Here is a 144,179-nt window from a genome sequence, read left to right as displayed (position 1 = left end):
AGTTTATGCTACGGAGGTGACCAGTTGCAGGGAGGCTCAGGCTGCCAGAGAAACCTACCAGGGGACTAGAGACTGGGAACATTCAGCTCCACCCCCACTTCAGAGGATGAGAGGGGGAGGTGGGGATCCAGCCCACAACCAATGGCTACTGATTTAATCACAACATAAACCCTCCAGAAAAACCCTAACAGAACCTCCGGGAAAACTGCCACCTAAGGGGTTTGGAGAGCTTTGTGGCTGGTACACACACAGTGCTAGGCGAAAGTGCGCCCACCAGGAGAGGGTGTGGCAGCTCTCCCTCCACCCTCCTTGCCCCTGCGTCCCACTCCACCTGGGGGCTCCTGAGCTGTAGCCTTTATAATAAACCACAAAGGTAAGTGCCTTCTTGATTTCAGTGAGCCGTTGCAGCAAACTGTGGAGGGTCCTGGGAACCCGAATTTGTAGCGGGTCACTCAGGAGTACAGGGGACAATGTGGGGGGGGAGGGGAGGACCCTATGGGCTGAGCCCTCAACCTGAGGGCCTGTGCTAACCCCAGCAGCTGGTGTCAGAACTGGACTGAACTGGAGGACATCCACTGCGTGTCCAGAAACTTGGGGGAAGTGCCTGGTGCTGGAAACCCCTGCATATTTGGTGTCAGAAATGCTGTCGGAGACAAACAAGGACACAGAGGAAGAAAAGTAACCGCGGTAGAAACATCTCTGGCTGCTAGTGAAGGTTTGCAGACGGTTGTACGGCCCAGGATGGCAGAGGTAAGATTCTGGAAACCAATGACCACAATCACAACCGGCTCGTTAAAACAGCAGATCTATCAAAATACATAATGTGTATTCACCTTCACCCATTATATCCGGAGATATTCATGGCTGTGCTGCTGCAACACCAACGAACCAGAAACTCCCTGAACAGTGTGTGTTAACAGCCAAAGAAAGCAGTGCCTTGCACGGTCTGGACTCTCGTACTGTGCAGCCACTAAAAGGAGAAAGAAGATCCACGTGTACATACGTAGAAACCCCGGCCACGTATATGGAAAAGTGAGCGAAGTTACTCGCAGGACACATAATCTCATCTACGTTGCAAAAGCCATTTGTGGGTAAGGAACCAGGTCCAGAACTGCTTCCCAGTACGGTCCCCAGTAACCCCGTGCTTCCTGGGCCGCTGGGGTGAGCTTAGTCCAAATGAGACGGGATGCAGTGGAAATCGTGTCAGATTTTACAGCCTCAGGAGAAAAGAACATGTAAGATACTTTAATGATTTTATAAGAATTCTAAAATATTTTAAATATACTGTCTTAAATAGGCTGTTCAACATAATTTCACCTGTTTACTTTTACTTGTTTCACTGTGAGTACTGGTGAATTTAAAATCAAGTATGTGCCTCCCCTCCTATTTCTGTGGGACACTGCTGGATAAAGGAAACTACCCCTGGATTGGACGGGACTGACTTGGGTGCACTAGGTGGGGGGATTCTCATTTTTTATATACCTGTGTACAGGAAATGTAAACCAGTCCCCTAACTTTTAAACAACATGACTTTTAAAAGAAAAAAAAAAAGGCTTTTGAAGATAAATCTGTTTCCGCCAATGCTAGGACAGGTCCACGGAGGCAGCCAAAGCTGTCAGCTGACAAGGTCAGCAGTGGGGGCAGGTGATGCTGGTGTTACCATCACCACCACCTAAACTACACCGATTAGAGGAGTACTGAACACCTCTGAATTCAGGACTGGGAGAGACCCCTATCGTCCACATGTTTGCATGGGAAGCAATTAAACGGCAAACACCCAGTGACAGCCAGCAAAACCATTTTAAACTCTCCTACTATGGGCACCAGGCCTTGAGACAAACTGTGAGGGTTTCCCAAAGTGTTCTCTGCTCAAAAGGGAGACCAGCATAGTGGTCCTAGGAAAGTGATTTTGATCCAGGTATTAGCAGAGACTCTCCGTTCCCTTTATGAGAAGCATTTGCCAAACATGTGCATTACAGAGTTATACCTTCGAGTTTGGAGTATTTGCACGACAGTCTTCGGAGGCATGGTCAAGGAAATATGGCCAGAAAAGGAGAAATACACATGACGAAGTCTTTAGGTTATTTGGAAACTTAAGGGATTTTGCCATAGCTAATCAATGCTGCCACGGACGCAGGAGGAGGGAGTGACCGGCCCCTCCATCGAAAATGAATGAAGGGCTGGAGCAGGACAAGAGCCAGGGCAGAGGGCAAAGCCTGGTGCTCCCAACTACACTTGTATAATCTCCTGTGCTGGGTTCACATCATAATGCTTCCCCGATAACATCTATCAACTTTGTTCAAAGCCCCAAAGCAAACAGACCATCTGTAGGTAAGATGATTTAACAGTCCTCACTTAGGAATGCCACACAAAATACTGACTCAACTTCCATTTGGGCATGAGAGAGCCCTTGTACAATTATTCATATAAATTGTTGTGCTTTCTTACAGAGAATCGTTTCCAAATCACATTAGGCTTGTGAGTCAAATGTTATGTTCCACGATGGGCAAGAGAAATTAAGTCCTTATCAAACCATATGACAGCTGAGCCCAGTAACCACAAGCTGCCCCACCCATTAACTGCTCTGATGGCACGTATGTTCACGAAGCACACACAATTTGGCGAACTTGTCAAAAATGTCAGCGTTCGCCAACTTGGCCAGTGAAAGGACTTCCACGTGGAGAAGGTCCTCACAGTCAAAACGGAGACAGAGGTAGAGGCCCAGAACATTTTCAGAGTCCACGGAAATTGCTAATGAAGCACCCAGGGCACTACAAAATCAGCCGAGGAGAGCACAGGGTGTTACTGGTGCGGCACCACGAAATCAGAGAACACGGGCCTTCCCGTGGTCTCAACGTGCAGCTTCCATAATGAGAAAAGCTTTTTGGTCACCAGTCAGAAAACCTGCAGTTGTGGACAAATTGCCACTGTATGGGCTGTAATTAAATCAATCAGATGTGTGACCTACTTCTCCAGGTGAGGAGGCAAAGGTCACTGTGCAGGAGCAGCTGTTCAACAGCCAACTGTATCTTTCCTGTCCGTGTGCTGAGAGATTCATCGTTTCCACGTGAGTGCTAGACAGCTCAGCATTAACTCCCTGACTCCAGACAAATTGTGAACAACCCTGTGCTGGGGAAATTAATTTGAATAAATTGGAATAAAGTATGTTTCTTGTTTGCAATTACACACAAAATGGGGAAGATCTCGAAGGTACCAGCAGGAAAAGGATACACAAATATCATTCACACCTGCAAATGTTTGCCTTGGTGGTTTGCTAGTGTAGACACGGAGGACACTCTCAGCATGTGGAGCGGCGTTCGTGACTCAGCGTCGCGCACACACCTGCTGCTGTGGAAGCCCCCTTGACTTCAGCCACATTCCATTATGAGGCTTCCCCATGTCCACTGTGTTTTGTGTAACAGCCACGAGGCTGCCAGTGTTACCTGTGGACACACAGAGCATGGCTCCTGCTGCCATTGAGCTGCCCTATCTGATGGGACGAACTCCACTGAGTATGACAGGCTCTTGTCCCTACAAGGATATGGAATGGAAACACCAGTCTTTTCGCTGTCCCCAATCTGGATGATCCCGCAGTTCACGGTGGCTGCCCAAACACACTCTGTAGAGCCCGAGGTTTAAGCTTCATCTAAATCATTCAAATTCTGGGGGCGCCTGGGTAGTTCAGTCGGTTAAGCGCCCAACTCTTGGTTTCAGCTCAGTCATGATCTCATGGCTTTGTGGGTTCAAGCCCCACGTTGGGCTCTGTGCTGACAGCACGGGGCCTGCGTGGGATTCTGACTCTCCCTCTCTCTCTGCCCCTCTCCCACTCATACAGTCTCTGTCTCTCAAAATAAAAAAATTAAAAAAAATCATTCAAATTCTACTAGTTTCACTCTAGATATCTGTAACTCATCAAGATTCTGGATGAATGTCAGCTGAAATTTACTCTTCTGCTCCTTCCCAAACTTCATGAAGAGCTACTCATAAATTAAAACACAAGACCAATATGAAAACACAGAGGCTTATGAAGAGTATCTACTGTGTCATTTCACTAAACAAAGTAGGTCACGGTCTTCCTGCATTTGAGGTCCAGGGATACGCTTCCTATGTTAGCCAGTTTTCTCCCTGTAGGACTGACACCTACCAATGGCCTATAAACAAGTTCTTTTCAACATTCTCTGCTGGGTATCTGCTTGGAAGTCCCAGAAGCCAATACTTCTTGCTTCTGAGATCCAACACCACAAATACTCCATAAATCTTCATTTTGTAGAAGCTTAACTTCAAATTACTACAAATTATCATTTGTAGTTTTATCATTATTCATTAACCTTAAGAGATTTTTATGCTGATCTCCTTTCTCTGCAGGGTCTAGGTGATAGCACTTGCCATTCCTGATACGGACGGACTGCCTGCTAGGTGTCAGGGTCCACACCTAGCCATCCACGCACCATCTCCTCAATATTCAATGCTATTCCTTTGGTCTCACCCTCAGTTTATAGATGGGGAGGGCTCATCAGAGAGGGAAGGAGGGACAGTCCCCATTACAAGTTCAGCAGATGCCTGGGTTCGGACTCCATCTCACCTGAGGCCAGCATCCCACAGGCCCCACAGACCACTTTCCTCCCACTCCAGACACAACCCAGGACATAAGTAACAACACAAGATGATTCATGAATTTTCTATTTTAAAAACATCTTAATTTTAAATCTAAAGTTTTCAAATCCACGTAGGTTTTAAGTGGTTAGTGATGTTAGGTTTGCAATGTTGAGGTGGCTTAGTAAGAGGTTATACCAATGTTACCGACGCATGTCATTTCTGGCTCCAGGGCTAAGTCACTATAAACCGATAAAAAATTGTAGAAACATAAAGTAAATTAACCCAAATAGCAGTGATTTGCCTGTGTTATCGTAATCGTAAATGGGGATGATGCTACCGTAACACAGTGGTTCAGAAGTGAAGCCCACAGAAGATCCGGGCCTGCAGACAAGCTCCAGCAGGGCTCAGCGACTGTGACCGTGACCCCCCCTGAGAGGTGCACGTGGCAGACCACCTCCCATAGCTGCACCCAGTGCTTTTATGGAACAAACGTCCACTCCACCTTCCCTATATCAGGTGACAAGAAGGGGACCTCCAGAGGACTGAAACACGCCCACAGTGATAGGCACTGCAGCTTTACTCCTGATTGCATCCCCAGAGTGGGAAGGAAACTAGAAACAGAGAGAATGAGCATCCCCAAGTCCAGGTGGCACAGCATAAGTACAAGTCAGGCAAGCAGCGTGTTTCCAAAGGTATCAGTGTTGCATTGTTTCTTCCATTGTAAAACACACTTTAAATAACCATCCTGTTTATTTTATTACCACGGGGCACCAGGAAATGTTCTGCTACCAGAAATGGCTCCCAGATGATTGAGTTTACAGAATTTGATAAAAACTTTATAGGGACACCTGGGTGGCGCAGTCAGTTAAGCATGTGACCCTCCCCTGCTCGTACTCTCTCTCAAAAATAAACAAACATTAAAAAAAATTTTTAAACCTCATAATCAGTTGCTACTATGAAAACTGTTCATCAGTAGCACCCATCCCAAAGCTCTGTTTCAGTTACAGAAAATGTCCTGTGTTTCCTGTGTTCTCAACGTCTACTTTAAAGATGCTTTGCAATGTCTCGTTACTCTTACAACTGGTATGTAAGCTCCTCACAGGTACAAGAACTGACTGACTAGCCAATTGTATCTGTGCTTTTCAGCCTCCTTGATGCCTGGCCTTACTCCAAGGACAAGGTTTGAACATGCTGCGTGTCCTTGTCTCCTTGCTCGGAATGAATCAAAGTTTGTCGAGAGAACACGCACAGTCAGTTCCAGGAGCAGAGTGGGGGAAGGTGTCCTGGCAAGGGTTAAGTGTCCTTTGGGAAACACAATTCACAAACAGGAACACCCACGTGAAAAAGAAGAAACACAGCCAACAGAAGGGGCCTGACCAAGCTCCTTGAACTTAATATCTCTTTTGTGGAAGCTCAAGTGCCCAGGAAACTTCATCGTCCACAACCTCGCAGCCCCGATGCCGGTTCTCATCAGCCTGCACACGAGTCGCGGCTCCAAGGTGAGGAAGAGTCGACTTCTCCCGAATCACTGGCCTCTTGTGTTCCTTTGCTACAGTCTCCCCCGCCGTTCACCCCTCACAGTCTGGGCCATTTAATTTACTGATAAAATGGCACATAAATAAGAAGCTCTCGAACGCTTTCCAGTGAGCCTGCAGGAAGAAAGCGTCCATTCCCAACTGCGTCTGTGAACGGTCAGAAAGCAAGCAGCGAGTTTCAGGATCACATAGTTCTCTGGAGCCTGAGTCTGGGAGGAGAGAATTTGGTTGGTTAATTAATGAATCTCGTCCTCCGCAGAACCACAAGGTCTCCACCAACACCTGAAATGACCACTCCCGAATGTCATGCCTGGTTCTCCTCACCCAGGAGGAAACGTGCACCTGAAAACCTCAGTCCACACACACAGCATATGCAGACAAAAGACTCACACACAAGACGGTCATCAATCCACGATCAACAGATATTTGCCGTGCAGATTCAGGTCATACCATGGTCCAATTCTGGAGGTCACCAGAGTCATCTATTTGACCTCAAGCAGTGCTGTGATCACCTGGAAAAGGATGTCCAACATGACCGTGACTTTACTGTGCGTGAGTGTTTGCATGGCAGCCAGCCCACCTGATCAGCTAACTGGGAAAGGACTGTGTTCTAGATCCCATGCCCTGGGCACGTACGTGCATGTGCAGGTGTAGGCGTGTGCAGGTATGCAAGCTTGCAGGACTGTGAATGCGTGTGCATGTGTTTACACGCACGTGTACACATGCACTGGTGTTCGCGCAAGCGTGAGCATACAGGCACGTGCCAGAAGTGAGGACGAACAGAAGGAATTTCTCCCCTAAAGTTACCCCTCCTACTTCCTCAGCCTCCTCAGCCTTCACAAATATAGTACAAATCCACCACCCCTTAATGCAAAAGTCCAAAATTCAAAAGGTTCTGAAAATCACAAGTGTGTTGGCATCTCATCTGGCAACAAAGCCTCACTTTTCTGCCCTTCCCAGAAAGGCAACGACTGATGGGCACTAGTGTGAAGGAACGCATCTTTCTTCGCCTTGCTTAGCACGAACATCCAGGCTCCGGCGCAGAAATATTAGCGTGTGGGACAACAGGATACTGCCCCAGTCCCCATGCAGCATGGGCGTGACACACTAGAAAGGAAAGTCACCTCCGAGGGGATAAGTGAAGGGTACCTGGACCACTTCTCCTCAAAGAGGAGCCCCTACGCTCTCATGATACTATGTTCCTGACATCCTTTTGTTCACAGCGTCTCTACCACCTGACCTATTTACCTACGCACTCGTTTCCTTACACTCCTGCCAAGTGGAAGCTCCCCGTGGACAGGAACTAGGTTTGGCTCACACTGTATTCCCAGAGTTTGGTGCGTGGCAAACACTGCAACCTCATCAACAGCTACTGACTACGCTTTGTTTAATCCAGAGATTTAAAACTACACAATTTTTAAATTCGTTTACAGTATATACTACCTAAAGAAGAAAACATGGAATACAGGAATAGAATGGTCCCATGTGTAGAAGGATTCTGAATGAGAAGAACTCCTGAGTCCTGCTTCTACCAAATTTCACCTGGGAGTACTTGAAAATGTCACATGACTAACGTGGTCCTTAGTTTAAATAAGTATATTTATTTAAACATCACACAGAGAGGAAAGGATATTTCAAGCCTTAAAGCAGTACAGAAATACTACTCTAGTCATTTGTGTGATATAGTTGGAGAGGAACATCAGTTTTTTGAAGCCCCAGGTGCTTAATTTCAATATTTGCTACATGTGGCTTATTTAAGCCCCTAGTCTATGACAATTTGTTAATGCAGCACAAACGGACGAAGACAGAGCAAGCCAAGAAGGCCAGATGCAACTGTAGCTGCCCGCATCTGGCCCATAAAGCAGGCACATCATGCAGAGACGATCAGGCCACCCCACTCCCAGCTCTGGAGCTACAGTTCACGGATTTTGCCCCAAGGGAGAGGCAGTCCATAAGAACAGAAAGCCCAACGCTCTCCCCAAAGGGAGTGGCTTTATTTGAAACAGTACGAGAAGTTTAAGCCCAAGAAGACTCTCAGACAATGGATATTTAGGAGGAAACCAATTAAGATGAGAATGGTAGCTCTAGCAAAGCACTGTTAAACTCAAGGCAAACAAGTACCAGGAAGAAGCAAAGAAACACACAGCTAAGAAGAGCCCTTCCGAGGGCAGACAAAATCCCAAAGACTGGCCCCAAAACGATCATGAAAATGGGGTCCAAACAAAATTGGATCAGACTATTGCGCAGCTTGTACCCCTGGGCATTACACAAAACAACAGAGCAATTAGCTGACAATTAGTGGAGCCCAACAGCTCTGTGTGATACCAAACGAGGCAGAAAAAGAGACAACGCAAAGAGTACCGAAACCACTCTTATCCAAGTGACCGTGTGCAAGGCTGTCCACTCTAAAGAGCAACTTAAAAAGCTTCACACAAGAGGGGTGTAGACTTCATGAAAATGAAGTTTTCAAAAATTTAAACAAGCAAAGAAAAAAACAGAAGCAAGCCCCAGAGGGAAGATGAATATTCAGGGTTGGCACAACACATTATCTGAAATATCCAGGTTTTAATATAAAACTATGAGACATGCAAACAAGAAAATGCAATGTATACACAGAGGGGAGAAAAACAGACAAGAGAAACTACCTGTAAGAGACCTAAACGTTAGATTTAACAAAGACACCAAGGCATGCCTTACAAATTATGTTCAAAATATTTCTAAAGGAAATCATGCTTAGGGACTAACAATGCCTCATCAAATGCAGAATATCAAAAAAGGCACAGAAAATGTAAAAAAAAAAATTTAAAAAAAAGAACTAAGTGGAAATTCTTGACTTGAAAAGCACAGTAAGTGAAGTGAAAACTTCAACTTCAGTGTCTCAACGGATTTGAGCTGGCGGAAGAATAAGCAACTTTGAGACAGGTCAAAGGTGATAATGCAATCTGATGAGCAGATAAAAAAGGGAAAATGAAGTAAATGCAAAATGAAGACAGCCTTAAAGAGATGTGGCACATCACTAAGTAAATCAACAGATGTGTTATGGGAGTACCACAAAGAGAGGGCAGAAACAGAAAAAATACTTTAAGAAATAATGGCTGGAAACAAATTCCCAAATATTGATGAAAAACTACTTACACATTCAAAAAGCTCAACAAAATTCAAGTAAGATAAATGCAGAGATCCATATCCAGATACATGATAATGCTAAAAGCCACATACCAAGAGAAAAATGATTTCAGATACAAGGAACACCAAAAAGAGGAGCAGCTGAAATCACATCAGGAACAATGAGTTCATGAGGAAATGAAATGCCATTTTCAAAGTACGGAAAGAAAAAACTGTCAACCGAGAATCTTCCATTCAGGAAAAACACTTTTATTTCAAGTTTATTTATTTTGAGAGAGAGAGAGCGTGGAAGGGAGGGGCAGAGAGAGAGGGAGACAGAGAATTCCCAAGCAGGCTCTGCACAGTCAGCACAGAGCCCAATGAAGGGCTCAATCCCATGAACTGTAACATCATGACCTGAGCCGAACTCAAGAGTCAGATGCTTAACCAACTGAGCCACCCAGGCACCCCCAGCAAAACTACTTTTCAAAAATTAAAGTAAAAGAAAGAATTCCCAAATAAATAAAAGCAGAGAATTGATTGCTAGCAGAACTGCCTTAGAAGAAACACTCACTTTTCCATCTAAAAGCACATGACCCATGCCAGTAATATATGAAAAACAAAGCAAAAACTACCAGTATGGTAGGCAAAATTACAGTTCCACCACACACACACACTCAAGTCTCCACATCATAACATCCAGAACCTGGGTATATGTTAGCCTATATGGCAAAGAGGAATTCAGGTTGCAGATCAAATTAAGGTTGGTCAGCTGACCTTCAGATGAAAAGATTATCCCAGATTTTCTGAGTGAGCCTAATATAATCACAAAAGTGTCTAAGTGGAAGAGGGAATCAGAAGATAGAGAACTGGAGAGATAGTACTGTGAGAGACCTGGCCAACACTGCTGGCTCTGAAGGTGAAGACTGGAGCCATGAGCCATGAGCCTTCTAGAAGCTGCAGAGAGCAGAGAAATGGATTCTACTCCAGCATCTCCAGAAAGAACAGTCTTGATTTTATTGATTTTAGCCCAGTGAGACCCCTTTCAGCCTTCTGACCCCAGAAATGTAAGATAATGAATTTGTGTGTAAGCCACTAAATTTGTGGTAATCTACTACAAAAGCAATAGAAAACCAAACCATCTAAAGAAGATAACTATGTAATTATAAAATACAGTATGAATACATTTTTCCTTTGATTTTAAAAGAAACTGCACAAAACATATGTATATAAATATATATATAAATATTTACACATACAGTTGTGCACACACACAGGGCATACACATACAACTTATCTGCTTTTTCTTTTGCTGTGCTTCTGGTGTCATACATAAGAAATCAGTGAGTAATCAAGAGCCACAAAGATTTATGAGTAAATTTTATTCCAAGAGTTTAATAATTTTAGTTCTTGTATTTAGGTCTTTGATTTATTTTGAGTTAATTTTTATATACGCTGTGGGAGAGGAGTCCAACATTGTCTGCTTACATGTGCTGCATGTCCAGTGGTTCCAGCACTATGTGTTAAAAGACTGTTCTTTCTTCATGTAATTATCTTTGCACCCTTGTCCCAAAAACACACACACACACACACACACACACACACACCTTGTAATTTTGGCATACAGACACACAAACAGACCAGTGGAACAGAAGAGAGCCCAAATAGAAACCACATCCAATGATCTATGACAAGAAGCTGAGACTACACAACTGAGACAGTTTCTTCAACAAAAAGCGTTGATAAAACTAGAAATCATCATGCAAAAGAATGAAGCTGGACCCTTACCTTACACTATCTACAAAAATTAACCCAGAATGTCTGGGATCAAGCCCTGTGTGGGGCTCCATGCTGAGTGTAGACTCTGAGATTGATTCTCTCTCTCTCTCTCTCTCTCTCTGCCCCTCCCCTGCTCCCTCAAATAAATAAAATAAAAAATAAAAAAATTAGTTCAAAATAATTAAAAACCTATATGTAAGACCTAAAACTATAAAACTCCTAGAGTAAAAAATAGGTGTGAAACTTCATGACACTGGGTTTGACATGATTTCTTGGATAGGACACCAAAAGCATACAAAACAAAAGCAAATACATACAAATGAGAATATGTGAAACTTGGAAACAACCAAGATGTCATTCAGTAGTGACCCATCCAGACAATGGATTATTCTTCAGTGATAAAAAGAAATGAGCTACCAAGTCATAAAAAGGCATTGAGGAAACTTAAATGTGTATTACTAAGACAAAGCCAATGTGAAAAGGCTGCATACTGGATGATCCCAACTATACAACATTCCAGAAAAAGCAGATCTATGGACAGAGTAAAACTACCAGTGGTTGCCCAGGATTAGTGATGGTGAGGGGTCAATAGGCAGAGCACAGAAAGTTTTTAGGACAATGAAAGGACCTTGTGTGATACTATAATGGTGAATACATGGACTTTGGGTGATAAAGATGTGTCAACATAAATTCATTAATTGTAACAAATGTAACACTCTAATAAGGATGTTGATAATTGGGGAGGCTATGCATGTGTTGGGGCAGTGCATATATGGGAAATCTCTGTAGTTTCCCCTTAATTTTCTTGTGAATGTTAAATTACTCTTAGAAAATTTTCTTAATTTTTTAAAAAACTCTTTATTTTGATTTTCTTAAAAAATGTTGAAGCTAATAAATGCATTCAATAAAGTTCCAGAATACAAAATCAAAGCATAAAAATCAGTTGCATGAGCAATCCGAAAAATTAAGAAAACAATTCCATTTACATTAGCATCAGAAAGAATAAAATAGTTAGAAATAAATTTCATCAAAAAGGCAAAAGACTAGTACACTGAAAAAAAGAAAACACTGCTGAAAGAAATTAAAAGAGATTTAAATAAATGGAAAGGTATCCCATGTTCATGGAGTGGAAGACTAAATATTGTTAAAATGACCTTACCCATCCCCAAAGTGGTCTATAGAGTCAGTGCAAACCCTATCAAAATTCCAATGGTGGGCCTTTTTGCAGAAAGAGATAAAATCAGCCTATAATTTCTATGGAATCTCAGAGATCCTGAATAGCCAAAATGATCTTGAAAATGAAGAATGAAGCTGAATGACACACACTTCCTGATTTCAAAATTTACTACAAAGCTGCAGTAATGAAACACTGTGGTATTGGCAGAAAACATACAAACGAAACAGAAAAGAGTCCAAAAGTCATCCCTCACATATATCATCAACTGATTTTCAACAAGGGTATCATGACCATTCAATCCAGAAAGGCTAGTCTTTTCAACATAAAATCCTGGAAAACTGAATATCCTTATGCAAAATAATGAAATTGGACCCTCACTTTATACCACATTCAAAAACTAATAACCAGAAGGAACAAAAATCTAGAGTTCAAAATGTAAAACTCTTAGAAGAAAGCATAGGGTCAAAGTATAAAACTCACATATCAATATACAACATCAAAGGTGTGAAAAAAACCCACACAATGGGAGAAAATACTTGCAAATCATATATCTCATAAGGGATTAATATCCAGAATATATAAAGAACCCCTAAACAAAAAGACCAAAAAACACACACAAAAATGGTCTAAGAACTTAAATACCTATTTCTCCAAAGATGATATCAGATGGCCAAAAAGAGCATGAAAATATAGTCAACATCACTAGTCACTAGGAAAACGCAAATCAAAACACGATGAGATACCACCGCACATCTACCAGGATGGCTATTTTCACTCCTGGTTACACACACATTATCATCGCTTCCAGGTACATACACGTTAAGAACGGAAATCAGGGATTCAGAGAGATGCTTGGTCACCCATATCCACAGCAACATTTTTACTGATAGCCAGAAGGTGGAAACCCAAGTGTCCAACAACAGAAGAATGGATTAAGAAAAGCAGTAGCGGGGCGCCTGGTTGGCTCAGCTGGTTGAATGTCCGACTTCAGCTCGGGTCGTGATTTCGCGGTTTGTGAGTTCGAGCCCCATGTGGGGCTCTGTGCTGACAGCTCGGAGCCTGGAGCTGCTTCGGATTCTGCATCTTCCTCTCTCTCTGCCCCTCCCCTGCTCGCAGTCTGTCACTCTCTCAAAAATAAATACACATTTAAAAAACAATTTTTTTTAATTAAAAAAAAAAGCAGTAGCTACACAAAACAGAATATTCAGTGTTAAAAAGGAACGCAATTCTCAGACATGCTACAACATGGATGAATCCCCCAAACATGCTAAGTGAGATAAAGCAGAGAAAAAAACACAAATATCAAATGATCCCATTTATATGATATAGCTAGATTAGGTAAATTCAAAGAGTCAGAATGTAGAATAACGGTTATCAGGGGCTGGGGGAGGAGGAAATAAGGAGGTAGTGTTTAATCGGATACAGTTTCTGTTTGGAATTACTTTTTTAAACTTCTGAAAATGGATAACGGTGAAGGCTGCGTACTGAACTGTACACGTAGAAATGGTGAAAATGGTGAGGTACGTGGGGGGCTCAGTCAGTTAAGCATCTGACTTCAGCTCAGGTCAGGATCTCACGGTTCATGAGTTCGAGCCCTACATCAGGTTCTGTGCTGACAGCTCGGAGCCTGGAGCCTGCTTCAGATTCTGTGTCTCCCTCTCTCTCTGCCCCTCCCCTGCTCTTTCTCTCAAACATTGAAACAATTTGTTTTTAAAAACGGTGAAAATGGTAAGTAATATGTCATGTATATTTTACCACAAGTTTTAAAAAAGGACTAAGGTCTGATCCATTGTACAACATGGATGCTAATTGAAAGGAACCTATCACCAAAGACCAAATATCATATGATTCTATTCCCATGAAATGTCCAGAGTGGATAAATCCATAGAGACAAAAAGTACGTTCGTGTTTTCCAGGAGATACTGCGGATGGAGTGACTGCTAATGGGTATGTAGTTTCTTTGGGGGGTGATGAAAATGTTCCAAAATTTACAGTGGTGATGTCTGCATAATTCTGTGAATATATGCGCAAGCATGGAGTCGTACACTTTATTTTTTAAGTTTATTTATTTTGAAAGAGAGCGCACACGTGCATGAATGGAGGAAAGGCAGAGAGAGCAAATCCCAAGCAGGCTCCACTCTGTCAGTGCAAGCCGCATGTGCAGCTCGAACTTACAAACCATGAGATCATGAGCCGAGCCGAAATCAAAAGTCAGATGCCCACCCGACTGAGCCACCAAGGTGCCCTGGGATTTCCACACTTTAAATGAATTGGATGGCATGTGAATCATATCTCAATAAAGCTGTTATTTCTTTAAAAAACAACAAGATATGCCCAGTCTATCCTGAGTGTTTGCATATTCCCAGGACAGCGTTGTGTACATGGTTTTTGCACACCAGCTGAGAAGCACAGAATTCTATCATAATTAATAACAGCTGGCGTTAAGGCATGGAATCAATCACATGCTCCTTGTAAAGTTGATATTTATATGGCCCCGTTTCACCTGATGTTAAAATACGATCACAGGGAAAACAGTGTCTAATCAATTCTTGGTCTATTAGTTGTAGGTACATAAAGACCTTTTATGTTCAGAAGGAGACTTTATAAGGTGCCTGTATTACCTCGTGAAACCAGCCAGAATTATGTGCTTGGTCCCAGGTGGGAAAAAGCAGTTTAAAGATCTGTGATTAAGATTCCCAGCCTATTTCACTGAAGTCCATGGTACAGATAACAGATTTTTTTTTTTAAATAAATGAAGAACAGGATTTCAAAAACAAAACAAAACCCCAGAAGACCACCTGGTCTCCAACACTAAACTCTTGTACCTAACTGGAGGCTTGCTCATATTAAAAAATGAGCCAGCTGCATGCACACCTGATTTAGGCACAGCCTCCTGCAACCTAAAAACGTCATTTTTATTTGAAATTCTTTCCTGTGCATATTGCACAAGGCCACCTGTGTTCCAATTATACTCAGCAACTCTATCTTTCCACCACACTGAGACTCTATCGCCACCACTGTGTTCTCATCTTTCTACTTTACACTGGAAGTATATGTCCTGGAAAATTCATACATTGAAACCATAACCCCCAGTGTAATGGTATTGGGATGCGGATCCTTTAAGAGGTGATTAGGTCATGGGGGTGGTGATGGGATTAGAGCCCTTGTGAGAAGAGACGCCGGAGAGCTCCCTCACCCCCTCCACCAAGTGAGGACATAGACTGAAGAGGGCCTCATCGTATACAGAATCTCCTACTGCCTGATCTTGAACTCCAGATCCATATCTATGCCTAACCTATGGCATTATAAAAGCCTGAAAAGACTAAGCCACCTTGTCAGGGCAGAACTAGCCTAATTTCTAAAACCTTTCTCTGATCTATAACACACAGTGTCAATATTTGTTGAAAAACCATAAGAGACTCTTGAATACAGAGAACAAACTGAGGGTTGATGCAGGGAGTTGGGTGAGGGATGGGCTAGATGAGTGATGGGCATTAAGGAGGGCACTGGTGGGGATGGGCACTGGGTGTCGTATGTAAGAGATGAATCCCTGGGTTCTACTCCGGAAGCCAAGACTACACTGTATGTTAACAAGAAAGAAAAGAAAGAAGGAAGGAAGGAAAGAAGGAAGGAAGGAAGGAAGGAAAAAAGAGACGAAAGAAAGGAAGGAAGAAAGAAAAGAAAGGAAGGAAGGAAGGAAGAGAGGGAGGGAGGAAGAGAGAGAAAGAAAGAAAGAAAAGAAAGAAAGAAAGAAAGAAAAGAAAGAAAAGAAAGAGAAAGAAAGAGAAAGAAAGAGAGAAAGAAAGAGAGAGAGAAAGAAAGAAAGAAAGAAAGAAAGAAAGAAAGAAAGAAAGAAAGAAAGAAAGAAAGAAATTCTTTAACTCTTTATTTCAAGATGAGAAATCCCACTATGGATGCCAGGATCTAACAATCTACTTTCAATGCGGCTCCAAGACCCACACAAAACACAACTAATTTTTAGCTTGACCCTTCCAAAGGACCGAGGCTGAAGCTGTAGGCATCCGCCCACCACATCTGGAACCCTGCCAGCTGGGCCAGTGACACCCCAGTGTGTCCTAGGCAAGTGGAAACCAGGAAGTTCTGCTTTGACAGTCATATCCCATCAATGCTCAGAGGACCCTAAGAGACTTCTCTTCTACAGTAGCTGAGGCTTCCTCAATAGGTTTCCTGTGGTGCAGGCTTTGGACTGCCCTGGGTGTCTCATTTCTCAGGTCCTCGCTGCCTGCCTCTCTAAGGAACACACTGGTTCCTGAATTCCCCCAGAGAGAAAACCTTCATCTGAATACTCCTCTCTTGACTGAGGTCCAAAAACTCATTTCCCTGGGTTTCCCCGAGACTTGCCCACTTCCACATATACTCAGCAGTGTGGCTGCCTGATTTCTCAGGGGAGCCCCTGCCCCCGGTAACTTCCACACTGACGGCAACCAGCTGCTCTCTAGGACGCGTCCGGGCTCAGGCAGCACCGAAGCTTTGCCTGGATGCCCACAGGATGCCCACAGGACCCCTTTCCTCAGCAGGAGTCGTTCTGGTCGTCTTCCCCTGGAACCGACTCTGAAGAGGCAACAGGAACTTCTCTCAACTCCTTCCTTCCGGGGAGTCAGCTGTGGGCTTTCCCTGGCCTCAAATCCTCTACCCTCCAGAGATTCTGGGCCGAGTCACCAGAACCTGCCTCCCCTCCCACAAGTAACGGGATCCTACAGTCAGTGGCTGTCTCCCCTCCACCCCTCCCTACAGGAGGCAGGGTCCCTACCTCCCCCATCCTGCTTCCTCCTGCTTAACCTAGATTCCCGGTGAGACCACTCACACATGCTGCCCAGCATCTTCTGTACAGGAAACTTGGCTGAGGGCAGCCCTTTATCCTCCAGCCTCTAAGTTATAGGCTCTGAATGAGAGCACAGATTAGCACCGGAGTAAATCAAAAACTAAGACAAAGAGAAGAAACCCATAAGTAGACCCAAACCTCCAAGAAACAGAAATTTCACCGTAAACCACCGTCAGGTGTCGAATTTTGAGAACCCACAGTTTACCCAATTAGACCCCAGAAGCCTTCGCTCTGAACCAGAGTTATAACAACTGCAGAGAGGGGAGGGGTTGGCAAGGAGGAGGGAGAGAATCAAGGGCAGAAGAGATGTGGCCATGCACCCTGTCGTGGGACCTGATGGCAGGCAGGTGCCCGAGAGAGGCTCCGCCCAGAAAAGGAGAACAGGGCTCACGAGCGGGCTTCGTCTGCTGATGCACCAAGTGTCCTACCACCGCAGGCACAGCCATTAGTGAATGTGCAGAATTGTTAGGTTTGTTCTCAAATCAATTTTTAATGTAAACCTACTGAGATTTGGGTAGTAATGAGATATCACTTTGAATTCATGAATCTATTTTTATTGAGCTTTGAATAAATAAGCATCCACTGCTTAATGCCTCATAACAGGGATGCACTGTTGTTTTGCAGAAGAGTGAGGTCTCCCACCTCTCGGCGGTATCTGCCCTTTGAGCTGTGTTCTAGGAACACTGTAAACTACCCACAGCCGTCTGCATCCTCTTACCTGGTCTCCGTGGAAACCAACAGCATGTAGAAGCTTGTCTTGTTTGTCATAAATTCTGCAACACGCCTCTCCTTGACACCCAGACAGAGGTGCAAACAGAACGATACGTACACAACAGGACTAGAGGTGCCATATTATGAAAGACAGATGCAAAATAGATAAAAAGAATTCACTTGAATTACAGTATTTCTGACGCTAATTTTAAGGTACTAAAATTGGGTCTTCTATCAACACATAACGGTACCTCCCTTAGGTGAGTTTGGACAAGAGGCAACCTCTCTAAGCACTGGTTCCTCTTCCATAAAGAGGGGGAAACAGACGGACATCGAACAGAGCTACTCATCAGGTACCTGCCATGTTAGTGAACACTCTAAACACAGTAGCTGTCTGCCTGGTTGTCCTTGAAGATACTGAGTAACATCCAAGGCTAGAGACACAGTCTACGGTTTTGAAATATCTTCTCACAGAAATGAGCGAGCCTCTCTGGCATCTCACCTCCCAACCTTTTTAATCATGTGCATGATGCTTACGACAGCTCAGCTAACTCAGCCAGACAACACCTGTAAATTCAAAAAACTTAAAAATAAAGACACCACTGCTTGTGAACTTCGCTATGTGTGCATGTGCTATGATTTTATAAATACTTCTGCTGAAACACAAGAATCAGCAAAGTGGACCATGACGAACATACTTGTTTATCCACAATTGAACTGAGTAACAATTTAAGCTGCAAAAAGATTTACATGGATGTTGTAAACAGCAGTATGGCCTGAACTGTGTCCCTGCAATCCATACAGTGAAGCCCTAATGCCAGTATGACAGTATTTGAAATGGGGCCTTTAAGGAGATAATTAAGGTCAAATGAGGTCACTACGGTGGGGCCCTAATCTGATGGGACTGGTGTCTTTATAGGAAGAAGAACAGACAGCAGGAGCAAGAGTGTGCAGAGGAAAGGCTGCGTGAGGACTCAGTGAGAAGGCAGCCGTCTGCCGTCCAGGAGGAGGCCTCCCCAGCCACCAACCCTGCTGGCACTTTGCCCTCAGACTCACAGCCTCCAGAACTGTGAGGAACAAATGCGTGTGGTGTAAGCCCCCAGGCTGCTGTCTTGTTACGGCACCCCAAGCTAAGACAGCCAGATAAAAGATACACAAATACATACCCCCTTATGTAACCTCCCTCTGCAGGGAAATCTGAAACACCCTGCTTCGAACAATTATGTACTAAGAACAAGTGAAATCTGGAAGGACAAAGTGAAATTGTTATTCGAAAAAAATATTAATTTTATTATCATGTTCTCAATTATTAGTTTTTTCTCAAATTCTGTGCCCAAATCACCATAAGGCAAATACATTGAGGATCACTTGAAAAGAAACCTCACACCTTAGGCCAATAAATGCAGTTTTTCATTAAGAATTAAAAATACTTTGGGGGCACTGGGTGGCTCAGTTGGTTGAACTTTCGATTTCAGCTCAGATATGATCTCACTGCTTGTGGGTTCAAGCCCCGCATCAGGCTCTGTCCTGACAGTTTGCAGCCTGGAGACTGCTTCAGATTCTGTGTCTCCCTCTCTCTCTGCCCCTCCCTTGCTCGTTCATTCTCTCTCAAATATAAATTTTTTTTAATTAAAATTTTTTATTAAAAATAATTAACAATATTTTTTATATAAGCTTTTATAGGTTTCAGCATATAGATCTTTTACCTCTTTGGTAAAGAAAGAAAATGAAGAAAACACAAAGAAATGGAAAAACATCCCATGCTCATGAATTGGAAGAACAAATATTGTTAAAATGTTGACACTATCCAAAGCAATCTACACATCCAATACAATCCCAATCAAAATAACATCAGCATCTTCACAGAGCTAGAACAAACAATCCTAAAATGTGTATGGAACCACAAAAGACCCCAAATAGCCAAAGTAATGTTGAAAAAGAAAACCAAAGCAGGAGGCATCACAATCCCGGACTTCAAGCTGTATGACAAAGCTGTAATCATCAAGACAGTATGGTACTGGCACAAAAACAGACACTCAGATCAATGGAACAGAATAGAGAACACAGAGATGGACCCACAACTATATGGTCAACTGATCTTTGACAAAGCAGGAAAGAATATCCAGTGGAATAAAGACAGTCTCTTCAGTAAGTGGTGCTGGGAACACTGGACAGCGACATGCAGAAGAATGAACCTGGACCACTTTCTTACATCATATACAAAAATAAACTCAAAATGGATGAAAGACTTCAATGTAAGACAGGAAGCCATCAAAATCCTAGAGGAGAAAACAACCAACAGCCTCTTGACCTCAGCCACAGGAATTTCTTATTCGACACATCTCCAGAGGCAAGGGAAACAAAAGCAGAAATGAACTATTGGGACTTCATCAAGATAAAAAGCTTCTTCACAGCAGAGAAAACGATCAGCTAAACTAAAAGGCAGCCCACAGAATGGGAGAAGACATTTGCAAATGACATCAGATACAGGATTAGTACCCACAATCTATAAAGGACTTATCAAACTCAATACTCGAAAAACGAAATAATCCAGTGAAGAAATGGGCAGAAGACATGAATAGACATTTTTCCAAAGAAGACATCCAGATGGCCAACAGACACATGAAAAAATGTTCAACATCACTCCTCATCAGGGAAATACAAATCAAAACCACACTGAGATACCACCTCACACCTGTCAGAATGGCTAAAATTAACAACTCAGGAAACAAGATGCTGGAGGGGATGTAGAGAAAGGGGAACACTTTTGCACAATGAAAACTGGTTCAGCTGCTCTAAAGAACAGAATGGAGGTTCCTCAAAAAGTTATTAACTACTCCGGGGCACCTGGGTGGTTTAGTCCGTTAAGCATCCGACTCTTGGTTTCAGCTCAGGTCATGATTTCAGCTTCATGGGTTCGAGCACAGACCCTGCTCGGGATTCTCTCTCTTCTCTCTCTCCTCTCTCTCTGCCCCTCTCCCACTTGTGCTGTCTTAAACAAACTCAAAAGAAAATAGAACTATCCTACAACCCAGAAGATGCACTACTAGAAATTTATCCAAAGGATACAAAAGTGCTGATTCGAAGGAGCACATCCACCCCAATGTTTATAGCAATTCTATCAACAATAGCCAAATGATGGAAAAAAGCCCAAATGTCCATTGACTGATGAATGGATAAAGAAGATGTGGTGTGTATATATATATATGCACACAGACACACACACATACATACATGTATATACATATACACACAATGGAATACTACTCAGTGATTAAAAAGAATGATATCTTGCCATTTGCAATAATGTGGAAGGGACTAGAGTGTATTATGCTAACCGAAATAAGTCAGAAAAAGACAAATATCATATGATTTCACTCAAATGTGGAACTTAAGAAATAAAACAAATGAACATAGGGGAAAGGAAGGAAAAATACAAAAAACAGAGAGGGAGACAAACCATAAGAGACTCTTAAACACAGAGAACTGAGGGTTGCTGGAAGAGAGGTGGGTGGGGGTTGGGGTAAATGGGTGATGGGCATTAAGGAGGGCACTTGTTGGGATGAGCACTGGGTGTTGTATGTAAGTGATGAATTTTCGGGTTCTACTCCTGAAACCAATGCTACACTGTATGTTAACTTGAATTTAAATAAATACATTTTTTTAAAAAGTTATTTTCTACACTCAGATAAAAAATGACAAGGCCCATTGCTAAGTGCTGATCTTAGTGTTGAGGCCTTTCCCTGCACTGGTGGGACCTAGAGGAACTTGCTTTTAGACAGTAGAGGGCACCAAGATGTCCCTGGTCACCTGCTGGAGCTCAGACATCCCTGCCCCTGATTACACAGCACTCTCACCAAGATCACAGGTGGTCCAGCTGCACTCAAGGGCAGCTTGACCCACAATAACGACAATGTAGACAAATGTAGACAAAGTAGGTAAGAGTTGTCATTTATCAGGATTTCCAAGGTTGTCACAAAGCACCACTCAGTAAGTACCAAACTTGAAAAGAGATAACTTGCAAATAATGAGTTAGTGTATGTTAAAAATGAAAAGGTGAAATTGGTATTTCTGAAATGTGGCTTAATCCAAATAGAGTGACGGATGCCACTCGTTTTCAATTGTATGGTGGCAAGAACACTTACCACGGGATCTCTCTCTCCACAAATTGGTGGGTGCGACATAGCATTGCCGACTACGGGCACAATGCGGTACACAGCTCTCCAGAGCGTACTCACCTCAACTGGAACTCACGTCCACCAACCAATAAGTCATCGTTGCCTCATTTCCCGTCCCAGCAGCCGCCATCCCACTGTCAGATTCCATGGGTCTGACAGTTTAGGTAGCCCGTACACGGGGGGCCAGTGTCTGTCCTGAGACGTGAGCACAATGCCACCTTAGATGCCCCCTGTCTCCAGGCTTCCTTTCCTCGGTGGGCTAACGGGGGCCTGATGGTGAACAATCGGCCCCAGCAGGGCCCAGAAGAGACGTCCCCCGTGGTGTCCATAGTGAGGGTGTCGCCTGCACCAAAGTCAACCCTTCCTATAACTGGGGCAACGGGGGAAGAAACAGGGACATGCTCCACCCACCCCTGCTTATTAGTCAGTGTAGCTCGTGGACACATTGCTCCCACCGGAGGTGAGAGGTGCACTGAAGACGAGCTGGGGGGAGGGGGCACTGGTGGCTCCTGACCCAGGCAGCACGCGGGCAGGGGCTTCTCTGGGTCACCTGGAGGAGGTGGTAGGGTCAGGGTCACCCTGCTGTGTATGGTTTGATCACATTACCTCATGGTCTGACCTGATGTTGGTAATAATTTAGAGTTTAGAAAGTCAGTTCTTGAGTGGAATGAATAGTGTTTCATGATGTTAACACCCTATGTCTAGGAAAGCTAATTTGCATATGACACTTATGTATTCACGTTCTACGTTATGTCCCATTTCTGATATAATTTAAATCTAAGAAGCTTCAATTATGATGAAACAAAGTTGAGCACCTTGTCAGCACATATGCTGTTGTGTTCTTGAGGGTGAAAGATGACACGTTGTTTGAGGAAGGTCTGAATGTACCTCATTTCCGGGCGGCTCGTTCTCCCTCTAGAACGCGCTTCTGACAATCTGTCTTCCCCAGCATCACAGCAGACACTATCGCGGTGGCCATGCCTGGGACACTTCTGGCCCCTGCTACGATGCGCACTGACCACGGAGGGTTTAGCGAGAGCGTACCAAGGTGTCAATGATGAAAGCTGTGCGCCGTCTCGCACACGATCCAGAAACAGCTGATTTCTAACTTCTCTTCGAAAAGAAACAAGCAGGGCGCCTGGATGGCTCAGGCTTAAGCATCTGATTTCAGCTCAGGTCATGATCTCACAGTTCATGAGTTCAAGCCCCACGTTGGGTGAGCATGAGCCGTGTTTCTCTCTCTCTCTCTCTCTCTCTCTCTCTCTCTCTCTCTCTCTCTCTCTCTGCCCCTCATGGGATCCTCTCCTCTCCTCTCATCTCTCTCTCTCCCTCCGCCCCTACACTCACGTGTGCCCTCTCTCTCTCTCTCTCAAAAAAAAGAAAATAATAATAATAATAAGCCAACCAGACAAACATAACAGAACATGGCAAATGAGTGTTGTGGCCTCAACACAGCGATGCTGTCAGCTGGAGAAGGGAGAGATGGAAGGAAAAATGAGGGGCCCGTTTCGGAGCCCATGCGGAGGACCGAACACCCAGTTCTTTTCATCTCTTGCTATAGCCTGTGAAGTGAGTAGGATTAGGGTCCTTTGCAAGCAGGGAAACCAATGTTTAAATTAAGTGACTTACGCCAGGCTCTTAAGGCAGTAATCTGTAAATCTGAACTTAGTAAATCTGAATTAAATCTAAATTCAGCAAATCTGAATCTGATTTACATGGTTTATGCCCAATTTCACCACTCTTCTTCCCAAGAGCTTATACCACACGAGGACACGGTGTGTCACTGACCAAAACAGGTCTACAGAGGGTCCCCGGCCCACAGGCTCTGACCGCTGAATGGGGTTAGAAGTGGTGGGACAAGAGACTGTCTGGGAAGGGGAGGGGAAAATCTCCAGGGAAGGCGTCTGCAAACAGAAACCAAGATGCTGGGGGATGCTCGTTCTCCACTTTAGGGCACAGACAGATCCTTTTCCACTTTGTTTTTAAATATAACAGGAAAAGTCTATGTGGCAAGAGTTGCCTGCCCTCATACTCACTTTACATTCTGCGCTGCGGTGGACGAGCTGGGATTACTGTTCCCCTCGGCCTGCAGTACATCTTAATTAAGTCCACATTATTTCTGGATCTCCAGGCAGGAAGGACCCACAAACCCATCTGTGATGACACACATTCAGTGTGATGCTGTGTGATGTACTGTGTGCGAAAAAGTACTTAGAGACTACAAAGCATACATTTTTTAAAATTATTTTCATAATTAAATGCAGAAGGTCCCTAAAATGGACGTATGTCACTGAACTGCAAGATCACGAGAAGAAAACTTATTTGAGAAGTTCCAATATACCAACAATCATGTATTTTAATCCTTTAAAACCTAAGACATAATAGGAAACATTAAGTGTCCCACTCACATAGCCTCTTCAAAAATCTCCACCTGTCATCAAAAAATTGCTACAGTTATTATAAATGACAGGTGCAAAGGACTATCTTCAAGAAAGAGAAAGCATTACTATGTTGGCTTTTCTGGTATCAGTTTAAAAAGAAAGTCTATTATTCAGGAAACCATACACTCAGCATCTATCTACACGCTTTGTATTGTGGTAAAACAGACATAACATAGTGGTGCCTGGGTGGCTCTGTGGGTTGGCTGTCCGACTTTGGCTCAGGTCATGATCTCACGGTTCGTGAGTTCATGCCCCACGTTAGGCTCTGTGCTGACAGCTCAGAGCCTGAAGCCTGCTTCGAGTTCTGTGTCTCCCTCTCTCTACCCCTTGCCTGCTTGCACACGCACGCTCTCTCTCTCTCAAAAGTAAATAAAAATTCAAAAAAATTTTTTAAACATATATAACATAAAATTACCATCTTAACCTTTTATATATGTATATGTAGGTGTGTGTGTATATATATATACACACACACACACATACACACACACACACATATATGTATACACACAATTTTATCTCAATTTTTTTTAAGTGGGCTCCACACACAACATGGGGTCTGAATGAGAGTCACGGGCCCTACCAACTGAGCCAGCTGCCTGCACCTCATCTTAACCCTTTTAAGTCTACCATTCGGTGGCACTAAGGACATTCACAGCGTTGTACAACCATCTCCACTACTTACGTACTTTTTAAGATATTAATGGCAAAGAGGTTCGGCACACACAGGAATAAGAACACATCAGGTACAATCCTAAGCACCTCCATTTCTGTTAAGATCACAGGGACTGCACCCAGTGTGGATTCAGAAAGCCCCATCGGGACCCCAGACCGTGTCCAGCCTGCATGTGACCTGTCTGCATGAACATCCCCCCCACCCTGCACGAGCTGACCTGTCACAGGGGCTCAGTGTGCAGCACCTCAGTGCAAGCCTAGCCTCTCACGGTAGCTCGAACCGGAACTGCAAAACAGGTAGCACTGAGCCTCCTCAAAACAGCCAGGCCCTTCGTGCCAGCTCCGTGACCCCGCCTGCTGCCCACCCCGCTCCCCCACACTGCTTTGCTTTACTCTGGTTTCTACGTCGTGTCTCTGCTCGTCTACAGGCCCCATGGCTGCGACGAAAACGTGTGAAGACCGAGTCCCTACCTCACCCAAGTTCTACACGTCTCCTGGTCTGACCAGGACATGCCGCTGTACCCAGGCCACACTCTCAACGGCCTTAGAAACATGTTTTCCTCCTACAATCCACTGTACATACCGATGAGCATCAATGCATTCCCAACGACACAGAAAGGTACCACCTGGCAGTTACACACCTGTGGCAAAGCAGCGCTAGGACACCAGCGTCCTTAAGAGTCTCACGTCCCACGCGACTGGAGGCCACAGACCAGCAAGCTCCGGTTTTCTTCTAAACACATCCTCCTCTGCCAGCTTTACTGAGATATACCGGACCTAGCACACTGTGCAAATTTGTGCACAGTGTGATCATTCAGTATGCGTGTACCCTGTGAACTTTGTGCCACAATAAGGTGAGCTAGCACATCATCCTGCAATGCCGTTCAAGCACACGACGCGTGTTAGGCCAACTATATTAGTACTGCCGACTGTGGTCACCATGCTGGACTCATTCACCTGTAACCGCGTGTCGGTTCCCTCAGACCAGCACCTGCCCAGCCCCCCAGCCCTGGTAACTACCATCCTCTGGAGTTCACAGCTTTCGCGTCCACAGACAAGCGAGACCATCCTCTGCCTGCCTTACCTCACTTAGCATAGTGCATCAGGGTCCATCCTCCTGGGTGCACCGTCAGAAATGGCAGGGGTCCTTCCTTCTAGCGGCTGCTCACTATTCTGTTGTGCACACTCCCTTCTTAATCATCGGTCCGTCGGTAGACACAGTGTCGTGTCCATGTCTTGGCCGCTGTAAATAACGCTGCAGTGACCAGGGGAGTGTGAATACCTCCATGGGACAGTGATTTTATCTCCTTTGCGTATGTACCTTGTATCTTTTTTTATTCTTTAAAAAAATGTGTATGATGCAAATATGCAAAAAAAAAAAAACCACACACACACATTTAAAAATATTGCCAAACTAACAGGACATTTGGGTTTTTAAAGAACGAATAGTAAAAGCATAGCTATTATCATCCAAGGCTCTAAACTTTCTAACGTTGTCATTGTATGCTGCTATTCAAAAGGAACTGACACACCTAAATAAATACTAATATAAATATTTATTTAGAAATTATTCAGAAATATTTAGTATTTCATCTAAAATAAATACTCATAGGGCAGACATTATCAGAAGACTGCTGAGTGGCCATGGGGGGATAGGAATTTGTGGAGGCACGGACACTTGTCCCCTAGCACCCACTCTCTTTTTGTCCTTAGTAACACAACCCGAGTTTAACTTCTTCACTGTGCTGGTGGCAAAATGTAGGTAACATAAAATTTGCCATTTTAACCATTTTAATGATTTTTAGGTAAAATCATTACATTCACAATACTGTGCGGCCACCAGCACGAAATCCAAAATTTTCCAACACCCCCAACAGAAACTCTGTACCTAATATGAAATGAGTCCCCATGCCCTTCCCCATCTCCTGACAGTCCCAGTTATACTGTCTTTATGTATTTTCCTGTTCTAGGCATTTCACGTAACTGGAATTGTACTGTAAATACTTGTATTTCACTGACTTATTTCACTTAGCATAATGCTTCCTTTTTCAAAAAATTTATTTTTGAGAGAGAGCGAGCATGAGTGGGGGGGGGGGGGGCAGAGAGAGGGAGACACAGAATCCAAAGCAGGCTCCAGGCTCCGAGCCGTCAGCACAGAGCCTGACGTACGGCTCAAACCCACAAACCGTGAGATCGTGACCTGAGCTGAAATCGGCGCTTAGCCGACGCAGCCACCCAGGAGCCCCACATAATGCTTTCAAGGTTCATCATGTTGTGCAAAATGTGCCAGAACTTCACTCTTTTTCAAGACTGAATAATATTCCACTGTGTGGATAGACCACACTGTATTTATCCACTCTTGCATGGATGGACACTGGGGTGTTTCTACCTTCTGACTACTGTGAATAAGCATCTGTTAACATTTGCATACAGATATCTGTTTGAGTTACAATTTTTAAATCTTTTGGGCATATAGTTAGGAGTAGAATTGCAGGGTCATAGGGTACTTCCACTAACTTTTAGAAGAACTTCCAAACCTTTTTGCCGTAAAAGGTGAACCATTTTAAGATTCTCACCAGCAGTGTATAAGGGTTCCAATTTCTCTTAACCAAAATTTGTTACCTTCCTTTGCTGTTGTTTTGGGGGTTTTTTTTTGTTTGCTTGTTTTTGACATCTTGGTAGGTGTGAAGTGATATTTCATTATGGTCTTGATTTGCATTTCCCTAAGGACTAACAATATTGAGCATCTCTTCATGTGTGTGCTCACCATTTGTATATCACTTTTAGAGAAGTGTCTGTTAATGTCTTTTGCCCATTTTTAATTGTGTTGTTTACCTTTTGTGGTTGGTTGTAGGATTTATACATTCTGAATATTAAACCCATACCAGATATGTGATTTGGAAATATTTTATTCATGGACTTTTTATCTCAATAGTGCCCTTTGTGCAGGAAACAAAGCCCAATTTATCTTTTATTTTGTTGCCTGTGCTTTTGGTGTCAACATGAAGAAACCACTGTTGTCAAATCCAAGGTCGTAAAGATCTGCCCTTATGTTTTCTTCTAAGAGTTTTCAGCTCTTACAATGGTACTGATCCATACTGAGATAATGTTTGTATATGGCGTGAGGTAGGGGTCCAAATTCATTCCTTTGCATGAGGACATGCAGTCTATCAGCAACACTTTTTGAAGGTCCAATTCTTCCCCCATTGAATAAACTTGGCACCCTTGTCAAAAATTAATTGGCAGTAAACATCAGGGTTTATTTCTGAACTTGCAGTTCTATCCCATTGATGTACATGTCTATCCACATACCACCACCATGTTGCTTTCATAACAGTTTTATAGCAAGTTTTGAAACAGACAGTATAGTCCTCCAACTTTGTTCTTTTTTAAGGCATGTATCTTAGATATGTGGGCATCACTGAAATTCTATATGAATTTTAAGATAGATTTTTCTATTTCCGCAAAAAGGCTGCTGAAATTTTAGTAGGTATTTCGCTGAATCTGTAGATTCCTCTGCGTAGTGTTGTTGTTATAATAATATTAAGTCTTCCAACCCACGAACACAGGATATCTGTCCATCTACTTGTGTCTTTATCTGTTTTAGCCATGTCTTGTAGTTTTGAATGAACAAGTCTTTCGTTTAGTTAACTTAATTCCTAAATACTTCATTTTCTTTGATGTTACATAAACACAATTGTTTTAATTTCCTTTTTAGATTCTTCATTGTTAGTGCACAGAAAATACAACTGATCTTTGTATGTTAATTTTACACACTGAAACTCTGCTAAGTTTATTTTCCTAGGTTTATCAGCTCCAGCAGTTTTCGGTGTGTAGGTTCTTTAGATTTCTTCTTTAAAAATTTTTTAACATTTATTTCCTTTTGAGAGACACAGAGAAACACAGCACAAGCAGGGGAGGGGCAGAGAAAGAGGGAGACATAGAATCTGAAGCAGGCTTCAGGCTCTGAGCTGTCAGTACAAAGCCTGAGTCAGGGCTCGAACCCACAAACTGTGAGATCATGACCTAAGCCAAAGTCGGAAGCTTAACCGACTGAGCCACCCAGGTTCCCCTTTAGATTTCTACATGCAGCATCACGTCATCTAGAAATAGATTTATTCCTTTCTGATTTGAACACTCAACAGAAATGATGGAAGCAGGTACTCTTGATTTGCCCCTGGTCTTAGGGGAAATTTTCAGTCTTCTGCCACCAACTTGTTAGCTACAACTTTTCATATGTGACTTTTATCATGTTCAGGAAGCTCCATTCTATTCTTAGCTTAATGAGGGCTTTTATCATGAAAGAGTATTGGATTATTTAAATGCTTTTTCTGCATCAAGATGATCATTGGGCTTTTTCTTCATTCTATTAATGTGGAGTATTACATTGATGAATTTTCACATCTTGAACCACACTTGCATTCCTGGGATAAATCTCATCCGGTCATGGTGTAAAATTCTCTTACTGTGCCAAGGAATTCTGGTTTGCTAGTATGCTGTGGAGTATATTTGCATAGATATTCTCCAGGAATAGTCACATATAGTTTTCCTGAAGTATTCTTGTCTGACTGTAGTGTCAGGTTAATGTTGACCACATAGAATGAGACAGAAGTGTTCTCTCCTCTTCAATTTTTTGGAAAAATTTGATGTTAACTCTTCTTTAAATTTTTGGTGGAATTTACCAGTGAAGCCATCTGTTCCTATGCTTTTGTTGTTGTTGTTGTTGTTGGAAGGTTTTACTGATTCCATCTCCTTACTTCTTACAGGTCTATTTAGGTTTCCTACCTCTTTACATTCAGTCTTGAGAGGTTAACATATTTCTAGAAATTGATACATCTGGGTTATTCAATTTTTTGGCATACAGATAGTTCTTGATTTATGATGGTTCAACTTATAACTTTTTGACTTTATGAAAAATAGTGAGAAACTAATATCCATTCAGTTGAAACCAAATGAACGTCAAGTTATATTTCAAACTTACAAGGGGTTTGTTGGGATAGAATTCCACCTTAAGTCAAGGAAGACTGGACAGTTGCTCATAGTATGTTATCTTACAATTCTTTTTATTTCTGTTAAGCCACTAACATTCAATTTCTGATTCTAGTAACTTGAGTCTGTGTTTTTCTTAGTCAAGCTAACTAAAAGTTTATCCATTTTGTTTGTATTTTCAAAGAACCAGCTTTTTATTTCACTGATTTTCTCTATTGATTTTCTATCCTCCATGTGTTTATCTGTACTCTAATTGTCATTATCTCCTTCCTTCTGCCTACTACAGGTTTAGTTTGCTATTCTCTTTCTTGTTTCTTAACACGTACAGTGAGAGTTATCAGGGAGATGCAAATCGGAGATCACCTGATACCTGCCAGAATGGCTAGAATAAAAAGGATAAGAAATCACAAGTGTTGGCGAGGATGTGGAGAAAAAGGAACCCTTGTGCACTACCGCTGGGAATGTGAATTGGTGCAGCCACCATGGAGAATAGCGTGGAAGCTCATCAAATATTTAAAATACGATTACCATGTGATCCAGTAATTCCACCACTGGGTATTTACCCAAAGAAAACAAAAACACTACTTTGAAAGATATATGTGCCCCTGTGTTTACTGAAGTATTACTGGCAACATCAAGCTATGGAGGCAGCCCAAGTGTCCATCCATAGATGATGCATAAAGAAGGAGCGATACATATACACAATGGAATACTGCTCACCATAAAAAAGGGATGACATCTTGCCGTTTGAGACAACATGGATGGACCTAGAGGATATAATATTAAGTGAAATGACTAGAATAAAAAAAACAAAAAGCAAAATCAGACCTATAAATACAAAGAACTGACAGTCGCCGGGTGGGGGGGGGGGGTGCAGAATGGGTGAAGGGAAGCAAGAGGTCCAGGCTTCCAGTGAAGCCATGAAGAAGCCACAGGATGAAAGGAACAGCAGGGAACAGTCAGTGGAGCTGTAATGGCCCTGTGTGGTGACAGACAGCAGCTACACTCATGGTGACTTGATCACTACGCTGTACACCCGAAACTAATGTAACATCGTGTGTCAATAGACAACTAGGTGACCGATTTGAGATCATTTTCATTGTGAAATGTAGGCATTTGAAACAGTAAGTTCCTCTCTGAGTGCTACTTCCCCTGCATCCGATGAGTCTGGGCATACTGTGGTTTTCTATTCATTTGTCTCCTGGCTTCTGACTTCCCTTGCAATTTCTTCTTTGACTCATTCGTTATTTAGGAGTCTGTTGCTTAATTTCCACACTGTGGTCTTTCCTTTATTTCCCTTCCATTACTGATCTCTAGTTTCATTCCTCTGTGGCCAGAAGTTACTCATGTTATTTCAACATGTTGAAATTTACTGAGGCTCGTGCTGTGGCCCTACATTTGGTGCATCTGGAGAGAGTCACATATACACCTGAAGAGGCTGCAGTTGCTACCGGATGGCGGCTCTGCACACGTCTGTCAGGCCTCCTGGTGTTCAGTGTCACTCAGGGCCCTGGCCCCGTACCGCCCTCCTGCATGTTTGCTGTGCGGAAAAAGGGTCACTGACGTCTCCAAGTATTGTGGTAAAACTGCTTATTTCTCCACAACAGAATATACGTTTAATTCTGTCACATAGTCTTCATATATTTTGGGGATCTGTTGTTAGTTGCCTGTATGTTTATAATTATTACCCTTTTTGAAGGACTGAACCTTTTATCAATATGTCATGTCCTCCTTTGTCTCTAGACCCGCTGGGTTTCAACGGGATTCATGGCGCTCTAGAACGAGAGCCCAACAAACTCTGACCAGCAGGACAATTGTTACAGCCTGTTTTCATAGGACTCTCAAGCCGAAAACGTTTATGTTGTTAAATGCTTGGAAAAAACATTAAAAATAATAATATGACATGACACATGGAAATCATACGGAATTCAAATTTCAGCGTCCATCATGTTTTACTGAAATACGGCAACGCTCAGTTACATGCTGTCTGGGACTGCTTTCGCGTGAAAATGGCAGGCCTGAGTGCTGAAGAGGCCATGTGGCCTGCAAAGCATAAAATATTTATCATCTGACCTCGTACAGAAACCGCGAGTGTGCCCCTGCTCTAGGATAAAAACTACCTCTCCCAGTTACCTGGAAGACAGGAAGAGCCCCCGGACTAAGTTCTGAACAGTAAGATGTCAGCAGAAACGTTGTGTGTGACTCCTGGGATACGTGCTCAGCGATAGGGGGCGTGCACATCTGAGTTCCCTCTGACTTTGCTTAGAAAGCAGGTTAAGGTGGCTGGAGCTCCAGCGTCCAACCCAGCCCATGAGATAAAAACACAAGTTCAGGATAGCAGAGCAAGAACACATAAGCCCGTATACTTGATGATGAGGGAATTCTTACAGAGCCCAGCATAGCCCAAGTGTGGCCCTTGCTTACATTATTGAAAAATTAATCACTCTGTAAGTCACTATTTCATTATCTTTTTTGGATGTGTTAGAACCTCATCTAGATGAATATTCACCTGCTTCTAACTGCTGGTTTCTTTCCTTTTTTTTTTTTTTTATGTTTTTATTTATTTATTTTGAGAGAGAGATGAAGAACAAGCAGGGGAGGGGTGGGGGCAGGCCGACAGAGGAGCCAAAGCCGGCTTTGTGCTGACAGCAGAGAGCCCCATGTAGGGCCAAAGTCCGAGGCTTAACCAGCTGAGCCACCAGGCACCCCCCTGCTAGTTTATTGCAAGGTCAATGGCATGGCAATTCGCCCAATGTCATGTATTTTGGCAAATAATTATTTGTTCCTAGCACAAAAATTAACAGAAACTACCTCTACCAATGATGGGACCCACACCATTAGAATCACTTGGTGAGGGATTTCTTTCCTTTTTCCATCCACTCTGTAACAGATCTAAGAATATTCTCAACAATCTATATACATACAAAAGGAAAACAAGGTCTTTACCAAAAATAGTACTTGAAATTTATCTATTATCGTATCATCTTAGTCCTAGAAGTACGCTTGAAAATCATACTGTTCATGTTACCACTTGTTTTTTGCCACTGAATTATATTTTAAATAAACTAGTACACAACCCACCCCACCCCTCCCCCCCGTCATAGAAAATACAGATAAAAGCAGAGACGTTCACAGTGAAATCTAGGTAAGGAGGCTGGAGCACCTACCCACTGTGGCTCCCCCCTGATTCCTAAGTCCCGTGTGCAATGCTCAAACACTCCCGTGACACCTGCTCACCACCCCTAGTCACTAGTGCATTAGTAACAGCCACAAACTTTACTTCATCTACTCTAGTTACTGAGAAGTATTTTTTCCCTTCTAAAGCTTCACTCTTCTCTGAATAGGTTAAATCACCAAATATCTAGACCTATAGGTGGATTTTAATACTATTTCTTTTCAAGTTCTGTGTTTTGTACTGGTGACAGAGGAACTGCTCACTGTCCGGGTCATGCTCCTATCTCCGAGGGGATCTGTGATGTGTATGCACCAGACTCACCTGCTGAGCAGACAGCACCGGTCACTGACCTACGGTTACCAACAGGCTGTGTGTCAGGGCCCTATACTATGGAGCATGTGGGACAGGTCACCCTGTGTGGAACTGGAAAAGTAACCGGCCAAGGGCATGTGGCTGAGCATTACTGCCTAACGATAAAACAGAACAAGCTGAACCCAGGTAGCGACACCAGGCCTCGGCAGCACCGGGGAAGCCCAGAGGCTCCAGCAGTCACTTCCTAGTCATTCTTCTGTCAGGGGACATGCTAATATTTTTAGAAAAAAACTCACAGTTCTTTCTTTAAACACCAGCATGGCAAAAGTATATGGTACATGTTTATGGACCTTTGATGTCATATCTTTTCCCAGATGGACTAACTCATAGGAAGTAAAAAAAAATATTAAGGATTCAAAAGGCATTGTGATTAGAAGTAATTCTCTAAACAGAAGCTAAAATAAAAATCTTGCACCACTCACTTGCTCATTTTTCTGCAGAGAGAACCCTTTCAACACTGTAACCTTAATCCACACCTCTGACTCGTCTTTGTCAAGATGAAGCGAATGGATGGCGACTGCCTGCAGAGAACAATGAGCCCTAGAACTCTATTTAGACACCATGTCAGGATTTCTGGAAGAAGGGATCATGACTCAGTGTCTTGCCAATATATTTAAACCATAAGAACTAAATCTGTTTATAGATTAGGAAGCTGTAAGACATCAATGTCCTATTGGAATGACCTCCCAGGCTCTCAAAAGTGAAGCTTTCCACTTAAAAGCTGGAAGCACGGCCAAATAAGGTATAAATCCTAACATTCCGCAACCACTTCATTTACTTTATGAGACTGTCATTTTTGTTTAATTCTCAATGTTGTTTTACATAAGGAAATTATCAGTTAAAGTTCAAAACTTCAATTAGAAAGAATTTTTTTATTTCAATGTCCCTGATTCTTCTTACTCTCTTTAAATCCAGCTAATGAGTCTTGAGTTCTTTGTGTCTTACATGCACGCAAGGCAGCATGGTCAGCATGGATTTTCCCCTGCAAGAGCACATCTGTCTCTCTTTGAAAGCATATACCAAACACTCTGCTAAGTAAGCACCTGTTCTTAACCAGCATCCTGTCTTTGGATTGCTACTGACCAGCCACCATCGGCTCATGTGCCTAAATCATCTCTGACATTCACCATGGATTCATATCATTATAAATTTTTTTAACGTTTATTTACTATTGAGAGACAGACACAGAGTGTGAGCATGGGAGGGGTAGAGAGAGGGGGAGACACAGAATCTGAAACAGGCTCCAGGCTCTGAGCTGTCAGCACAGAACCCAACGTGGGGCTCGAACTCACAAACTGTATGATCATGACCTGAGCCGAAGTCAGTCGCCTAACCGACTGAGCCACCCAGGCGCCCCGATTTGTATTCATTATAAATGGTCACTCCTTAACTCTTATTCTCCATAGATCCCTTTAGGCAAATTCTACTAGGAATGGTCTATAATGTGGGAATCACACCATAAAACTCCATTTCAAGATGCCATTTATACGCCATTCCTTTCCAATGTTCCCTTCTGAACAATCCCTAATAGGACAGTAGTGTACTCCAGAGGGTCGAGTACAGCCCTTCAGATTCAGGCGACTTCTCCAACGACACCTGAGCAGAGAACACTTATCTTGATAACAAAACTATTACTTAAGATGGTAATACTGTACTCTGCTTAAATGAGATACCACTCCTTAAAACTTAAGTTTCTCAAGTAAGTCTCATAAGAGCACGCAAAGACAAGTGCGTGTTAAGCCCGGGCCTGGGGTGGTGAGGCCATCACTCTCGCTGCACCACTGACTCTCCACCCTCGTCCCCAGGCACGACCAGCCTGAGCTGGATTTCCTGGTGTTCCCTTCTATCCTCATCCTCAGATTCCTGAAACTGCCGGATTTCCGGATTCCACATTCCCTGAACTAGCGGTCCTTTCACATTTGTTTCCCCACTCAAGGGGCCCTTTGAAGAACTTTGAATAACTAGCAAAGCATGGCAAATGATTGAATTCCTGGAATATTGTAACAACTGCCGTTTTAAACTAAACCATTAGCCTGTTCTCTTAAGTGTACCCAGTGGCCTGGAGATGGCCATGTCCACGGGAGGCCCCCACCCTCAGGGCCGAGGAGATTGGACAGTGCCCCGGGGCTGCTGGCGAGGTAGCAACTCAGAATCAACTCTCCTTAAATAGTGAACCAAGCAGTTAGAAATCGTACATTGTTACTTTTACTCCTGGACTCTTAATTCCACTCCATTGACCCCGGAGAATTTCATCCTCAACTAATATATTTTACGCATGAAAGTTTTTACTGACTACTGCTTCATCTGTCCCTATAGCAAAGATTCTATGTGAGCGAATTAAAGTGTACGTTTTACGACATCCCGTGCCCATGAGGTCCAGGTGTTTACACAGATTGGGGGTTTTTGAAGTAAGCATGAGAAACTATTTTCGCAGAGACAGCGGTTTGTTATAGTAATGTCACCCCGGCCATGGATTCCCATGATGTCACATGCCAAAGCTGACAGCGATCTCTCACCTGTTCTCAGTGATCCACCAAATGGCAATATGATTAGGTTCTCCCTCAGTTTTGTTGAAAACAAAGAATTCAGAACAACCTGATACACAGCAAGACCTTACCTGGTCCTTAGAACCATGGACTCTGTCACTTCTCACACCAGTGTTCTGAGTACCCCACAGATGTGCCCACCAGGTGCAGGTGGGGACGTGTGACAAGAACACTGTGACAATGGACTCCTCCACCCGAGGCTCCTTCTCAAGCATCACCGCTAAGGCGCAGAGAGAACATGGGAATGGGGAATGTCGTGCGTCTTGCTGAGCTCTGTTCTTGATGCAGGACCCTCGCCGACGTGTAACACGGGCTCATATACGCAGAAGGAAGTCTCTGCCCCCCGGGCTTGAGAAAATGCCTGCTTTCAAATATGACACGGAAACGCTCCCCACGGCAGACACACACACAGGACTTACTGCTTCTCTAGCTCAAAGCCATCAACACTGATTTTTCAAGTATGTCCGTATCTACTTGTGAAATACTAAGATCCACAGATTTTCGTACACAATGCCCTGGAGAAATTAAAAAAAAAATGATGATCTTACAGAATGTGGGCACAGACCTCCCAGAGCGATGGAGGAAGGCCAGCATTTAAGGAACCCACGTGAACAGTTCACAGCACGCCTGGAACACAGCGAGCACTGGGTGCCAGGCAAAGCTTAAAGCATCACTAGGGACCTCATATCCCTCCACATAAAATGCCTATCAGCCTAGCAACCAAATTCACAAAACAGGGCCATTCTTTTTCAAAAATAAAATTAATTTACTCTAAATGAAGACCTGAATTCTAGAATTTAGGGGTTCTCCAGAAACATGGCCTGCTTCTGCCCATCACCCTCAGGAGAAGGCCTGGGTGATGAGTTCTGTTTGCAAACTGAGAGCTAGAGCCAAAATGAACAGAATGAGCAGCCCAGGGCAAAGGAGGAAGTTCAGAGGATAAAGTAGCTATCTGAACGCCCACCCCCCAAAAAGAAGGCAAATTAGTCTCCACAAAGAAACCTGAGATGGGCGCCTGGGTGTCTCAATTGGTTGAGCGTCCCACTTCGGCTCAGGTCATGATCTCACGGTTCACAGGTTAGAGCTCCACGTCGGGCTCATTGCTGTTGGCCTAGAACCCGCTTCAGATCCTCTCTCCCTCTCTCTGTGCCCCTCCCTAACTTGCACGAACATGCTCTGTGTCTCTCAAAAAGTAAATAAAACATTTTATAAAACAGTAGCCTGAGTAGATAGATATTGGGTCATTCAAAAAATGTTTCTATAAAAACAGAAATAGAGATGTTTTGGAAAATAAAAATAAATTGTAAAGATTAAAATTTGATTAGAAATGTTAGAAGACAATGTTGAGAAAATCTGCCAGAAAGTAGAACAAAAAAATATAAAAGAGACCTAAAACATGTAATAAAACACACAAATCAGAAAGAATAGATCTAGGATGAGTTCCATATCCAAATAACAAGAATTTGGAAGGAAAAAACAAACAAACCAGCAGGAGAAAAAAAAGCAGATGGGAAGAGATTATCAAACAAACACTACATGAGAGTTTACAAAAGCCAAAGGCACATAACTTTTAACCAGAAGAGTCCACACTGGCATCTTGACTGAGAGGGGAAAAAAACCTACACCTGCGTACATCTTCATGATTTTTTTAGAACACAAAGATAAAGAGAAAAATCTATTTGCAGAGAGAAGAAATCACTTAAACAACAAACGAACAAGAATCAGACTTGCCAGCAACAACACTGAATTAAAACAAAGGAAAAATGCCTTCGAAAGTCATACGCAAAATTATTTAGAGTGTAGAATTCTATACCCAGCCAAACTTTCACACATATGAGAGCAGACAGGCAAGATCAAAAAATTTACCTTGTACTTTTATTTTCTTAGGAAATTACTCGAAGATGCCCATTAACAAAGTGAGGGTGAAAATAGAGGCAGAAAAAGGCAAGAAATTTACCGAGCAATAGGTCTAGCCAGGAGAGAAATGAAAGAGACGTAAAGGGTGAGGCTCACCCTCATGGCTGGAAGGTAATGAGTTCTGAGTGACAAGAGCTTCAGGAAGTAGCCCTTATACATGGGGGAAATGAGGTGGTTTCAGGAGAAAAATGGACACTACCCCTTGAGCATTTGGAACAACTATAAAGGCAATAAAGAAAGAAAATGCAAGAAAAGTGAACACCATCAGAAACTTCAGGCAGAACAAGCAACCACCTGAGAAAGAAAATAATCGACGTGCACCAGGCAGCCCTGCCCTGAATAATATCTCCATTCAGATAACAACACACACTCCTTTATTTTCAACCTACTGAAAAGCACCAGACGTAACCATGATCACTTAACACAATTTAACGGTGTCAGTGATGGACACGTGTCAGCTAAGCGAAACAGGAAAGGAAGGAAGTATCTCCTCGTTACAAGCCAGGCTGTCGATCTGGCAACCTAGAGTTGACAGGGTAAGAAGTAAAAGTGGAAGCTGTTAATTAAGCAAATGAGCGAGCTAAGAGAAGAATCTAAAAGGAGTAACTTCCTTAAGCTGAGAGAAGGGGCAGATGTGGTGCGTGGTGAGTAATGTCTAAAGTGGATTAGTCAGGACCCAAGGAAATCACCCTGCAAAGCCCTGAAAACACAGCAACAGCTAAAAGCGAGTCACACGGTGAAAATACTCTGGGGGACACCGCAATGGTGGATATGTGCCCACCCCATTCACCAGACCCAGAGAACACACCACACCAGGAGTGACCCCAAGGTCCACTGTGGACTCCGGGTGATAAGGATGTATCAGTGCAGATTACCTAGGGGTAACTACCGTCAACAGAGGTTGATACTGACGATGGGGGGAGGCGGCCATGGGGTCCATGAGAAATCTCAGCATCTTCCTGTCTACTTTGCCATGAACCTAAAACTGCACCAAAAAACAAAGTCTATTCAACAATTCTGAGTTACTCGTGATTCTGCCGGGCCTGGTCACAGGGAGAAGCAGAGCAAGATGCTATTGCTTTCACCGTCATTCCTTCCGTGCTGAGTTTTTTTTAATTATGTGCAAATGTTACTTCAAAATATATGCAAAGATATACATTAACATTAAAGTTTTCATATCGAACAAAAGTAACAAGTGTTAAGGTTTTTCCTGACCTAAAGAAAGGCCTTCATTATCGTTTCAAGGTTTATGCAGAGAGTACCAAGACACAGATGATTTTTATGAAGGAAACACTTGGCAGGCCTTCAATACAGCCAACCTCAGTACGGCATCCTGCCTCCCCATCCCTCCCAGCTCCCACATCCTCAGAGCAGGGCAGACCCCATCCACCCCAATCTGCTTTGAACCTTTGGGCAGTGATAGTCTGTGGCTCTGGTTCCCTCACGGTTGAACCAGACTGATCACAGAGATACAGCCTGTGGCTCTCTTGTCTTGTGGGATCTCATCTGGCTTTGGTGTAAGGGTGATGCTAGGCTCATAAAATGAGTTTGGAAGTGTTCTCTCTGCCTCCGCTTTTTGGAAGAGTTTAAGAAGAACTGGTATTAATTCTTCTTTGAATATGTGGTAGAACTCAGATGTGAAGCCATCTGGTCCCAGGCTTTTCTTTGTTGGGAGACTTTGATTGCTATTTCAATCTCCTTGTAATTGGTCTGTTCTGGCTTTCTCCTTCTTGACTCAGGCGTGATAGGCTGTATGTCCAGGAATTTATCCATTTCCTCCAGACTACCCAAAGTGCCAGCATGTCATCACATATGATGCTCCCACATGACCCTCTTATTTCTGGACTTCCAGGATAAGGTGTTCTCTTTCACCTCTGATTTACTTGAGTCTTTCTCTCTGTTAGTCTGGCTAAGGGTTTGTCAACAGCAGGACGACTCTCACGACGACATCATGGAACTCAGCGAGCTGCTGTCTATACAGCATCTAGCACCAATGCCTGGTGCACTTGCTCAGGAAACGGTAGCTTAACCTCTACTATCTTTAATGGTCAGGGTAAGGTGGCCCTTTAAAACCACAGTGATTAGGGGCACCAGTCCCCCTGTGCAGTCTAAAATTCACATACAGGGAAGCCTGGGTGGCTCAGTTGGTTAGGCGTCCAACTTCAGCTCAGGTCATGATCTCACAGTCCGTGGGTTCAAGTCCGACGTTGGGCTCTGTGCTGACAGCTCAGAGCCTGGAGCCTGTCTCAGATTCTGTGTCTCCCTCTCTCTCTGCCCCTCCCCTGCTTGTATTCTGTCTCTCAAAAGTAAATAAAACGTTAAAAAAAAATAAAAATTAGGAGCACTTGGGTGGCTCAGTCAGTTGGACGTCCCACTTTGGCTCAGGTCACGATCTCACAGTTTGTGAGTTCGAGCCCTGCGTCAAGCTCTGTGCTGACTGCTCAGAGTCTGGAGCCTGTTTCGAATTCTGTGTCTCCCTCTCTCTCTGCCCGTCCCCACTTACACTCTGTCTCTCTCTCTCTCTCGCTGAAAAATGAGTATTAAAAAAATTTAATAATAAATTAATAAAATTTGCATGTAACTTCTGCCTCCCCAGAAACACAGCTACTAATAGCCTACTTTTGACCAAAAGGAAGTCTTACCAATAACACAGTCCATTAACATATTCTGCATGCTGTATGTATAATATACTGTATTCCTAAAATAAGGTAAGCTAGAAAAAAATGCTATGAAAATCAAAGAAAAATATATTTACAGTATTGTAAAAAAAAAAATAACATATTAGCAGACCATGCAGTTCAAATCTATGTTGTGCAAGGGTCAAATCTATAAGTAAACCAAATAAAATCCTGAACAATTAAACCCAAATAAATACAGAAGTAGAGAAATCGATGTTCAGAACTGAACTGTAGAAATTATCTAATCCAGTTCCACATACTTAGAAATGGGGACCGCAGAGCTAAGGCTGATGTGCACATAATCATGGCTGTTTGGCCGAAGAGGCAACAGCAAAAGGAATGGGGATTTAGTGCTAAAGTCAGCGACCAGTAAAGTCATCAATGAATGCATTTTAGGAGAATAACCTGTAGGCATAAAAGAGGCATGACTATCAGGTGGACAAGTTGAGTGACTCAGTTCTCAGGGGACACCCAGCAGGACTTCGCTATGACTCAGAGAGACTGTCAGGAAAACAGTGTGGACAGTCTGCACAGTGGCACATGGCTGAGAGGGGCCGACCTGTGATCAGGTGTAGCTGGGGACTCACCTGGAAAAGACCGCGTGACAACAAAGCCGAAGGAACCAGACAGACGTGACATGAGGTTAGCGTGGACAAGGCGAGGCTGCCCCCCCCCCCCCGGCCTGCTCCATCTCTCTGCACACGGATGAAGTCTATAGCAGACACACACACAGCATCTGGGGCGACCAATCTAAGGCAGTATGAGTAATGTGTGGTTAATCCACCTTTGTTGCCTGTGTGCAAACGGAGCTGGCCAGGATGCTACATGAGGAGGGACACAGAAGGTTTCAGTCAGGTGCAAAGACGCAGGGAGGGATGTCAGTCCAGGCTGCACTGAACCTCTGGCTGGTCATCCAGGCTCCTGAGACCTCGGGACCCTCAGTTTCGCTCTGCTCTCCATGCACGTGTGCAGAAAGGATGAAGCCATCCTCACCCCCATTCCACAGAGAAGATGACTGAAGCTCAGAGACACCGTGATGGGGGCCAAGTGCACTCAGCCAGGAGGCCAGGAAGCATCAGAGCCACTGCCGACCTCACCCACTCCCCACCATGCCCCGTGGTCACCCCACACTCATGAACGTAATAGAGCTGCGGGCCACCCGCTCCTGAGAGCACCTGGTATAGATGGTCTGATGGCTTTGAAATCCACAAAGAGAACAGACTCGGCCTCTGATTACATAGTGAGTTTCACAGAGTTTCTGGGGAAAGGCACACAGCTTCCCACCACGTTCAGCACTATCTGTGCTCTGCTGAAATACGGCTCTAAAATGGGAAAATCAAAGACATCTGATCTTAGATACAGTAGTGTGGGGTCCACGACTCCACCAGGGCCCATGGACCACACAGCCTGGGAATCAGCACCATTTCCTAATTGACAAGAACAGCACAGGATGCTGAAGGAGACACTCCCAGGCCCAGATTAGCCACGACCTCATTCTGAGGAGGGTGCTGGAACATCCTGTCAGCCAGGAAAACGCAGCTATAACTCACATCCCTTAAAACCTGGTGTGAAATAAATCTCATGTCACTGCACCATTGACAATACATAATGGAAACAACTTATTTAAAGCAAGCTCATTGTGGGGTATCACCCTGTATAATTTTACAAATCTAGCTAGCCGTTATATGATGCCCGGTTTGCAGATTAAGATATCTTGCATAGGACATCTTCTGCAGGTTATAAGCTGAATAAATAATTGCGAAAGGGAACGACAGAGGACAGGAAAGACTGAAGGTGGAGGAGGGAAGCATAGGAGTTCCAGGATAAAAAGGGTCTCAGAGTCAGATAGCAAAGAGAAATGGACACAGACCAAGGGAGAAATGTAACACAAGAAACAGGCTGATACAGAATTTTCCGGGTGGGTGATATGGCATGTGCAAAGACCCAGCGGCAAGCAACAGTAAAACATGAACAGGAATCCCACAGGAGCAGTACCCTGTGCAAACGCTCCACAAAGCCTCATGTGGAATACTGTAGGAAAGAGGCTCTGAGAGCCAGAAGGGAGAAATCTGGATTTGACAAAAGGCAACAGAAAACAGCATGCAGAGAAGTGACATGATAAAAATGGCCTTAGAAAGATGATCCCAGCAGCTGTGTGTAGGATGGTTTCAAGCCGAGGGAGACTGGAGGCGGAGACCTGCTAAGAGAACGTTCTACTAATTCAAGCACAGTGGGGGGAGGGTGTGGTCAGGGTGCAGAGCCGGGCGGAGGGAAAGAGCACTCCTATGGAACGGCCATCCTCAGTTTCTCCATCTGTAAAATAGGAGGCTTGGCCAGACGTTTCATCTAGAGCGCTTTGAGATCCAATACGTTCTAGACGATCCAAAAGGTAAGATCTGCAAGTGGGCTGGATAGGAACAGGGATCGGGGGGAAGAAAGAAAAGCAAACCCCGAGCCACAGCTAAACAACGAGACCAGTTTGGCAAACTGAGTTCTCGCATTTAGTACTCTCCTAAGAGCCTAACTATACGACTGCACCCCACTACCTCAGAGCAGGTGAGGGAACGTTCGCAAGTAGGGGGTTAATGGTTCCAACCTTACCAGACCCTCGACATGGCCCAGGATGGCACCATCTTCCACCGGCTCAGGCAGGAGCCACAGAGAGTCCTTGATGCTCCCTGCACATCCTTTCCTTGGGCCAGAAGACAATTACCTTTGCCACCCTAACAGTGCTCCAAATTCCTACTTGGTCTTCAGAACCCGCCTGAAATGCCACTTCTGCCCCCAGGCTCCAGGCCACCAAACATCAACCAATGCTTCTCCTTCAGAGCAGTCCCCAGGGTAGACTTGGAATTGTAATTGCAGATACACTCCGAGGAATTGTTATATATTTATTTAACATTCACCTCCCTCCACAGACCTTTACTCCAGCAAGAGCTGTCCTGTTGACTAAAACACACATAATGCTGAGCACGGCGCTTGGCCCATTGGGAGTTCAGAAATCACCACATCAAATGAATGCATAGACTGTAATGTTCTCTCTTGTACCCACCAGACATGCACCAGAAAGTACCTTCCAAAGGACCACATAACCACCAAATGTCTAGAAATTCAGCCTAAGTTCTCCAGATTATTACAAACTGCTAGGAAGATTTACCAGACGGAATAAAAATACATATCCTGCTGACAAAGACATGTGTCCACTCTGTGGCTGCAGACATCTAATTGCTGAGTATTCCCTTCTCTGGGAACAGAGACTGCGAATACTGCAGCCCTGGTTTCTAACCTCTGTTCACTCGACCCTCCATGAAAGGCTTCCACACACACACAAAGAGAGCTGAGACACACAGAAATCCACACTGACAGTTTCTTTGGTGTGCAATGGCCATCCTCCTGAACGTGTGATTCTCTGCTACTTAAGGAGATATCTTTCCCTTTAAGATACAGTGAAAGGTGCCAAAGTCCAGTGGAGCTGCGACTTGGGGAAACTGCACAAGTGTTTGCAGGTGGAGCTGGCAGCTCGCTACGGTAGACATCCATCGGGGCCCCAGGAGAGCTTGGACGTATCACTCAGACACTGCCGCCGAGAGCTGGCTCGGAAATTCCTGTGGGACCAGCCCACCTGCTCCTGACGCACTCATGCCATAGCTCAGGACCATCTCCTCCCAGCACCAGGGATTGAGGGCAGCAGCTCACTGGGGCACTGAGCCCGCCCCTCAGGAAGAGGGCTGGAAACAATGAAGGCTGTTACTGGGGCATCACTTTAAACAGGGAATCAAAGTCTATACTGTACCGTCTCCATAGCTCTGGCTCTCAGGAGCCCTGAAATGCTCACCCCCCTCACAGTCACACGGACAGGGCCACTGTCCCTCATTTGCAGCAGACCCTACAACTTGCCATGCTTTCTCCATCATTCATCTACAGATACCTCAAGGGAAATAACGATTATTTATCTCATTTTATTATCTTGGATCATCTTAGAGGTCACACAACCATGTTTAAAAACTGGTAAATCTCCATCTGGTGCATTGATAAATTCTTTATGCCTACAATATTTGAACAGATGAACAAAGATCTCAAAGAAGCTTCTGGGCTCATATGCTGACTGCACCAAGTACTAATCTCCTCTATTCTCTCTCCGTGACTCCCTTCAATTTTGTGAGCACCTTCCACCCTCCCTATTCCTCTGGGGTTGCCTCACCTAGAACTTCTCACTCCTCGCAGACCTGCCCATAATTTCTGAAGACCTTCAGTGACACCTGCTATCTCACAGATATTCTTGACTCTTCTTTCCTACAAGGAAATGTTTACTGAACATACTGACGATTTAAATAACTTTTTTCTTCCCAGGCATTGAATGCCCCCATTTTCCTACAGAGAAAGCTTCAGTATAAATAAATTGGGCCATATTCACCCAGAAGTAACACTAAAGAACACCGAGACTTCAATCCAACAATACATGAAAAGGGTCATTCACCACAATCCAGTAAGATTATTCTAGGGTTGCAAGAATGGTTCAATATCCTCAAATCAATCAGTGTGATACAACACATTAATAAAATAAAGGATAAAAGAAACACATGACCACCTCATGGGATGCAGAAAAAAAAATTGACAAAATTCAACATCTGTTCACGATTTAAAGAAAAAAAAAAAAAAAACAACCTCTCAACAAAGTTGGTTTAGAGAAAACACACCTGAATGTTATAAAGGCCATCTATGATGAACCCAGAGCGAATATCACATTCAATGGAGAAAAACTGGAAGCTTTTCCTCTAAAATCAGGAACAAGACAAGGATTCCCATTCTCACCACTTTTATTCAACACAGTACTGGAAGTTCTAGCCACCGCAACCAGACAACAAAAAGGCATAAAAGGCATTCAAATTGGTAAGGAAAAGTTAAACTTCCGCTATTTGCAGATGACTTACATAGCAAACCCTAAGGACTCCACCAAAAACTATGGAATTAAAGAATTCAACAAAGTTGCAGGACACAAAGTTAACATACAGAAATCTGTTGAGTTTCTATACTCTAATAATGAAGTAGCAGAAATAGAAATAAAACAATCTCACGGACAATTGCACCCCCCAAAAAATAAAATTCCTAGGAACAAACTTAACCAAAGAGGTGAAAGACCTATACTTTGAAAGTTATAAAACACTGACAAACATGGTGACAAGAATGGAAAGACATCCAATGTTCATGGACTGGAAGAACTAATACTGGTAAAAAGTCCATAATACCCAATGCAATCTACAGAATCAACGCAATCCCTATCAGAAGATGAAAGCATTTTTCACAAACCAGAACAAATAATACCAAAATTGGTATGGAACCACAAAATACCACAAAAGGCTCAAAGCAATGCTGAGAAAGAAAAACAAATCTGAAAAACAAAACAAAACAAAAAGAAGAAAACAATCACAGATTTCAAGAAATACTGCAAAGCTGTAGTGATCAAAACACTATGTCACTGGTAGAGAAAACAGTCACATAAATCAATGGAATAGAACAGAGAGCCAGGAAATAATCCCACGCTTCCATGGTCAATTAGTCTTTGACAAAGCAGTAAAGATTATCCAATGGGAAAAGACTGTCTCTTCAACATGTGATATTAGGAAAACAAGACAGCAACATGTAGGAAAATGAAACTGGACCACTTTCTTACATGATACACAAACTCAAAATGGATTTAAAGACCTAAATGTGAGACCCGAAGTCATAACACTTCTAAAGAGGGCAGAGGCAGTAATTTCTCTGACATCAACTGTAGCAACATTTTTCTAGATATGTCTCCTTTGGCAAGGGAAACAAAAGCAAAATTCGACTATTGTGACTACACCAAAATAAAAACCTTATGCATAGCAAAGCAAACCAACAATGAAAAAGTAACCAACTGGATAGAAGATATCTGCAAATGATATATCCAATAAGTGGTTGATATTTAAAATATATAAAGAACTCATCCATCTCAATACCCCAAAATAATAATCCAATTAAAAAATGGACAGAGGACATGCATAGACACTTTTCCAAAGAAGACAGAGGACATGAATAGACACTTTTCCAAAGAAGACAAACAGATGGACAACAGACACATGAAAAGATGCTCAACATCACTCATCATCAGGGAAACGCAAATCAAAACCACAATGAGACACCACCTCACACCTGTCAGAATGACTAAAATCAACAACGCAAGAAACAACAGGTGTTGATGAGACTGTGGAGAAAGGGGAACCCTCTTGCACTGTTGGTGGGAATGCAAACTGGTGCAGCCGCTCTGGAGAATAGTATGGAGATTCCTCAGAATTAAAAACAGAAATGCCCCATGATCCAGCAATTCCACTACTTAGTATTTGCCCAAAGAAAACAAAAACGGTAATTCAAAAAGATACACAGCCCCTATGTTTATAGCAGCATTATTTACAATAGCCAAGATATGGAAGCAGCCCAACTATCCATCACTAGATGAATGGATAAAAGTATGATATACATACACACACACAACGGAATATGACTCAGCCATAAAAAAGGATGATATCTTGGCATCTGCAACAACACGGATGGGCCTGGAGTGTATTCTGCTAACTGAGATAAGTCTAAGGAACACAAATATACAATTTTACACATATGTGGAATCTTAAAAAAAAAAAAAAAACAAAGAACTGAACAATCAAAAAGCAGAATCAGCCTACAAATACAGAGAAGAAACTGATGGTTGCCAGAGGGCAGGTGGTTGAGGGGATGAACAAAATGGATGAAGAGTGGGCGGTACAGGCTTCCAGTTCTGGAACGAGTAAGTTAGGGAGGGGGGGCAGAAAGGCACGGCACGGGGAACACAGTCAGTGACGCTGGAACATCTATGCTGACAGACTCAGCTGCACTTGAGGTGGCCACAGCGTGACATACAGCTGTCCAATAACTATGTTGTACATCGGAAGCTAATTAACATTGCGTGTCAACTATACTCAAATTAAAAAAAGGAAAAAACACCGAGCCTAATATGCCCTGCTGTCACTCACTGTTCCTCCCGAGAGGCACGTGGCAAGTCCCTACTCTGACCCACGGGGGAACATTGCAGCACATAGGGAAACCTCTCCCCACTGCAGTCACAGGTCCTCGGCTACACCCCTGCTCCCGGACTAAGTTTTCTGGTTTGTGTCCCACACTGTAAAGGCCTCCAACTCTCCAAAGACACTGTTTGCATGTTTGCAAGAGAGGCATGATAACACTTGACCCAGATAAGTCAAGTTAAACACGCACTCTCAGCTTGCAGTCTGTGCTCTTCTAAGGTGGGGGTTCAGGAGAAGACAATCAGAGTGGAGTGACTGTGGCTTTTGCCTATATTTCTAAAAATAACCTTGAGAAACAAGGTAAGCAGGAGTCTCCTTGAACAAAGAAATGCAATATTCGAGAGGAAGACCGTCCTGAGAAGCCCAAGAGGCAGGCTGCATGCAGGGAGGCCAACAGCGGGGCGACTCTGGGCTGTGGGACGAGGGGACCCAGCCAGCCAGCATCCCACTCCACAGAGGCTTAGTCCTGAGGTACCTGCCACCCGTCAAAGTCCACATCTGCCTGACCCTTCAGGGTCCGCTGCCAGAGGCTGGGTGGGTCTTCATGGATCCACGCTTGCTGGCCACCACTGCAGCCCCCACTCATACACTTCAAAAGGAGATCCAGTCCCCCTTACAGTGGCATCTGCTGTGTTTCTTGCTGAATGAACGGGCCCAGAGCGTGAAAGCAGGAAGACCGGCAGGTGGCACACCTCTGGGCACACACCTGCAGCCTCAGCCCACGTTCCCTCGCGACCACACCAGATGCATCCCAGACAGATGCTCAGCAGGCCCCGCGCACCTGACCCCCTGGGGTCCCTGCACCAGCTGTCTGCATCAGATGCCATCGCTGAGCGCCATTCAAGGACCAGCGGTACTTGCTATCCCGTTTCCATGGCTCCCACCAGACTGGGACCCTCTGGAAGGCAAGGACTGGGCCTCACGATCCTCTCTGACTGCAGCATGTGACTCGACACAACGCGTTTCACAAAGGACGGCCAGTGAGTGAAGTGCATCGGGAGGAAATAAGAAGCTCGAGAATGTCAGATGAAGCAGAATTTTAAACTTGCCCTAAAGATCAGGAGTGAGTTAGGAAATCCAGAAAAGAGCTGGTGTGTTTTAAACCTTACAGGTCCTTTTTAAAAGTCTTTACGAGGGGCGCCCAGGTGCTCAGTCGGTTGAGCGTCCGACTTCAGCTCAGGTCACGATCTCGCGGTCCGTGAGTTCGAGCCCCGCGTCAGGCTCTGGGCTGATGGCCCAGAGCCTGGAGCCTGCTTCCGATTCTGTGTCTCCCTCTCTCTCTGCCCCTCCCCCGTTCATGCTCTGTCTCTCTCTGTCTCAAAAATAAATAAATGTTAAAAAAAAAATTTTAAAAGTCTTCGCAACAGAAAGCGAGGACGAGTAGGGAGGACGCTGAGCTGGCAAGTCAAAGAATGGGGCAGGAGAGAGACCCCTGAACAGGAACCAGAAACAGTCAGGAGCTTGTATCCCACCAGACATTTGTGTCACAAACTATGGGAAGGGACAAGACTGCACAGCACACAGATCCTTCCAGGGCGCGGTGGCCGGGACACCATCAGCATCACTAACAGCACCTGTCTGCCGGCTGAGGTTCCGGGAGGACCGAACTTCCAGGCTCCAGCACCTTCGCCGGCTCACCTTGTCCATCAAGAAGACAGTGCAGCCCGTCCGACAGTTCAGAAAAGGTCTATTTTGGGGCTGGACATTTTTCAGACACTAAATTTAGCCAGCTTGAGTTCTTCTTAAAAAAATGCTATCCCATTCAGCCTTTTGAAACAGGAAATCTACATTTCATTATAAAGTCGGAACACAGTGTTCTCTGATCAGCTGTGGAGCGCAGGGGAAAGCGAGCGTTAGGGACGGCACACTTGGCAGATAAAAATGCCCCACGGGGGTATTTTGGGAAAGCTGAAGGCATACAAACGAATGGGCTCATGCTCAGATGCCTGATAATCAAATATTGAAAGTGTGTGGCCATTAATTATTTTTAAAATAATAACCTATTTTGCGAGTTTAAAAGAGTGATTTTGAATTTACCTTTTTGTGACCTTTTGTTAGTGAGTTTGACCATTCTTGAATGCTTATTGACACCACGAACTCCTTTATTAACTTCCTGCTAATCCTCACCCATTTTTTTTTAAATTTTTTTTAATGTTTATTTATTTTTGAGACAGAGAGAGACAGAGCATGAACGGGGGAGGGTCAGAGAGAAGGAGACACAGAATCGGAAACAGGCTCCAGGCTCTGAGCCGTCAGCACAGAGCCTGACGCGGGGCTCGAACTCACGGACGATGAAATCATGACCTGAGCCGAAGTCGGATGCTTAACCGACTGAGCCACCCAGGCGCCCCTCCTCGCCCATTTTTATGCACCCATGAAAATAATCTTTATATATAAAGGATATTAGCCCATTAAGGATGAGATCAACGTGCTACCAAGCTCAGCATGGTGAGCACCGAACTTTTCTGATGTTCCTTCCCTTGGCTCTCAGGGCTCTTAAACTTGCACAGCCCTGTCCTGAGCCACAGTCAGCACATGCTTGCCCCCTTTTCCCAGAATGTGCTGAGCACTCAGGCCCAGGCTGGTGGGGGTACTCGGCTCTGCAGGGAGAGGCCTCCACTGGCTGGAAACTGGTAGCCTGCCCTCATTTAGAAGCACATCTCTGAGGGTGTGATTACACTGGGGACCCTAAGATGAGGCAACACTCCTGGGTCATCCGGGTGGGTTCCAGATCCGATGACAAGAGTCTCTCAAAGAGAGAGACTGGAGAGAAACAGGAGTCACAGACAAGAAGCCACATGAAGACAGAGGCAGAGACCGGAGTGAGGGGGTCTGTGCAGGGAGCACAGCTCGGGGATGCCTCCATCTCGGACTTCTGGTCCCCAGAAATGCGACAGGACACACGTCTATTTTAAACCACTAGCTTGTGGTAATCTGTCACAGCAGCCCGAATCAACTACATGCACCCTTTAATCCAATCATTCATTTTCTGGGAATTTACTAGAGGAAAATTACCTAGATTTCCAGAAAAGATCAGAAAAGCTATTAACAGCAACATAATGGCCAAAAATTTTGGAAAGCCACTTTAACAACAGGGGAATATCTGAATAACACTGCACACTGGATTACTACACTTCAAATAAAATCAACTCAAAAAATGTTTTGAAAATATGGGCACAGTCTCAGAAAAGAGTATGAAGTGAAAAACATGCTATAGCTCCCAATTTTGATTTAAAAAACAGTAAGATAGGGGCACCTGGGTGGCTCAGTGGGTTAAGCGTCTAACTCTTAATCTTGGCTCAAATCATGATCTCACCATTCGTGAGTTTGAGCCCCACATCAAGACTCTGTGCTGACAGCACAGAGCCTGCCTGGGATTCTCTCTCTCTCATTCTCTCTCTGCCCCTCCCCCACTGTCTCTCTTCTACCCGTCCCTCTCTCTCTGTCTCAAAATAAATAAATAAACTTGGAAAAAAATAAAGTTAAAAAATAATAAGATGGGAAGGAAGCATGTAAGACAAAAACAGTGATTGTTTCTAGGTCATGGAATTATTGGTAACTTTTAAGTCATTAATACGTGCTTCTCTAAAATTTCTAAATGTTTACCCTAAATTATCCAGTGACTGGAAAAAGAAAAGAGAATGTATGAATGTCACCCAGCTAGCCTCCAATTTCTCCACCAGCTAAGGGAGAGGAGAGCCTACATCATAGTAGAGGTTTCAAAAAGCGGTAGAAATGCAAGAGACAACAGCATCTGGCAGCCAAGCAAACACGTTACTGAGGTTGACGATAAGACACTGGCCCCTGGGTTCTGCCTGTTCTTGCTCCCCGAGAAGACCCTACATACTTTACAAAGAATAGCCTACATCTAAAATAGAGGGAGACTCTGGGGCCCCTGGGTGGCTCAGTTGGCTAAGTGTCCGACTTCAGCTCAGGGCATGATTTCGTGGTTCGTGTGTTCGAGCCCCAGGTCAGGCTCTGTGGGGACAGCGCAGAGCCTGGAACCTGCTTCGGATTCTGTGTGCGTGTCTCTCTCTCTGCCCCTTCCCCACTCGCACTGTCTCTGTTTCTCAAAAATGAATAAACATTTAAAAAATACATAAAATAAAATAAAATAAAATAAAATAAAATAAAATAAAATAAAATAAAGGGAAATTCTAAAGTGCTAGAACGAAAGCTCACAGGCAGAGCCAAAGGAAGAGACTGTGCAGTGCTGCCAGTAATCCAAGGCGTCCTTAGTGACACTCCTCACGTGTCACTGCTCACCCTCATTCGACCCAAGGTACCTATGTAGCTATGTGTCGTAAGCGGTACAAGATCTTAGGGGTCTCACCTTCTCCGCAGTTTGGACTCCGGTGATTTATGGGCAAAGGCCAGGTCTTCTCCTTGCAAAGAATAGGACAAGATGCACTTGCCTGGCCGGCGTTCGCATGGTCCGCAGCCACCCCAATCCAGGGGCCTGCATGTGCCCTGGGGTAGCTGCACGGAAGCTCCATGCTGACAACTAGGCTGTGATGGGGTCCCACAGATCCTGCCAGTGAGCGGCCAAGGCTCCTGTCTTCCTGAAGCCTGATTCTCAGCTTTTCTTAGGTCTGTAAACCAGTCCAGGTCCTTCCAGGGGGTTCTCTCCTGCTTAAATTAGCAGGGATTTATTTCCGGTACTTGAGAGCAGAGAACTCTAACTGGTAAATCCACTGGTGAATGATCATATGATCGCTGACCAATGACAGGCTAGGTCCTGTGGCATTAGTGGCTTTTCACGGGGGGCCTATCGTTCCCTACTTGCAATCTTTTACTGGACAGACGCATCAAGAATTCCTCTAATTCCTCTAAGAATTCTACTATTCTACTATGCAAGTGTTATGTGGAGAAGCTATCGAGTCAGAAGAGCAGTGTATTTGAGGCTGTGCATAGAACACAGAACAGCCACCCGCCTTCCTGGTTTCTGGGGGAAACCAGCTCCCCCCCCAACCTCCCCCATGTAGCCTCATAGCAGCCAGGTGCAGCCCACCCCACGATGGGTAGGGTTGATGTTAATCCAAGTGATGGCCCTGTCATTCTCTCCAGTAACTGGTCCAGAGGGGCCTGGAGAAGAGGTCAAATCTTCCGGAAACCCTCCAGGCAAGGTCTCTTCAGTCAGAAAAATGAAGCAAGGAAGGGGTCTCAAAAGTGGTCAGCTGATCACAAAAACTTCCTCCTCTTTCTGGCCCCACAGGGCTCTGCACCCACCGCCAACCTTGCAAGCGACCTGGCAGGTGACAGAGGCCAAGGGGAAGGAGAGGTGGCAGGTGGTCTGAGGCCCTGCCCCCCAGCTGTGCCCCACGAGGTCCTCCGGGTGCCTCGCTCTCCTGGTTACATGAGCACAGAGACCCTGGAAGCCTCGAGTGAGGACAGCAGAGCCACAGAGAGAACCTGGGTCCAGAACCCGCGGTCTGGGGAAAGCACTCACTGACCAGGAACCCTGTTCTGACCTGACCTGAGCTAGAAGCCAAGCTCTGCCACAGAGCTAACGAACACTGTCACTTTGTGACAGCGGTTGGTGGGGTCCCCAACGCGGGGGCCAGTCCTCTCCTCCCACCAGCTGTGGTCACACCTGGGAGTGACAGCCACCTTCACCATTCAGGCTCAGACCTACACAGTGAAGACCCCAAACAGGACAGGCACAAAGCAGGATCCCTGGTGACATGCTGCCCGCCACCCCTTGTGACAAGAGAGACACACGTCCTGTTTCAGTCATTCTGTGTGGGACTGTCACCCGAGGCCAAACGCATTCTGATACAATCAGAAAAAGAGAAACCAAGAGATCATCAACCTAGGTGGCATCACGGACGACAGTCAGAGCTCTGATCAGTATTCACCTGTCAACGAACACGGAAGGAGCAGCAGGGGACAGGGCATGTTAGGGGCTTGGGACACCGCGGTGACCAAAATTCACAGGACCCTGTCCCCTCCAATCCTGTCCCCTCACACACACCCGTCACTTCACACACCCCTGTCCCCTCACACACCCCCGTCCCCTCACACACCCCCGTCCCCTCACACTGTGACCCCGTCCCCTCACACACCCCCTACCTTCGCAGAGCTGATATTCCAGCAGAGGCACGCGGGAAGCGTCCAGCTCCCCAGCTCCGCCACACCACACGTGTGACCCTCGGCACGTCACCTGCCCTCCCTGCCCGGGTCTCCTCATGCACCACGTGCGGGCGCCGACCTCCCGGGACCAGAGCAGGGAAGACGGGTCCGTGTGTCACGCGCTCCGCACGGACTCGGCACTGCTGGTTGTCACAGGCCGGGGACAAACGCCCCAAAATAAAGAACTCACAGCGCGTCGGACGGGAACTAGGGAGCACTCCCTGACAGGGCGCCGCGCGGGGAGGGGTGACCGCCGGGTCCGGGAGCACGGGGGCAGGGGCCAGGGCTGAGCTGAGGCCCCGACGGCGGGACACGGCCCAGCCTGGAACCGGGCAGAGGGGTCCGACATGAGCAGAGAAACGCGGGGCGAGGACAGCGACCCGGAGGGCTCACCGAGTCGGACGGGTCTGCGGCGTAGATCGTAGATCGCAGTGGGCAGCCGCCCCTCTCACAACACCAGAACTGAGAAGGGGCGAGGCGCGGCCCCCACCGGGGCCGCTGCGCCTCCTTCCCATCCTTTTTCTCTGCTCAGGCCAGGGACGCTTCCGGGACACGGGGCGACGGTGTCCCCGCTCCTCCTAATCCGCCTTCTTCACTTGACGTGCCACGGACGCCTTTCTGTGGTCCCAAGTACTCACTTTCGTCTTAACGGGTGTTGACTTTTCTGTCCCGCGACGGTAACATAGCGAATCTAATGTCTTAGTATTCCTGTTTTCCAACATTTGACTATGAAACAAAGCTGGAGTGAACATCGCTTAGGTAATTTCCTATAAATCCATGACTATTTTCTTAGGACATGTTCCCAGAGGTGAAATTGCTGGCACTAGTTATACACAAAAGAAGTTTTTGTTTTAAATGAGTGCTGTGACTGTTAATAAAATATCATTAGAGAAACAAGTGGATAAATTGAACGCTAAAATATACTGTTCGGTGGCTCGAAATACCTATACAATCTGTCTTTCGCAACAAAAATAAAACTTTTGAATCTAATGACAGTGATGACCTAGAACGTTAGATCATACAGCCAGGAAGGTTATGCTAAAATAGCCACAATGGAAGTTTGAAGAAGCAATATTCAACTGTTTATGAAAATCTCTAAGTTATCACACTATATATATTCCACACTTACGAGTCAGCAAACAGATGCTCAAAAGTTTTGTTCAGAAACTGCCAACTACAAAGAATGTCAGAAAAATGGAAATTATTTTCAAAGAGCCAAAAGTTTCAGTATTTTGTCAAATGAAAAAGATAAGCCATCTACTGATGTGTTTGTAAATTCCCCAGCTTGATCAGCCTCATACCCTCTGAGAAAAGAGGATGGAGCCTCTCCTGCAGGGCACCAAGGAGGTAACTGGTTGTGGATTCACTTACTCAAACATCTATTGAGCGATAGGACCTAAAACGCTCTGTAAACCGTAGGGGGGGTGGTTCAGATCCCCCCTGTGCACTGCTTCTCCTCCACACCATGGACAGAGCTGGGCAACTGGCACATGGAAGCATGAGGAGCACAAAGCATGGTCTTCCATGAAATAATCCCGAAGAGAGGCACCAAGAACCACAGGGATAACTTGCTTCCAGCATCGAAAGAACCCGTCAACGGGGAAGCTGCAGTTCAAGGAGATCTGAAAGGATAAATCGAGGACAGCACACAAAAGAAACAATGGTTAAGTGTGGACAGAAGCCTGGAATCATTCTGCTCATGGCCAAGTCAGGAAAGAGGAAACCAAGCAGTGACGGGATCTGACAACAGAGCCTCAAAACCCATGGGAGGAGCCATGGGGACGAAGGAAGAGAAAGAGACATAAGGTCAGATCTGGGACACCCGTTGTGCCAGGCTGGGTCCCCCCATTGTGCTTTCAGGCACCGTCACAGATAGCTAGATAGATGGGGAGGCAAGGATGCATGAGACCAGCATCCTCCTTCAAAAGCTGTCATTCTGAAAGGGAAGTAAAGGGTTAATCACAGTGCAATGTGAGGTTTACTATAATAGTAGATGCACAGGGAGAGTTACCTAGCCGATGTCACAGGGTCAGGAAAGTTACCACAATGGCTTCTAAGCTCTTACGTGGAGACTGAGTACCACTCCCCAAAGTGTGGGGGGAGGACAGAGACAGGAAGTGGCCTTGGGGTTGGAGACCATACCCACGATGACCCCATTCACCTGGGGTCACATTTGGACAACACAGTCCCTCATCTTTGACTAAGACATGTTCACTGGGCATGTCTATGCAGGTATGAAGATACGGAAGAGCTAAGAAACCTGAGATGTCCACAGGATATTCAACCCACAAACACTAAACTACAGCAGGTTAGGGCATGAGGCAAAGTCAGGCAGACACGGCTCCTGAACCCACACCTCTCCTCTGGTCATGGAGACAACATGGAAATACTGGAGGAGGTCACTGTGGCCTCCTGTAGGTCAGGTCTGTACATTCTGCTTTCCACGTCTTTCACGGTCTACTGAAAGATGCACTCATGAAAACACTTCTGTATCTGTACAACTCTTACATCTGGCACAACCTCAAACCCTCGCTGTAAAGTCTACCAGGAGAACATCGTGATTTAGCGCTAAGGACGATACTTTCTTCACTGAAAAACAAATATGCCGAGTCCAGCCCATAAGGTGATCATGTGAGGTCCTGTATTTTCTGGTTTTCGTTGACTTGGTAAAAAGGAAACTCAGTCAAATTGTATGCCCAAAGAATCATGTGAACCTTCGTAGTTGCCACGCTTGTTTGCTCTCATTGTCTATCAGTATTTTGGCCTTGTCTTTTGTGGTTAACTCAGGTGAAAACGTTTTGGAAATAAGCAGCAAAATAGGTACACAAGTAAGAGTAGAAATAATAAATACCTAGGTTATGGGAACTCCGAGAGTCGCTTGATTGCACCCAACAGAGGATGGTGCACACCGGGCTCCACTGTGACTTCATGACGCAAACAGTCAACACTCGCCGAGCGCTTACGGCACACCGTTCTACGTGCTCTACGGCCATCAATTCCTTCAAACGTCAGGACAGTCCCACAGAGTCACTTGCATCTGTCCCTCTCTTAGGGACAAAGGACTGCCATAGACTGAAGTCAAATCAACTGGCCCTGGGCTGCCCAGCAGGTGAGACTCCAGAGCCCGCACTCTTCACCACCATGTACACTGCCCACGTGGACGCTGTCGGTCGGTGCCGAGCGAAATCAGTAGGACCCACGTTCCTTAAGCACGAGAGGATGAGCTTATTTGCCCGGCTTATGTTCTCTACGGACCCCAAAGGGATCATTGCAGCACGGCTGTTTTTGTGCAGAGTATGTACATCATCGTAAAGATTATGACCAATTACATTTACAAAGTTACTTTTTAAAATATTTGCTGCAATTTTATGGATGGGATGACTGAAAAGGCTTACTCCTCTTTGGCAAAGATTTTCTTTCTTTTTTTTTTTTTTTCCGTGGATACACATGAAAGGGTCTATCAGACAAAAATATCACCTCAAGATGGACCAATCTTACACCACAAGGAAAGCTTTAACGTAGACATTTTGGAGAAACTAAAAAATCCTCACATCTCATCTTGTAGTCAGGGACAGAAAACCCAATTCAAACTGGGGTAGATTTCCTGGTTTATATAACCGAATATCAAGCAGTAATGACGCCTCATGCACAATACGCTCTTGAGACCAAGTGGTCTCCACCCACAGCCAGAGCCCTGCTGTCCCTCACAGACTGGTATTCCCTGCAAGGTGGCTTCCTTTTCAGAGAGGCCACCCCTCCAGGTTGTGAGTTTATGGCAAGGACTCCAGGGCCCACATCTTTTTAGCTTGGCTTCCTAAAGTTTCCCACTCCTCACAATGCATATGCCACTTCTGGGCTCAAAGGAAAGGTCAAGTTCCACAGGGATGCTCTTACTCCTGAGGCAGGGCCGGGGCTGTGACTTCCTTTAGGCCACGGGGAGCCCGCCTCTAAACAGAGGGCAGACCACCCCAGCCAAGCCCTCAAAGTGGGCACAGGGGACCCTCCAAAGGAAATAGATGGCCTCACGGAAGGGTGAATTCACACCGCATGGCAAGTACAACAGAGGCTGGTCTAGAGAGTTTATCTCCTTCAAGATGCATCCAGAAAGACAGAGAGCTCAAAGTCCAATGTGACGGTTTAGATATCCGCTGGCAAACACTCGCGGGGAGACACGTTCTCTGAAGCACTTGGTGGGAATTGTCAGAACAGCCAGAGAAACGGGCAGGCACCGCTCCAGGCCTGAAAGTCAGGAGACGCCAAGGGGCCCACGGGAGGCTCACCGCCAGCACCTTTTTCGGAAGCCGGTGAAGCCAGCACACGCGGGACTGGCGCTCACAGAGAAGAACAGGGTTTCACTCACCATGTCCACTTGCCTAGCCAAGGAGACGGATGCTGACAACATCTGTGACCTGGCCCAGCCGGGACGCCCAGGGAGGGAGAGGGGGCTGGAAACGTCAGGGCTCTTCCACGGGCAGATGCAGGAGGCAAGCGGGAGGCAGTACACCCTGCAACCCCACCCTCTTCACCCAGAGCACACGGGCCGGCTCCCTACACACGACTGTTCTGGTCACGAGTGAACACGGAGCACCGGGCCCATTCGCTGTTGTCACAAGCACCCGCCGAACGAGCACACACACGTGAGAAGCTGGTGTTCAGCTAGGACCACGGTGAGAGGACACAACACACCCATAAAACCGTGGTGGACGAAGAAGGACTTTTAAGTTCCCCAAGTGTTTGGCCCACTAGCTTCCTGTATGGGAGCCTATAGTTCTCTTTTTTTTTTTTTTTTTTCAACGTTTTTTATTTATTTTTGGGACAGAGAGAGACAGAGCATGAACGGGGGAGGGGCAGAGAGAGAGGGAGACACAGAATCGGAAACAGGCTCCAGGCTCCGAGCCATCAGCCCAGAGCCTGACGCGGGGCTCGAACTCACGGACCGCGAGATCGTGACCTGGCTGAAGTCGGACGCTTAACCGACTGCGCCACCCAGGCGCCCCATGGACTTTTAAGTTCCCGAAGTGTTTGGCCCACTAGCTTCCTGTATGGGAGCCTATAGTTCTCTTATAACCAACATACTGGCAATGCTCTAAAGAGACTCCCATCTGTCCAAAACGATGAATCACAGTTCTTTTTATTGTATCCACCGAATGACCCTGGCATATCCATTCCAAGGGCCAATAAATAATACTTTAAATTATTTTGCCTTCAAAATCTATACTCCAAGTATTCATCACTGAGCTTCTTCAGTAATCATGAAGTCTTCCTCACGTAGGCACGAGATGTAAGATAATCTGCTAAAAACAGACATAAGAAAACCTCTGATGATATTAATCATATGAGAACACTTTTGTTTCAGAACTGGTGTGGTTCTGGACATCTGGGATCCAACGGGACCCAAATGCTGCAAAGCATGTTTTTGCTCTTAATATTTAATTTGTAATTTCCCCCAATTTCACAAACAAAGTAGACAAAAATAAGAGAAGCAAGAGAGTGCCATAGAAGGACATATTTCTGTCCCTGGGGAGATATAATGCAAAGTGTCCCGAATGCTATAAAAATAAACGCTTTTTAATTCACCTAAATCATCAGGACATCAGCCATGCCAAACCAGTGGTGAATGAAGACATGTTTCCTTCTGTCTCGGGCACAACTACTTTGGACAACTCTAGCGTAAGTACCAAGTTTCTTGGAAGGAAAGGGAATACATGATTAACAGAATGAAAAGTTGGCTTAGACAGCTTTTCTGAGCAAACATCTCTGTGGTGAGAAAACACTCATTTGAATCCATGGTCACCTTGGATTACCATTTGGGGCAGTATCTGGCTCGCTCAGCGTACCCTGTAACTGACAGTGATCCTGCAGATGTGACATCACTAGAGGAAGTCACTCAAGGCTTACTGACTTCTTCACCAGGAACAGAGGGTTTCAGGAGGAGAGTTCATGAAGGGGCAGAGAGGCTCACAGACACAGAGTGGGCCTCCCCTGACAGGTGATTGGTGACAGTAAACCACGCTTTACAGACCTTCTCAAGCTGGACAAGACATCCGCAGTGCTCTAGAAACAGGCAGTGTGCTTTAGGACAGGACTTCCTCCCCTACCTTCGTTCATTAGGTCCGTACTTTGCCCAGATGTGCCCGAGCAGACCGTATTCCCCAGTGCTGGCTAGTCGTGTTCCCTGATGTGAGGCATAAAATATTCCAATTTGTTCTCCTCCAAGCAATGAAAAAGTCACATCATCTAAAAGGACGTGGTACACGCTCCACAATTACTGCTGGAGCCAAGTCTGTGAGTCACCCAGTGCCTGCACAAGACAATTTGGCTACTGGAAAACCCTGATTAATGGCATTTTTTGAACACAAGAATAACAACATGACCTGCCAACAATCACCAGTTTTTCATCAATTCACCATTTTCTGCCTCAGTTATTACCTATTGCCTTACCCTGAGACTATTTAGGAAGCAAGATGAAAATGGCATTGTAAGGCATATGAGCCTCACATGTAAATGTGGCTCCTTCCAAAGTGGGGAGAGGGGGTGTGTGTGACGTCAGCCTTGTGACTGGAGGAAGAGAGTCCCCGCTGGAGGAGGTGCATGGACTCCCCTAGGCTGTGCTGGGAGCCTAGGGATTCTCTAGTCACTAATACAACTAATTTAATTCACCATCTGCAAATAAGTACCAGGTCCCCGAGCTCCAACCACATGCCATGCTCCCCAAGGACACACTGCCAGCAAAAAACCAAGACCCCAGGGATGAGGCCCCCAGAAAAGTCCTTGTCTGAAGTCCTCTGAGCTCCCCTGCCTTGGCTTCCAAGGGGACAAAGCACTGACTTTACATTCCGAGCTCCAAAACCACACCAGCCCTCGCCCGCAGCCTTAACACCACCAACGAAGAATTCATTCGCTACCCATCGCTTGATTTGTAATCAATACAAGACAGCCCAGGCTGAGAAGTCACGAATTCCTGATTCCAAGCCCCGGCCAGGATCGCCATTCGTTAGGCAGAAGAGACCACAGGCGGCTGGAATCACAGCAGCTGACAAGTGTGGAAGAGCGGCTGCTTGGAGTTTCCCATGCAGATCTCCAGCCACCCACAGGCTCTCTCCCCTCTCCACCTGCGCCCCCTCCCATCTCCACGCGCGCCCTCTCCACCTGCAAGCCCCTCCCCTCTCCACCTGTGCCCTCGCCCCTCTCCACCCACAGACCTCTGCTCTCGCCACCTGCAGACATCTCCTGCCTCCACTTGGGCCCTATTCTCTCTCCGCCTGCACCCTCTCCCCTTTGCACGTGGCCCTCTCCATCTACAGACCTCCTTGACCTCTGAGACACTCTGCCCGGTGGCCCCCTCCCGACCTCTCCTAACTCTTTCTCCTAACCTTCCCCCCGCCCCCGGCCCCCCGTCCAGCTGGCTCCAAGCCTCTGGGCGCAGCACGCGCAAGAAGGGCTGCCAGGTGGGCTGGGGCACCCTCCCCAGCCCGGCCCCACCTGCCCGCGCACGCAGAGCCCGTGCCTGCCGCCCCCACCCCTGGCAGCGCAGGATGCAATAATTACATCCTCATTATTTCTCTGCGATCGTTAGCGAGCGAGCCGAGAACAGCAACAGCCGCTGCCGGGGGAGGCTTGGTTACAAAACCCTGCGCCGGGAGCTCCGCGCTTAGCAACCGCCCCGAAAAAAGCCCGGTGCTCGCGCTCCCACTTGAAGAGCGGGGCGGCGGCCACCCCCTCCCCGCTCTGCAGCCGCTGCGACCCGGCAGAAGTGGCCCCTCCGCCCAGCCCGGCCCGCGCCCCATGCAGGCGCAGCCCAGGCTCCCGGCCTCCCCCACCCCCCCCTCCGACCCTCCCTAATCCTGACCAGCGACCCCCTGCGCCCCGGTGCCCTGGCCGCTGCCCCGCGGGAGCCGGACGCCGCCCCCTCCTCGGGCTCCCGCAGCTTGCCGGCCGAGCGCAGCCCGTCCCGCCTCCGCGGTGCCCGCACCGCACCCACACCCCGAGAGCCCAGGGTCCAGGGACCCCCGGCCACCGCCGGCGACGCGCCCAGCCCGAGCGAGGGACGAGGCCGCCCGCGCAGCTCGGGACCCCGTGCCCAGGCTGCCCTGGGGTCCCTGCCCGCGCCCCACGCAGAGCCCAGACCCGCCGGTTCGCACCTTCCTCAGCGCAGACATCCTCGGGCGCTCAGAGTTCAGTAGGTCCGGGGCGACATGGCGCGTGGCCCGTCCGTCCGCCCGTCCGTCCGTGGGGCCGCTGCCGCCGCCGCCGCCGCGCGCTCCGACCGCGCTCGAGCCCGGCGCACGGTCGGAGCTCACCGCCGGCGCCTGCGCACTGGGCGCCCGGGGAGGCCGGGCGCGCTGGGGGGCGGCCGGCGCGCGGCGGCATCTGGGGAGGGGCCAGGCCCGCGCCCGGGGGAGCCCAGGCCCGCGCGCCGCGCCCCCGGCCGCCCCGCCCCGCCCCGCCCGCCGGCGCGCAGGCCACGCCCCGGACGCCACCTGTTGCGCCGGGCGCCCGCGAGGGCTGCGGACGCGAGGAGCTCGGCCGGCGGTCCCGCGGTTCCGGCGCCGCCCGCGGGAGAGTGCCCGAGCGCCGCGAAGTTAGCGCGCGGATCCCACACGTGCCTCGGCCCCCGGCGAGCAGCACCACGCGCTCCGGGTCCCGAGGAGGAACGCGCGCCCAGGTGAAGTCGGCTCCGGACCCAGAAGCTCCTTAGCCTGGGAGGACTCGGGAGAACACGCGTGCTCCAGCTGCTGGCCAGGGTGTGCCGCCGTTGTGTCCGTCCTGCGGCTGGGGGTGCCCCGAAGCCGAGCCTCCTCCTCCCTCCGTGGGCGCACTGTCCTGTGCAGTAACTGTGCGTGGTGTCCGCAGGGAAGACGGGGTGCACCATGGCGGCCCCAGGAACAGCCTTCTCTGTAGTAGGAAACCTGGGCGCAGAGCGGCGAGCATCATCCGTGGGGTCTGGCCGCCTCCGTGCGTTTGCTCTCAGCAACACCGAGAAGACAGCGGCCAAGGGAGGAGGAAGGATTAATTCAGCACAAGTTGCATCGACAACCTGAGCGATCTGGACAACTGAGCGACATTGGCCGTATTTCGATAAACCTTCATTAAATACGTGGGAATGCCTTTCCAAGACCAGATGGCCGGCAGTCAAGGAGGGTCATCCGCCAGAGACCTCCCTGCTCCGCTGGGAACCGGAAGCCAAGTGTTCTTGCTCCCCTTTGCGCCCTTGCGGTAACGTGCCTGGAGCAGGTCAGGGGGGCCCCTTGTAACACTTCTGAAAGAACGCACCCCTCCACATCTCCCCCTGGGTTGTCGGCAAGTCTGAGCTGCCAGAACAGTGAGGCCGGCAAGATGAAGGTTCATAGGAAAATGGACAGGGACCAGAAAAGGAAGCAGGTGATCAAAAATGTTTGGAGAGGGATGAACCAGCCTTTTCCAGAAATTCCAGGACCTTTAAACAAAAGCCCTGTCTCCATAAGAGTTCTTCTTCATAGAACTGATCACTCCTGTTAATCCGTTGCATTTTATTTGACAGCAAAGTTCCAAGTGCCAAGGGTTGTGGATACAAGATGAATCAGAGAAACCTGTTCACAGTCGCATTTCTCTGCAGTGTTTCTAGCATCTTCCGATTTGTCTCTGCAGTCAAAACCCGTGAATCATGTGTGCCAATCTCTACCAGAAGTCTAGATTCTACATCAATTTTTTAACAAAAAATTTCCTTCCCTCCTCTCCATATTTGTCCCCAACCGTTCCTCTTTTCGAGATTCATGTATTCATTCATTCATGCTACAGCAACGACAAAAATAACGACAATGTGCTGAGTGTCTGTCATGTCTCCGTACGTGAGCCAAACACAGAAACAGCCACTGGTCCTTGGAGTTTGCGGTCCAGGGAGGGCGTCAGTTTTTAAAATTGTAATTTTTTTTTAATTTTTTTTCAACGTTTTTTTATTTATTTTTGGGACAGAGAGAGACAGAGCATGAACAGGGGAGGGGCAGAGAGAGAGGGAGACACAGAATCGGAAACAGGCTCCAGGCTCTGAGCCATCAGCCCAGAGCCCGACGCGGGGCTCGAACTCACGGACCGCGAGATCGTGACCTGGCTGAAGTCGGACGCTTAACCGACTACGCCACCCAGGCGCCCCTAAAATTGTAATTTGTAATGATATTGCTGTTCAACTGCTTCTCAGAAGGACAGATGTGGGGTGTTGGTGGAGAAGGTAAAAAGGGCAGCTCCTACAGCGTGGGGTGTCAGGGAAGAACTCTTTGAGGAGGCCACAGTCGGGTTCAAGTGTTAGTTTGCCCCAGGTTCACCCGCAAGCAGGTCCTGAGACATGGATCCGGGTGCAGGTAGTTTATTTGGGAGGTTGGTCCAGGAAGCTGGAAGAGAGCACGTCAGGGAGGAAGGGAAAGTGTACAGGATACGATATCTAGCCGGCCATCCCTGTAGACGTCTGGGGCTCAGTCTGGCTGGGGTCCCTGGGGGAGCTCTCTGGAGTGCACCTCAGAACTGCTCGACCGTGGCTTGGAGGGCTGGACATGTGCTCATCTGCTTTCCATCCCCCAGACTCAGAACTGCTCGACCATGGCTTGGAGGGCTGGACCTGTGTTCATCTGATTTCCATCCCCCAGACTCAGAACTGCTTGACCATGGCTTGGAGGGCTGGACATGTGCTCATCTGCTTTCCATCCCCCAGTCCTACAGTTCCATCCCCACTGGCCTAGTGCGGGTTCCTCTGGCCGAGCAACTCCTATACCTTCTAGAAAGACCGAGCAGTGGGTTTGGGCTGCCAGCAGGTGAGTGCTGGGGACTGTGCAGCAGAACCACAATCCAGAGGACTGCTTGTGCCAGAGCCTGGGACCAGAGCAGGGAAGGGGCTCTAGGAAGGAGGAAGAGCAGGGAGGTGGAGGGAAGGGCAGGTGGGTCGGTGCTCTGACCGGTCAGAGTGAGGGGGACAAAGCGAGCAGAGAAAGAGTGGTGTGAAAGTGGGAGGAGAATGAGTCTGGGGTTTAGAAAACCTCTTAAGGTCTCTGAATTTTATCCTGTATCCCTGCTCACATTTGAGCGGGGAAAGATACTCTCCACCGACAGTCATGACATTTGTGGATGAAGCAGTTTTATCTCTGCCTTCCCAATCTGCACACCTTTTATTTCCTTTTCTTCCTGCATGAGCCAGGAGTCCGTCCCGTGCCACGTGAGAAAGAATGTTGGGAGGGACACCTTTAACCATAGGGTTAACATGACCTTAGCCGCAGGGTTTCCATGGATGCTCTTTATGAAGTTGAAGAAGTCCCCCTTAGTTGCTTGTCTGATGAGAGTTTATATCATGAACGAATATTGGATTTTGTCAAATGTCCTTTCTGCATCTATTGATATGACCATGCAATTTCGTACTTTAGTTTGCAAAAGTGATGGATTACCTTCACTGGTTTTGAGTGGCAGTGAGGGTTTTAAAGACATTTTGGCTGCAATGAGAAGAGACGGACGGAGGTGAGAGTGAGGAAGAACGCGTGGAATTGGGGAGCTCGGTCTAAATACCCGGGGAGATTCCAGTGAGAGATGGTGGAGACATGAAGGCAGGGAAGGCCAGAAATGCTGCAGGGAGAACATCTTTGGCTGGTTTTCCCGGGCACATTATAGGGGGGAGAAAGAGAGGAGAAGAGGCTCAGTGATGATCCCACGCTGGGCTCTGCACGGGGGCCGATGGCACTTCAGGGAGATCACCGAGTGGTCAGCCTGCATGGGCATGGGTGACCTGGGGTCCTGTGACATAGGAACAGGTGCAGCGAGGGTGGTGGCAGAAGACACGCTGCATGTGGCAAAGTGGAGGCTGACGTCGTCATCAATTCTTTCAAGTCTGGGTGTGAAAGACATTATCACCTTAGCACAGGAGGAAACTCTGGTTTCTGGGGAGATTTTGTCGTAAAGCCACCATGTCCAGAGTGGGCTTGAACTCCGGTGGGGATGTTGCCAAAGAGAAGGAAAAGTTCAGGATGCAGCCTCCTTGAGGACATGATTCCCGCACACATCCCCTCCTCCTGCACCAACATGTTTTACTTTATTTCTTGGAGCAGTTTCGGGTTTACAGCAAAATTGAGGGGAAGGTGCAGAGACTTCATACGTACTGCCTGCCCCCCCCCACAGCCCCCCACTGTCCACACCCCCACCAGATGGTGCCTCTGTCAAAACAATGAGCCCACACTGACCATCGTCACCCAGAGTCATAGTGAGCCCCATCAGGGTTCACTCCTGGTACTGGACACTGTGTGGGTTTGGACAAGACTCACCATCTCCTGAACTCGAAAGTCCCGTTCAGCTGTTTAACTGATGCCTACATTTCTGTGTCTCGTGAGCGTCGAACCTCATGTGTCCCACCCCACAGGCCCCACCCAAGGGTGCTCCTCTTGGATGTTTCCCATCTCCTCAGTGCGGCTGCAGCCTTCCAGTTTCCCGAACAAAATTGTGTAGATGTGTCACTCTCCTCTTCAGAGCCCACACTGGTCAACACAAAAATCTCTTGTTCTGTCGTCGAATAGATCAGAAATCCGAGGACTTCTTCCTGCGAGCCCGGATGCTGCCGCCCTGACTCTGGCCACCAAGGTCCCTCTAACTGCAATGGCTGACACTGGTCTCCCTGCTTCCTCAAGGCCCCTCTGTGAGATGTATGTCAGATATCACACCTCTGCTCTCCCGGGCTGATGGTTTTCCTCCCTCGCTGGAGAACGCAAAGTAGTATGATCCCCTCTGGGTCTTGTCCCAACACTGAGGCCTTTTTCCTGACAGATGACATCAGTCCTTCTGCCCCCTCAAGAGTCTCAAGGGACATTGCTGCCCTTCTGCTGAGTGATCTTTGCCCAGCTACCACCGAGTCCTGCTCCCAGCCTGACTCACACGACCTTCCTGACCATCCGCTCCCCCACACTCGTGTCCGTGTGACATATGCTGTGTGTCTCACTTCATCCTCTCCTGTCTGCTGTCATCAGGCCATTCACGACATGTTCTCAGCATCTTGAACAGTGTCCTGCATTGACAGACTCTGGAGAATATATTTTCCAAAGAGGTAAATTCAAGAAGAGGAGAACACAATAAATCCAGGCTGCAGAGAGGGTGCAGTGGGGTTGGACAGGGTGCCCAGGGAAGAAACCCACCTGGGGGAAGTGGACCGGCAGGGAAGAGGACAGCAGAGGGCAGGGGTCTTCCCCACAGCAGTCTGCAGGCTCTCTTCCTCCCCTTGGCCTTCACACCCCTAGTGCTGGAGTACCTGTGGACACCTGGGTGCACGGTGGGCGCTAAGTGGACCCCTGCACTGCTCCCACCCCTACAGCACTGGCACCCCTGATTTGGGGCCACAGAACCCCAGGTGACACCTTAAGTGGTCACACAGCCACAGGACCAAGGGGCCCCTCCCACTGAGTCTCCTCTCCCCTTGATCCCCTCCTGCTGACCCTTCCCGCTATCTTCCTATGACCACGTCCCTATGAACTCCTTCCCATGACCCCCTTTCCGTAGCCCCTTCCCCCTGAACCCCTACTCATAATACCTCCTTAAACTTAGTGTTGTATTTCAATTATATTTTAATAAAACTGGGAAAAAATAAAAAAAATTCCCTTTTTTCATTTGAATACTGATAAACGGTAATAAGGAGAGGATATAGTTTAATAGGCTTTATATGAGACTGGAGTTCCCTGCATCTTTTGACTTTCTTCTAAGGCACCAAAACCGGGAAGCCGGCTCACCCAGTAATCAGTCACTTCCCTCTGAGCATGCTCCAAGCACTAGCGCCCTTGGTCACGCCCACGGCACCCGCAAAAACCAATCCACAGCCGGGACTCCGCTGATTGGCATCCAGCGGGAAAGACCCTGGATCCCGATTGGGCACGCCGATTGTTGTGGGTGGGCATAGAGGGTCGGAATCCGGAAGCGTCGCAGCGCTACTTTGGCCCTGAAGCTGTTGGCGCGGGGATAGAGCTGGGGTCGCAGCATCGCCATGGCAGCGCTGAGACGGCACGGTATGTTGGGTAGGGGTCTGGAGGCGCGGGCGGGGGGCGCAGGTGGGTAGTGGGGAAGGGGACGCGGCCCTCCCAGTTCCTGCTCTCGGACCCAGACCCCGCACACCCGGCCCACCCACCGCCGAGAACCCAGAGCACGGGCCACCTCCTTCCGGGACCCCCAGCCCACTCTCCGCCCGGGCTCCATAGCCCTCCCTGTCCACCTCTCTCCCGAACCCCCGGCCTACCCTCCGCCCGGACCCCAGAGCCCTGGCCACCGCCCTCCCGAACCTCAGAGCCCTGGCCACCTCCTTCCGAGACCCCCGGCCCACTCCCGGCTGTACCCCAGAGCCTTGTCCATTTCCTTCCTGGATTGGGACCACCCACCACACAGACCCTAGAGCCCTGTTCACCTCCCACCCAGACCTGGGACCCCAGCCTACCTCTAGCTCGATCCCTGGCCCACCTCCTACCTGGTCCCCAGACCCTGACAGGTGTTGGGGAGGGTGGGGGTGGAGAACGGGGATCACTGAGGGCCAGAAACATCACCAGGAGCCAGGAGGACCCCCCACCCCCACCCCCTTTGGGTCCCCGGTGTCTCTGGGATCCTCATCGCAGCCCTGGGTGTCCAGGGGCACTGGGCAGAGGCAAGGAGGCCTGTGGGACCCCAAAGGAGCGAGGAAGGAGCACATTTCCATGAGTGACTGTGGGATTGCAGGGTGGAGATGGGGCGGTAGGCACTTCCCAAAGCCGATGCAGGGACCTGTGGCTTATACTGAGCAGTCTGCTTGATAACTGGAATTCCTCCCTGGGAACAGGTCAGAAGCCTTTTTGAGCCTCATTTTCTTCACCTGTAAAATGGACATAATACTCTACCTTGTACCCAGCCTTTGTTAACTGATAATATTTTCAACCAGCACTCAAGGGGCGGAATACAAATGTATTGGTTAACATTTTGGAGTCTTAGAAACTGTATCTTCTCATTACCACTTAATCCTCAGCATTCAAATGACAAAAGGGAAGGTTTTGTTTATCCCCGGTTTTATTGACATATGATTGCCATTCAACCCCGTACCTGTTCCACGTGGGCAGCACAGTGATGTAACGTGCGTGGACGCTGCCAATGGTCCCCGTAAGTTAGCACCTCACGTAGTCTCCTTGTGACGAGAACTTGTAGGATTTCCTCTCTTAGCAACTTTCAGCTCTACCACAGAGCATTGTAAACTCTGGTCGCCGTGCCGTACGCGACTTTCTGGGAGTTACTAGTCCTACAAGACTAGAACTGGAAGATCGTACCTTCTGACCGGCTTCTCCCAATCCCAGTAACCACCTCCCCTTCTCTGGTAACCACCAGCCTGTTCTCTGTACCCGGGAGTCTAGGGTTTTTTTAGACGCAGCAGATAAGTGAGATCAAGTGGTATTTGTCATTGTTTGACTTATTTCGTTTAGGGCAAGGCTCTGAGGGTCAACCTATGTGGTTGCAAATGGCAAGATTCCCTTCTTTCTTAATGGCTGAATATGCCACTGCGCGTCTACACCACATCATCTTTATTCATCCATCCTGGAGGGACTCTTAGGCTGTTCCATGCCTTGGTCTTGTAAATAGCACTGAAATGAACGTGGGGATGCAGATATCTCTTGGAGCTCCAGATTTCATTTCCTCTGAGTAAATATTCGGAAGTGGAATTGCTGGATCATAGGGTAGTTCTGTTTTTAATATTTTGGGGAATCCGCCTTCTGTAGTGGCTGCACCAACTTACATTCCCGCCAACAGTGCACAGGGTTCCCTGTCCTCCGCGTCCTACTATTTGTTATTTTTTGCCTTTTTGATCACTGCTGTTCTAACAGGTCTCTCACTGGTTTGGATTAGCATTTGGTAAACAGTGGTATTGAGCATCTTTTCATGTGTTCTTTGACCGTCTTTATGTTTTCTATAGAAAAATTTCTATTCAGATCCTCTACCCGCTTTCTAATTAGGGGGTTCACACTTGTTGATTTTGGCTTTTGTTGCACGCGCATCAGGTGTCATTTCAAAAAAATCACCAGGACCGTCACTGAGACGTTCTTTCCCTGTGTTTTCCTCTAGAAGTTTTATGGCTTCAGGTAAAAGTGAAGGTTTTTGAGACATTTCCTATGTTGCTTGGACTGGTTCAGGCTGTGGTTATTTTTTTCTTCTTTTCTAAGTTTAGAATGGATGATTGTGGTTTTGCCCTTTGAAATGAAAAGTCAAGTGTCCATTATAGGTAATAAGTGCTTGCTTAAAGTAAGCAAAGGAAACTAATTTCTCAAAAAGGCAGAATATGGAGAGTACTAGAGTTCCCCTCTCTGTGGCTTCCTTTATGGGAAAACACCATGCTGGTGCCTCCCTACTGCACCGCATCCTGCTGAGTTTTGACTTCCCCGTAGTGAGCTCTAAAAACAGATCATCATAGGTTAAGATGACTTAATTTCTAACCAGTCAGATGTTAGGCTCCAAAAGAAACATTAAAACATCTTAACGAGTACTCAAAGCACTGTTTTTACACACACACACACACACACACACACACACACACACACACACACACCATAAGTAGGACTAGAGAATCTGCAGGTTAAATTGAGGTTCTTGGGAGCAGTCCCAACCCAGGTGGCCATTGTGGTTCTTCGTGATTGGCTGATAAGCCCTTAGGGTTTCTTCTCCCTCACACAGGAGTCCTTCCTCTTCTACTATGCGTCCACCCCTTCTCCTCATACCTTCTCACCCCGTGTGTGTTTGTGACCCTTCCAAGCCTCACATTGAATGCTCTCCCTCTGCAAGAAATCATGGTCCTCTCCTGTGCCTAGTCAATTGTAAAGGCCTTTCTCAGCTCACTGAAGAAACCTTTCATTGTTTTCCGCAGTCAGGAGTCTTCTCTGAAAAGACCTCCTTTTCCCATTGGATCGGTGATAAAATTGTCAAACAAAGTCAGGTTGTTTAAGACGTTGCGGTTGGAAGGGTGGATTAGTATGTATTAAATGTAAGTGGGAAACAAAATATTAGCTTTCTGAGTCTTTTTAACGAGATCACTGAAGAGCATGTCTCTGGGATAACACTCCCTCTTCCAGAAACACTTATGGGAGATTATAGTTGGAAAAACGTCTAAGCACTTGTAAATTGTGGAAGCATACGGTCTGGGGAACGTGTGGTGCATGGAGAAGGCCGGGGCCGGTGCAGACTTGCGCTGGCATCCCTGCTCTCTCGCCGTCCAGCTGCCCTTCAGAGACACTGCTTCCCACAGCGGCTGCATCAAGTCAACTTCACGCAGAACTCTTAACACTGGCTCGCACGGCAAATGCGTATTGAGTCTGCTGAGTGTGTGTGGCATCTCGTTCAGGCACTGGGGACACAGCAGGGAAGCAAGTGCTTTGCTTCTAGGGAGGTTCCAACCTGTTCCCTGGGCTAGGGTCATGGTTGCTGATGAGGCCACATCCCAGGAGAAAGGTACTCAGCTCTGGCACGTGCCACGGGCGGGCTGGCAGTCTGTCTGAAGCGGTGGTCCTAGGGTTTTTCCCTGAAAGGTTGCTCCCACTGGGCTGTGTATCCCCCTGATGCCCTAATTTCCCCTCAGACAGCGTGTCGCAGAACTCTGCGGCATTCATGGGGACAATGCTTTGCCTTTGCAACGATACTACTTGAGTAATTTTTTTTTATTTAATATGCTCTATTTTATGTGGGAAAATGTGTGAGCAGTACGAGCAGACATCTCCGGGGCCAGACTCCGCACACCTCTGTGAGTGAGCAGACAGACGTGAAATGCACAGCCCTCCGTGACCGACGTGAACCGCACGGAGGCCCGCACATCCTATGTGGTGGCTGGAGTGGCTTCCTCGCTGCTTGGGGAGGGCGGGCGCATATCCAGCAGGGAGCAAAGTGCTAAGTCAGGTGGGGTGGCCGTGCTCACGGGAGTCGGTGTTGGAGGAAGCCGGAGGCAGCAGGACAGCACTTGGAAGCCGGGAGGGTTCCCGGCGGATCAGGGATCAGGTGGTAGCTGCCCTGAGGGCCGACTGCCCGGGGAAGAGGTGTGCGGCGGGCGAGCTGGGTCCCCATGTCACACAGCACCGCCCCGCAGCAGCTGCACGGTTAACCCTTCAGATGAGGGAGCAGGGTGAGTGTTCCTGCCACCTGCCCGACAGGCGCCTGTTCGTACCTTTCCGGACAGCTTCTTGTAGCAGGTGCGCGGTATCTCAGGAGGCGCCTCGTCCATCTGTAGAGAACCTCACTGCTGCACTCGCCTGGGAACGGCTTTGCTGCTTCGAGTGTGTACGGTGAGGAGGGTGGCTCCTCAGACGGCGCCTCCCAAGAGTCTAGAGCGCCCCGTCCTCACCCCTCCCAGCTCATGCTGCGTGAGGCTGTGCGGGCTTTGGCCCGCATCTTACGGGAGGTGAGCTCCCCTGGCCCCCAGGACAGGGGGTGCTTACGTGCTGGGGCAGGGCAGCCTGGTGAGAGTGTGCTGTCCATTTTGGACCAGGAGGAACACACTCAGCCCCTGTCCCTCACTCCCTGCCACTCACGACTGCAGCGTGGACGCCCCTGTCCCTCCCTGCTCCTGTACTCACAAGATGAGTTGTAGGTGGAGAGGATTGCAGGAATGGATGCAAGTCAAGACCATGGCAGAGTGCCTGTCCCCCAGCAGCGCACCTGTGTCTCATCCAGCACCCCCACCCTTCAGTTAAGTTTTGTTAATCCTAAGATGTCTCATCAAGAGGAAACGGTCATCTCAGCCTCTCATGTTACCAGGATCAAGTGAGTGAGTGCCTGTGCCCCTGGCTTCCCACCTGCACGCGCTTGTACGTTGGTTGGGATCCTGAACCTGGCCCTGACCTGTCTCTGCCTGCACCTGCCTCCTGTGTTCATGAGGCCGACTGCCAGGTTGGGGAGTGCGTGTGTGATGCAGATGGTCCATTGCTTTTTTTTTTTTTTAACGTTTGAGAGACAGAGCACCAGCCAAGGAGGAACAGAGAGAGAGGGAGACACAGAATCCAAAGCAGGCTCCAGGCTCTGAGTCGTCAGCAGAGAGCTTGACACGGGGCTCCAAGTCGTGAACCACAAGATCACCACCTGAGCCGAAGTTGGGTGTTTAACCGACTGAACCACCCGGGCGGCCCTCCAGTTGCTTCTCAATAAGAATTTGTTCCCGCCATGACTGGTCTTCCCAGGGCGCACCTCGCCCAGGAGCCAGGAGTGCGAGCCACAAGATCCTTGTCCTCCAAGGACTTTCCTTGGATGAGATCTGAACTGTGGTGGCCTCAGTTCCAGATGACCGAGCTCTTGTCCTCATCCCTGAATCCGTGACTCTGTGGGAGGGCTCTGTGGTCAGCATAACCTACCCCTCCCCGTGGTGCTCTCTGTGGCCTGGGTGCTGAGGATAGCGTTCCTAGACCAGCAGGACTGGGATGGGACGTCTGTGTGTGCGTGTCTGTGTGTGCACATGTGAGTCTGTGCACATGTGTGTCTGTGCTCGTGCATGTACGTGTGTGTCTACCTGTGTGCATGTGTGTATCTCTGTATGTATGTACACATATGAGTCTCTGTGTGCATGTGTGTGTCTGTGTGTGTATGTCTTTGCACATGTGTCTGTGTATCTCTGTGTGTGTGTCTGTGTGTGCATGTGTGGATCTCTGCACGTGTGCGTGTGTGCGCGCACATGTGTGTACACATGTATCCGTGTGTGAACATGTGTGTCCATGTGTGTGTGCCTCTGTGTGTGCGCACGTGTGTCTGTGCATGCGTGTGTGCATGTGTATCTCCACTGTGCACACATGTGTGTCTTCTGTACGTGCGTATCCACGTGTGTGTGCACATGTATGTCTGTGTGTGTATATATCTCTGCATGTGTGCGCACATGTCTATTTGTGTTCGTGTGTGTGCACACGTGTATCTGCGTGTACATGTGTGTGTCTCTGTGTGTGTATGTGTTCATACACCTGTGTGCATGTGTCTCTCCAGTCATACCTTCAGCCTTCTCAGTGTCGACGAGGTCCTCTGGCATCTTAGAACCTCAGGCTCTGGTTGGGTTGCACCTCGGTGGGAAGGAGCCCCCCGTTTCTTTGGGCAGCTGCATGCTCGGTGCCAGCTGGCACAGGGTGACTGCTGGGGCACAGCTTCATCCTTAGGCCTGTGATGCTTCTACAGGAGACATGGTCTGGCTTTACTGATCACAGAAATTGCCCAGGCCGGAGCCAGCAAGGCTGGATTAGCACCTCCACCCCATGGCGCCAGCTCCCCTGATGGCGTGCTCCCTCCATCACACACGGCTGCCTTCTGCATCGTCACCGCCGGATTCCTGTCTGAATCCTTCTACCAGGCAGGCTTCCTGTGCTCAGTATGCATTTCCTGAAGGAACGAATGAATGAATAAGTGTGCTCAGTAAGCACTTTCTGAATGAATGAATGAATGAATGAATGAGCTCAGTAAGTACTTCCTGAACACATGAATGAATGAGTGTGCTCAGTAAGCACTTCCTGAACAAATGAGTGAATGAGTGAGCTCAGTAAGTACTTCCTAAGCAAATAATGAACTCAGTAAGCACTTCCTGAATGAATGAATGAAGGAATGAACTTAGTAAGCACTTCCTGAACAAAGGAATAAATGAATGAATGAGCTCTGTAAGCACTTCCTCAACAAATGAATGAATGGATGGGCTGTTAGTACTTCCTGAATGAATGAATGAATGAATGAGCTCGGTAAGCACTTCTGAAATGAATGGCCCAGCGACCAAATGCACAAATGGCTCCATGTAAAACAAGGGGGTTGGGTGAATGCTGGGTCCTGGCCACCCAGGGCACCTGTGCTGGGGGTAGGGACCCTGAGCTGCAGGTTTCAGGCACCACAGGGATAGGCATTTGCTTCCATTAAAGACCCACCCGAGACTGGACAGCATAACTGTGGGAAGGGGCAGTTACAGTGGCAGGAGGGCCAGCTAGCGTGTTTTTGGGGGTTCGTGGGTATGTGGAGATGACGGGGAGTAAGGCAGCAGCCGCGGGAGACAGAAGCTTCCCAAAAACCCTGGATGTGGGGACTGACCTTGTAGGTTGGCAGTTACAGACTACTTTCTTCGGGATCAGACATGGGTCCGGTTGGGGTGTGTGGTGTGTGGGCAGCAGGTTCCATGCCCCAGGGTGGGACGCTGCTGTTCAGAGGGTGGCGGGCCCCTGTGATGGCATTCCCTGTAATCCTCAGTTGTCCCCTCCATCCGTGGGGGCCGTCCGGGGTTCTTGCGTGACACGGTCAGTCAGGTGCAGCCACAAGAGGACCCGGAGCGGAGGCTCAGGAAAGCCAGGGTTGTTACACTCCTGGGTCCTAGAGACAGGGGCACGACATGGGGATGCCCCAGGAGGGCCAGGAGGCAGGGAAGGATTCATACCGTGAATGGGCTTTGTTGGGCTTGGCTGGGACAGGCCGGCAGGGCATGGTAAACAATTTAGGACCGGCTAGTTTGAACAATTTTGGTGAGTTTTGAGCAATAAAGGTGGCCCTTCTTGCCTTGCACCGGGGCCCAGGATGATCAACGCTGAGGGTTGCTGCCCCTGGGTGCAGGATCTGATGGGGGAGGCAGGTGGAGGGGTCCTGCTCCTGGGTGCAGGGACAGATGGGGGAGGCAGGGTGGAGGGGTCCTGCCCCTGGGTGCAGGATCAGACAGGGGAGGCAGGGCGGCGGGGTCCTGCCCCTGGGTGCAGGGTCAGACAGGGGAGGCAGGGTGGAGGGGTGCTGCTCCTGGGGACAGGGGCAGATGGGGGAGGCAGGGCGGAGGGGTGCTGCTCCTGGGGGCAGGATCAGATGGGCGAGGCAAGGCGGAGGGGTCCTGCTCCTGGGGGATGGGACAGATGGGGGAGGCAGGGAGGAGGGGTGCTGCTCCTAGGGGATGGGACAGATGGGGGAGGCAGGGAAGAGGGGTCCTGCTCCTGGGGGCAGGGGGCAGGGGGACAGATGGGGAGGGAGAGTGAAGGGGTCCTGCTCCTGGGTACAGGACAGATGGGGGAGGCAGAGTGGAGGGGTGCAGCTCCTGGGGGCAGGACAGATGGAGGAGGCAGGGCAGAGGGGTGCTGCTCCTGGGTGCAGGATCAGATGGGGGAGGTAGGACAGAGGGGTGCTGCTCCTGGGGGCAGGGGGCAGGGGGACAGATGGGGAGGGAGAGTGTAGGGGTCCTGCTCCTGGGTACAGGACAGATGGGGGAGGCAGAGCGGAGGGGTGCTGCTCCTGGGGGCAGGGCAGATGGGGGAGGCAGAGCAGAGGGGTCCTGCTCCTGGGGGTAGGATCAGATAGGGGATGCAGGGTGGAGGGGTCCTGCTCCTAGGCGCAGGGACAGATGGGGGAGGCAGGGTGGAGGGGTGCTGCTCCTAGGGGCAGGGGGCAGGGGGACAGATGGGGAGGGAGAGCAGAGGAGTGCTGCTCCTGGGGGCAGGGGAACAGATGGGGGAGGCAGAGCGGAGGGGTGCTGCTCCTGGGGGCAGGGCAGATGGGGGAGGCAAAGCGGAGGGGTCCTGCTCCTGGGGGCAGGGTCAGACAGGCGAGGCAGGCTGGTGGGGTCCTGCTCCTAGGCACAGGGACAGATGGGGGAGGCAGGGTGGAGGGGTGCTGCTCCTAGGGGCAGGGGGCAGGGGGGCTGATGGAGAGGGAGAGCAGAGGGGTGCTGCTCCTGGGGGCAGGCGGACAGATGGGGGAGGCAGAGCAGAGGGGTGCTGCTCCTGGGTACAGGACAGATGGGGAGGCAGGGCTCTGGATGGAGCAGTTTGCAAATGGACGTGACTGCCCTGGTTTGCTCTCTCTTAAGAATGGGCTGCCCTGTGAGGGGTGGTCTCCCCAGCCAGAAAGTTTTAAGATGTCAGAACATCATCACCCAGCTCATCCTGGAACAACACGGGTTTGAACTGCATGCGTCCACTTGTACGTGGGTGTTTTCCGGTCAGAACCGTGCAGTGCGATGAGTGTGTTGTCCCTTCCGAGCGACTTTCCTAATGACCTTCTCTTCTCTCTGGTTTCCTTTGTTGTGAGAACGCACGACAGGATACATGTAGTGTACAAGGCAAGTGATCATCGACTGCTATTGGCCAGACTTCTGGTCAAGTTTAGGGAGACTCACAAGTTCTCCTGACTGGGGAATTTCAAGGACACAAAGGTCCGTGCCCAAACCCCACATCGTTCGAGGGGCAGCTGTACCCTGAAGGTGAACTGCGTGCAGCGTGTGGTGACGCTGGCCTTATCCTAAGGGCTCTGCCGGAAGGCACACGTGAAGTGCGTGGTCCACAGTCACAGCCCGGCTGACGGTGACACAGAGCAGCACCGACAGCCAGCATGGGAGGGCATCGTTTGGGGGGAGGCCCACGCATGCCCGACTCGGGGGCTGGAGAGGAGGCGCCTGGAGGAGGCCCAGTCCCCGAGTGGAGGTGGCTTTAGGGACACCCGTGGGGTAACGTTGGGCAGTGGAGGGAGCGGGCGCTCGCCAGTCTGCTTTTGCACAAAGCAAGCGGTTAACCTCCCTACTCGTGCCAGTGACCCGCGGCCAGTCTCCCCTTGTGCGCTTTGGGCAGAATTCGAGATCTGAGCGATGAAGAGCCACTCTTCGTCGAACTGGGAGCGATAAAAGTACTGGAGTGAACGTGACGGGTTATCCTGGGTCCCCAGGGTGTTGAAGCAAGTTTCTCAAGGCCCTTGCTGGGCCGCGCCCTGGTCCGCGGCGTGTCCTTCGGGGTCCGCGTGGGGCAGGGCTCCGCCGTGCCCACTGGTGGCTGATCCAGTCAGTGATGTTGACATTCTGCAAGAATTAGAGACAAAATTTGGGCTTTTCTTTAATGTTACAGTTTGGGAGAAAATGCATATTCGGTGTACATCAATCCTTACACGGGAGAGCACGTGTCAGTCATGGTGTACGTTCTAAGTACGTCCCATTTGAGAACAGTCTCTGGTTTTATTTTGAGTACTGTTTCCCTTCTAATGAGTATTTCAGAAAGCTTGCCAACTCTTGCTTAAATCTTAGCTAATCATTCTTACATTTATGATTCTATTATGAAACTCATTAAGAAAGTATCATTTATTAAATTAACATATTATACTGAACTTTTCTATCTTGTGAAGTGATATAGTGCTATTGTCAATTTATTCCTTTATTCCTTGATTACAGACAGTGGTTAAATACCTTGCTTCATTATTGGGATAAAATGGAAAAATAAAACATTGAACATTGTTGAGAAAGCTATGGATAGGCTGGCAGGTACCAGGCAGGCATTTGAACGCGGTCTTGACAGCAAAGATAAAATTCAGAACACGAGATCCCAAGAAATACAGTAACCGTGAGAAATTTAAAGCATCTGTTAAAACAAGATACTCAAGACATCCATTTCAGGATGGAAAGGGGGGATGGCTTGACCTGGCATTTGCTGAGATGGGAGATTTCTCCCTTCTCGCTGAAGCCGTGACTGGTGCATGTGTGTCTGTCACTGGTGCACTCTGGACGGTTTTCCTGGCGTCAGGCCAAGGTGAGGACAGGGCACGGTCTCTCAGCCACGGCCACCGAGCTTCTGTTTTCAGCAGCACTGTTTCTTGAGTGCGATTTCAGGAAGCCTGGCAACCGCCAAGCTCTAGATGATCACTTTTCCACATGTAAGTGTGTTCACCAGAAACCTAGAGAGTGTCGTAAACCTATTCTATGTTTTCCTCTCAAGCATTTTAAAGTTATGTGGGTATTTGGGGTCCCTTCCATTTTTGTGCAGTTCCAGTGAGAATGTAGTCTCGTTGGCCGTGCTCCTTCCCAGTAACGTCCACCCTTTAAAAGACTGCTTTTGAACTAATTGCCTTCCTCATGTCCCAGACTAGCCCCACACACGTTTTGCTCGTCCCCTCAGAGTCCCGCTTTTCCAGGAGACCGTGGTTTGCAGGGATGAGAACCTAGGTTCTGACAAATTTGCCTGTAGAATCGCAAATGAGTAAACACTTCTCATCCGCACCAGACAGCTCTCCAGATGTATGGCGTATACTTAGGAGGACTAAATGCACAGCTGCTCCCCCACTTTAGATAAAGTAGACTGTGAACACAAATATTGAGGGGAACCTGTATTACTTGGTGATCCAAGTGAACTTTTTTAAGAGAAAGAAAAACATTCCTGATATTGACGGGGGAGTAACGTCCTCAGTGGTGTCAAAGGTCATGGGGTGCTTTTTCTGTGCCACCTTTTATAATTCTCTTTTGCTTTTTTCAGAATGGAATATTCTAAAAGAAAATGTTCCTATTTCCTTTCCTTTTTTCATAAGAGCTTTTTCAAATGGAGCACACGGCCGTTTTCCCCTGTTGTGAGACTGCCTGGCTAGGAAGTGCTGCAGAGTGCAGCCAGCTGTCCTGCAGGAGCTCACCTGGGGGTGAGGGGGGACTCACCTGCGGGGGCTCACCTGGGGGGGGCTCACCTGGAGGAGCTCACCTGCAGGGACTCGCCTGTGGGAGCTCACCTGGGGGGCTCACCGGGGGACTTACCTGTGAGGGCTCACTTGTGGGAGCTCACCTGCGTGAGCTCACCTTCGGGGGGCTCACCTAGGAGAGCTCACCTGCAGGGACTCGCCTGCGGGAGCTCACCTGGGGGGCTCACCTGCAGGGGCTCACCTAGGGGACTCACCTGCAGGGGCCCACCTGTGGGGGCTCACCTGGGGGAGCTCACCTGCAGGGACTCACCTGTGGGAGCTCACCTGGGGGGCTCACCGGGGGACTTAACTGTGAGGGCTCACTTGTGGGAGCTCACCTGCGTGAGCTCACCTTCGGGGGGCTCACCTAGGAGAGCTCACCTGTGGGGACTCGCCTGCGGGAGCTCACCTGGGGGGCTCACCTGCAGGGGCTCACCTAGGGGACTCACCTGCAGGGGCCCACCTGTGGGGGCTCACCTGGGGGAGCTCACCTTCGAGGGCTCACCAAGGAGAGCTCACCTGCGGGGACTCACCTGCAGGAGCTCACCTGGGGGGCTCACCTGGGAGACTTACCTGTGGGGGCTCACTTGGGGGAGCTCACCTGCGGGAGCTCACCTTCGAGGGCTCACCTAGGAGAGCTCACCTGCGAGAGCTCACCTGGGGGGCTCACCTAGGAGACTCATCTGCGGGGGCTCACCTGGGAGGGCTTACCTGCTTGCCCTCCAGAAGCTTGCTGCACACCGCACGCATGGCATTCTCGGGCTTCTGCTCTAACATCACGGCAAATGGGAAAGCAATTCCTTGAAATGCTGCCGTTAACACCTTTGTTAAAAATGGAATATACTCTTCCCTTTTTATGCCCAAATGTGAGATTTAAAAATAGTAATTGCATTGAAGAAGAGTTAACATTTGTAGTGAGTAAACACACGCAAACACACTAGGTCAAAAGGTGCATTTCAGCAAACCAGAAATGAAAGACTTTTTAAAAATGATGCTTTGCTATGTACCAGCATCCTGAAAGACATAATGATACGGTAAAACCTTGGTTTGCGAGCAAAAATCATTCTGGAAGCATGCTTGTAATCCAAAGCACTTCTACATGAAAGTGAATTTCTCCAAAGAAATAATGGAAACTCAGATGATTCATTCCACACAAAAATATTCATATAAAGATGATTACAATACTGTAATATAATACAAAATAATAAAAGTAAACCTACTGACCTGCACTTATCTTTGAAAACCTTCATGGCCAGCGTGAGGGAGACTGGAGAGAGGAGGGTTACTATGTAGGATGACTTTCACTGTCACTGACAGAATGACTGCCATCTGTTGGCTCAACGGAATCTTTTTCTTTTTGTGCAGCTTTAACAAGGAACCTATCCAATGACACTTGCTTTTGCCTCCTTTTGAGGATTTCACAGAAGCGTGACATTGCATTGACGACCATGCACAATCCTGCAGCAAGAGCGAGAGAGAGAAGAACCATCGGCTCAGTTGTGATCATGTGACGTCTGTTGTCACATACGGCTTGTATTGTAAGACCTCACTGGTTTATCGAGTTAAAACTTATTGGAAATGTTTGCTCGCCTCGCGGAACACTCACAGAACAAGTTACTCGCAATCCAAGGTTTTACTGTACTTTCTTTCCTGCTCTGCTTTTAACATGACTCACTAAGTAGATTTGGCCAGTTGGAAGACATGCTTTGTTTACAGAATTAAGTCCATATTTGCAGGAAACCATCAAGCGGTTCGTCGAGTACATGTTTCATTCATAACTCTGTAGGCTCTGAGTAGCAGTGAGAGTTTAAGTGGCTGTACAACATGTTGTTAGGCCTGAAATAGCTGGCTACTTCTGTTTAAATAAACTACGAACTCTTTTAGCGACAGGAGAGTCCATGTGACTGCTTCCATGCACTGTGGCCACATTGTCCCCTAGAACTGCAGTGTTGCTGTGTGCATGTGGTGGACCGAGGGCTTGTTTGTCTCAGCACAGCTGTGCGGACCTGAAGGTCAGGCACCCCACAGAGTCTCATTCCCGACTTTATCGTGTAGTCTCAACACTGAGATAGAGGGAGGCACGTGACTGAATCTTCCAGCAATATTAGTTGCCAGAAAGTAATTGTTATTTTGTTGTACATTGCTCTTTAAAGCTGATTATTTTAAATTAAAGTGATATTTTTACAAAGACGTTATGCTTTAAGTTCTGGCAATTGAAAGCATCAGATGTGCATTTATTAGCAAAATGATTTCATTCTGAGATACCTGGATAGTTAGATTGGGTTCAGATTTATTAGTTAAAATTCTCATTGAAGACAAAACTCCCCCTTGACATTGAGAAACCCATCATGACATCTCTTAGATCATCTGTTCTTGTGCCTATCGATGGTGCACTTTGTAAGTAACTCATGGATCATGGACAGTAGGACATAAAGCCAGCATTTCCAGTGTTCGGTATCCTCGTCAATCCCAACCACTGTCAGGAATTGTGTACCCAGTACTCATTCTCCTGTGACAGTGCTGTACCAAGGAGCGGGGGTAGGAAGGAGTCTCTCGAGCACCTCCAACTTCTGGAGAGCCAGCGTGCCATGGTGCAGTAGCCAGATGCCAGCCTTGTCCTGAGAAGCGCCTAGTCCCGCGGGAAAGGACGTTTTTGCTTATGAGGTTTTAACACCTGCTAGTGTAGGAGAGAAATCACGTTCACCACTTGGGTTTACAAGATTCTTAACCCAGCTTAGCTTAAGGTGCTGAAAGGTTTTCTTTCTGTTCTGGCTGTTGGACCACTGGGTTGAATTTGCTTGTTTGTTTTTAGTGTTTATTTTTTGAGACAGAGAGAGACAGAACATGAGTGTGGGAGGGGCAGAGACAGAGGGAGACACAGAATCAGAAGCAGGCCTCAGTCTCTGAGCTGTCAGCACAGAGCCCGACACGGGGCTCAAACCCATGAACCGTGAGATCATGACCTGAGCTGAAGTTGGACCCCTAACCGACTGAGCCAACCAGGTGCCCCACTGGGCCTAGTTTTAAAGGCAAAGTTAGGGGAACTGTGTCTGTCATCTGCTAAAATGTAAACTGAACAGACCTTCTCGACCTTCGTGAATCAGCACATCTGAATCTGCACTGTTCTCCCTCCACCTCCACATGATCACATGGGATTTAAAGCTCAAGTGCAGAACTTTTATATTTAAGTTGTGTTTGTGTTTACATTTGTCTTCAAGCCTTGAGTACGTGGCCTCTTTTCCTGCGATCTGAGGTTGTCTGGAGGCTTGTTCACAGCGGCTCAGGTCACTGATGATCACCCCAGGTTTCCAGCCGCCGGCATCCTAGACAGATGAGGTGCAGTGCATGTGCCCTTGTTCCTCACAGGCACGCCCGGGCCCTGCTTCTGACACCGGCTGCTTGTACACGATGAGGCTGGAGCCGCTCGTGGTGTCGGGAAGTGGCCCTGGGCATACAACATGGGGTGGGAAAGGCGAGTTCAGTTCTGCGTCATTGAAATAACAAGTGCTGTGTGTAAACACCAGCATGGGTGTGGAGGTTCGCCCTTTAGTGGCTGGTGGGAGGTGTGTGAGGGGGAGAGGCACCCCAGAGAGCCCTACTCGTGGGTGAGGTGGGAGGGCCACATGTGGTAGGTGCAGCCACATCTGTCACACAGCCATGCCTGTCTCAGTGCTGCCATGTCGGGGGCGTTTCTGCCCATCTTGTGATGGGAAGTGCTGGGGCTCAGCTAGCCTTAACCCGGGGTCCTACCTAACAGGGGCAGAACAGAGCATTCCTCTCTGCCCTTTAAGGAATCACACGGCGATGGAATTTCTAACTGATATCATTGAGTACCACGGAACATTTTTTTTTTAACGTGCAAAACAAGCTGCTTCTCCCCACAATCTAGTTTGGGTGCTGCTCTGAGACACCCTGCCTGTGAACGTGTTCTACAGAAGGCTCTGGGAACACTTCCCCTCAGCAGATTGTACTGGAAACACGCTTTGTGCCAGGTCCTATGCCAGTGAAGATTTTGTAGAACATTCAACAAAAGTGCATGGGGAATCTTTTACTGCTAGGACCTGTGGCCTTAAATGGTTGTGTCACTAGCACGGACGGTTTTCCTTCCTCCCTGGGAGCCACCAGGCTGCACAGGCTCCCAGTGCCGGCCTGGTTTTAGTAGATTATCTGAGGAGCCATCAGGGTGGAGGGCACCCTTTCGTATTTTTAAACCCTAATTATGTTTTTATAACTCGGCCAGGTCAGTGGGAGTCATTTCTAGTAGGGACACTGCCTGAGAGTGTGATGAGATTGGGAGGGTCTGTGACTTCAGGGTCCTGTCCCTGCCGAGGGCCACCCACTTCCAGTCCCCATGCGCCAGCGATGGAGGGATCTGGAAGCTGGCCTGCCTGCCCCGAGCGCACTGACTCTGCCCCTGACTGCTGGCCACCCCAGAGCAGCTCTCTCCTTCATGCACCCGTTTCTACATTTACCAAGGTTAAAACAAACTTACTTTATTACGCTTTCCCTCACCTCTTCCAAGATGCCGTTTTGAGATTCAAGCCCGTTCTTTATCCACATTATATCCGGACAGAAATGCTTATTCATTATGACAGCTTTCTCCCCGGTTAAAGCAGAATGTCAACTAAAATAAACAAAGTGGAAAATCTCCCTGTACTTGCTGGAACCAGGCTTGTCTTCCTAAGCGCAGCGGGGAGTGTGTGCGGATGCACTTCCCCAGGGAGTGTCCTGTGCTGCTGGGCCCCCCGGCCCTGCTCTGTCTGCCCGGCTCCACCCCTCGTCCCGAGCTATTCTGTGTGATCCTGTCTAGGGGGACACTTTGCATCCAGGACCTGGACCCCAAATTCGGAGACTGGTTCACAGTCTGTACTTTACACAATTTCAAAGAGAGAGAACATTGCAGGGAAGAAAGACTGCTTGTAAACCCAGTCATAAACACCTGAGTTCATATGCTCCACTCTCCAGGCCTGCTGCCCTCTCTTCCCAGCCTGGCTCCCGTCCCCACACCTGTGGACATCCAGGCTGCTGGTCCTGTAGGGAGTGGGTCCTCTGATGGACCAAGCTGGGGGTCCCCTGATGGAGAGTACTAGGGGCCCTTGGAAGATGGTGCTGGAGTGTCCTCTGATGGACGGTCCCAGGGGTTCCTCTGATGGACAGTCCAGGGGGGTCCTCTGATGGACGGTCCTGGGGGGGTCCTCTGGTGGACGGTCCTGGGGGGATCCTCTGGTGGATGGTCCTGGGGGTGTCCTCTGATGGACAGTTCTGGGGGTCCTCTGATGGATAGTGCAGGGGGGTCCTCTGATGGACAGTCCTGGGGGGATCCTCTGATGGACGGTCCTGGAGGTCCTCTGATGACATCTAATGACAGTGCAGGGGAGTCCTCTCATGGGCAGTCTGGGGGGTCCTCTGATGGACAGTCTTGGGGGGGGTTGTCTGATGGACAGTGCAGGGGTTCTTCCGCTGGACAGTCCTGGGATTCTCTGATGGACATTCCTGAAGGCCCTCTGATGGATGGTCCTGGGGGTCCTCTAATGACATCTAATGACAGTGCAGGGGGGTCCTCTGATGGATAGTCTTGGGTATCCTCTGATGGACGGTCCTGGGGGAGTCATCTGATGGACAGTGCAGGGGGTTCCTCTGATGGACGGTTCTGGGGGTCCTCTGATGGACAGTTCAGGGAAGTCCTCTGACGGATGGTCCTGGGGGGGGTCCTCTGATGCATCGTCCTGGGGGGATCCTCTGATGGATGGTTCTGGGCGTCCTCTGATGGACAGTGCAGGGAGGTCCTCTGATGGATGGTCCTTAGGGGATCCTCTGGTGGACGGTCCTGGGGGTGTCCTCTGATGGACAGTGCAGGGGTTCCTCTGCTGGACAGTCCTGGGATTCTCTGATGGACATTCCTGAAGGCCCTCTGATGGATGGTCCTGGGGGTCCTCTAATGACATCTAATGACAGTGCAGGGGGGTCCTCTGATGGACAGTCTTGGGTATCCTCTGATGGATGGTCCTGGGGGAGTCATCTGATGGACAGTGCAGGGGGTTCCTCTGATGGACGGTCCTAGGGGCATCCTCTGATGGACGATCCTGGGTGGCCTCTGATGGACGGTCCTGGGGGAGTCATCTGATGGACAGTGAAGGGGGTTCCTCTGATAGACGATCCTAGGGGCATCCTCTGATGGGTGGTCCTGGGGGGGGGTCCTCTGATGGATGGTCCTGGGAGTCCTCTGGAGGACGGTCCTGGGGGTGTCCTCTGATGGGTGGTCCTGGGTGGGGATCCTCTGATGGACAGTGCAGGGGTTCCTCTGATGGGTGGTCTTGGGTGTCCTCTGATGGATGGTCCTGGGGGGGGGGGGTCCTCTGATGGATGGTCCTGGGGATCCTCTGATAGACGGTCCTGGGGGTGTCCTCTGATGGACAGTCCTGGGTGTCCTCTGATGGATGGTCCTGGGTGTCCTCTGATGGACAGTCCTGGGAGAGTCATCTGATGGACAGTGCAGGGGGTTCCTCTGATGGACAGTTCTGGGGGTCCTCTGATGGATAGTGCAGGGGGGTCCTCTGATGCATGGTCCTGGGGGGATCCTCTGATGGACTGTTCTGGGGGTCCTCTGATGGACTGTTCTGGGGGTCCTCTGATGGACTGTTCTGGGGGTCCTCTGATGGACAGTTCAGGGAAGTCCTCTGATGGATGGTCCTGGGGGGTCCTCTGATGCATCGTCCTGGGGGGATCCTCTGATGGACGGTTCTGGGCGTCCTCTGATGGACAGTGCAGGGAGGTCCTCTGATGGACGGTCCTGGGGGGGGTCCTCTGATGGACGGTCCTGGGGGGATCCTCTGATGGATGGTTCTGGGGGTCCTCTGATGGACAGTCCTGGGGGGTCTTCTGATGGATGTTCCTGAAGGTCCTCTGATGGACAGTCTTGGGGGGGAACGTCTGATGGACAGTATAGGGGTTTCCCCTGATGGACAGTCCTGGGGGATCCTCTGATGGATGGTCCTGGTGATCGTCTGATGGATGGTCCTGGGGGAGTCGTCTGATGGACAGTGCAGGGGTTTCCTCTGTTGGACAGTCCTGGGGGGTCCTCTGATGGATGGTCCTGGGATCCTCTGATGGATGGTCCTGGGGGTCCTCTGATGGACGGTCCTGGGGATCCTCGGGGAACAATGCTGGGGGGTCCTCTAGGGGATAGTACTGGGGGTCCTTGAGGGGACAGTGCTGGCAAGGCTTCAGGGGATGGTGCTGGGGGTCCTCGGGGGACAGTGCTAGGTTGTCCTCACGCACATTCCCTTTTCTCTCTGGTGGTAATATCAGGCTTTGTCTTTATTTTAGGTAAAATCCATTTGCAATTTAAATGAACCTCCGTGAATAATTCTTTCTTCTCTTTTTCACTTGTAGTGTTCGTGGAGAAAGTTCTGAGGAGGCTTTTCCCTAGTGTTCCCTGTGGCCAAGAAAAGAGGGTACTCGTGGCTCCAGCTTCTGGAAACCCAGCCGAGAGGGTGGCCACTACGGACCTCAGGGGCAGGAGTGCCCCCACCTTGACAGGTGAGGGGCTTGCGGGGGGGGGGGGGGAGGGGAGGGGGGGGTCAGTGACCTGGCAGTTGTCATGTTTTGCCCTGGAGCAGGCAGCTCTGGCCTGGCTGTCGGGTGGTGACCCTGCACGTCCTGTATCTGGCAGTGCAAGGTCACTGTGCCCACACTGGACTTCAGCGTGCTCAGTGCAGAGAGAAGCTGGTGCTGGCACCTCCGTTAAAGACCAGCTTGAGTTCACTGTGCTGGGCAGAGACTGTCCTCGTCCCGGTGCAGGTGCGGAAGCAGTGTGAAGAGCTGTGGCCGGGGCGCGGGGAGGACCCCTTGTGAGAGCCAGGGAGCACGGAGCAGTGGCTGGGGCGCGGGGAGGACCCCTGGCCATTTCCATGTCGTTGTCCACACCCAGGAGAAGTGAAAACACATGTTGCACAAACGTTTTCACGTGGGTATTCGCAGCAGCAACGTGTCCTTACCGTTGTCCGTGCCACCGTCCACACTGTTGTCCTCGCCATCGTCCACGCCCTTTTCCACGCCCTTGCCCACACCACTGCCTGCACCGTTGTCCACACTGCTGTCCACGACACTATCTAGCTCCTGCGCCAAGCAAGTGCCCAGGGTCCTGCAGGCTTACTTTGCTCAGCTGCTGGTCCCCCATTTGCAAAAGGAGGACCTACCAGGCATAGACACCACCACGGTGTGCCCACCAAAGGGACGGTTGGGAATACTGGTCTCACAGAAAGAAAGCGAATTATTCTAAGGACATGCAACACATCTCTTTCCAAGTCACGTATTAGACATTCCTTTGCTTTCAGCAAAATTGAAGGAAATAGTTATCAGCCGATCGTTAAAAATAGTTTTGTGAAGGGACGCCTGGGTGGCTCAGTTGGTTAAGTGGCTGACTTCAGCTCAGGTCACGATCTCATGGTTCGTGAGTTCAAGCCTCGCATCAGGCCCTGTGCTGATAGCTTGGAGCCTGGAGCCTGCTTTGGATTCTGTGTCTCCCTCTCTCTCTGTTCCTCCCCCACTCACACTTGGTCTCTCTCTCAAAAATAAATAAAGATTAAAAAAAATAGTTTTGTGAAGGGGTGTCTGGGTGGCTCAGTCAGTTAAGCATCCAACTCTTAGTTTCGGTTCAGGTCATGATCTCACAGTTTGTGGGTTTGAGTCTGCTTGGCATTGTCTCTCTCTCTCTCTCTCTCTCTCTGCCCCTCCCCTGCTCACACACTCTCTCTCTCTCTCTCTCAAAATAAATAAACTTTAAAAATCTTTAATAAAAAATAATAATTTTGTTTGATGATGGATTTCTCCGTGATTTTTGGCATATTATTTACAAAGAATTCAATGAATCGAGTAATATTGCTATTTTTAAAAAGCCACATGCTGTCATCTACCTATTTTTGTGTTCAGAGTTTCTGAGCAGTTACCTCTGTAAAATGAAAACGGGTAGTGTTCCTGTAGGACCCTGTCTCGTAGCAGTGACACATGTGCTTCCATACTCCTTCCCTCTCAGCAGAGAATCTTGGCCCAAGGGACTTGCTCTGTAGTGGGTAATGATTAAAAGCAGTAATTGTTACTTTTGATCAATTGCCTTTTACTAATTCTAATAATGTAGAAAAAATTATGTTTACCATCATAGAAACTTTTTAAAGAAGACGGTTTATTTGAGAAGCATGATGCAGTAAAATTATTATATTAGGGCAAAACTGTGGGGGAGTTGGAGTTCCAGAGGACAAAAGGGTGAATGAGCCAAGAGTTTGATCACGTATCTTATTTAAGTGGCTGTGGTGTGTTGGATCCCCCTTAGACACAGCACAAGTAAGTCTTCCATATGGCGGCTCTCAAGCTCTACAACTTGTATGTACGGAGGCACCAGTTTTAAAACTTGTTTTTAGGGAATATGTGTGCAAGAGCAGTGCCCACCTCCAGGCTGACAGGCGGGCTAGCAGGTGGCTGGGCGTCGGTCAGGTAGGTTCGTGCTGTTGAATCTGGGCTTTTTATGGGTCCGTGAAAATCAGTATGTGGAGACACATCTATGAATGCCTGGAGATGTCATGAAAATAGACAAAGCTCTTTGGTAAAAACTGCAGTTTTCCATTAAGATGTGAATATTTCCTTATAAAATCTTGATGATACGACAGATGTCTCGGAACCCCTTCTACCCAGGTCTTTTACTTCTTAACCTTTGCCACTTCTCTGAAAACCTGCTGTTGTATAAAAAAATATAACAAATGGAGCTCAAGGGCCTTATACCCAGTGAGTAAGTCAGGCAGAGAAAGACAGGCACAGCATGATCTCACGTTTCCGTGGACGCTGAAAACTTCAAACTGAGAGAGAATGGACAGAGGTTGCTGGGGGCTGGGCTGGGGGACGGGGAGATTATGGAACCGACCTAAAGTTATAAGGGGGATAAGTTCTGGGGGCTAATGTACAGCGTGATGAATACAGTTAGCGATTCTGTATTGTGTACCCAACAGTTCCTGAGAATAGATGTCGTACTTATGTGAGGGGAGTGGCCATCACCTTGCAGTGTTTAAGTTGTCACATCAGTACACGGTACACCCTGAGGTTTCACAGCGTAAGTGAAGTCTTCGAACATCCTCCAGCCACGTCTCCCTCTCGTCTCCCTAGAATTTGGAAGCCCCGGTTCCCATGTAGTTTCATGCTTGCTGATACAGTGTGTATACTTTAGTATATATACGTGGTTCCTAGGGGGCTTGTGAAACTTTATATTAACGATGGCGATTGCTGTCTATGTAGCCGCCGTCCTGTGCTGTTGTGTGACTGTATCGGGATGTACCCCCCACCTCCGGTGTCTAGCAATCTGAGTTTTCGGAGCCTCGTGTGGTTTCCTGCACAGCTCTCCTTCGAGTTTCTGAGCTTCTTGGGTCTCTGGGGTTGTGATTTCCATCACGTGGGGAATGTTCCCTGACTGTTTCTTGGAGGGCTTCAAGTTCACATACGAGGCCACCTGACATTGCCCCACAGCCTACAGATGCCCTGTTGGTCCCATGCCTTGTCCTTTTCTGTGGGTTTTGTTGGACTTCCATGGGGCTAAGATGTTCTCACATCTCGGCCGGCTGGGTGTGCGTGGCCAGGCGGCAAGGCAGAAGTCCACGTGGCCGCGGAAGCTGCCGTCTGTCATCCAGTGGTGCCCCAAGGGGGTCGGAAGGGGCCACCTCTCCTGTGCTCCTGCCCAGCCTCCCAGCTCTGTCTGGCCCTTCCCTGAGGTTGCTCCCCCCAGTGCCAGGCTGTGAGCCCCAGCCCCCGCCGGGCAGCTCCTCACAGGGGCACCCACATCACGCTCAGCAGAACACGCAGGGGTCTCCCCCTAGAGCCCTGGGCTCGCTCGATGCAGCCCGCTTCTCCCGAGGACACTGCCCGTGGCCTGCAGGCGTCGGGCCTCCCTGGAGCCCAGCTGCCAGGCCCCACCCCCAATCCTCGAGCTCACTCCGCCCCAGGCCAGCATGGCCACAGTCTCATGGCTGGTTCCCTTCCTCAGAGATCAGCATCTGGAACTTGTTTCATCAGGTTGGCCTGTCTTTGTGGTTGTTCTGGGCAAGGTGGTGCACGCTTCCCACCACCCTGTCTTGACTGGAAAAGCACATCATACGTTCTTCTGGCTTTTCTAGAAGTAAGAATACGCTGGGTCACCATCAACCTCTCCTTTGCACACAGGCGTTTCCCAAGCACGTGTCCCCAGAGAAGTAGCTTCAGGTTTATTGTTCATTTTGCCAATTTGCCTGTCAGACGTGCACCACTCAAGTGACCTGCTAGTTCCTGTTTCCCCGGGTCCTACTCAACAGTTATTCCTGTTGAGTCAAGCTGACCCTTGAACGAGCCAGGGGTCGGGATGCCACCCTCCGGGCAGTTGGGACTCCCAGAAATTTACCTACTGTTGACCAGAAGTCTTACCAATAACACAGTCAGCTAACACATGTCTGTATATGTATTATATACTGTATTCTTACTACAGAGTCAGCTAGAGACAAGGAAACGTCATTAAGAAAATTATAAGGAAGAGAAAATCTATTCATGTTATGTACCGTATGTATCAAAATAAATCTCCATATCAGTGGACCCCAGCAGCTCAAACCCATGTTGTTCACGTGGAGGGAGTCTGCACCTCATTTTACTGATGGTTAGTGAGGTAAAGAGCTCGGCGGCTTGCGCATGTGCGTAAACCATACTGTTTGCCCGTTTTCCTCTTGGGCTTTTTTTTGGTGTTTATCTTACAGATTTCATTTCTTTTTGTATTCCAAATCCCAATTCTTGGCCAACTGTACACCTTCTCTCCATGGATTCTCTTAATTTTTGAAAACAACAATGTGTTCTATTGTTTAGAAGTTCATAGAATGTGGTTTCTCAGTCTTTAAGTCTGTGGTTTGTGCTGTTTGTGTCTGGCTTAAGAAGTCTTCCTTGTGGCGCCTGGGTGGCTCAGTCGGTCAAGCGTCCAACTCTTGATTTCAGCTCAGGTCATGAGCCCAGGGTCGTGAGATGAAGCCCTATGTCGGCCTCCGTGCTGGGCATGGACCCTGCCTGGGACTCTCTCTCCCTCTCATATGCTCATACAGCATTATGTCCGTGGCAGACACCACCCCATCCCTCCCCATCCCTATAAGTGTCAAAGCCCAGAGCTCGTCTCCCTTCTCTGCTCTGTGTAGGTACCAGCCGTCAGCCCATCCTGAATCTGACCCCTTCCCAAAGGAAATCATTTGCTTGACTGATGTACTTCCCTTACCTCTTAGGAGGAATGCCTGCCTGAGTTGCATGGGCACAAGTATTGGTGGCCCCGAGACTTCCAGAAAGGGTAAAAGAACACTATTTGAGGTGCAGGAGGAGGGGCCAGTGATACCAAGATGGCAAAGATTGTGCAGAAAATGATCTGACCCCTCACCCACCCTCAAAACTCCATTAAAATAGCTCAACTATTGTCCACATGAAACCTGCAACAGATGTTTACAGCAGCTTTGTTCATAGTTTCCAAAATGTGGAAGCAACCACGACTCCCTGCAGTGGGTAACGGGTACACTGAGGTCAGTTCAGACCCTGCAGTGGGTGGCAGGTTTGCTGAGGTCTGTTCACACCCTGGAATATTTCATGGCCTTCAAGCCGTGAAAAGACACAGAGGAGCCTTAAATGCAGATCTAAGTGAAAGAAGGCTGAGAAATCTACAAACTGCATGATTCCAACTACATGACATTCTGGAAAAGGCAAACCAGGTAGACAGGGAAAACGTGAGTGGTTGCCAGAGGCTGGGGGCGGGGGATGGCCAGGCGGAGCACAGAGGGTTTTTGGGGCAGTGATGTGAGTACAGGGAATCCTGCATTGTCCCGACCCACAGAATGCACAACACCAGGAGTGACCCTCACGTGGACTGTGGACCCTGGGTGATGACAGTGTGTCCGTGTCGGACCTCTGACTGTAACAGATGTGCCCTCTGATGGGGGTGGGGGGTGCCCATACTGTTGGGGGAGGCAGTGTGTGTGTGCAGAGAGGTATAAGGGAAATCTCTGTACCTTTGTCAATTTTGCTCTGAACCTAAAACCTCTAAAAATGTAAAGTCTTAAGTATTTTCTTAATTACTCAGCTCTCGAGGTGCTTGGGGGTGAGTGGACAATTTGTAGAAAAGGAGGATGCCGAATTTTGCGTCCGGAATGACAGGGACAAAGGAGAGGTAGGAGCCAGGCCCAGGACTGGGGCCAGAGCAGGGAAGACAAGGTGTCCCCTCCAGGACTCGTGGGGGCTCTAGGAGGGCTCTGGGCCGACCGTACCGTGTGGTCGGGGGCCAGAGCCAAGTTTCGATCATTCTACCAGAGACAGGAAGGCGGAGCTTACAGCCTGTTACTTGTGCGGGGGCTGAAAGTCTGAAGTCTGAACACCTAATGGCCACACCTGCTGTGTGTGTCACGGAAGGAAGGAACTAAACCCGTTTTTGATGGTGGCACGTGGTGTGAGGACACTGTGACAAACGTCTCTCCTTCGGTCAGTGACGGCATTTACTTGGACGTTTCAAAGCCTGGCTGTGCTGCTGGCTCTGTTCTGAGATGCTGGGTTGGACACCCGGAACCGGCTCGCACGACCGTGACCACCATTAGGAAATACAGGGGTCAAGTGTGCAAGCTTCTGAAAGCGCGTCTCCGTTACGGACAGGCCAAGGGGCAGGGGACCCTGTAGGGACGCCTGTACATCTGAGCTCCTGTCCCGAACACATCTTCCTCCTCACGAAGTCTGTGCTGCTCCTCGGGCACAAGACAGAGTCATGGCCCCGGGCCTTTCCTCCGGCCGGCTGCCCCTGTGTCCTGTGCTCGTTTCCCTCGTGGCTCTCTGTGTGGCCATGAGCACTGCGTTACTGGCTCCCTCCCGGGCAGAGATGAGGCTGCCGTGTGTCACAGTGTCCAGTGCCCCGCGGGAGGTGCTCAGTGACCTCAGTGTGAGCCACTCCAGGTCCGAGTAAGGAGCTAAAAGGACAGGATGACCAGGCACGTGTTGGCGACCACCCCAGAATGGGCTCCACTTGAGTCACGCGGGTCCCCGGAACTCCCCCCAACTGCACCACTGCCCCCACACTCTCTCTGCTCACACCAAGTTTATTCAGAGTTTGTTCCTGTGCGTGGTCCAGTGACAGAAATGACAGTGCAGCACGGGGACCAGGGTCCGTAGTGTCATACTGCCGTGTGCTGACAGATGATGACCGTGCCTCTCGCAGGAACAGGGCACTGTGCGTACAGTGGTCGAGTCCGTTTGTGGTATGCGTGAACGGATACAACACGCTCTGTCAGCTGTACGCGAATCAACTGTGGCCAATGCCACCCGATGTTGGAAAGAGCATGGGAGGAGGCGAGGTGGTGGGGATGCCGTTCTGGACCACGTGTATCAAGAGCCAGCAAAAAAGGTGCTCATCCTTCGGACCAGCAGTTCATCTCCAGGACTTTGTCTGAAGGAACTCCGTGGTCAAGTGTGCAAAGTTTGTGCAACAAGGACGGTCGTAGAAGCTGTTTGTGATAGTGAAAATTTAGAGTCAATCTCCATGTGCAAAATCTAGGACAATGGTTGGGTTATAATTAAATTATAATTTGCCAAACGTGGCATATTATATAGCCGTTAAAAGATCGTGTAGATGTAAATATATCTTAATATATTTCCTCATCACGTTCTATTAACTTCTGAATGATACTATACACGTAATATACAAATGTGTAATAATCAAATGCATGTGGCAAGATCCCATTAAGGTGTGTGTGTACACAGTGTATGTGGGTTGTTTGTACACCTGGAGAAATCCCAGATTGTGCACCAAAACGTCAAGAGATTCATGTTGTAACAGTGGAAGGTATGCTATGAGGAATACTGTTTTTTCTGCTTAGTTATACTTTTACATCATTGTAAAACACAGAGGTTAGGTAATCACGGATCCTCCCTTTTTCCTGGCTGGATCTTGGGCTGTCCTGCTGCTCTGGCCAAGTGCTTGGTGTCCTGAGATCAGTGCTGACAGCAGTGGCTGGGCTTTGTGACCTGTTGGGTTCCGTGTCTCCAGTGGATGTGGTTGGGGAAGGGCCAGGGCCAGTGAGGGTCTCTTCACAGTATGCCATGTTCACAGCCCCCTTGTGTCCTGCAGGTGGAGACTCCAAGGTCCCTCCTCGAAGGCGGCTCTACACGGCGAGTTTGCCTCCTGAGGGGTACGTCCCAGCCCCCCCAGAGCCGCAGGCCAGCCCGGCCTCCGAGGACAGCTCGGGCAGCGATGACGCGGGGAAAGGATGCCCCCTCTCAGGTGAGGCGTAATTCTGCAGCTTAACTTCACCCAAATTTACCGCGACAGGGCCGGGGGAGCAGGTCACTGGACGGCTACCCAGTGGGCTGGTTTGTGTCCTGCAATCATTAGAAGTGACGTCACAAAATTCACGGCAGGAAAACAGACTTGAGGCAGGAGGAGATTTAGCTGGGACCCGACCGTGGCCGTAATCACTCGTGCTGCTATTAAACGCGTCACATGTTAATGGTAGTTGTTGTGGTTTAAGTAGAACTCTTTTCTTGATTTTCCATTTTATTCAGCATTTCTGAGATTGTATATCAATTTTGTAATGATGGAAATAACTTGCTTTGCCTCACTTTTGTGAAAGAATTGAATGTCTGTCTTGCTTTTGTGGTTGAAGGTCGCGTGAACAAAAGACATGCCTGCTTTGGTGGATGTGCCGATGTTACGTTAAATCCGCAAATAGAGGTTTCACCCAGACGAGTTTCAACAAGTATAAACTCAGAAACTCTACCCTACAAATGTCAAGAGAAGGTGGTTTCCTTGTACATTGATCTTTCCAAGTCCGTAATTAAAGGACCAGAAACCATAAAACCAAAAATGGGGTAGGTGAGGAATAATCTATTCATCGTTTCAAACCCTGTTGAAAATCTTTGGAATACGATTAGTAGATAAAGGGATTATTTCATTAGGAAATTTAACTGTGGTCTTACAAGGATGAATTACTTTGGGGAGCACACTTCACCGCGTGCTCAGTCTATTCAGTAAAAACCATGTGTCCCGTGCCACTGTGCTCAGTCAGTTCTGGTTCCCCCACAGCCACACACAGTCAGCCCTGCCGAGGAGTCCAGCACGGGCTGGGCCACGTGAGGGACCCCAGTGCCAGAGGCTTGAGTCTGTCCTGTGACTAGTAGGCTCCGCGCTGTAGGGACGCCCTCCTAGGAAGTCGGGGCTGTTCGCACGAGGTGGCCCTGTGGTGCCGCCCTGACAGCTGTGCACTGATGAGAGCCAAAGAGAAAAGTCCAGGGACACTGAGGACCTGGGATGCATTCCTTTTAGCTCCACGGTCACCTCAGAGTTCAACACAAATTGTGTACCGTTGACTGAAGCGTTATCACAGGGCATGTCTCTGTGAGGTGTTTGTCAGGAAAATTTGTCAGTTTGTCTCTTCCTCTGTTACCTGTTGTGGGCGTGGCCATTGTGGAGAGAACCTTCCGTGGGTCTTCCTTTCCCCGGGAAGGGAGTGATGATGTGGTGGATGGTACTTGGCCCATCACCCACCAAGGAGAGAACGGACAGGTCTGTACCCGAGATCAGTTCTGTCCACGTTGCTCTGTCCACTGAGACTCGCCCTCACCTTCCGTCTGGGCTCCCATCGACTTGGGCCCCGATGCTGTGTGGCCGGCCGTCTGCCACTCGGGTCTGCAGTTCCTCACCGGCTCCACCCACCTCCATGGGGACCACGGCTTGGCTTTAAGAGGCGGCTCTTTCTAGAGGCCCTGTGAGTCCAGGGTCCTATGTCCACTTTTCCAGAAGAGCTTTGAATACAGATCCAGGCCTGGGAAGTCCTTATCTTTCACTTGTGAACACTTGTAACTGACGTCTAAATGTTTCCAACTACTTTGTTTACTCCCTGTTCCTTGTCAGCCCAGGAAGCAGGGTGTTGGAGGTGATAAAGTTGGAGAAGGCCTCCCACCAGTGGTCTCTGAAATGAAAGGCCGTGCTGTGCTGTGCGGTGGGCGTGTGGGCTAGGGTCTCGCCGAGGCCCGGGGCCCACGCTGCTGCACAGCCACACCTAGCTCCCTGTGGGGCCAGAGGAGGCGCCAGGCAGAGGTGTGCAAACCTGGAAGCTGGGAGGAATCCTGAATCTTTTCATTTGCGATTTTAAGCAAAGAGAACATGAGAACTGAGATTGGAAAAAGAAGAAAAAGTCAAATCGTTACTGTTTTTCAAAGAACCACTTTAGACCATTGACTTCCATTGTGAATACCCAGGACCAGGACCCCCTTGCATGTGAGTCACTTCAGTACCTTCTACAGCTTTAGATAAAAAGAAATCCGTGCTCCCTGTGCTCCTTACTGCCTTAGACACCCCAGCTCTTCCCATCTTGCTCACACAGTGCTGCATGCTGTTCTCAAGAAGCTGGTAAATGTGTCCATTACCCCTGGAGCGTCCCGCCGTGTCCCGTTACCCCTGGCGCGGCCCGCCGTGTCCCGTTACCCCTGGCGCGGCCCGCCGTGTCCCGTTACCCCTGGAGCGGCCCGCCGTGTCCAGTACCCGTGGAGTGGCCCGCTGTCCTGTTCTTGGTTGTTTGTGTCGCTGTCCCAATGCTGAGGACACCTTCCCCAGCCTCAGGACAGCTGGGGCCTCAGGGGAAAGGGCCCCAGGTCTGCAGCACCACGTCCTGTGCGAGGGATCCTTCTGTCCTCTGGACTCACTTCCCTCACCTGCCTCATGGCGGTAACAGCCCGGACTTGTGTGCCAGTTAAAGTGGGTTTACTGCAAAATTGCGCCAACATAAGCACAGCCAGCTTTTGTTCCCCGAGACACCGGAGCCCGGACTTGAGTCTTTAGTCAACGTTGGGAGGTGAGGGCAGTAATTATTTATAGAAACAGCCCGTGAGGAAAGTCTGCTCTCCAAGTTTATAATCACCAGTGGTTTTGGCCACATGGACGTGGTTTTGTTCAGGTGAATTTGCAAAGTCATTAACATTAAGTCTTCTGATCATTATTCTAATAACATGCACGAAAGGAAACACTGACCTCGTGGCTTTTGGAAGCAGGAGCTAACTGCACGGTTCCCTGCAGACTCACTGTGAGCCAGGCATCTGTCCCTTCCGTGTATTGGCAGGTGGCTTCAGACTTGTCGCCTGTGTCTGGGCTGAGGGAAGCCCCACCCCTGGCTTCCTTGAGGCCTCCGAGGGCGTCACTGTAGCACGCAGCCCAGCGCCCCACCTTGTTTGACTACCAAGTGCAGTTTTTACCAAATGCAGATGGAGGCAAGGGGGAGGCCTAGGAAGGCACTTGGCCAAAACCTGCTGACCAGGGGCCACGTCCCACCTGCTTGAGGGTGTGTCAGGTGGCTGGGAGGGGCAGTGGAGGTGGGGTCGATCTGCTGACGACCTAAGCACCCTCACCAGACGTGAGGTAGAACGAGCTGCCAGCCCCCGGAAGGCTTTCGTGCATCCTTGGGCCCCTGAGAGGCTGGAGCTCTTGTGTGCGCTCGTGCTGTGTTCCTCTGGTGTCTTACCAATGCACCTGATGCTCTGGGTCCCTCCTCAGTGAAGTGAGCCAGCACAAACCTGATGAATGTTTGGTCATGGGCCCCGTGGCACAAGATGTCAGAGTATTATTTTGAAATCATGTGCTGATGCACTCAGTTCACCTCTTCAGCCACGTTTGTTCTGTTTGCCCTTAATTTTCTTAAAGTAGAGCCACTGACTTTCCAGCCATCATTGGCATATACTCATAAGAAATTTGGATTAGAGAAATATGTAGATTTCTACTTTAGCTTCAAGTGAATGCATTGCAGTAATAGAATGAATTGTAAATACTTTTATTACATATTGATTAATAGTTATTCAACTAATAAACGTTCTAGAAGGAGACCCTGAGAAAAGAAGGTAGGACATTATTTCAGACAAGGACGTCTGTTCTCACACCACATGTACTCAACACAGCATGGGAAGTCCTGGCCAGATCAGTCGGGCAAGAGGAAGGAATAGAAGACATCCAGATTGGCAAGGAAGAAGCGAAACTCACTATTTGCAGATGACATGATATTACATAGAAGAAATCCTAAAGACTCCACAAAAAAATTGTTGGAACTGATAAATTCAGTAAGGATGTAGGATACATAGTCAGTATACAGAAATAAGTTTCGTTTCTATACATGGACGACAAACTGTTAGAAGTAGTCAGGGAAACAGTCCCATGTACACCTGCATCAAACAGAATAAATATCTGGGAATAAACTTAACCAAGGAAGTGAAAGACCTGATAAAACACTGATGAAAGAAACTAAAGACAAATGGAGAGACCTCCACGCTCATGGGCTGGAAGATTAGCATTGTTAAAGTGTCCGTACTGCCCAAAGCAGTCCGCAGAGTCAGTGTCAACCCTATCAAATTACCGATGGCATTTTTCAAAGAAATAGAACAAACGATCCTAAAATCCATATGCAACACAAAATACCCTGAAGAGCCAAAGCAATGTTGAGAAAGAAGAACAAAGCTAGAAGCAACACAATCTCAAGTTTCAAGTTATATTACAAAGCTGTGATAGTCGAGTCAGTGTGGTACTGCCACAAAACAGACACGTAGATCAGTGGAACGGAACAAAGAGCCCAGAAATCAACCAGCTATATGGTCAGTGAATCTGCAACAAGAGAGGCAAGAATATACAAATGGGGAAAAGACAATCTCTTCAACAGATGGTGTTGGGAAAACTGGACCCCTTTCTTACACCATACGCAAAAATAAATTCAAAATGGATTAAAGACCTAAATATGAGATCTGAAACCATGAAAATGCTAGAAGAAAACATAGGGGGAAAGCTCTTTGACATAGTTCTTGTCAGTGATTTTTTGGATTTGACACCAAAAGCAGAGTCAATAAAAGCAAAACATAAACTATCTGGACTATAGCAAGATAAGAACCTTCTGCACAGTTAAGGAAACCACTAACAAAACAAAAAGGCAGCCGAGGGAATGGGAAAAATATTTGCAAAGCCTATGTCCAATAAGGGGTTAATATCCCAAATATATAAAGAATTTATACAACAGTAGCCCAGAAACAAAAAATCTGATTAAAAAATGGGCAGAAGACATGAATAGACATTTAGACACTTTTGCAAAGAAGGCCTCCAGATGCAGTGGACCCATGACAAGATGCTCAGCATCACTCCTCATCAGGAAAACACAAATCAAAGCCACAAGGAGATCCCACCTCACACCTGTCAGAGTGGCTACGGTTAACAACTCAGGGAACAACAGAGGTCGGCCAGGGTGCGGAGAAAGGGGAGGCTTCTTGCTGATGGTGGGAATACAAACTGGTGCGGCTGCTCTGGAGAGCACTGTGGAGGCTCCTCACACAATTCGAAGAGCCACGTACGACCCAGCAATTCCACTTGTGGGCACAGAACCTCAGAGAGTGGAATCAAGATCACGGAGAGAAACCCGTCCCCGTGTTCACTGCGGGTGGTTCGCAAAAGCAACACGTGGAAACAACCCCTCGTGTCTATCGAAGGCTGGGTGGATGAAGTCGCCATCGTGTGAACGTACACTAGATGTTGATCAGCAGGAGAAAGAAGGACATCCTGCCATTTGTGACCACATGCATGGACGTGGAGGCGAGTGAGCCACGTCTGAGGGAGAAGTGAAATCCCGCATGGCATCCCTTATGTGTGGAACCTAAACAAACAAAAGGCCAAGTCCTAGAAAGAGAGCACCCGGGAGGGGTTGGGAGAAATGGGACAGGCGGGTAATGGGCACAGATTGCTGCTCTGACAGGAGAGGAGTCCGGGCTGTTTGAGAAGAGGACGGTCGCACCCTATGCGGCAGGCAAGGACAGACACAGGACGTGCAGTGACGTTGAGCAGGACCACGTAAGTCCCATCAGAAGCCCAAGCACCGGCCCCACCAGTGCATGCCGAAGTTTCCAGAGGACAGCCGTGCCTCTGGGCCACGCCTCTGGGCGACACCTCTGGGCCACGCCTCTGGGCCACGCTGGGTGTCCGGGCTGAGGCATCCTCACCAGCACCCACAGCCTCTACCACGCGGGCTTGCGGAGTTCTCCATGCACGAGGTCACAAGTCCACGGCCAAAAGGAGGGTTTTTGCTGCGCTCCCGGTCAGGGCCTCGCACGGGCACCGTCTCCCTCGGGGCCGGGATCCCAGGCCTGTCTGTGCACGGAGCTTCGATAGCGGCAGCAGGCGAAGGTGGGGTGTTTGGCCGCCAGTGCGGGAGATGCCAGGAAGAGGGACGTGCGGGGGTCTGAGGCCCGAGTTCTCCAGCGCTCTCAGCCACCTGACCGGCCTCCTGACCGTGGGGGTCACGTTTCTCTCGTCTGTGTAATGAGGGGTTTGAACTAGACGGTTCTCTGAAGACTCTGCCACTTTGAAACGTTAGTGCACTGGTATTTCCTTGAATTGACTGTCCCGTAAAGTAATAACAGATAAAGAGTAGCCATGGAAATACTTTTAACTCTGAAGCAGCGTCTTGGAGCCACCAGTGAGGGGGTGTGCCAGCATAACACGCGATACCGGTGGACGGGGGGCAAACTGTTCAGCAGACAGTGTGTTCTGGGGAGACCAGCATCAGCCAGACGGACAGCATGACGTCGGAGAGCAGGGAGCGAAGGAAACACGAGGCAGCACCGGGCTGAGCCCCGTGGGGCCACCCTTCACTCAGCACGCGGTCCCTGTAGACTGACAGCTGGTCCCCGGCCCAGCTGTGGACGGCAGGGTCCCCACCCCACTGCCTAGCCTGTCCGCGCACTGCAGATGGTGCTGAGCACTGTCGAGAGGTTTCCTGAGGCTTCAGGGAAGTGAGGTGCAGACAGACCACGTTCTCCCGGGTGGCGGCCTGTGACCTTCCTGCAGCACCAGCCGCCAGGTCACTGCACTCTCCCATGTCTACACGGACACAAATTTGGTTTCACGTGGGGCTTCACAAATCCTTCCTAAGAGCAGTTGCCACCTTCTTCTAAATTATTCAGGAGATAGGGAATGAACAGTAAACGGGGACAAGTGTGTGTGGTTATTGCAGACTTCAGCTCAGGTCATAATCTCGCAGGCCGTGAGTTCAAGCCCCATGTCAGGCTCACTGCTGTCGGCACAGAGCCTGCTTCAGACCCTCTGCCCCTCTCTCTCTGCCCCTCCTCCGCTTACACTTTCTCAGAAATAAAGAAAAGGTTAAAGAAAAGTGGTCTTTTGGAATTAAGGATTTCCATAGCTCTGCCGTGCCTTGAAACAACGAGGCAGCACTAGAACTCCGTGAATTCTGAACGGAGGTCCCATTATATTCCCATGCCTGTCCACTCTCAATCTCAGCGTCCTCGGACCCTCAGGAAACACGAGTTTGCCCCAAACGGGGGCTTGTGAAGGAGCAGGTGGCCGCAGAAGAGCCAGTGATGGCCCCACCCCCAGCTGCGAGGAGGACAGCATGGAGACGCCCCGCCCCCCTTCCCCCCGGGGTGCTCTCGTCCGTCTTTGGGTGGCGTCTCTGAGAGTGTCCCAGCCATCTGGACCCTGAGACGCACTAGCTGGTAACCCAAGGAACCCCATTAGTAAGAAGTTAAGGAGACCCAGATCTCCTCCCAAATCCACCCTAATCACTCTGATGGAGAGAGAGAAACCCTGGACAAGAGAGCGCCTTCCTGGTGTGGGATCAAAGTGGACCGCAGGCCACGATACTTCGGGCTCCAAAAGACAGTGGATTCATAAGAGAGATCACGGCTTTTGCTTTTGACTTTGAGGGCGCAAGGAGATCTGGCCTCCCAGTCTCCTTGCTTCCTCCTCGAGGCAGGATCTGAAACACGAACTGTTTGCTGAGAACCTAGAACATCAGACACGGAGAGACAAGCATGGCCGAAACACAACCTTCTCGCATGTAGGGCCCTCGGCCTAGTAAGTGGAGTAGAGCCTGTGACGAGTTTTAGCCTCACTTGCCGATGTCGTTAGTGGGAGGAGAGCCCTGGGGTCACAGGTTTGAGCCTGGACTCAGCAGTAAGAGAAGGCTGGCTCATAAGCAGGAAATAAGTTAGTTTTGGGCACAGGGAATGAAGAGCCATGAAAAGGCCTGGTATGTTGATGTGAAAAATGTTGTAAAGGGTCAAATTTATCATTTCACCATTTTTTTTCATTGTACTTTACTCAGAGCTCTGCACATAATGCAGCCAGCAGCTACATTCTGTCCTTCTCGGAAAAATGATGACGTTCATTTACGTGTAGTCATTGCCCAGTGGACACAGGCCACAGGTTATTCTGGAACTGCTGACACTTAAAACGATGCTTATATCGCTTACGTTGCCTGCATATCAGATCTAATTACTAACGTGCATGACTCTTTTTCAAGAGAAGTGAACTGTGTCTGGGTCGTATGAAATTTGCGAGCTAAGTTGCGTCAAGACGTTACCCTTAGGAAGCAAACAGGATATGTTTCCTTGGGCGAAACCATCCCTGAGCCCGGCAGCCGTGCTGGGTGTAAGCGGTCAGCTGACAACATGGTGTGGGCTAGTTCAGTCTCCCCGCAGGGACCGCTGTCTGTCATCTGTAAAATGGCCACAAGACGCGACACAAGACCCGGCCTCCACGGGCTGCCGGGGCAGAGAGTCCTGTTGGCTTCAGGGAACGAGGTGGGAGAAGGATGCGTGTCCTGGGAGCAAAGTCCTCACGCGTGGTACCTCATGACCAGCCAGCCCCCTGGAAGCTTCTGTCTTCAGAGAACAGGTTCACACGAGGGCTGAGACCAGGCACTGAGCGAGTCTGCGGACGTGTGTTCAGAAGCCGCCGGTGCGGAGTCTGGGGGACAAGGATGGACGGTGACCCTGTGTGAGGGGCTGAGTCGGGAGAGGGTTGGTATGTCCACACGGGCCCTTCCACACCCAGTGCCCTGTGTGGACGCACGCAGGCTGTCAGTGCACACCCGGGCCCTGGCCTGGAGCCCGCTGGCCCTGGAGCCCCGGCTGAGTGTCCTGGGGGTGGAAGGCAGGTGCCCAGTGAGCCCACAGCTTGCAGCCCGGCAGAACCTGTGGCAGGGACCACGTGCCCGGCACACGCCTGCCTGCTCGGCCTGTGACTCCTCCCCACCACCCCCCCACCCCCCCGTTCTGTTCTTGGAGAATATATTCAGTCCATGTAAACCTTTTATCACTTTGTATTTATTGAAAATCGAGGTGTCTTTTCCTTATTTATGTTTTCATCACTTTCCTGACTTCCCATTCTTTAAAAATCCCCCTTCACCTAATTGTAACTTCAGTGTATTGTGTTGGTTTTAACCTTTTATTTAAGGGATGTAGCATTTTGTTGCCGTGTATTAAACCATTTATTTTATTACTTTGAAATTTTCACCATTTTATTGGTCATTTTATTGAAAGTTATCATAGGGAACTAATGTGAATTGTTTAGAGAAGAATGTATCCGAATCTTTTTGTGGGTGAGGCCGTCCGTCCACTAAGCACCTGTTCCTCAGTTTTCAAGACCCAATAAATGGACATGAAAAGTAGTTTCATTTTCTGAAAACATAGAATTTAAGCCTCTTGGAAACTAACCTAGAAAATTTGGAGATCTTCTCAGTGTCAAAACCTGATTCAGGAAAGAACACAGGAAGTAATGAGGCTGAAGATTATTAAATGTGTATGTTGACCACGTGTTTGTTATGTTCTTGCAAAGTCAATACTTATATAGTGGCAACAGATGAGAACATCGTTGCTTATCAGAGCAAAGTTCATCAGCTGGCCATAGGCATACAGACTTACAGTCATGAAATATTTATTATCTGGACTGGTGTTTTAGCCAGCCGCCCTTTCTGTGACATGCAGGTCTCGTGTGTTCTTTCAATTTTATTTGGAATTAAAAGCTAAATTATACATTGAGACCCAATGGAAGCTCAGGCAGAACTCTGCCCTGTTCCTGCTGTCACGGCTGCTTCCCCCACCACCGCCCCCCCCCCCTTTGGAAGTTTCTGCTCTAGATACCCAGAACCAATACAACAGAGAGAGAGAATCCGTTTTTAAAGTTACAGGGAACTCTTACAGTCCCCTTTGCCCAAGATGCCTGCTGGGCTGTGAACCCGTCCCTCCCTGGCTCTCCCAGCATTCCCCTCCCACACCCCCCTTTCTCACCTGGCTGGGCGTGTGCAACCGGCACAGATTACTACCCAATACTGTCCTGAGTTTTAGGCACCCAGACTATGAAAGTGACCGGAAGCCGCTCATACCTCTATATCTTCACAATGACTTTGATGTAAACGGGGTCGTTCAGCACTAACTATAAGCTCACTGCTTTGCACTTAGCGCGTAGGGACATTGATCGCTGAAGGGTAATTATCACAAGTGTTTGTAGCCTTAGCTTTGAGTCTAGAATAAAACTCACATTTCCTTTACAATATTTAGCCCTTTACAAGCATTTAGCCCGATGCAACATGATACGCTGTGAGAATTGGAATAATCCGGAGACTATGGCTGTTTTTAGTATCTAACTATTTCTATTACAGCAGTTCATCAGGATGTTGGTACCAAATAGTAGCTGCAAGAATTCGGACAAATTGTGATTATTTTTAAAATTAGCATGTCTGAAAGGTATGTTTTGGGGATGGCAGCTTTTCAAAATTAGTGTGCTTCTCAGAGTATAAATAGTCAAGCCACTGGTTCCCTAATGTAAATGTTCCTATAGCTTTTATTGTGGGTGAGGGTTTGAAGAAGGCAAGATGGTAGGCATGTAGTGGGCCCATGAAGATGGAACGTTCTAGAATCCATGGAGCAGCACGTTTGGAGAAAGTCACTTCAAAGAGCTGCACCTCAGAATTTCTTGTGAAACACAAGGTCAATGTGGGCGAAGTAGGTGGAAGATGAGCATTAATGTACTTTCCATTGTAAAAGAACCTTGTTTTGAGGGCAGGGACCTTTAAAGAATGGAAAAGCGTGATAAGCTGCGGAGTCGAGCGTCTTCTCGCTGGGTCCTTGTTGTGACCTCCCTCAGCTGAGCCCTGCGTGGGGCGTTCCTCCACCAGCCTGAGCCCCGAGGGACGCTCACACCAGGAGTCTGTGACGGACTGTCCCCACTGTGTGACGACTGGAGCCTGTCGGCCAGACTGGGGGGCGGTGGCCTTGTTCTTGAGGGCCTGGATGGACCCTTGGACCGTGCTGGCCAGCTAGGAGGCGGGAAGAGGGGCCAGCCCTGCATCACAGGACAGGGTGGCCACAGGGCTGTGGCCCTGTGCGCAGCTCAGAAGGCCCTGCAGACCAGGGGGCAGACCTCGGTCCTCCCGCCTCCGTCCACACCGCTCCTGGGCCCCCAGGGCGGGCCACGTGGGGGCCGCACCCGTCCTCCGGGGGTGATGGCAGCAGAGGTCCTAACCTTTATGCTCCTCGTGCTCGGCGCTCGTCTGCCTCGATGTCCGGTTGGGACAGCGTACTCCTGATCGCCTCCTGCCAGGGGCCGGTGCTGGCGTTATGCCTGTGAGAGAAGTGACACGTGGCGGGATTTGGGGCCCGCGGTGGACACCCAGGCGCTCGGGCGACTGGTGGGACGCGCTAGAGCACAGGCTGGGCGAGAATGTGGGGCCGGCGTGCCCAGGGCCCTGCCACGTGCGGTGTGGGCGCATCGAATCGGGCCGCGGCGTGCCTTCCGTGATGCGATTTTTGTGTGTCGGTTGCGCCTCAGCAAACCGGGAAAGGAATAAAAATAAAACAGGAGCTTGGGGCTATCAGGCCTCTTTTCTTTCTGCCCCTTCCCTTCACCTCCATCCATCATCCCTGGAAGCCCGGGAGGTCGCCGTGCACGGGAGCCGCTTACAGGTGTAACATGGGAGCCCGCGCTGTGCAGTTGTCACGTTCGGGGCAGTGCAAGGGTCCTGAGACAGAGACACAGGGGCACAGAGACAGGCACAGAGGCAGAGACACAGGGACACAGGTATAGAGACAGAGAGAGACAAAGATAGAGACAGACACAGAGACACAGAGACACAGAGACATAGAAATAGAGAGACAGACACAGAGACGGAGACACAGGGAGACAGAGACAGAGACAGTCTCTTACTTGACACGGCAACAGCCGCAGAGCCCTCACTTTGGCCGGCGTCCAGCGCCAGGGTTTCAGGGTGAACAGGCCCAGTGTGGCCTCCATGAGTACATTACATGTCACTGAAGTAAAATAAAAAATCCGGTCACGCTGGCCGTTCACCGAGTGCCCAGCCTGCAGTACAGTGGACATTCCCCTCGGCAGGCTGCTGTGGGGACCGCAGCATCCAGGGGCCTGTGACGTCCAGTGAAGGCACACAAGAGCCCTGTCTGGTCCACAGGGTCGGGGAGGCCGCCTGAGGAAGGGCCTGTGTAGGGCCGAGGGGCGCTCGGCCGCGGACACCCCCCAACACGGCGGGCAGGTGGGGCCAGGCCACGGGCCCCGGTGCCCCAAGGCACGAGCACTTCAGGTGACCGAGCTGTGACAGCCTGAGGACAGGGGTCGAGAGATCAAGAGGTCAAGCTCGAGGTGCGGGGTGGGTGGCCCTAATGCATCACAGAGTAAGTGGCCACCATGAGCAAAAGGGGCTTCCTTCCATCAGCTGCCCTGGCCGGCGTCCCCCGGGAGCTCGCGTCCCCTCCCGGCCGTGGCCTGTCCTGCCCGCACCCCCTCCTCTGTGCGCCCTCTCTCTGCCCCTCCCCCACTCACTTGTGCTCTCTCTCCCAATAATAAACTTTAAAAGGCATATATATTTAAATCCCAAGCCAGAGGCTGTTAGGATTCTACATGCAATTTATGTCATTTCTTGTTTCGGGAAACTCATCGTTTAGAGGAGAAGGCAGCTACCACAGACTAATTTAAAATTTAACTGCCACAAGCCTTCGGTGTCTTAGTGCCAAATAGTCTTACTGTCCACTGTTCTCTGCTAACGCTCAGGACATCATCACGGTCAGCCCAGCAAAGGGGCTCTGATGAACCATGAGGTGTGTAAGCCGTGTGTTAGGTGTCTTTCCGCCAAGATGGAAATGCAGCTTTGTCTAGGAGATGCTTTCTGCCCTGGCAGGAAGCCAGGCAGGGTGGTAAAGACAGGCTGCGTCTGTCCTGTGCCCCTGGCAGGGCGCACTGAGAAAGCCTCTCTGTGGGTTACACTGGAGACATGACTCCGATGCCGTATCTGATTTCCTTCATCTGAGTCATTACTGCCCCTGTGTGTCCAGGAGTTTGCATTTCGCTGGTGGTGTTTATTTTTTTTAATTTATCTGCTTTGAGAGAGAGAGAGAGAGAGAGAGAGAGAGCACAAGTGGGGGAGGAACAGAGAGAGAGGGAGAGAGAGAATCCGAAGCAGGCTCTGAGCTGTCAGCACAGAGCCCAGGGCGGGGCTGGAACCCACAAACCGTGAGATCATGACCTGAGCCAAAATCAAGAGTCCAAAGCTCAGCGGACTGAGCCACCCAGGCGCCCCTGCTGATGGTGTTTTTTAACTCCAACCCCCAAGGAAATTTTCCTTCATCTCCTACGTGAAACTTACTCACAAACGTCTTTTCTTCTCAGTCGCCAAATATGTGCCTGGGTGTGGTAGCTCTCACAACCTGTGTAGCTGTACAGGTTGTTGTTTGTTTTGCTTTTCAATGTTTATGTTTAAGCGAGAGGGAGAGAGAGAGAGAGAGAACGTGTGGAGGAGGGGCAGAGAGAAGGAGAAAGAGAACCCCAAGCAGGTTCTGCACCATCAGTGCAGAGCCAAACTCGGGGCTTGACCCCACGAACCGTGAGATCACGACCTGAGCCAAGATCAAGGGTTGGACGCTCAACGGCCTGAGCTCCCCAGGCGCGCCCCCCCCCTCCCCCCGCTGCCCCCCCCCCCCCCCCCCCCCGTCTAGGTTTTAAATACGGCATTTAAATAAGCTGTGTTGTTTTCCTGTATCAGCTCCTACGGAAGGTGCCCTGCCCCACACTTCACCTTCCGGAAGGTTAGGAACTCTTTGCCGCCTGGTGGCGTTACGATATAGGAGCGTGAAGAAGCGTGTGTGTGCACAGACGCGGGCGGGGCTGCCTGAGCATCACCCCAGCAGTTGCCATCTGCACCCTGCGCGGGCGCCCCTCCTCCACCTGGGTGCTTCACGGTCTTCCGCAGGGAGACCAGGGAACGGCATAGGGGTGGAGGCCCGGCGTGGCCGTCCTGCCCCAGCTCCATACCGTCGTGAGACCGCGGTCTGCATGCCCTCGCTCGCCGTCCCCGTTGTGTGCTGTTTGCTTCCCCAGTGCGCAGGGATTCCCCCCCCCCCAGTGGAGCTGTGTGCTCGCGTGCGCAGGGCAGCCCATCTGCGCGGTCCCACGGGTGTTCTGTGTTTGCACAACCGCCGTCTGTCGGGGCGTGTGCCACTTCTGTTGCGCCTTCCCTCCCAGCTCCAGCACGCAGTGCCTCGCCTCACCGCCCCGCCAGCATCTCCAGCAGGCGGCGTCCCACACCCTTCCTGACCTCAGAAAGGGTTTCTAGGATGCCACCCCACGCACTGGGCTCCCGGTGGCTTTTCCGTAGCTGTCCTGTGTCAGATTCAGAATGTTCCAGTACCGTTTCTGCTTTGCTACAAGTTTTTATCGTGTTTCCCTGGAATCTGTTTAGTAATGCTTCGTGTAGGGTCATGGGAGGGACTTCCCGCGGCTGGCCCCTCTCTGAAGGTCCCCATCAGGGTCTGGAGTGAGGACAGATCTCACTGTCTGTTCTCTGGAAACGTCTATGTAAGTTGGGTGTCGTTTTCTCCTTATGTGCTGAATAGAAATCACAGGTGAATCCACATAGACCTGAAGTGCTTCCGCAGGATTATTTTTAACTAAAGGTTCCATTTTCTAAATAGAGACAGAAAATTCTCTGTTTCTTCATGTGTTCATTTTGGTAAATTATGCTTTTCTCAGGATCCTGCATTTCACAAAATTAATTAGTTGCATAGACTTGTTCAATGTCTTTTTATTCACTTAACGGTGCAGGTGCACCGTCACCTACACCTGTCACGCCCTGGCTGGTGACTCATCTGCTTTCCCTCGTCAGCCAGACTTGCCAGCTGTTTGAACTTGTTGTCTCTCTACTGCATTATTTTCTTTCTTTATTTTCTGCTCTTATGTATATTTCTTCTACATTCATTGTGTTTAATTTGCTGTTGTTTTTCTAGCTTCTTCTGGTGAGTGTTTACATCATCGGTTTATAGCTTCCTTCTTTCCTGATACATTTAAGAGTATAAATTCCCATTTAAGTAGAATTTACTGGCATCCCATATGTTTTGAAATGTTATAATTTCATCAAATTTAAAATGAGTTATTTTTTTATGGCAAAAACAGTATCTACTCATTGCCCTAAAGTTGGAAATCAGGAAAGTACAGCAGGAAAAGCCAACCTATGCTCGCACCTGCCAAGTTAACACCGTTAACGTGCCGGGTGTGGACTCACGCTATCATAATGTGCGTCGTTTTCCTTTTTAAAGGTACGCACACAACGCATACACGCCTGTGTGTGTGGAAGAGTGTGATGTGCTGATCGTTTCACGGCCTCTTCTGTCCTGTTACTATTTCACACTCTTAACACGGAGAACCGATGGCGTGCTTGCACTAAGCACCCAGAATAGGAAATAAGCCACCAGGTACACGTGTGGCTTCGCCAAGACCCAAGGGAATCAGTGACCAGCTCTGGGCGCAGCGCGGCTGACAGCGAGGACGCCCCTGGTCACCTGCCTTGTGCACCCCCCCCCCCAGGCAGCTCTCCTCTGAGATGATAAGATGATAGTAAAACACAGTATGGATCACTTTTCTCCAGATTAATGAAGGCGAGCACATCTATTTTGAATAGACAACGGTGAGGAGAAATTTATGTATTTAGTTAGTTTAACCGGACCGGGGAAATCAAAAATGAAAACAAAGACAAAAAACAAGGACTTCCATGAGCAGCGGTCACCTCTCAAACATTGACATTTTGTAAGACCAGCTTTGGTCTGTCAGCCTTACCTCGCAGGTCCCCTGCCAAGGCACGCTACATCAAATAGAATAGAAAACTACCGTGTTCAGTTACTCCCTGGTGATTGAGGGGAGAAAACACACTGCTCGTGGGACTGGACAGCCGTCTATGTCATGATTTCCTGGGGAGTGACTTTGGCCCCATGCCAAGTTCAAGGTGTGGCCATCATGTGTATCACGAGACAGAGCTGTCATTCAGAAATCAGCAGTGGCGTTTTTCTCCTGTTTCCAGGACACGGAGTCTAATTCGGCAAGGGCACAAAGCTGGCAGGGTGGGGGCATCTGTGTCGCCCGAGAGAGATGGGGACTCGGGCCCATCTGGACAGACGCTTCCAGCGAGCAGCGTGGTGTGGCCGCCCAGCCGGGGACGCGGGGTGCAGGCTGCGCAATGGACGCGGGGTGTCCGGAGCGCCGGAGGGAGTGACCTGTACCGTTGAGGCGCCCACAGTGCCATCACCTGCCGGTTCGTGTCTCTGACACCATCAAAGGGCTCGTAGGAAAGCCACCCGAGGGACCGCCCCATGGAGCACAGGGTAGACATCTTGTGCCCAAGTTCAGAGGTCAGGGTGGACGTCCTTGAGTAGAAAGTAGAGGGAAAGAGATTTTTATTCAGCCTACTAATCGTGTTGATTACAGCAAATTTCAGCTCAGTAAAGTTGGCTCTTGAGCCGTGTGTCACCAACTTCACACACAGTGTCACTTCCCACCCGTAATCCGTCACAGGCCGTAGAATGCTGCTCAGACAAATCTAACGAGAACTGGCTGAACAGGAGACTTTCTGGCAAGTGCTGGGGTCCCAGGTCTGCTCAGGCAAGGCCTGCAGGGTGCTTAGCTGGCCATGATGCACTGTGGCCACGACATGGTGCGTACGCACTTGTGGGCTCTGTGTGTGCAGGATCGCCAGGGTCACGGTTTCCGCTCGGTGGCCGTGTGCACCATCAGGGCGCTTCCAGCCAGAGACCCAGTTGTTCGCACTGTCTGCCCACCACCGACCCATTTCTGCAGACCAGGGGCCCAGTCGGAATACCTCTTGCTGATTCCCACAGGCAAGGTGCCATTATTTATTGTTTGTTCTCACATCCAGTGAACTCTCACAAGGCACCAAAGTAAACTTAAAAAAATAAATAAATAAGAATTAATGTTTTTTCCCCAAGGCCACAGTACTGAAAAGTTACAAGTAAAATCGCAACAACTCTTACATCCTTGAAACCTCACCATTTGTCCTAATTGTAGCAACAGTCAGTGTGTGTGTGTCTGTATCTATACAGGACCTTCTAGAAGAACACGTCAGCTATTCATTTAACGGTAAGTCCCAGGTTCCTTGATCACATAATTAGTTGAGATCAAGTTGAGAATCACTGAAGTAAATGTTTTAAATTCCTTTTCTACCGAATTTGCAAGATTCCAAGCAAAAACTTTTTTAGCCTCATCTGTTTGTTACGGTTCCATTGTACAGAAAGTGGTTGTATTTGAATTTTTGTTTTTATAGATCAGGATTTTCACGATCAACCAAAGAGAAGAAGAGCTAGAAAGCATAAATCAAAGAAAAATTTTAAAGATCCCAATAATATTCATGGAGAACAAGAAGAATTAGAGAAGCAGCAGAGTCTTTTGCAAGAAAAATTGCAGCCACAGTGCACAGATGGCCCCACCATCAGCAGAAATAAAAAAAGGAAACTGAAAAAGAAACAGCAAATTAAAAGGAAAAAAGCAGCCGGCGTGATCACCAAAGCTTCTGGCGTCAACTTCCTGTACCAGCCCGAGCAGAGCGACAGTGAACGCGACGTCGAGCACCAAAGTGATGGCGAGGACGGCGCAGACGCCCGCGGGGGGGACGGCGCAGACGCCCGCGAGGGGGACGGTGCAGATGCCCGCGAGGGGGATGGCGCAGACGCCCACGAGGGGGACGGCGCAGACGCCCGCGGGCACTGCAGTACAGACACCAGTGAGGAAAACCATAAAGACAGCAATGAGGAAGGTGTTAAAAGTATCAGTGAAAAGGCGGCTGGTATCCTGAATTTTCTAAAGTCAACACAAGAAATTTATTTTTATGACGGTATGTTTTTTCTGTTCTTTTGAATAGCGGCATCCACTTATTTGGAAAAGTAAACAAAGAGGGTAAAATATTTAAGTGTTTAAAATACAAAACATTAAGATATTCAATAGTCAAAGTAAATCATTAGTTTCGAGGCAAAAATGAGAACATTTAAGTTCCCTCCCCCAAAGCTGGGGAGTGGCCTCGTCCTCGCGAGGCAAACGACAGAAATGGCAGAGTCCTGGCAGGGCTGTGGCCCAACCATAATTGGCCTCGTCGTCCCGATTCCTCTAGAGCCCGATCGCAGAGCAGGGTGGCATTCTCGGCTCTATTTCCCAAGCAAAGGCAAGTCCAGACTGCAGTCCGACGAGCTCACGTTCCATCAGCTCAGAGGGAGGGCGGGAGGCACGGCTGGCTCTTCTAGGACACACTTTGTGTCACCCCCCCACATGTGGCTTGCTGATTTGAGATCCTCGGTGAGCAGCTGTCCGTGTTGACCGGGGAGACGAAGGACGAGAGCCGATATATTCTCACGGACGGTGACTCCTCCCACTAGCGTTGGGGTTACCGACAGCCGACTTCCGGACCAGGAAGGGACAGGTGCACACGCAGAGCCCCGCGTTCACACCAGGGACAAAGCGCTCACAATGAACCGTTGCCTGAGTCAGGGCCGGGGTGATTAGTGCTCCCCGTTCCCGCGAGAATCTGCCAGTGCCGTATGCACGAGGTGCAGACAGACGGGCTGTGTGATGACCTGGGAGGCCAGGGACTGATTTAAGCAAGGATGTCGAAGGACCACTGTCAACAGAGCAGCGTAACCATGTCCCCCCGTTAGCACGTGTGTCAGTACTTTGTACGAACAGGTTGAAAACATACTTAACAACCGTCCAAATGACGCTAATAGGAAGACCGTGAATACAGTGCAGAACGGGAGGCTGGAAAGCTCTCCGTCCAGGATGTGTTCCGTGTGTGGGACAGTGTGTGTGGCAGGCAGCCTGTCCTGCCAGGGAACTGGGACAGCCAGGTTAGGTGCACAGGGCATCTGCGAGGTTCTGGGGAAAAGCGCCTCAGGGGACAGATCCTAGAGGACAGGGCAGCACGTGAGGGTCGAGCCAGCATTCCACAGCCACCCTTTCCTCCAGGCAGTCTGCCAGGTCTGCACATGGGTCCGAGTCTGCTGAGAAAGGGGAGCGGGAGGACCACGCGCTCTGTTGGTCTCTCTCAGAATCTGCCAGACTGCACACCAAGGGATGCGAGGTGGCCAGGAGCACAGACGTCTTGGCAGTTTTGAGGTGCAGACGAGGGTGACCAGGGTTGACTCCTGGCGCACCACAGATGGCCACGGGTAGGGCAGAGGACAGGAGCGTGTGGCCAAAACCACGAGAGAGGAAAGCAGGGGTGCATCCGCAGGCGTGGAGGGCACGGATGTGACCAGACAAGGAATGCAGAGGGCTTGATTAAGGAGCTCACAAAAATAGGGGGAAATGGAGAAAAACAGTGAAGAATTAGAGAATTTCACCAGATAATTTTGGTCTGCTAGGATAATCACACGGAAATTCTGAGAAACAGAATCACTGAAATTACGAACTCCATGCCGGGTATAAACAGCCCTTGGGTTCAGCACAAGAGAGAAGTAGCAGCTGGAAGTAGACCGGAGCGGTGTCCATCAGGGAGGGTGGGAACAGCAGACAGGAGCGCACTGGGTGCCGGGACCCAGGAGAAGGGGTGACACTTGTGGTTGGCGTCCAGGCCGGGGTGCAGGGGCCGTGTCCAGACGATAGTCGGGAGCTCTTCAAAGTGGGTAAAGGCCATCAAGTCATAGACTGAAACAGCTGTGTGAACTCCAAGCAGGATTGAGGCAGAAAACACCACACTCAGGGGGCAGTGGGGTCTGACTGTTCGCCGCTCAGCACAAACAGGGGGCCTTTGCTCCCGGGCACCTCGGCCACCTTCAGAGCTCGGCCGTGTCCCTGTGGCCCAGCTGCGTGTCTGGAAGGTGTTGTGTGAGACCCATGCACACGGACGCCGGCCCCCACCGTCCTTCAGCAAGCAGCGTGTTGTGTACGGGTCAGTGCTCTGCTCTGACGATGGCTCCTACATCCCAGACGGCTCGTTCCAAGTAGAAGTGGGTTACACTTGAAGCTTTCCTTAGGAGACGAAAGCCTACCTTTGTTTTAAAGCATAAACATAAAAATGTGTTTCTAAGTGCTCCTGGCTTCGTTTAGGTATCTGCCAGGATCCAGGCTCCGCCGTCCTCCTGGAAACCACTCAGGAGCTATTTAAGCATCTTGACAGTCACGGCCTGTCCCCCTCAGATGTGCTCCTGCTGGATCACATGAAAAGCCTGTTGCTTCTGCAAGATACCAAAGGGCTGAGACGAGCCCTCGAAATGTTCCCGGAACGCTGCACACTGCCGGCAGGTATGTATTGACTGCTTAGTCCTTATGCTGCTGCAGATGCTTGTGTCCGTGTTGGTCCCGAAACCTTACGCTCCACCAGAGTGGTCAGGAATCAGAAAACGTGAGGACGCACGTACGGCTTGGGAGAATAGAGGAGCGTGGTCCTTGTGTCCCTGCTTGCTGTAAAAGTAATTCACAAGTCAGGGGCGCCTGGGGGCTCAGTCGGCTAAGCGTCGTGATCTCACGGTTCCTGAGTTCGAGCTCCGCATAGGGCTCTGTGCTGACGGTGCGGAGCCTGCTTGGGATTCTCTGTCTCTGCCCTTCCCTCGCTCATGCTGTGTCTCTCAAAAATAAATAAATAAGCTTAATAATAATAATAATTCGCATGATAGATGCAGAAATGCCTGTGCAACCTGATTTTCCAGACTTGTGAGCTATGAACTAATAGTTTCTTGGGGCCAAATATTGTCAGAGAAAATTTCTCCTCTCTTTCTTCCTTCTCCACCACTGCATTGCTAGAAGGTAAATTTTTTCTATCCTCTGAACACCTTGAAGAAGGGTGAATTGTAGGGTTTTCCCTGGTTCCTCACTCAGCCTCGATTGCTGATTCCACACCAGCTGTCGGGTGCAGGAGCCACCTTTGCGCAAGTGTCCCTGACACCATGGTCGTGACTTCTCGTTAGTAGCTTGAAATGGGCTGAGGTGGGGACGCTAGGCCACATGAACGTGCAGATAGCAAACCCCAGAAAATCGGGGTCTCTCGAGCGCCCCTCCCGTGCACACCCCAAACAGGCGCTGGACACGTGTTCAGACACATGAACGAAAAGGGGCCTGCCGATTTCTTTGCGGGAATGTCAAAGTAGCCGTGATGGCGGTCCCACCAGAAAGCTCGAAAGCTCGGGCTGCACGCTGGAGCCCAGACATCCCATCAGGAGAAAGGACAGGCGAGTGCAGGGAGGCGCCTCCGAGGTCGGGTGAGTGACGGGACCACGAGCCTTCGTTCTCACGTTGAGGGGCTCCGTCACCGAGCCCCGGTCCTGGCGGAGGTGGCTGCTGGAGCCCCTCCCTGCCCCTCTCTGCTCCTCTCTGCTCTCAGCTGCCGCAGCCTCAGGGACCTGGGCAGGCGAAAGCCCGCCCTTGGGCACGGTGTCCCGGTGCGGAGACGAAGACGGGATGAAGACATGAAACACGTCATGTACGCACTGGGGCCGCAGCTGGCAGAGGAAGAAATCCGCAGGAGGGGACATTCTTGCAGCCGAGGACAAATGCGCAGGGATGGAGCGTGTCGGGCGCCATGTGGTGGGAGCAGGTGGTGGCTGTGGACAGGCAGGAGAGAGGCCTGCCTGGCCGTGGTGTCGGCCCCGGTGCAAAGTCGAGCCAAGGCACGAGCAAGACCCCAGCTGTCGGGTTGAGACCAGAGTGAAGTTTCCAGAGTGGGAGGCCGGGGGCTTTGATTGTGCTCTGGCTGAAAGAGGCCGTCCGGAGGTGTGGTAGGTTCAGGTCGGCTGTGCAGGTGGAACCCACAGCATCGCCGGCCGACCAGGCGTGGGGCCTGCACCCCCGGAAGAGCCTGGTGGCCGGTCATGAGCTGTGACACTCGGGGTGAGACAGGGACCCTTGGGAGCCAGGGTCACATGCTGGCTGGACACCCAGCTGGGGGACTTAGGATGAGGCCCTTCACGGAACAGAGAAGATGGAGGCTGGAGACCCCGCCCAGGGCCCCTGCAGGGGGAGGCTAGGGGGAGCCTGAAGGGAGGGGTTTCAAGATGGCAGCATCGCAGCGGAGGAGAGGCTGACAGACCCCAGGGCCCTTCTGCTGAGGAGCCGGGCTCACGGGGCGCGGGGCGGCCATAGCTTCCTCGGAGAGGTCAATCCAGGGTCTGCATTCATTGTTGGTTGTCCTATACTGAGCATTTAACTAATTTAAATTTCCAGAAGTTGTTTCTCAAATTGTGAAAAGCCAGTTTTATCAAATTAAATATGAAGTTTTTGTGAGACAAACATAAGTCACTTAAAAGTTTTTTAATTTGGGGGGCACCTGGGTGGCTCAGTCGGTTGAGTATCTGACTCTTGATTTCGGCTCAGGTCATGATCCCAGGGTCGTGGGATCGAGCCCCAAGTCAGGTTCCATGCTGAACGTGGAGCCTGCTTGGGATTCTCTCTCCTTTTCTCTCTCTCTCTCTCTCCCCCTCCCCCTCCCTCTGCCCTTCCCCCACTCCCATTTATACTCTTTCTTTCTCCAAAATAAAAAATAAGAAGATAAACTACATTTAAAATGTTTTTGTTACTTTTTTGTGTGTTTCTCTCACGGAGGCCTTTCTTATGCATTGCTCTAAAATGTGTCAGAAGAGTTTTCGGCAGTAATTGGGGATTTAGCAGAAATGTTTCTCTTGGTTTCTTATACTGAAACCATCAGACGTGTTTTGTCTACAAGTGCACTTACTTTAAGCGATTGGCACAACTAAAACTTACATATGAAGCACTTTTCTTAAAAATGGATTCCCTTTTGTGTATGTAGGATACACATTTAAATTTTTTCTTTTTTTAAGTTTTTAATTTATTATTAATTTTTTTTTTGAGAAAGAGAGAGTGTGAGCAGGGGAGGGGCAGACAGAGGGGGGAGAGAGAGTCCCAAGCAGGCTCCACACTGTCAGCACAGAGCCTGACGCAGGGCTGGAACTCACAAACCGTGAGATCTTGACCTGAGCCAAAGTCGGACACTTGACTGACTGAGCCCCCAGACACCCCTGCATTTAAAATGTTTCTATTTCAAGCTATTTTATTAAAATTAAGAAAAAAAAGAAGTGGGGTGCCTGGGTGGCTCAGTCAGTTGAGCGTCCGACTTTGGCTCAGGTCATGATCTCACGGTCTGTGAGTTCAAGCCCTGCATCGGGCTCTGTGCTAATGGCTCAGAGCCTGGAGCCTGCTTCTGATTCTGTGTCTCCCTCTCTCTCTGCCCCTCCCCTGCTCGTGCTCTGTCTCTCTCTGTCTCAAAAATAAATAAAAATGTAAAAAGAAAAATTAAAAAAAAAAGAAGTTGTAAATGGTGAAGCTTTGTTTTCAAACACGGCATGTCTGTCCCCGACTTTTCCCTGGACGTAGCGTGGGAAGCGTGGGGAGCGGGTGCGTGGTCTGTGGGCTGGGCGTGGGTGGCGGTGTCCTGGAAGCCGGCGCAGGGTCCTCCCCTGCCAGCTCAGTCATTACTGTTCCTGACGCTGGGATGTCTCATGTGGCCGGGCCCTGGACAGTCTCCTCGCAAGCTCGGTGCGTGTGTTTAGTGTGCGGACAAAGCACATCTCACCATATACGCGTGCACACATGTTACCACCAATATCAGCTGCCACTACTGTGTGTCTGTCACGCACCCTGCTTTATGCCTCGCAAGGGACTGAGGGGCCACCATTGTCACCGAGGAGACAAGGCTGCAGGAGTCAGGCCGCCGTCCCAGGCAGAAGGGCGCCTTCAGAATGGCCTTGGCCGTGTGCCTCTCTTTGCTCGAAGCAGCACCTCCCGGCGGCCCCGGCTGCGTCCGACTTGGCCTGCAGGGGGGATGCTCCCTAGGACAGCACCTGCTTGGAGAGAGTCAGCAGGCCACTGTGCATGGCGGCCTGCGACGTGTCAGAGCGGCTAGGAGGCCTGGCACTTGTGAAGAACCTGCACTGGAAGACAGACCAGCCCTGAGGTGGGAGACGGGCCCGTGGAGCTAGAGGCAGGCTGGGCGCCAAGGTATATGGGCCGGCTCCCACGTCTCAGCACCTGTGTCCCCGCGTCCTCACTTAGGATCCTGCTTCCGACCTGCCAGCAGCCCCTCACCTGTGACACACGGCTGTCTACACTGGGTTCCAGTCTGCCTTGTGGTCTTCCTGGAGCCCGGGTGGTCAACATGATATTGTACCCGGATGTTCTGAAGGTGCAACAACTTGTAGACCAGCGGGGCTCTCACCCACGTGAAGTTCAGACGTCCAGATGTGCCGTGTCCTGTAGGACTCACGTGCGACATGTTCCTGCCAGCACTGTTTTCGTGCCAGAGTTGTGCTGTTTTAGGCCCATCGCAGGTTTTATGCTTGCAAAACGATAAATCGCCATTTTTATTCGGGGGCTTTCTTGTTTGGTTTTATTTTTGGTTTTGTTTTGTGTTTGCTTTGCAGACCATGCCAGAGTGCTCATGGCCTTCTTTAATTACTGGATCACACACGTCCTTCCTGAGAAGCAGTGAATAAAATCGGTGCATCTATTTGAGAAGAGCTAACATTTGGCCAGAAAATGTAAAAGGCAAACATGAAATCGACAGAGACATGATTCCTGCGTACAAAAAGACGGAATCCCCTAAGTTTTCTTCATAGCCCAAATGGAACGTAGCCCAATGGGAATGTTGAAGACCTCACCGCCATGTTATTTATTCATGTGTTGTGCACAGTGGGCAAGATGCGATCTGAGACTTTAAGTGAGAAATTGGGATAAAATGGAAATTTCTCACTTATCTGAAATTGCTTGTCTCAGATTACTACACAGTGATCCTGTTTTTCTGATTCTGCTAAAAATTGAAAACGGATTTTCTGTTAAATAAACTAGAGTTTGAAGTTGTTATTTATTTTTATAAAGCTTAAATTGCTTTGTATTTGCAAGTCTGTGTTCTAAGAACACCTTGTAGACATTAAATGCTCTGGTTTCAGTAGCTTGGCTCTAGTTGAATTTGTTATTTTCTTCCTTGTTTCCTCTTCTCTACTTTGAGAAAATGCCGAACATCATCCTGCTGTTTGATCTTTCCTGTTGTTCTGGTGACAGTCACCTATGTTTAGGATTACTGGGTTTTTTAAACATCTGTCAACTGACACACTTTTTTTTTTAAATTTTTTTAATGTTTATTTATTTTTTGAGAGACAAAGTATGAGAGGGGAAGGGGCAGAGGGAGAGGGAGACACAGAATCCAAAGCAGGCTCCAGGCTCTGAGCTGTCAGCACAGGGCCCGACACGGGGCTCGAACCCACAAACTGCGAGATCGTGACCTGGGCCGAAGTCGGACGCTCAACCGACTGAGCCACCCAGGCGCCCCATCAACTGACACACATATTAGGAAATCATTGGCTCTGTCTATGAAAAACTATTTTTTATTGTGGTAAAATAGACACAAAGTCACCATATTAGCCATTTTTAAGGGTAGGATACTCAGCCACTATTTTAAGGCTGGATAACACTCCACTGCATGGATACACCGCATTCTGCTGGTCCGTCATCTGTTGATGGACATTTGGGATGTTTCCCCTGTTCCTGTTGTGAACGATGCCGCCCTGAACATCACACACACAACCGTGCGGACACTTGTCTTCCCGCCTCCCGGGGGTAGAAGTGCCTGGTCTGACGGTCACTCCGTGCATGACTTTTCAAGGAACTACCAGTCTGCCACCCACAAGGCTGCACCGTGCCACATCCACTAGCCCCTCGCCGAGGCACCATGGTCTCCACATCCTCACCGACACCGTTACTTCCTGTTTCCTTGACAGTGGCCATCTGGACAGCTGCAAAGTGTCTCGCGGTGGTTTGGGTTCACATTTCCCTAATGTTGAATGCTTCTCATGCCCTTGTTGGCCATTCTCTTTTTTGGAGAAATACAGTTGATATCATTGTCCGTTAGTGAATGGGATTATTTGTCTCTTTTTCATTGGATTATAAGAGTCCTTTCATATTCTGGATATTAATCTCTTATCAGAGAAATGATCTTGTGTTTCTTTCCCATTCTGTGACTTCTTTTCTCTCTCTTACTACTATTCTTTGATGCACAAATTGTTTACATTTTGATGGAGTCTAACTTAATTATGTTTTCTTTTGTTGCTGGTGCGCCTGGTGTTGTATCCAGGAAATAACTGCCAGACGAGTATCATTTTTCCCTCATGTTTTCTCCCAAGAGTTTTGTAGTTCTTTATAACTCTTACATTTAAGTCTTTGATCCGTTTTGAGTTAATTTCTATACATGGTGTGAGGTAAGAGTCTAATTTCATTCTTTTGTGTGTGGATGTTCAGTTTTCCCAGGATCATATGTTGAAGGGATTGTCCTTTCCCCATCGAATGGTCTTGCACCCGTGTTGAAAATCATTTGACTGTGTATGTGAGAGTTTATTCTGGGCTCTCTGTTCGACTCCATTGGTCTGTGTGTGTCCTTATGCCAGGACCACACTGTTTTCATTACTGTAGCTTCGTAGAAGGTATGGGATTAAGACGTGTAAATCCTCCAACTTTGTTCTTCTTTTTCGAGATTGTTTGGGCTATTTGGGGCCCCTTGAGATTTCATGTGAATTTTCGGCTGGGTTTTCTATCTCCAGAAAACACACCTTTGGTATTTTTTTAGGGATTTCATGGGATCTGGAGATCACTTGGGGTGGTATGATCATCTGAACACTGTTAAATTTAAGTCTTCTATTCCATGAACATGGGACATCTTTCCATTTATTTCTCTACCTAAATTCCCTTTACTGATGTTTTGTAGTATTCGGTGGACTAGTCTTTCTCTCCATTAAGCCTATTGCTAAGTTGTTTTCTTTCTGATGCGATTGTAAATGCAATTGTTTTCTTAATTTCCCTTTCAGATTGTTCATCACTAGTACAGACTTGCAGCTGGTTTTTGTATATTGGTTTTATATCCTGCGGAATCCATACATTAGCTCTAATCACGGTGTGTGCACACATTCTTCGAAGTTTTCTGCGCATGGGATCATATCATCTGTGAAGGAGATCATTCTTTCTGTTCCTTCCCTTCCAGTTTGGATGCCCCCATTCTCCAGAGGTCCCCTCCCCTCACATCCCTCATGTCCTTCAGAGACACCTGTTCCACTAAGTAGAACCTTCTGGAGGCAGACTGGGACAGCCAGGATTTGCTGCCAGTTCTGGAGATCCATCAGCTTGCGGGTAGCCGCTGTTAAGCTCCCGAGCTTAACAAACGTCAGTGAGCGGAGCCACCGACCAGGCCGGGACACCTGCATGGGCCCCCACACCCTTGGTCAGGAGTGTCACCTGTGTGGGCGTCCCCCCCAGCCCCCCACACCCTGGGACAGGAGTGTCACCTGCTTGGGTGTCCCCCACCCCACCAGGGTCACTGGTGTGGACCCCCCACACCCTGGGATAGGAGTGTCACCTGTGTAGGCATCCCTCCCCTCCCCTCCCACCCTCCGTCACCAGCATGGGTGTCCCGCCCACCCACTGCATCCTCTCCCCCTGACACCCAGGAGCCAGGCCCCTTCCTACAGGGACAAGGCACCTCTCAGCAGGTGGGTGTCGGCTGCTCGCCTTCAAGGACCTCGTGGCCAGCCTCAGGAAGCCTGACTTTCTGGTGTGCCATGTTGTAACCCTCTCCACAGGCCTGCAAGTTAATAACTGTGTCTGCCAATATGAAAATGTGGACAAATTCATAATTTTCCTATTAATTCTCAACATCCAATTTGTGTCCTTTAATAATGAACAATGTACATTTAACATACTACTGATGAAGAGGAAAACCCTCCAACTGGCAGACAGGGCCCTTTACTTGGTTTCCTTCTCCACACACAATCCCTGTAAACTGTCCCCCACCTCCTGCCACACCTCGCTGGGTCTCACGTTCTGTGTGCTCCTGACCACACTCGGAAATGCAGAGAAGCAGGGACAGAATCTGACAGGTGGGGTGGTCAGGGTCAGCCAGCGCCGTCTCATTCTAATTCCAAACGGAAGAATGCCTCTTCCAGAAAACAACAGCAAATAAATCCTGTCTCTAATGTGTCAGCATAAATACGATAATCTGTTTATCCCCATGGGGCTGAAGTTGGTTAGTAATTAGATCCATTTATCTTTTATGATAGTGCACAGTATTCGTGGAGTCCATGTAATTTGTTTTCTGTGAACCGTACCCATCATGGCAAAGAGAAGGAAGCTCTCAGGAAATGGGAGGAATATTTATTAGCTCGTTAATATTGAGACAGTGGTGCCTGGGAGAAAAGCCCACCCGTGCTTTCCTGCAGTCCTGAAGCCCGAGAGCCTAGAGGAGGCCACGACGTGTGTGTGTGAGCACTTCTTGCCCCCCACGACCCCAGTGCTGCAGTGTTTTCAGAGAAAAGCTGTCCTGAGTTCACCGGCACCCGCCTAGCTGATTCTGGATTTTTCTTCTGTGTCCAGCACTTACTCCAGGGAACAGGTCTCCTCATGTGGGCCACTCACTCTTCAGAGAGTCTGATGAAAACATCAGACCATCTCCAAAATAAGGAGTATTCACACATTTTCACCCTACCCCCCCCCCCCCCCACACACACACACAAATATCGTGTGCAACTTTAAAGAGGCATATTCTCCAGTGTGTTAATGTTCTACTTCTGCACAACAAACTAGCACAAACCAGTGGCTTAAGACAGCATCCATTTATTCCCTCCCAGTGTCTGCGGGTCAGGGGCCCGGGCTGCCTGGGTCATATGCTCCAGGCCTCCCTGGACCTGGACTGTTGGCAGAGCTCTGTTCCTGTGGTTCAGGACCAAGGTCCTGGTTTCCTTGCTGGCTGTTGGCCAGGACATCTCTCAGCTCCTTGGGGACCCCCAGGTCCCAGCCACAGACCCCTCTGAGTCCCTCCCAACCTAGCAGTGACCCCTTCAACCCTGGCAGAAGAATCTAGGAAGAGCTGAGCTTTCTCCAAAGGGCTTCCCCTGACGGATGCAGCCCCACCCCCCCTCCCCAGGATGCTGTCCCTTTTGACCAATTTAAAACTGATGATTGGGGACCTTCAGGACACTGCAATAAATGCGGGCAAGGCTTAATCGTACTGACGACTGCCCATGGGGCACCCTGCCGCTTCTCAGTGACCGCCACACAAGATGCCTGGGTCGTGCACACATAAGTCACAGAACACATGGGTGTCCTGTGTACACACACACGAGTCAGCACACACGGGTGTCTGGTGGGTACACGCATGAGTTGGCACACACATGAGTTGGCACATGCAGGTGTCAAGGACTGTTGTAAAAATTATGTGATTAACCCAAGGGAGGCTCCTGTCACGGAACCTGCTGCAGAGCGGAGGTGGAAAAGAGTGTTTACTGACCTAGTCCCGGGAAGTTGAGATCAGCGAGTCGGCCTGGGCAGGTGGTGTCTCTTATTTGGGGAAAACACGACAGCACTCCAGTTGCCTCAGCCCAGATTTTTAAAACCCTCCACAAATGAATGTCTTTCTTACACTCCTGATTTTATCTTCCTTTTGGCTGTGTAAATACAAATTTCCAGAAAATAATGTTATCATCAACACGGACTCCAAATATTAAACCCTCTTCTTCCCCTTAGTGGGTTTTTCAGGGAATACATTCCTAGAGAACAAACACCCTGTGCAAAAGCCCCCTTGGCCCCACCATGGCGATGCCACCCTCCGGGACGGGTCCCTGTCACCGTTACCGCCTTCCTGCGCGGCTGGCTCGCTGGGTTTCCTTCCCTCCAGCCCCCCGGGCCTCGACCTTTGCCCATCAGCACTGGGGACAGCCGTGAGTTCACAGTGACTGTTCATACTTGGCACGGAAGGGGCCCGATGTAGAACACGCCGCCCCAAACACGGCTCTGGCATGTCAGCCACCGGGGGCCGAAGGCGCTAGAGAAGCAGCAGACGGACGGTCGCACTCCCTACCTCCGCCTTCCCCCCGGAGGCAGGCCGTGACATTTCCCGAAGGAAGCCACCCTCCCTGCACCAGGGAGAGCGGAGACTTCCTGTCACCAGAGACCGGCTGACACCCAAGTGCATGTGGACAGACACCCCCAGCAGCGTGACCCTGTCATACCCAGTCGTCCCCCCGTGTCTCCCCGTCTCTGCTGCCTGCTCACCAACCCCCCGCCCCCGCCGTCTTCATTTTCCCGCTGCAGACTCCACGCATGCGTACAAATAAATCCTAGCACGTGCGTCAGCCTAAGTCCTGGGCAGTGTGACCGTCCACAACCAGCCAGAGCAGAGACGGAGGCCACAGGACGTCAGAGCAGCCACGAGGAACGTGAAGGGTTGTGCAACACACGTTCATCGGGGCCGCTCTCAGTGTTCTAGCACCTTCTGGACCAGGAGGATGATGTCTGTGCTGCTGTGTAACAGAAAGTCCATTTTAGGCAAACTGTGTGAGTGGCATCAGTCATACGGGACAGTGGGTGCCACACAGAGGGTGAAACAGCGTGGACGAGGTCTGAGGAGGGGTCGCCAGGCCTCACCCGGGTGGCCAGCAGGCCGAGGCTGCTGAGGAAATGCTGTAAGCAGTCCCCATAAGATGCCTGGAAAGGACGGTCATCTGTCAGCCGTTGCGACGGTCGGCTTTACAGAATAAATAGCCCACGTCAGTTCTTGTGACGTAAGAGCTGGTTTTAATGGTCTTGTTATTTGGCTGCCGTACGCTTGGCAAACTGACAAAAGACAAATGGGACTTTCCGGCATGTTCTATCCATTAATAAAATGTGGCTTGTGTCTCACGATTCCACTGAACTTGACTCAGTGTGGAGGCGCAGGCGCAGGCGCGTGGCGAGGGAGAGGACGCTCAGGCTGGAGTGAGGAGGCCCGTGGGGTGCAGGAGCAGAGCGGAGGGGCCTCTGGAGGAGGCCAGCAGCTAAGGAAGAGGCGAAGGAAGAGGGCCCCACGGGGAAGGGCTCTCAGCCCCTTGCTGTCCTGGCCAAGACACCATGGCAGGGAGGCCGGAACAGGTGTCTGTTCCTCACAGCCCTGGCAGCCGAGGTGCGGCTGGTGTGCGGTGAGCCCTCGTCCAGGCCTGAGTTCAGGGACAGGGGCTCTGTCGTCCCTCCTCTGCGCACAAGGACGCCAGCCCAGGGGCCCCGGCCCCACCCTGTGACCTCACTCTCTGGCTCCTCAAAGACCCCACCTGCAAGTACAGTCACACTTGGGACAGGCCTTCAGCGGGGGCTTTGGGGGACAGGGGGCAGCCCGTAGTGGGCGGAGGGCAACTGGAGAAGAAAGAGGGCCGGTCCGAGGTGCCGAATGCCCAGAGACCCAGGAGGAAGCTCCGCAGGGGCCGCAGGCGCCTCCCAGCAGAGGGGACGAGGGGCAGGCGCCACGTCTCTGTGGCCTGTGAAGTATGGAGCCCCGCCCTTGGTGCGTGGCTGAGGGTGGCACGTGAAGCCGGCAGGGCTCACCTCCCCGGGGCCACGTCGTGGAGCTGTGGCAGTGAGGAGGTGCCTGCGGTGTTCAGACCCTGCCGGGGACCCGATCCTTCCGTCAAGACCAGGGCGACCTCGTGCCCGTGAGATGGCTGGAGCAGTGGCCCAGCCGGGCGGGGCCTGGGTGCCGTCCCAGGTGCGGGGGGCCATCCGGCTCTTCCCACAGCACTGCGTGCTGGGTACCTGCACGCACGGGGGGGGGGGGGGGTCTCCTGACCCCCCCGGGACCCCAGCGCCCGCCCACTCACGTGCTGTCACCTGTACAGGGCAGGCTGCACTGAGTAAGCTCCTACTGTGTGCTCGCCCGTTGGAGGTGCTGAGACCCAGAGGGTTGGAGGCAGGATGCCCGTGGCCATGCGTGACCGTGGGCTTTGGTTTTCCATCTTCCTTCCACTGAGGATTGTCAGGTGGGACAAATTAACCCAAGCGCAGAAACGCTTTGGGTCGGACTGTAAACCTTTACAATTTCATGTCTTGTTTTCTTCAATGGAGAAAATAAAATGTAGCGAGAGGCTCAGAGACCCATGGGAGGTCCAAAATGGACACAGGGGATGCTTGACTGTCCACGCAAATGTGCCCCTGAGAGCAGGACTTTGTGCAAACATTGTGCGCTGGGGGCAGGCGGTGCGTGTGGCCTGGCAACGGGCTGGCCTCTGTTTCCTATTTTTGTCCCGACTGGGAGTCCTTCCACAGAAGGTCACCTGAATGTCTTCAGTGCAGGTGGAAAGGAAACTATGAAAAATATAATTGTACCAGTTTTCCTGTTGGTTGTCCGGGAGGGAAAAATACACAGAAGGAGCTGTGTGCTCGAACCTGATTGCAACTTCACAGACCAGACTGGAAAGAAATCAAAGAGCTTCACAAAAACAAAGCTTTGATGACGAGCCTTTGGAATCACACAGCACGGCCCCCAAGATAATCCAGAAATACCCAGCAAACAGCCCTGCGTTTACTATCTGGCCTGGCCTCTACTCTTCCGGGAGTTCATCCTGAATTTACATCTCCAACAAACGTTTTAGCTACATCTCCACACACACCTACATGTTATAGACTGTGATTAGCTACATCTCCACACACACGTACATGTTATAGACTGTGATACATAATTACGTGTGATAATGTGTAATATGCAATACACACTGACAGTGTTTGTTGCTAGTGATAAACTTCACATTTTCACCTGGAAGCTTGAATTTTGGAAAACCTGTATCCATCAGTGTTATCGACATGGTTTCCTATTCCGCTTTGCAACTGACTTGTAAGAATCTGCAACTTACTGGGTTTTGCTGTTGTCTAAAATTATCCATAATTATTCAGAAAGGCTACTAACATACTCCTCACTTTTCCCGTTCTATAGTAAATTTGCCAAAGAGCTTGATTTTGCAAATGAAAGTTATTTGTCATTAAAATGTGTTATTTGTGTGAACATATGACGGGTTTGTTATTCTTTTAAATTAACTAACATATACTTTGTATCTCCGTTGCAATTTCTAGCGTGGTGAGTACTGACGGCGTCCACACATGCACACAGCACAGCCCACCGTGTTCCTCACGAACTCTCAGGCCTAAGTTCAGGAGCCACTGCCGTCTACACATCTGCGCCAACTCCCCCAGACTCCTTGGAGAAGGGCTGATTCCAGGCCCCGAGCAGAAGTACCCGGGGGGTTGGAGTTTCTTGTTCCAGGAAGCACGTAAGGGCTCAGACATTGCAAAGGACTCATCAGAGTGACACAGAAGCCAAACTGGGAATCAGGTAAGCACCCAAGACAGCAATGACCTTAGTGGATCAAACAGTCGGAGTTTGGGGAAGAGGGGGGTCACGTGGCCCCTGGCAGGCCACCCCGAGTCCCACAGTAACCGCCAGTGGGGAGGCGGGAGGCCGGCCCCCTGCTGGGCAGAGCCGACCCTTCCCCAGATGGACTGCAGCCACTCCCTGGGGGCTCCCACGAGGGGGCGTTGTTGGGGGGAAGGAGTGGGCCCCACGCGAGGTCCCAGCGAGTCCACGAAACCTTCCCCAGGGACGGCGGGGGTGTCCTCGCTCTCGGGCAGTGTCTGGTTTTCCATATGGTTCGGGAAGAGGGAAGGCATGTGCGGTGGGGGAGTCTAGGTGAGAGGCCCGCGGTCTGTTCTTGCAGCTTCTCTGCGGGAGGGAGCGTGTTCGGATCCGCGGGAGGGGGAGCGTGTTCAGACCAGAAGCTGGGAGGGAAAGGGGTTCACTTACCGAGGGCCACGTGGAAACCGCTCCGCCACACAGCTTGTCGTCTGAAACAAGCCGGGCCTCACCGGCTGGTTGCCCTGCTGGGAAGGGCGGGTTCAGCGCCCCACCACCACCCCCCGCGCGGTGAGAGGGGCTCCCCAGGCCCCTCCCCTCAGTCGGAACCTCCCGGGTCAGCTGCCTTCCCGCCAGCCCTGGGGCGCTCCTGCCTTCCTTAAGGGCAGTGGGTGGTGGCCCTCTAGGTTCTGGTGGGGGAGACGCTCCCTGGCACTCCGATCCCAGGGTGGGGGCGGCCCCGGGGAGGGGAGGAGCCCCAGGGTGGGGGGCACACCGCGGCCTACCTCAAGCCTCAAGAGGTTCCTGTCACCTGACATTCCGGGTCAGCAGCCCTTGCAGTGCTCTATACACAGGAGACCAGCCTCCACCTTCGCGTCTCTCCCTGACCCTCCTGCTTGGGAATCGCCACCAAGGCCCTTGGGCTCAGTGACTGCCCCGTAAGGGGGCTTCTTTAGAGGCATAAACTCACAACTCACGATAATGAGGAGAAGGGAGAGGAAGCAAAGCCCTTGGGCAGATCTGGAAAATCAAATCCTAGTCTATTGGTACAAAAGACAATGAGCAAGAGAAAAGGCCGTGTACAGACTGAGTGTGGTCACATGGGAGAAAGTGAGCAGCATGATTAATTCAGCAACTGGAGTCCAGGAAACAAAAGAACAGCAACCAACCGTCCAGCCAACCACACACGAACCAACCGACCGAACGAGCACACAACCAACCGAACCACAGAAGAGCAAGTACCCAACGTGGCGGGTGTGTGATTTACAAGAGCACTCACAGTTTGAGACGCGAAATCTGCTGTTCTGAGACTTGGAAGTCTCTGAGAGAAGGCAAAGAACACACACAAAGCTCTGCACAGGCCTAGTGACTATTTGCTGTGTCTGCTTCACCGACAGCCTGTTGCCCTCGGTGTCTGCACACAGGGTAGAGGAGACTTCGGGAAGGCACGCCGTCTGCGGACGACAGCAGGTGGCAGACCTAGACGAGGGGCGGAGCCCAGCACCACCGCTCTTCCCAAGATGCCCACACCTGTGCCTCGGACTCGGGCGGCCGCTGAGCCCCGCTGCGGACCCAGGCTCTGCGGAGACACTTCCGAGGACACGGCGAGAGCGTGGCTCCTGGTTTCCGCCCGTTGACGAAGCTTCTGTTGGGAGTGTGGCCAATAGGCGTTTCTAACTGAAGAGAAGGTGCCCAAGTTGGTGGAGCTGGAAAATCGTTTACTTTTGTACTAAAAAGCTCCTTCAGACACTCACTCATGATTTTACCATTGTATCCTCTCTCTTCCCGATAGTACGATGCATTTATCTACGCACATGCCATTTTCAATTAGGAAAAATGCAACATTTATGCATAAAATTATTAACCGACATTGAAAAAGGGGTTCAGGGAGGCACATGTCAGGAACAGAAGGAGAGGGGAGACAGGGGACGTTCCCGAGGATCCCCCACTAGGCGGACCCTCTGCAGCTGAGCCGCGGGGCGGGGCGGGCGGGACTACTTCCCCCCACCCCAAGCTTGCTGACGTTGGCCTGTGTGTCTCAAGCTCCCCCACGTCTTACTCTGTCAGTCTCCTGATAGCAGGTGCCCAGGAAGGGCCTCACGGGGGGGGGGGGCGTCACGGAGACACCACGGCCCAGCCGCGGGGGACATGGCTTGTGAGCCAGGCTGCGCAGGGCGGGCCGTCTGCGGGCTGAGCGGCCGCACCGGTGCCGTGAGCACAGTTGGAGCCTGGACCGGGCTGAGGCTCCTGTGGGACAGACTCGGTATCACCTGCTCACACTTCCCCACCCCCCACAGGAACACCCTTAGGATGCCCGTGTGGAGGGTAGAGCAAGGGGAAAAAGCTTCTCCCCCACCCCGGGTTCCAGGGGGGGGCCTGAAGTTCACCTGCGGCCACACCGCGGCACGTGCGTCTCCCCCCACCACCGGGTTCTCTTCCCTCCCCTCCGGGTTCTCTCCCCGCCTCCCCCCGGGTTCCAGGCGGGGCCCTGCAGGTGCACATGCGCCCACACCGAGGCACGTGGAAACAGCAGAGTCTGCTAGCAGGTGGAGGGCCCCCCATGGCAGGAGAGGCTCCTGGCATTGGGACCGGCCTCACCAGCACCACGAAGAACAGAACATTTGCAGTGGGGTGGTGACCCAGAGGGAGGGACTTGGGCTTTTAGGGCAGCAAACCTGGAGGCTAGAGCTTGGGGAACCAAGGAGGTCACGGTGCCCACAAGGGCGGGCAAGGGTCTAGCATGACCCCTCCTCTTCCTGGCCCGGGAGAGGGGAGCCTTTACCCACGGCATTTCTGTCCTTGTTCTAGGCCCACGGGTGGAGCAGGGAGCAGCTGTGTCTCACGTGTCTTCTCAGCCAAGTGGCCTGTGCTGGGGTGGGTGTTGTGGCTTCCGGCTCCTTCCGGGGCCGTCCAGCTGTGGTTCAGGGTGCCAATGGCCTGGCAGGACACTCGGGAAGAGCGGGCCAGGGCTTGAGGGAGGAAACACGGTGGACCGGGTGGTGAGTGGAGACCCTCGGAGGACTGTGGGCAAAAGACAGAAACATTCTGTCTCCTGGGAAGGTCACAGCCGAGGGCAGCCTCCTGGAGGAGAGGCGTTCTCGTTCGCCACGGTGTCGGTGTCGTTTCCTCATCTTAGCTGGTTAAGAACCGGAAGCACCGACCGCGTTCCTTGCCCTGGAAGCACGGGCAGAAGGGGCGGCCGCAGGGTCAAGTCCCTTTCTGGAGCAAAGCCCGCATCTGCGTGCCTCCCCCTCGAGAAATAGCCATTCAAGTCCTTCCCGCATTTGTTTGTTGACCACACGTTCTTATGAGTCAGTTCTGTTTCATCTGAGCCTCGTGGCTCTGGTCGGACGAGGCCGCTTGAATTCCCCGGACCCAGGCGTCCTCGGGGAATAAACACCACACCCTCATTTATCCCTAAGAGAATTAACGGTAATCCCCTGATCTCCGAATGACTGCATAAACTGCCTGCCACTCTCTGGCCCTATGGGACAGCAGGCAGGCCGCAGGCCACCGCGGTCACCCCCACCCCTGCTCCATCCACAACGCGTGCCTTGGCCTCGCAGAGACGCCGTGCCCCAGGACCTTCCCTCGGCATCCGCTCTGGAGAGACGGGTCAGTTCTTCCCAGAGTGGCCTGCGTCCTCCGCCAGGCCGCTGTTTCCCCACTTCTGACCCTGTACTCCCTGTGGCTTCTGTCTCTGAGGTCAGCAGGTAAACTGGGTGACACTGCTCACCTGCGGTCATTCTGTTCCCTAAGCCTCCCCGAATTGCTCACATTGTCTGTGACGCTTTCCTGAACCAGCTGCGAGAAGGCCTTTCCCGTCACCCTCAGATGACCACGGCTCCCCTACGAAGGCAGGGGAGAGTTCCATTTATCCCCTACCCGGTAGGAGCCAGCTTCCGGGTGGAGACTCCACGGGGACAGCTAGATGTGTGTGTGTCCGTCTCTCTAGCCAGTTAGGGACTCGCAGATTTTCCTGGGGCCAGCGGGAGCCCCCCAAAGCTGCCCCTGTGTCCTCCCACTGTGCTGTGTTTTCGAGTTACCATTGCTGTCTGAAAGCAGCAGATGGGGGGTGGGGGGGGAGAGCCTCACACTTCCTGTGCCCAGAGGTGGGATCAGCCGTTTCTCCAGGGATGGGTTCAGAATCAGAATCAGTATTTTTCAGAATCCTTCTTCCTCACAGACTCCCCCTACCGCCACCGCCCGTGTGGTTCATAACATCAGGTAGGTTTGGGGTACCCTCACCCCTATAAAACCTGGCACAGTTCCTGGTACATAGAAGGTGCTGAATAAAAAAAAAAAAAAAAAAAAACAACAGAATGTCAGTTTTCTTCCTGCCTCTAGACTGACAACCCGCACTGAACCAGAGCATGAATTTAAGCCCAAAATAACCCACATTGACTTGGGTGTCTCGCTCAACGTAATTGTCAGTCTCAGGGGCGCCTGGTGGCTCAGTTGGTTCAGCGTCCGACTCTTGGTTTTGGCTCAGGTCCTGATCTCGTGGTTTGTGAGTTTGAGCCCATCATGGGGCTCTGTGCTGGCAGTGTGGGGCCTGCTTGGGAATCTCTCTCTCCCTCTCTCTCCGCCTCTCCCCCACTCACCATATCTCTCTCTCATAAACTTTTATTTTATTTTATTTTATTTTTAACGTTTATTTATTCTTGGGACAGAGACAGAGCGTGAACAGGGGAGGAGCAGAGAGAGAGGGAGACACAGGATCCTTAGCAGGCTCCAGGCTCCGAGCTGTCAGCACAGAGCCCGACGCGGGGCTCGAACCCACAAACCCTGAGATCACGACCTGAGCCGAAGTCGGACGCTTAACCGACTGAGCCACCCAGGCGCCCCTCTCTCATAAAATTTTAAAAAATACATCGGTTTCGTATCGAATGCAGCCATTGAAAAGAAAACGTGGTAAGCGGCTCCCAAGTCGTGTGTTTTCCAGAGACCACGGATCTTCCTGTCAGCGCGCCCGCCCGGGACCGCACTCAGCCTCCGTCTCCTCCTCCAGGCCCTGTGTCCACACAGTCCCACGGGGGCTGGGGCCCTGCCCTGTGAGTCTGGGGGACACTCAGTGCACAGCACTGCTTGTCACCGTCCCGTCGGGGAGACGTGGTGGAGGCCGCTGGCACCACCGCCGGAATCCCCGCGAAGTCCCCTCCTGATTCCCCGCCTTGGCCCCCGACGCCCCAACGACACAGCCGGAATGCCCGCCTGCACCTGCTTGTCCGCGGACTCTGCCCACCCACACCTGCTTGTCCGCAGACTCACAACCCGCACAACTGTGCTCTGCGTGCTCCCTGCAGACGAGAATGTGCCCTCTGTGCCGTCAGAGTCTGCCTGGGCGCCGGTACCCGCACTGCTCTGAACAAGGCTGTCGGGACAGGCGGATGTCCCCCAGGCCCACCGCCCGGGCCACACGCTCCCGTGAGCGTGTGGCCAAGTCTCACCTCCTCTTCGGACCTCGCCCTGACCCCTGGGGCACCTGGAGAGACCCCAGCGTGTCGCGTCGGCTCTCGATCCCCGTGTGTCTGCTCTTCGCTGGGCCTTCTACACACCCTGCACCCCCAGAAGGGCCCCTTGCAGCCCAGGGTTGGCCAGTCCACACGCTTCAGGTGGGTGATGCCCCAGGCCCGTCTCCCAGGCCGGGAGCTGGCGGGTCTGAGTCCGCCTCCCTGTGGAAGGACTGTCTGGCGATCTGGGGCTGGCTCCCGGTGCCACAAATGGGCTGACCTGAGCTTCTCGGGTGCATGGCTGCCACAGGGCTCAGCTCTCGCCCCGGGGGACTGAGAACGTTCCACAGACAGGCAGGGCGCCCCAGTGGACGCTCTCTGTGCTCGGCCTCGAGGGGGCAGGGCACAGACGGGAGGAGCTGGTTCCCAGCCAACAAGGCGGCTTCCTCACCGAACACGAAAGCCACTCTGAGTTGTGCCATTTTCTCTGTAAGCTCCGTCCTGGTTTCCAGGGTGAGGCGTGAAGGCTCCGCCCACTGTGCACGTTGTGGTAGCAAAGCACCTCGGTGCCCCGGAGGAAGCTCCGTCTTCCGATCTCCCCAAACCTTGGGAGACGGCAGCAAAGCGCTCTGGAGAGTTCAGACCCCCTTTGTCCTCACTCATGGGGTCAGTCACATGCGGCCGGTGCTTGTGCACGCGTGCGGAGACTCGGGCCAGCGCTTTCCAAGTGATGCGCTTACCGCGGAAATGCAGGGGTCCCTAAATCTTTCTGCTGAGCTTTACATCACGTGCAGCCTGTGCAGATTTCCAGAACAGACTCACCGGAGCAGGTTCACTGGGACGCGGCAGACCTCGCAGGCATCGGGCACGGGGGGGGGGGGGGGCCAGGCTGTTCCTGCTCGCTCTGCTCTGTTCCACGTGAACCCGGACCGAGGGCCACGGCCACCCGGCGCCGGGTCAGCCCAGGGGGGACAGGGAGACCCAGCGGGCAGCGGTCACCCCTCTGCGCCCTCAGCTGCAGGGAGGACGTGTCCCGCTCCGCCCCGGGCAGGGCCCCGCTGCGCATACCTGAGCGTGGACGCTCGGTAAATGTGCGGTGGTGTATGCATACGGGGGGCTGGTCCTCGGCCGAGGGACGCTGTCACCTGGGGAGACCGTGGTGGCGTGCTCGTTCCTGTTCACGCCCCGTTTCTAAGACTGAGACGTTTCGCTCCTTGCGCATCCAACTGTGGGTTGCAGCCGCCGTCCGGTATTCCACAGTCTGAGCTGACGGCCCATTCCGTGGGCCCCACGCCCCCATCTCCCTTCCCCGGCCAGTAACGGGTTTGCTCTGACCCGCTGGGCCGGCCGCGTAGCTGGGTTCTGACGGCGAGGCCCCTGGGGGCAGCGAGGGGCGTCACTCCCGGGCCTCACGAAAAGACCACGGTCGCCACATTCCGTGCCTCCCTGGAGCAACCTGACGTGGCCACACACACCAGCCTCAACCTGCAGAGGCTGGGTCAGGTGGTGGCAGGATGGCCGGAACAGAAAGGAGGAGGTCTCACCAGCCCTGGGGCCCGGCCACGTCTCCCTGGAAGGTGGGCTTGAGGAAGCAGGCGGCCATGCCCATCCTCACCAGCCCACTCCCCACGTGGGCTCGCCCGACACAGCACAGCACACCCAAGGTGCGTGAGGCCACGTGCAGGTGCATCTGGGTCTGTACAGAGCAGGGCCACCCCATCCCCGCCACCCCCTGCCTCACTCGCTCCAGGACGCCCACCCCATGGGCGCCCCCACCTGGCGCACACGCTCCTTGCCGGCTCCCCCTTCGGATGGGTGTCTCGTCCCCTCTGTGACTCGAGCAAGTATCCACGCACGCTTCCTCGGGGACCGCCCCTGCGGGATCAGCCCGTCCCTCCATTTCCTAGGGTTCTGTAGGGATTCTGTTGTCCTCGAAGCCTGGTGGGAATTCGCTGAACGCTCTGGATGCATATCCCTCCTCCGTGAGGACATCGTAAGACCCCTCCGGCATCTCAGATGTCCGTTAGCTGTGCTCGGTGCACCCTTACTGAACTGCCCAGTCTCCCCCAATTTCCGACCCATAAAATCCTGAGTGGTGCCATGGTCTTCGTTTGTTGTTCGCCAGCAGTTACTGGAGCATGTGGCTGATTTATGGATAGATTTTCCTTGTTCATGAATCCTTGCACTGACCCTCACTTGTTCAAGGTGCCCAGTCTCCTTGTGGTCACGGATTCGGTTAGTCAAATCTTTACATTCACAAGCGAGGTGGACCATACTTCCCTTGCTGTCTTCACACCGTGGCCACCCTGCCTGGGCTGCTCCCCTGACAGCCTAGCGTGACAGGAGACCTCTCCCCACCCTGCGGTGCTGTCTCCTGTTCTTCCTGCCCTTCCTCCTCCTCAGTCTCCGGTCGTGGCTGTTAGACCTACGTGATCTGAAGCTCCCTCTGCTCACCCCCTGTTCTTTCGCCCCGTGTTAGGGTTGAGGTGTGCTGAAGTCCTGATGTCCAGGCCTCAGAAGGTGACATTTGGAAATAGGGTGATTGCATATGTGATCTGTTAAGCTGCGGTGAGGCTGTACTAGAGGAAGGTGGGTCCCCAGCCCAGTATGACTGTGCCCTTATAAGAAGGGAAAATATGGACGCCGACATGCACGTGGGGAGAAAACCACGTGAGACAGAGGCAGACGATGGGGTGATGCATCTACAAAGCCACGCAAAGATTCCTAGCCACTGGAAGAGAAGTCGAACATTCTTCCTCACAGCTCCCAAAGGAGCCACGCCCCCTGGCACCTTGACCCTGGGCTCCCAGCCTCCAGAACTCTGAGACAGATCATGCTTTCTATTGTGTGGGCCACCGGTTCATGGCATTTCGTCACAGCGGCCTGAGCAAACTAACACACTCTCCATCCGTCACACACGCCTCTGGTCCCTTCCTGGCGTCCGCTTTCTGAGGACCTATGCAGACGCACCGGGACTCCACGTGACAGCGGACGGACGGACACGCACAGGGTGGCCCAGCGAACATCCACACAGAAGTATAACCAGATCTGCAGGAAATGTCTGATGACCTTCGTGAGTCCTGCTAGGCTCGTGCCCTGACAGGGAACACTGTAAGGGGCTGGAATTTTCTTTGTACCACTCACCCAAAGAAAATCTCAGTTGAGGATTCATGTAATCAGAGTAACTTAAGTTGGGTTTTTACTTCATAAAACTGTGGTATATTCAACCTGACTGCCTGCATTATGGTTCCCCAGAGAAACAGAACGATAAGAGATATATAAAAAAATATTTAGCATAAGGAAGTGCCTCACGTCGTTGGCCCAGCAAGTCCAAAGTCTGAGGGTAGGTGGGCAGATTGGAGACCCAGGACAGCCCGTGTTCCAGTCCAAGTCTGAATGCCACACCCTGGAGAATTGTCTTTTGCTCAGGCAGAGGATGGCCTTTTTGTTCTAGCCAAGCCTTCAACTGATTGGATGAGGCCCACCACAGTAGGGGGGCACTCTACTTTCTGGAAGTCCACTGATTTGAATGTTAATGTCATCCAAAAACCACCTCACAGAAACTGCCAGAGTAACGTCTGATTAAATATCTAAGCACTGTGGTCTGGTCACATGCACACATAAAACTAGCCAACACACTGCATTTCCAAGGAATCAGAGAGGATTCCGTTTCCATGCGATAAGGACAGTGGCAAACAGCACACAAAACTGTGTTTTAGGTGTTGTCAGTTCGGAGATGGAGACGGGAGGGTGGGGAGGGTGGGGAGGAAGCAGACGTTCTCTGAGGTGAGGACACGGGACCCCGGGGTGCATGACTCCCGGCCATCGGTGCCACCCTGACAGGTCAGTTTTGTTCATTGTTGGTTGTTCGCCTCGGCAATGCCAGCCTCTCCCCTTGAGGGGAGGTTGAAATGCTCGTATGGCTGTTGGGGGTCAATGTCATTCGTGTACCCGGTGAGACCCAGTGTGGACAACCCATGCCTGCATAACTACTGACAAATGGAAGTCAGCTTTTAGGGGCTCCCGTGGTTTAGCTGCACAGCACTTACCTGAGTTCAAGCTGGAATCGGGCCCAACGTCACACTGTCCATGATGAGCCTGACACAGAGGAAAACCCAGCTGGCCCCTTGGGGCCCTGATTTCCACCCTAAACTGAAAACCTTACTGGCGGTGCTAATTCCTGAGGTTTGCTTTGTGGGTTGGCACGGCCCAGACACGCCCAAAGTGCTGGCAGGTGGGCAGTGCTCAGTGCTCAGTCTCTCCCAAACTGGTTGGGCAGACACAGGGGCCGCTGCCCTGGCCACGTCCCAGCTGGCTGAGCCACGTTCTTTCTTATCTCCGTCCGCCTCTTCGACCTCATCATGAAGCAGCTCCCCAGGGCTGTGTGTCCGCATCTATCCAGGCTGTGCCACGGGAGCTCACCCTGTGTTTTCATGGGCGGTGGCCCGCTGCGTCCCTGAGGCCGCAGCAAAGATGACACATTCACCCCCGAAAGGAACAGAGGAGGAACACCGCCCTCTGTCAGGAGACGTCGCAGAGAACACGGTGTCATGTGACTGGCAACGTAAATTATTGTTGACAACCCGAAAAGCGTTTATAACAGAGCCCATCGGAGCTTTTTAAAATCCTCGTAAAACACTGGAAACTGACGAAGGAATACGTGTGACCCGTGTGACCCCTCCCGAGTGTCCTGTGGTGACCGATGTGCGGAGACACCCAGGCTGCAGTTAGGGACGCACAGCAAGGAAAACGCCTCTTTCAGCTAATTGTTAAGGTATTTAATGTTCCAGGGAAAGTGTTAAAGTTCTCAGGGTTCGATAAATGATGATGGCATTTTTCACACTGAAAATGCTGGAACAAATCCTGTTTATGCTCTTTTTTCAGGAGGCGGGTCGAAGGCTTTCTCAACAGTGGGCCAGTGGTTTCGGGGAGACGAGGGTCGGCTAATGGCACAGGCGTGCTTTCTGCCGGTTGCGAGATGTGAAGTCGTGATGTAACGGCCACTCGTTTATGTCCACGAGGGTCCTCGGTGAGACGCACGTTGTTCCTCTTGGTCTTCTGCCGGATCAGCCTGAACGGTTTTCCCGGTCCTCCTGCAGGTGCTCGGTGTCCAAACCTGACATGGGCTCAAGGTCAGGGCACGTGAGCCAGAGCCCTGGGCGCCCACGGGACTGGGCTTCCCTGCGACTGTGGAGCTCAGCCCTCAGGCGGTGGCCGCCCATCCAGTGGCCTGTGCGTCACCGCTAGGGGCTGTCCGGGTGGGTGTGGCGGCATCATCAAGGCCCTTCTTAGCTGGAACATGTGTGACCCAGAAGAGCTAGGGCAGTCCCCACCCCCGCGTGGTCAGCTGGGGAACAGACACCCCCGGAGACCAGCAGCAAGTGGCCGGTGTGCCAGCGGGGCTGCTGGGGTGTTGTGCCTCCGGTTCCTCGCCCAGGACCAGGTGACAGCGACAGGACTAAGGGAGACAAGCGCCTTGTGTCCTCAGGAGGCCAGACCGCACCTCCGGGAGCCCTCACGCGGCCAGCGAGTAGGAGGCAGAGGCGGATTAACTCCCTGCCCACGTTGCTGCCGGTAAGTAGCCTGAGGCACCGAGCTCTCCTTCCTCACTGTTTCTCTCCCAGGCAGGCGGCGTGGACGTTGTGACAGGGAGGCCCGGGGCCCGGTGTTTCCTGGCGGAGTGGCCCCTCGAGGAAGACTGGGGTCACGGCAGTGTGGGGACGGGGCTCAGGGACAGAGGCAGCGGTGGGAAATGTACCTACTGGGACCAGACATCCTTGGAACAGAAAGCACTATGCAAAACCAAGCTGGGTTCCGTGTTTCATTAAATGTCAATTTAAATTTTTTTTTTAACATTTATTCATTTTTGAGACAGAGAGAGACAGAGCATGAACGGGGGAGGGTCAGAGAGAGGGAGACACAGAATCTGAAACAGGCTCCAGGCTCTGAGCTGTCAGCACAGAGCCCGACGCGGGGCTTGAACTCACGGACCGCGAGTCGAAGTCGGACGCTTAACCGACTGAGCCACCCAGGCGCCCCTCATTAAATGTCAATTTAGGCAAATTTCCCAATTTTAGTCTTCGTGAGACCTGAAGATTTTGCTGGCACTTTCTCGTCACTCCTGATGATCTTTTTCAACCTGTGGAGGATTGCTCTGAATATATAAGGTTGCTGTGATAGGGAAAAAATTCTAATTTTTCTCCTTTTAATTACAGCTTTGAATGCAGTATCGATTTTGCTCAAAGTCCTTCTAGCCTGTAATTTAGTAAAACTAATTCAAATGAACACAGACTTCTCCCCGTTAGGTCTCATAATGGTTCGTGAAAGTCTTAATTAAGCATCTGCTAAAAGGTAAATGAGTTACGAAAGTGAGCATGGCTGTCACTCTGGACTAGCTACTACCAAACATTTGAGAAAGAGCTGTACTAACTCCTGCTTTAATTAAATGATGAACATCTCTGCATTAGACTCTGTATGGGAGTCACCTCGTGTAGGAGGCAGTGGGGACACTTGAACACGAGGACGGCCCTGTGCCCAGTCACCAGCGTGCAGTCTGGCGTCCAGAGGCACGGTCCACAGGTCACGTACAATTCAAAGCAGCACGAGGCGACACTTCCCCAGGGTAAACCAAGCTTGACTTGAGTCATAATTGGAGGCAGAGCTACAGTAAGACACACCACGAGCAAGCGTTTGAAATATTCGGATTTTCCACTGCTTCCTGCGTCCACATGCCCAGCACCCACGTGCCACCGAGTTCACGCAGCGGACGACGCAGGGAATCAGGGACGAGAAAATGCCCTGAGATCCCGGGAGGCCTTCGGTGGAGGCACCGGCAGGGAGCAGTCTGCTGCGGGAAGAGTCACGGGAAGGGTCCTCGTCGCAGCTCAGGGAGCACACGGGACCCGCGAAGGAGGTGCTGACACGGACTTCTCCTGAGGCCAGCGCCTACCTCTCCACGGCAAGCGGGGACCGTCTGTCTGCTGTTTGCCCCCAATCTTTGCACCTAGTCGGGCCTCTGGCACAAGAGGGGTGGTGGTTGAGCCAGGCAGCGGGAAGGGGGCAGGTGGGGCCTCGAGGTAACACGGGCCACTGCTCTGTCTCAGAGGAAGCCAGTGCCACGTGTGGTGTCACGGCTCCCGGCACGTGTGTGGGTCCTGTGCAGAATACTGGGAAGGGGACACAGGACCGAGTCCAGGAAGTGTAACATGAAGGTGGCCGATCGTTTTCAGGGGAAAGCAAGCCGTGCCAAAATTAGTGCACACACTCGCAGAGACCTGTCTGGGAGCCCGGAGACCTGCTTGGGGAGGACGGGAATGTTGGGACACATCGGTGACACGTGCACCACAGAACACGTCGGACCAGATGTTTTCTTCCCAAGAACAACAGCAGCGAGAATGCAGCCTGTGCCCGGCCCCTGGGAGGGCATGGGGCGCTGCTATCATGCTATCGTGCCTGCTTGGGGACCCCAGTGACAGACTGAATATGCAACAGCTGGGCCATGTGCAATAGAACTCTGCCCCAGCCCTGCAGCCGCCAGCCGGAAACCAGCCTGTCTTCCAAGGTCACCAGCCCTGAGGGCCCAGCCCATCCCCCAAGGTCACCAGCCCTGAGGGCCCAGCCCTGTCCTCCGAGGTCACCAGCCCTGGGGGCCCAGCCCGTCCTCAGAGGTCACCAGCCCTGGGGGCCCAGGCCTATCCTCAGAGGTCACCAGCCCTGGGGACCTAGCCCTGTCCTCAGAGGTCACCAACCCTGGGGGCCCAGCCTGTCCTCAGAGGTCACCAGCCCTGGGGGCCCAGCCTGTCCTCAGAGGTCACCAGCCCTGGGGGCCCAGCCCGTCCTCAGAGGTCACTAGCCTTGGGGGCCCAGCCCATCCTCAGAGGTCACCAGCCCTGGGGGACCAGCCCTATCCTCTGAGGTCACCAGCCCTGGGGGCCCAGTCCTGTCTTCAGAGGTCACAGCCCAGAGGCCTAGCCCATCTTTCAAGGTCATCAGCCCTGGGGGCCCAGCCCTGTCCTCAGAGGTCACCAGCCCTGGGGGCCCAGCCCTGTCTTCAGAGGTCACAGCCCAGAGGCCTAGCCCATCTTTCAAGGTCATCAGCCCTGGGGGCCCAGCCCTGTCCTCGGAGGTCACCAGCCCTGGGGGCCCAGCCTGTCCTCAGAGGTCACCAGCCCTGCGGACCCAGCCTGTCCTCAGAGGTCACTAGCCTTGGGGGCCCAGCCTGTCCTCAGAGGTCACTAGCCTTGGGGGCCCAGCCCATCCTCAGAGGTCACCAGCCCTGGGGGACCAGCCCTATCCTCTGAGGTCACCAGCCCTGGGGGCCCAGCCTGTCCTCAGAGGTCACCAGCCCTGGGGGCCCAGCTCTGTCCTCAGAGGACACCAGCCCTGGGGGCCCAGCCCTGTCCTCTGAGGTCACCAGCCCTGGGGGCCCAGCCCGTCCTCAGAGGTCACCAGCCCTGGGGACCCAGCCTGTCCTCAGAGGTCACCAGCCCTGGGGGCCCAGCTTGTCCTCAGAGGTCACCAGCCCTGGGTGCCCAGTCCTGTCCTCAGAGGTCACAGCCCAGAGGCCTACCCCATCTTTCAAGGTCACCAGCCCTGGGGGTCCAGCCCTGTCCTCGGAGGTCACCAGCCCTGGGGGCCCAGCTCTGTCCTCAGAGGACACCAGCCCTGGGGGCCCAGCCCTGTCCTCTGAGGTCACCAGCCCTGGGGACCCAGCCTGTCCTCAGAGGTCACCAGCCCTGGGGACCCAGCCTGTCCTCAGAGGTCACCAGCCCTGGGGGCCCAGCTTGTCCTCAGAGGTCACCAGCCCTGGGCGCCCAGTCCTGTCCTCAGAGGTCACAGCCCAGAGGCCTACCCCATCTTTCAAGGTCACCAGCCCTGGGGGCCCAGCCCTATCCTCAGAGGTCACCAGCCCTGGGGGCCCAGCCTGTCCTCAGAGGTCACCAGCCCTGGGGGCCCAGCTCTGTCCTCAGAGGTCACCAGCCCTGGGGGCCCAGCCTGTCCTCAGAGGTCACCAGCCCTGAGGGCCCAGCCGGGCCTCAGAGGTCACCAGCCCTGGGGGCCCAGCCTGTCCTCAGAGGTCACTAGCCCTGGGGGCCCAGCCCTATCCTCAGAGGTCACCAGCCCTGGGGTCCCAGCCCGTCCTCAGAGGTCACCAGCCCTGGGGACCCAGCCTGTCCTCCGAGGTCACCAGCCCTGGGGGCCCAGCTTGTCCTCAGAGATCACCAGCCCTGGGGGCCCAGCCCTGTCCTCAGAGGTCACCAGCCCTGCGGGCCCAGCCTGCTGAAGCCAGACGTGTCTCTAGGAAGTCAGACCTCTGTCTCTAGCAACCCATCCAGGAAGCCCAACAATCATGCTGGGACAGCTGTCCCCACAGCCAGAACTTGATCAGTAACTGACAGCTTCCCCGATTTTGTCCCCGCTTCCCTCTTAGGACCAACCACAGAAAGCCAAACACGTTCCCCAAACCAGTTCTGAGGACGACGCTCCAGGCCTGCCCAGGCCCGACTTCACGGCGCCCACAGCCTCCGTCAGGACACGGACCTTCCTCCCCCTCCCCCCGGCGGAGGCCCCGCTCCTGTGCCTGCCCGTGACCTTCTTCCAGAGGCAGGTGAGCCGGCTGACGGCCCTGGGACAGCAGGCTCTGAGTCAGCAGCCCCTGCCGGTCCTCCCGCGGTGCGTGCGTCCCTGCTGTTTCCACACCAGCAAAGAGCAGGACCTCACACGTTGGCGAGGCCACCAAGCCCAGGGTGTGTGTGTGCACTGGAGGAAGCCCATGCCCCCCGCATCGTGCCAGGAGCCCCTGCCCTCTGCTGAGGAGCCCCTCGACCGCCTGACCTGGGTCTGGGCACCGGGGGTGAAGAGGGCGGTGACTTCCTGGAGCTCACAGGTGTCCGCAGGCTCCTCAGGCCCCTGGCCCTGCTCCCCACATCCCCCCCAGCGCCCGTGCGGGCCTCCCCTCTCTCACAGCTCGGACCCTGCTCTTTAGGAACGTGGCCCAGACGCTGAATTCTCTCCGGCTATTGTACAGCACGCAAACATCCCTGAACCGAACAGCTTTGACGGTTCGGGGTCCGCAGAGGTTATCCAGAGTACAACCTCGGACCAGATGCACCTTCTTGGAATTCCCTTCCAGAGGGTCCCCAGAAGGCCGGAACGGGGGTGCCTGCAGGTAACCGTATGGTGTGTGGGCAAACTTGGGAGCAAGGCTGGAAATGAGAAGGGCCAGCCCTGGCCCCCCTTCATCAGCCCTTTGGAACCGGTGCTGGGGAGTCGGCTGGAGCTCCTGAAAAGTTGTGCTTCTTACCACCGGGCCAGCCTGCTGCAGCCCAACCCCCAGACGTGTGCCAGGTGGAGCCCCAGACAGGAGCTCCGGCCTGGCCCTCCGCAGAGGAGGTCAGGAGCACGTGTGTCCCAGCCTCTGGCCCCCTGCCTGTGCCCTTCGGCCCCGGCTGCGTCTTGGGACGGCAGCGCCTCCCTCGTGCTCAGCCTGGGTGGGCTGGTTGGAGGGGTAACTCTGTTGACCCCCTCCAGGGCTGCAGGATGAAATGAAACAATGTGTCCTCTGAGAGCTCCCTGCCGCTGAGTTCTGGGTGGAGGGCTGACTCGGGTTGGGGCTCCCAAGGGAAGGGGGGCTGGACGGTGGCTGCAGCGGCTGAGAGGAAGCCCGTGGCCCTGGGGTCGTGCCCATAGGCATCCGGAGCCTCCCCGGTTGTCATGACCCTCCTGTCTCCCCCTCCTCGTTCCCCAGATGCTCCAGAAGATTTGCTCCATCCTGCAGGCGCCGGGAACGGATGGCGGATGGTGAGGCACCCCTGCAGTTCTGTTCTATTGAAGGGGTGCAGAGGCCCCACACAAACACGCGCTCGGGCACATTGCCTACTTTGAGCCGAAGTCATCGGAGAAGCAGAGCGGGTGGGCTGTCTGACTTTATGTAAAAAGGTGGATGAGGTTGGGGACTGGTGAAGTTTCAGGGTGATGGGGGTTCACGGGGTCCAGAGCCGATGGCCAAGAAAGAATTCTTGAAGACGTCTTTGGTGCAAAAAGGTGATTTTATTGAAGCAGGGGACAGGACCCATGGGCAGGAAGAGCAGAGCTGGGGTTGTGAACAGTGTCTGGTTTT

At 50.4% G+C, this 144,179-nt stretch overlaps 1 protein-coding gene across 2 annotated transcripts; it reads left to right on the top strand.

The window, feature by feature from the left end:
• Positions 1 to 67,812: 67,812 nt before the first annotated feature.
• Positions 67,813 to 121,823, top strand: ERICH1 (glutamate rich 1). Of its 2 annotated transcripts, XM_042934142.1 has the most exons (7): positions 67,813 to 67,922; positions 80,674 to 80,938; positions 86,701 to 86,847; positions 94,448 to 94,600; positions 111,750 to 112,316; positions 114,521 to 114,715; positions 115,791 to 116,682. In XM_042934142.1, exons 2-7 carry the CDS (start codon positions 80,887 to 80,889, stop codon positions 115,877 to 115,879), a joined length of 1,203 nt encoding a protein of 400 aa, XP_042790076.1. In that variant the 5' UTR covers positions 67,813 to 67,922; positions 80,674 to 80,886; the 3' UTR covers positions 115,880 to 116,682. The 2 variants fall into 2 exon arrangements, with proteins under 2 accessions (XP_042790076.1, XP_042790075.1); XM_042934141.1 differs by lacking the exons at positions 80,674 to 80,938; positions 115,791 to 116,682 and adding an exon at positions 121,276 to 121,823.
• The last annotated feature ends 22,356 nt before the right edge of the window (positions 121,824 to 144,179 follow it).

Source organism: Panthera leo, chromosome B1, assembly GCF_018350215.1.
Source record: "Panthera leo isolate Ple1 chromosome B1, P.leo_Ple1_pat1.1, whole genome shotgun sequence".
NCBI classification, from domain to species: domain Eukaryota; kingdom Metazoa; phylum Chordata; class Mammalia; order Carnivora; family Felidae; genus Panthera; species Panthera leo.
Note: the sequence above shows the minus strand (reverse complement) of the source record. Positions and strands in the feature narration are given on the sequence as shown.

Bases quoted from the DNA above. Each gene is read 5' to 3' on its own strand.
- ERICH1 (XM_042934141.1), top strand. From the start codon at position 67,901: ATGGCAGCGCTGAGACGGCACG. The intron at 86,848-94,447 runs GTGAGGGGCTTG...TGTGTCCTGCAG, and splicing joins GAGTGCCCCCACCTTGACAG to GTGGAGACTCCAAGGTCCCT. The intron at 114,716-121,275 runs GTATGTATTGAC...TTTCCCTTTCAG, and splicing joins ACGCTGCACACTGCCGGCAG to ATTGTTCATCACTAGTACAG.